The sequence below is a fragment of the Sarcophilus harrisii genome, chromosome 4 (genome assembly GCF_902635505.1).
Source record: "Sarcophilus harrisii chromosome 4, mSarHar1.11, whole genome shotgun sequence".
Classification (NCBI taxonomy): Eukaryota; Metazoa; Chordata; class Mammalia; order Dasyuromorphia; family Dasyuridae; genus Sarcophilus; species Sarcophilus harrisii.
This window is the reverse complement of record NC_045429.1, coordinates 22,573,196-22,699,772: the sequence shown is the minus strand read 5'-3', so window position 1 is coordinate 22,699,772 and position 126,577 is coordinate 22,573,196. Positions and strand designations below refer to the sequence as shown.

At 50.7% G+C, this 126,577-nt stretch overlaps 5 protein-coding genes and 1 long non-coding RNA gene across 10 annotated transcripts; 3 read left to right on the top strand and 3 right to left on the bottom strand.

Moving 5' to 3' along the window:
• Window positions 1-1,184: 1,184 nt before the first annotated feature.
• Window positions 1,185-8,026, bottom strand: HSPB11 (heat shock protein family B (small) member 11). Its single transcript, XM_003770333.4, has 5 exons — window positions 7,835-8,026; window positions 4,658-4,764; window positions 2,826-2,894; window positions 1,818-1,861; window positions 1,185-1,391 (listed from the first exon to the last, which is right to left on the bottom strand). Exons 1-5 carry the CDS (start codon window positions 7,930-7,932, stop codon window positions 1,278-1,280), a joined length of 432 nt encoding a protein of 143 aa, XP_003770381.1. The 5' UTR covers window positions 7,933-8,026; the 3' UTR covers window positions 1,185-1,277.
• A 584-nt stretch (window positions 8,027-8,610) lies between these two features.
• Window positions 8,611-13,152, top strand: LOC111720843. Of its 2 annotated transcripts, none has more exons than XR_004234271.1 (3): window positions 8,611-8,817; window positions 8,946-11,980; window positions 12,926-13,152. It is a non-coding gene; the product is annotated as an uncharacterized LOC111720843 (long non-coding RNA). The 2 variants fall into 2 exon arrangements; XR_002770337.2 differs by lacking the exon at window positions 12,926-13,152 and having other exon boundaries at window positions 8,667-8,817; window positions 8,946-9,015; window positions 10,892-11,240.
• A 1,598-nt stretch (window positions 13,153-14,750) lies between these two features.
• On the top strand, window positions 14,751-27,776 carry LRRC42 (leucine rich repeat containing 42). Its single transcript, XM_031969076.1, has 8 exons — window positions 14,751-14,903; window positions 21,813-22,299; window positions 23,783-23,914; window positions 24,532-24,650; window positions 25,446-25,534; window positions 25,638-25,751; window positions 26,811-26,889; window positions 27,320-27,776. Exons 2-8 carry the CDS (start codon window positions 21,827-21,829, stop codon window positions 27,592-27,594), a joined length of 1,281 nt encoding a protein of 426 aa, XP_031824936.1. The 5' UTR covers window positions 14,751-14,903; window positions 21,813-21,826; the 3' UTR covers window positions 27,595-27,776.
• A 10,324-nt stretch (window positions 27,777-38,100) lies between these two features.
• On the bottom strand, window positions 38,101-44,111 carry LDLRAD1 (low density lipoprotein receptor class A domain containing 1). Its single transcript, XM_031969075.1, has 6 exons — window positions 43,905-44,111; window positions 43,401-43,458; window positions 42,682-42,813; window positions 41,689-41,826; window positions 41,010-41,135; window positions 38,101-39,371 (listed from the first exon to the last, which is right to left on the bottom strand). The coding sequence occupies exons 1-6, from the start codon at window positions 43,923-43,925 to the stop codon at window positions 39,223-39,225; spliced, it is 624 nt and encodes a 207-aa protein (XP_031824935.1). The 5' UTR covers window positions 43,926-44,111; the 3' UTR covers window positions 38,101-39,222.
• Window positions 44,112-61,525: 17,414 nt separating this feature from the next.
• TMEM59 (transmembrane protein 59) lies at window positions 61,526-89,513 on the bottom strand. 3 transcript variants are annotated; one of them, XM_031969072.1, is made up of 8 exons: window positions 85,141-85,445; window positions 79,474-79,579; window positions 77,555-77,649; window positions 72,880-73,032; window positions 71,646-71,730; window positions 70,943-71,027; window positions 70,134-70,242; window positions 61,526-65,828 (listed from the first exon to the last, which is right to left on the bottom strand). In XM_031969072.1, exons 1-8 carry the CDS (start codon window positions 85,327-85,329, stop codon window positions 65,676-65,678), a joined length of 975 nt encoding a protein of 324 aa, XP_031824932.1. In that variant the 5' UTR covers window positions 85,330-85,445; the 3' UTR covers window positions 61,526-65,675. The 3 variants fall into 3 exon arrangements, with proteins under 3 accessions (XP_031824932.1, XP_031824933.1, XP_031824931.1); XM_031969073.1 differs by lacking the exon at window positions 85,141-85,445 and adding an exon at window positions 89,412-89,513 and having other exon boundaries at window positions 65,529-65,831; XM_031969071.1 differs by having other exon boundaries at window positions 65,529-65,831; window positions 85,141-85,443.
• Window positions 85,477-114,087, top strand: TCEANC2 (transcription elongation factor A N-terminal and central domain containing 2). Of its 2 annotated transcripts, none has more exons than XM_031969074.1 (5): window positions 85,477-85,770; window positions 89,867-90,025; window positions 94,116-94,257; window positions 105,014-105,207; window positions 113,088-114,087. In XM_031969074.1, exons 2-5 carry the CDS (start codon window positions 89,924-89,926, stop codon window positions 113,274-113,276), a joined length of 627 nt encoding a protein of 208 aa, XP_031824934.1. In that variant the 5' UTR covers window positions 85,477-85,770; window positions 89,867-89,923; the 3' UTR covers window positions 113,277-114,087. The 2 variants fall into 2 exon arrangements, with proteins under 2 accessions (XP_031824934.1, XP_023359636.1); XM_023503868.2 differs by lacking the exon at window positions 85,477-85,770 and adding an exon at window positions 85,809-86,279.
• Window positions 114,088-126,577: the final 12,490 nt, after the last annotated feature.

The window sequence follows — 126,577 nt, the reverse complement described above, 5'->3', positions numbered from 1 at the left end:
GCCCATAACCGTCCGTCCCGTCTTGGTCACTGACCACTTTCAGGTGGGCCGGTCACTCACATGGATTTGACTCAGTTTCCTCATCAATAAAATGACCAGGTTGGAGAAGAAGGTGTCTAACTTACAGCTGAAACTTGGGCCTATTACTTCCATCTTGGAGCACAATGCTCCCCATCAGTCTCTGCACTCAGACTTGCCTCCGCTGGCCGCCAGTGGAAATGCTTCATGTGGACATCGGACCGTGGCACTTGGAGACATTTTTACAATTCTGAACTTAATATCAAACAAAAAGTATTTCCATGGACTATGTGCCAGAAGAGACCTATCCATGACATTGTATGGATCTCTCTGCTTTTCTTTAAATGTGTAATACACTAAGGATGCGACCTCCCAATGCTGTCTGGTCTTCCTTTCTGCATCCTTTTAAAAATGTTTAATGACCTTTTTTCTTTCCTTCCTTCCTTCCTTCCTTCCTTCCTTCCTTCCTTCCTTCCTTCCTTCCTTCCTTCCTTCCTTCCTTTTCTTCCTTCCTTCCTTCCTTCACCCCCTTTCCTCCCTTCCTTCCTCTTCCCTCCCTTTCCTCCCTTCCTACCCTATTCCTACATCCCTTATTGAAAACAAAACAACCCCCCGGTGACTTTTTCAGGTTTATTCCTCCTGATTTCTCTTTGTGGGCCCCACATTCCAACCCAAGTGACCGACCGTCAGGCCTTGTACACGACAATCCACCTCCCATCTCTGGGGCTTCAGCCAGACTTGCCCTCCCCCTCCTCACCTCTGCCTTGGGACCCTGACCCTTTTGTGGGGCCACATTTGGATATTTGTGCTCAGCACAGCTTGGCCTGAGCTTGGGCGATCAGTAAAATCGTGTTTATTATTGATGAAATTGCCAAGAGCCGGGCTAAGGAAAAACTCCCCCCATTAAGAGCCTCTGGACTGTGAAGGCGACACGCTCCTTGCTCCCGACAGCGGTCAGGTGGTGGACAATGATCGGCCTCTTGTAGGCGATGTTGGAGAAGGAACCCGAGGCCGGGGCAGACGTGACCTTCCAGAGTTAGCTCCGAGGGCCTCTGGAAGCCCCTGGGAGCCCCGACCGCCCAGGCCTTGGCCACGGCACGGGCACAAACAAGTGGCTGTAAAAGGTGAACCGGGCGGGTGATGGGGAAAAAATGCAGAGGCCCCACGTGAATCCAAACACTTTTAATAAACTTATCGAGATTACCGAGTATTTACACAGTGGTACAAATCCCCCCCCCCCCCCAGCCGTTTCAGGAATCCTAGGTGAGGGACGAGACGCTGATTCCTTCTATGTTAACTTTGTGCACAGACACAAAGTGATCGAAGGCCGATTTGATGATGAACCGCAAGTGAGTCGCATAGCCATCCCGGAACTGTGGGAGAGAAGCAAGCTCTGGGAATCCCCGTGTGGGGGAATTCCACAATCTGCCAATAAGGACGGTGGCCTGGGATGGACCCACAGACCTGCAGCCCACTTTAAAGGCCCTGCTGGGGAGGCAGGGGCCAGAGGCGCCTTCTCGGTGCCAGCCTGGTGACGGGGGCAGCCCCTCCCACAGACCCAGGGCTACGTGCCGGGGCTATAGGAGAGCCCGGAGTCTCTGGGAGAAAAGCCCCACAGAAGCAGGAACGATCCCCACCAGGAAACCATGATGTCCCGGGACACACGGGCACCTTTCCTGATCTTGGTCCTGACATGGACAGTGATGCCCCAAATGCGCTGCCCTCCCCTCTCCTGGCGCCATGGGCTTCCCAGGGCTGGGATGGGCGGCCTCCAAAGCCCAGGCCCCGCTCGCACTTACCATAAACTCTTCCATCTGCATCTGGCCCTCTGTGAGCACAAGGTCTACAAGGGAAACGCGACAGCAGACTTAACGAGCTGGACCCCCAGCGATTGAGGTCATCCTAGGTCAGGGACAGACTGCCCTCTGGTCACAAGGAGACCGCTGCCCAGAGCCCAGAGCCTGGAACCTGCCCAGAGCCCAGAGTCTGGAACCTAGAACCTGGAGCCCTGAGCCTGGAGCCCACCTCCCTCTGTCTCCTTCATTTCTGTGATATTTCCATGAGCCAAGGACACAGTGGACTGTCACCACAACGTGCCTTCTATTGGCCAAATGATGAGGCCAGATGAAACCCCCCCACCAGTGGGGGGATCCCGGGGGTCCAGAGCTGCTCCCACAGGTCCCTTGTCCTGCTGACCACGCCTGCTTTGGGCGTCCAGCTGCCTGCAACCTTTTCTGATCTCTTCCTTAGGACTTGTTAAAGCTTCACTTGGATAGTTTTAAAAGCATAATTTGGAAATGGTAATTCAACATAGCAAATAGGGGGATTCCTGCACAAAAGCCAGCCCCTTAAATGTGCTACTCAAGGGACTTCTGGGCATTTCTAGAACATAGAGTGTCAGGGCTGGGAGGGGGCCTAGAACAGGGGATGTCAGGGCCGGGAGGGGGCTTAGAACAGGGGATGTCAGGGCCGGGAGGGGGCTTAGAACAGGGGATGTCAGGGCCGGGAGGGGGCTTAGAACAGGGGAGGTCAGGGCTGGGAATGAGTGTTAGAGTGGGGAATCACCTTAGAACAGAATGTCAGACCTGGGGCAGAGATGAGGGGGAGCTTAGAACCTAAATGTCGGAGCTGCCCAGAAGGACAGAGAGCTTCCTTGGACTCCAATGGGCCATTATTGGCTCCCTCATTCCCCAGCTGAGGAAGAAACTAGCAGCAGGCCCGCTAATTCTGGCTCCTCCTCCGCTTGCCTCATCTTCACTGGGGTCCGAACCCCTCAGCCTGGGGGTACAGGGATATTTCGCTCTTACCTCTTTCCACCCATCGCTCAAAGTCCACGGGCTCCTTGGCGTTGCTCTTCTCGATCCGAATGCCCCGCACTGCGTAAAGAGAGGGAGGCACTATCAGCACTCTGGGGCTTCACGCCCGGTTGGGACAACGCCCGGGTTTGGGGGTCCCCCACGCCAGCCCTCTGAGGTCTGACTGACAGCCTGGGAGGTCTGCCTCCTGTGGGCAGGTCTGAGGGGGGGATTGGGGGCCCCCTTGCTCCTCCCCAAACAGGACTACAGATAACAAAGATCCCCAGCTCGTCCCTCTCCTGACGTCGGCGGCACGAGTACCGCTGGCTCCAGATCTGCACAAGAAGCCCCCTGGCCCAAGCCCCCCACACCTGGGGGCAGAGCGAGTTCTCTCGCCATTCTCCCTAACTCTGAAGTGTGGCCCCTCCTGCACCAGAGCAGAGAGAGCATCGAGAAGGGGCAAAGGGAGCCCAGGCAGAGCTCGGGGCAGGGGTGGGCATGGGGGGAGGGGAAGGGCTGGCAGGCAGGGCCCAGAGGGACAGAGGCTGGGAAGGGCCTGGGCTTGAGCTAGTAAATGGCTAAGGACCCAGTCTAAGGGGGGAGGCGGCCAAGGCACAGCCGTCCCCTCACGCTTCTCCACTCTTTTCTAAGTCTCGGCAACCAAGAGAACAGGAAAGCAGGCCCGGGTGTGGTGGTTCACTGGCTGGTGCTGCTCCCTGGGCCACGCCGGTCAGCGGAGGGGCACCTGCTTCCGGCCCTCGGAGGGGGCGGCCAGCACCGTGTGGGAGCCCAGCTTGGGGGCAGAGGCGTGTGCCAGCTCTGGGCCAAAGGAGGTTCTGAGCCCCTCAAACAAGGAGTTCTGGGCTCTTGAATGCCCACTCATTAAATAAATACAGGAAAGCATTTCTTGCCACCTGGGGGAGGGGGAAGGGAGGGAAAATCTGGAACATGAGGTTTTGTGGGGTGAATGGTGACCATTATCTGTGCAAATGTTTTGAAAATAAAAAACTTTAATGGAAAAAACCATTTCTGAGAAATTCAAACTCAACTTGGGAGGAAGTGAAGGCAGCAGAAGGGACCTACCTTAGGGGGCCAGGACGGTACTGGAGGGGGATCTCCCTAATCTTGGGGGTGTTCTGCAAATCTGGGCTGTGGATGGAGTTGGAAGAGGCCCCTCAAAGGAGTTCTCACCTCACAGGACTCCCACACACACACACTCTTTGCTAATCTTACTGACTCCACGCAGGAGGACAACTCTCCAGACACCCACTTTCTGACACTTCCAGGCTCTGCCCCTGAAGCCGACTCTACGGCTTCCAAACTGAGTTAGGGACTTTCCCCTACGCCCGGTCATCCTCCTGAAGGCACCTTCCTGCCCACCCTTGGGTCTTCTGTGAGGTGTCCCTTGGCCCGGAGGGGCTCCTTGCCTCAGAGCAGGAACAGCTGGAACAAGGAACGAATGGGATCCCAGCCTTTCCTTTCTACCCAACGCCCACAGCCCAAGGGAACCCTGTTGACCCCATTCCCTTCTGACTAGAAGGAGCCCCCAGGAGAACAAAGTGGGGCCGTGGAGGCCAGAACAATCCAGAGTAAATGGGGGGGACTCTAGGCTTTAACCCGGAATTTGGTGCTGATGGTGGGTAAATCCACAGAAAAAGGCTATGAAATTCAGCGCTCGGGCGGGCGGGCGGGCTACTGGGCCCTAGTTTTGTTCCTCACCATCCCTGCGCCTGCACAGAGTGAAGGGGCTCAGTGTTCCTCCTCATCCAGCCTGGGTCCCCGCTGCCCCCCGGTTCCCCCCATGGAGCTCCCTGTCCACGGCAGACAGGGCCCGAGCCCCTTACCAAAATAACACTGGAGGAAGAGCCTTTCGATCTTCACATGTTTGTGAAAACAGATGATGAACTCCTGGGGGAACATCCCCGTGGTGGTCCAGAACGTGGTGGAGTTCCTGCAGAGAGAGCGCCGGCTGGTTTTGGGGGCCGAGCAAGGCCAGAAAGAGCCACTTACCCATCTATGGTTCAGTCCCAAGTCACAGAGTGAGGACGCCTGTGAGTGAGGAAGCACCGGCCTGGGGCCTCGGACCTCCCCATCCGTGGTGGGGACCCTAGCGGGGGCTTCTAAGGGGAAGCTCCCTCCGCCCACAGAGCTCACCACCCGCACCTTCTCTGCCACTGCTGGGGCAGCTTCACACCTGACCTCGAGGGGGGGGCAGGGAGAGCCCAGACCCCCAGGGAGCTCCCTGTGGGCGGACGCCTCAGAGTGGGTTGGGGGGTGTCTCCCCCAGGCCGGAGAAGACGTCCCTGTGGAATGGGGGGGGAACAATCTCAGTGGCCACGAAGGTGCTGAAGCAGGCGCCGCGCCAGAGCTGGGTCGGGCACCTGGGGATGCCAAGGTCGCCTGGTGCACCCCGACTGCAAGAAGGAGGGAGGAGCACTTTGTGCGGTTCCGCGGCCCCCAAGACACCGTGAGCACCTTAGGAGGGCAAGAGGTAGCTCTGGGTCGGGCAGCTGTCAAGAGTCACAGGCGGCTTATGATCTGGGGTCCGTGACCTCTCGCTGCCTCTGGAAACGCCGTTTTGTTGTTGTTCAGCCATTTCTGAGTCGCCTCCAACTCTCCCTTCCCCCATTGGGGGTTTTCTGGGCGAGACCCTGGAAGGCTTCACCCTCTCCTTCTCTGGCTCATTTTACAGATGAGGAAACTGAGGCAGACTGAGTGAAGTTTGTGACCTTCCTGGGGTCACCCAGCTGGGAACTGTCCGAGGCTGGATTTGAACTCAGGGTGACTCCAGGCCTGGTATTCTGGGCACTGTGGCCCCCCGAGGCTTCTTCCTTCTTTCTTTAATAACCAGCAAGGCTGCACCAACCAGAAGCTGCAAGTACTTTTAAGCTCCTCCAATAAACAGTTCCCAGGGAGAATATTCTAACTGTGGCCTATGTGCTCTTTTTTTTTCTTTTACTTTGTCAAATAGAAATTTACCAGATACAAAAGGAGGGACTTGCTCAGGATGAATTCACTTTGCCAGAGCCAGAACCTCAGGGCTGAGTTTGTGGATGGGAGAGCTGAGCCCCCTCAGGCTCAGAAAGGGAGGCAAGAGGTCACAGGAGCACCATTGCCCAGTCCTCCAAGGGAAGGGGAAGAGAATGGAGTCATCGAGTCCGAGCAGCCGACTGTGGCTCGGAGATCATCAAGCTGGTCTGTGACTCTGGAAAAGGGAGCCCTGCTTTGTGGACTGGAGCAACTCCTTTGTGAAGACGGTATTTCCTTCCAGCAGACTGTGAGCTCCCCGAGGATGGGAGCTATTTCCCCTTTGTCTTCCCAGCACGCAGAATAGTGCCCGGCATACAGCAGGAATTTAATAAATGCTTGCGGTGATTTCAAAAGAGCCACCTGACTGCCTTAGGAACAGAATCCTCCCTTCCTCCCTCCCATCTGCCAGCCCAGGCTCACCACAAGGAAGTCTGCGGGCAGAGGGCTGGGCCTGGCGAGGGCCCCTTGCTAAAGTCTCCGGTGGTCACCATTGTCGTAGCTCAGCGGGTCGGAGGGAGGGAGCCCTCAGTATCCCTTCTCTCCAGCAGAATAATCCCACTCCCTTTTCAACTAAACTGCTACGTTAGAGGGATATTATAGATTACACAGCTCTCAGATTTTGGCAGCGTCTCACAAAGTCTCTTCCAATATTCTTGAGGATGAAGGGAAAAGATGTGAGCTAACAGATAAACTCGGAGTATGGATTAAGCATCCCTTTTGTAACTTTAAAACATTTATTTTTTTGATTTCCATGTTTTCTTCTGCGACCGGGCTAACACGGAAATGTGTTGCACAAGTTCACATGTAAAACTGATGTCGGATTGCTTTCCATCTAAGGAGTGGAGGCGGGGCTGGAAGGAGGGAAAGAGTTTGGAACTTAAAAGTTCTAAAGATGAATGTTAACTTAAAAAAATAATTGGGAAATACTTAATAAAAGAAAAATTTATTTTCCAAACGAAGGAGAGAAACATATGAAGTAGCCGAGCACGACGAGTAAGTGGCCCATAAATCAATGCCTCCCGTAGCCTGGGACGCCACTTTTGTGCTTGGGCCCGAGGACGAGGCTCTTTTCCCATCGGCCTCTGTTTCCTGGCGCTCTTAGTCCCACTTCCCTTCGGTGCTTCCTCTGCCTCTCACGGAGACAAACCAAGACAGTATCGGTTGCTCTTCTTTTGGCCAAAGTGAAAGCTCTGGGGCAAGGCCCAGAGAGGGAAACCCTCCCTCCTCACTATCTCCAGCGTCTGCTGGGCTTGGGCTCTATTTATGGCTTCACAACTCAGCCTTTGCGTCCTTGAGGTCAGGGGCCTGCAGTAATTCTTCTCTCCACTGGCCAGTTCTCCAGAGGGACGAGCATGGATGGGCCATCTGGGTCTCAGTTTCATCATCTGTGAAATGGGAAGGTGAATCCCTGCCTGGCTGCTTTGTGCCCTGGGCTCAGGCCCTCTCATCTGTCTCTGCCTCGGTTCTGCACAAGAGCTGACACTCCTGCGGGGCTTTGTGGCTGACAGGGCGCCTGCTCCTGGGGGTCAATGGGACGCCCCCCCCCCCAAAGAGGGCACAAAGCACTCTCAGGTCTTAAAGCGCCATGTTCAGCTCGCTTATTACTCTTAATTGCAGGAGAGGCATCTGCTGGCCTCAGTTTCTCTTTCTGTAAAATGGTCTCGTCAAGAAAGGAACGGAGCCCAGCATCGCGAAGGGGGAAAGAGAGAGCGCGCGCGCGCACGGACTGATGGGGAGGGGAGGGCCACAAAGGGGAGGGAGCGAGAGAGACATCAGGGCTGCTCCCCAGGGGATGGAGGCGCGCGGCAAGCCCTGGGGCCTGAGCGCCAGACACACGAGGGGCGGCGGGCTCCGGGTTCAAGTCCGGCTTCTGGCCCCGCCTGGGGGACCCTGCTCAGAACCCTCCCCTCCGGGACCTCAGTTTCCCGCCCGGAGCAGGAGGCCCGGTCTCCCTCCCAGCCCAGGCCTCCCGGCCGCACCCCGGGCCTCACCCATCAATCATGTTCTCGGGAGGGTACTTTTCATCGCTGGACGTGGCCAAGATGACCTCGGTGCCTTCGGAGGCCAGACACAGATCCACAACCCGCATGGCGGCAGCAGGGATAGGCCGGCTGATGATGAGGGAGGGGGAGAGTCTCCTGGTAACCAGGGGGCGGCGCCAAAGAGAGGCCAGCGCCAGAGAGAGGCCCGCGGGCAGGGAGGGCGGTGCCGGATCTTGGAAGGCGAGGGCGGGAGTGTTGCCCAGCAACCGGAGGAGGCGGCGTTACCTAGCGACCGGGGTAAAGCTTCCGGGGCTGGAGTCTCAGCGAAGGGATTCCGCCGGTGCCCCGAGGAGTCCGCGGCAGCGTTCCGCCTCCTACCTGAGCCATGGGACGGAACAGGGATTGGGGCCTGAGCCGGTGCTACTTTCGAGGCTCCACGTGACCAGGTTGTCCCTGTTGATTGTTGTTCCCCCTCGGCCGGTCTCCTCGGCTCCAGGCATGGAATCTCCAACCGCGCCAATAACCCTCCTATCTTCCTACTTTCCCGCCCTCTCTGCAGACCTCCGATCTCCCACCTTCAACCGCCTTTCGGACCCGAAGAACTGGATGTCCAGCACACATCTTCCACAAAGCTGAGCTCCTTGTTTCCTCTCCCAACCTCCCCATGACTCAGTCCCTCTCCCGGACGCCTCATTCTCCCCTCCCTTCCGCCCCGCCCCCTCTCCCTTAGGTATTGGCAAAGCTTGTCGATTTCACCCCGGCAGCATCTCTGGTAGATTTCACCTCGGCAGCATCTCTGGTCGATTTCACCTCGGCGGCATCCCTGGTCGATTTCACCTCGGCGGCATCCCTGGTCGATTTCACCTCGGCGGCATCTCCGAATGTCAGAGATGGAGAGCGAGAGTTTATGTCGGAAGGAAGTTTGTTCAGTATGGAGCAGGAATTGCAGAGGGCACAGCGGAAGCAGCGGGCAGATCGGGAGTGGGCCTGAGGTTCAGAATCGTTGTATGGGGGGGTGGGGGGTGGGGATTGCCTATTGAGGAGGACTGAGTATGGAGGGAAGGGTTGGGGAGAGTTATATGGAGGGAAGCAGGTTGTGAGAAACAAAATATCTTACCAGGCACTCCACTGATTCACCGCTGAAAGCGGGGAAAGATTCATTTCACATGATTGCAAGAATGGGGGCCTAGGTGAGTAGACCTACCTTTAAAACTTCAAAGGCAGCGTTTTATTTCCTTCCCAGAAGCACAAGTCCCTCCCCTGATTCCTCATTAATTGGATGTTACAAAAGTTACATGGATCTTCAGTCCTCTTTACATAGGCAGTCCCTGCCTCAAAGGAGTTTCCATTCTAGAAAGGGAAAGGTAACAGAGGAGGGCTAAGGGCAAAGAATAAAAGATTCTTTTCCAATCAAAAGGCACCACCCCAGAACACAAGTCAGTCTTAAGCCAAGGGGCTTACATTCTTTTGGAGGAAGATAACCACCCTCCACCCTTGATTATTCCTTGATGTCCTTATGGGTCTCTGCCTTCCAATTTAAGCTTCATTTCACCAACTTTCCTAATTGTGGAAACCAAATGCACATCCATTTCTCACGAGGGGATCAAACTGTTCCAAGTCATTCTCATAGTAGGTGGCAGTGTTGCATCCTGGGGAGCCCTTCCAGGATCTACCTCCTGGCTGTACTGACCTGGAGATGGTATAAGTTTGGGCAGGAAGCAGAGGTGGGTTGCTCACTGCTGGAGAATGCCCTGGAGGATGAGGTGGAAAGGGTCTCATTATTGGCCTGACCACCTGGACCCAGTTCTAGAGAAGGCCCTGAAGCATTTTATTTTGTGTGCAGGAATAAATGACCAGTTCCCTGCCAGATTCATGGTATACATTCAGTACCTTTTTTCTTTTTAAACAGCTTCCTTTTGGGGAAACCCTAGAAGTGAACCACAACCTAATTTTTCTCTGGAGTGCAATGGTGGAAAGTTTGATGAATCAGTAAGGATGAGAAAAGAAGCCTTCTCATTAGGGGCCAAGTTTCCCCAGGACTGATCTTGGCCCAGACAGGAAGCCTGGGTCCAAAACAGAAGGGCCCCTTAGTGCATCATCACCTTGGGATCCTTGGGACCATCACTAGTTTCACAATGCTAGACTTATATGTGATTGGGTTGCTTCCCCTGATAGAATGATATGAGCTACATAAGCTGCTATATACATCTTAGCTATTTTTACTAGTATTATTTAACTCGAATCTCTCCATCTTTTCCACAAAAAATGGTATGAGACACTTTGTCAATCGTTTTGCTAAAATCTAAGTAAATATACTTGAAGTGGCTAGCTGGCTCAATGGATTGAGCACTGGGTCTGGAGTCAGGATAACTTGAGTTCAAAGGCCACCTAAGCTGTGTGACCTTGGGCAAGTCAATTAACTCTGCTTGCCTCAATTTCCTCAACTGAAAGGAGTTGGAGAAGAAAATGGCAAGCTACTCCTTTGCCAAGAAAACCCCAAATTGGGTCAGAAAAATTAGGACACAATTGAACAAGTAATCTACAGAACTCCCTATTAAAGCAGTTAATTTTTTAAAAATTTTTTTATCATTTACAAGCATTTCAATATACAAAGAACAAAAAAGAGGATTATAGAGAAAACTTTGAATTTCTGTTATGAATTTTTAAAAGTGTACATAAAGTAATTAAGTTTATCACCTTGTCCAGAAATGAAATGAGGTTAATAAGGCATAATCTGTTCATGATGAAGTCTAACTTTGTGACCACCATTTTCTCTTCTAGATAATTATTGTTTTAAACTTTTCTCCCTTCCTTTGCCCTCCTAATACATTATTAGTGGGATTCAATCTTTGTATGGCCCATCTCTTCAGCACGAGGCTGTCGGGTGCTTTGGTGAAATCGATAGCATTTCCAAGATCTTCCAGATCATCCCATCCTCACCAAAGGAAATAAGGGGACTTACTGTGGCCTGGTCTTGAGGACCTTGTTGACACAAGCTTCCTTTTAATGGTACCTGTTCAAATGCTGACTAAAATTACAAGGGAAACCCACTGCTTTATTTTGTAGATGAACCAAGGCTTCCTTTTCTGGAGAATCAGGAGGACATCTGCTCTTTTCCAGTCCTAGGGCACCTCTTTTATCCTCCAATTTTCCAAAGATTATCAACAGGGACTCAGCAACAGCAGCAGGTCAATCGTAGCAGGAGCTCAGCAGCAGCAGCTCAGCAGTTTTAGGCCCAAGTGTAGGCCGTCTTAGTGCTCTGGGTCACTTAGGCCTCTAAGGCCCCAGGTGACTTGCAAGAGTGAGCTCATCATAGAGACATCAGAACTTGAGGAAGAAGCTGCGGACTTGGAGGCAGAAGGGGCCTGGCTTATTACCCCACCCCCATCACCAACTAGATGACTCTACCTTTCCAGAGTCAACTGCAAAAACATTGAGAAAGGTGGCCCATTATTAGCTGTGTAGTACACTGGACGGGATGTTGGCTCTGAAAGTCAGAGGGCCCGAGTTCAAATCCCACATCAGATGCTGACTGTTGGTGTGACCTGGAAAATTATCTCTTCCCTGAACCTTTAGTACTCTTGCCAAAGCCTTAGGACTGGTCTCTCTTCTTCCAGTTCTACTCACACACAGCTTTATTCATGTCATGTCCCTGATTAAAAACCTTCAATGTAATTTTCTTGACTGAGGTATAAAAGTCTAAACGCCTGAGCCTGGCATTCAAAGCCCTCCTTTCTCTGGCCCCAGCCTTGCCAATTTCCCTCGATTCTCCTTCATGCACTCTGTATCGTTTCCGGTGAATTAGTTGGACTTCAGTGTGTCAAATAATCAATCACCAAGCCCTTGAGCATCTAGATGGAGAAGCAGTTAAGAGTGTTGGGCCCAGAATCAGACCTGAGTTCAAATTCAGCCTCTGATATAAGTTGTGAGGTTTAAGGGATGGCACTGTGCTGAGCATTCTGGGTACAATGAAAAAGACAATTCCTGCCTTCTAGGAGCTTACAATTGAATAAGGGAAGATGACACATAAAAGGAGGCAGTAAGAGGGAAGAGGGAAAAGGCGGGATCATCTCTAGACAGATCATGGCCAACCATTCTCTTCTTCCCAAGTTCCCGCACCACATCACCAACTGTCTATTATAAATTCCAAACCAGGTGAGTCATTTCAAAAGTCAAGAGATAGAGAGATCATCATTGCCTGCTCTCCCCCACCCCTTCCCCCAGTCCTCTGAGTTGTCAGTGGGCAGTCACCAAGCCTTAATTAGCTCTTTCCCCCTCCCTCCCCCTCTGCATTATTCTCAGCCTTTCCACCTGTTGGGCTCTGCTCTGGGTGGTCTCCCATCTCCAATCAGTTGCCAAATTGTGACTCTGCATCTTTCATACATGGCTCCTCTCCACGCACAAGTCCCCTGGGTCAGGCCCTCATCACCTCTCGTTGAATTATTGCAAGATCCTTCCCCTTAGATCCAATCCCATATTAAAGACATAACCAGCTCACCCAACCTTCTCTGTGAAGCATTTAAAGCCTTTCACAATCTGACTCCAGCTTTCTCTTCCGGGTCCATTATGCAGTTCTCCCCTTCACGTACTCTACAATCCAGTCATACTTGCACGCGCGCGCACACACACACACACACACACATACTCTCTCTGACTTTTGAATAAAGCTTAGGGATTCTAAGAGGTGGATGTGACAACGGAGTTCATTCTCGGCACAGACACAACAGCCTGTACAAAGACACAGAGATGGGAAAGGGAAAGTTGAGTGCATCAGTGCACACAAACGAGGCCGAGTGTTTTGTCATACTCTTGGGTGAGTGTCACCATGGCTCCTCATGGGAAAGATGGGTGGAACTGCTGCTGGTCCCCAGGTGTGCCAGTTTGCCCATCGCACTCCGTGCACTCCCGTGCCTTTACACAGTCTGTGCCCCTTCCTGGAATGAACTCCTTCCTCAGCTCCACCCCTTAGAATTCCTAGCTTTATTCACAGCTTTGTCCATATGCCGTCTCCTAGGGAAGCCTTTTCCCGTTACTCATTCCCCAGCTAATAGAGCTCTTCCCCCACCAAATTACCCTCTATGTGTTTTGTCCCTATTTCAGTGCGTGTGTGTTGTTCTCTGTGATCAAGTGTAATCTCCTTGAGGATACAGATCAGCTCACTTTTTATAATAACCTGCTGCCGGCCTTATTAATAAACAGATCATATCACCCAGAAACTATGTCTCTTGAACCTTTTGAGTTGTCACAGGTGGTTGGTGACACTGCTGGTCAATGTTTTTTGCTGTCTGCCGCCTAGACGGTGACTTACCATCAGCGACTGGTGATGGCCAACCAGTGCTTTGCCCCTGAATAATGAAGGCAAATGGCATTTACGGAGCAGCAACACGCTGTGCTGCGGCTCTTGAATACCTGGTTAAGGGTAAGGAAGCTCAGCCTGAGGCAATGGAGAGCCGTAAGAGGCTTCTGGACCAGAGGGGCACAGTGTGTAAACCTGGTCTGGCCGCGGTATTGTAGGACCAACTGGAGGCAGAGCCCGGAAGTTGGAAGACCCTTAGGTCGGCCCGCTGCAATAAGTGCCGAGGACCTGGACCGGATGGGAGAAAGGGAGCAGGAATGGGAGGGAAAGGAAGGGAGAAGACGCCGTGCTGTGTGTGGAATGCTGCGGACTGCTGTTACTTCCGTTTGTGGTGAGGGTTCCCGCTAGACTTGGACCTCTGTAGGAGGCCACCTCCCCTCCGTGCTTAGCACAGTGCTCCCCACCCAGCAGTGATGCGGCTGATGCAGACACCCGATGATGGCAGGCACCAAAGTGGGGGCTTGGTCACGTGAAGGATTCACATCCTGGGCAGGCCGCTTCCCCCGCCCCCCCACCTGTCAAAGAGCTGGAGAAGGAAGCCGCCTTAGGAAAACCCCCAAAGGAGGCGGGGCAGAGGGGCGGGGCTTCGGAGCGCGCGTCACTGGCTCAGCGGACGGGGGGGGGGGGGGGAGGGGAGCCTGGGGGCCCGGTCCCTCTCCGGACACGGATGCAGAGGGCCCCCCGCCAAGGTCCGATCGGGTGCCGCCTTCAGGAGGCCAGACTTGCAGCTTCGCCGCTGCACCCCGAGGAACCGGGGCCCCCGTCAGCCCGGGAGTTGTTCCGTGGTTCTCCCCACTCCCAGCCCTCGTGGCCAGTCGCCGGCCTCCGGTCCTCCACTTCCGCCCCCTCCCCCCCACCTCCCCCATCCCCCCCCCCGACTACGCGCACCGCTTTTTCCTTCGCCCCGCCCCCTTCGCCTTCACCAATCCCTGCCCTCCGCTTAGCCCCGCCCCTTTCTTCCGGCCCCTTCCGGCCCCTGGACTCAGGGCTTCTGCCTCCGTCTCCGGCCCCTCCTCCCATGCCCCGGCCCCCCCTGCTCCCGGCCAGATCTTCCCTCCCCGTCCTCCGTCGGCCCAGCCTGCCCCATCCGGTCCTGACGCTCGCTCCCAGCCAAACGCCGGTTTTCCTCAAGTCCCGGCCCCGGCCGCGGAACCTGAACGCCACCCGCCCGGCCCCCTGCCCGGCCCCGCCCCCTCCCAGCCTCGCCCCTTCTCCCGCCACCCGCCCCGCCCTCCCGCCCGTCCCCGGCCTCGCTAAGCCCCGCCCCCTGGGCGCGCGCCCGCCGGAGAAGAGAGGGAGCAGGAGGGAGCGCCTCTGGTCCCGCGCCCGCGCCCCCCGCCCCCCGCGCAGTCCCCGCGGGAGCCCAGCCCAGCCGCAGTTCCCGCACCTCCCCTTGTCCTCGATCCTCGGCGCCTTGCCCAGGACCCTGCCGCGCCTGCGCGGCTGCCGCGCCCAGCCGTGCGCGCGCCCGCGTTCCTGGGCCCGCGCCTGCCCGCTCTGCGCGCCCGCGCCCCCGGGCTCGCGCCCCCCCTCTTCCCGCTGCCTCCCCCCCCTTCCTCTGCCCTCGGCCGGGTCCCGGGGCCCGACGGACGGCCGGGCCGGGCGAGTCCGCGAAGGGAGGCCGGGGCCCGCGGCCGGCGGAGCCCTCGCGGCGAGGCGGAGGGGGGCCGAGCCCGGGAGCAGGAGGAGCGGCGGGGCGCGGCCGCCGGCGGCCGGGCGCAGGTAAGGGGGTCCGGGCTGGGAGCCCCCGCCTCGCAGCGGGAAGCCAACCGCCTCGGGCACGGGCGGCAAGGCCGGGGCCCGGCGGGTGAAGGGCCGGGCCAAGCTCACCCGCGGCGAGGCCCCGGGCCCGGGGAGAGGAGGGGTCCTTGAGCGTTCGTTGGGAGAGGCCTTGGGGGAGGGGAGTGGGCGTGGCGACCTGGGGAAGGGCCGGGAGAGAAAGGGGGCGCTTTGGGCGGAGGTTGGGGTCCCCAGGCCTCGCGCCCCCATTCATTAAGCGCCGACCGTGCGATAGGCCCCGAGAGGGCCCCTGCCCCCAGCCCTGAATCCCGGCCCGGGGGCCCGAGGGGGGCAGGGGCCTGGGGCCCCGCTGGGGGGTCCCGGGGAGGGCGGGGCCGGGAGCCGCCTGCAAGGTCAGGGGGCCCGGGCCAGTCCGGGAGGGGGCGCTGGGCCCGAGGGGCGAGAGGAGGGACCGGAGCCCTGTGGGGGCGGCCCAGGGACGGGAGCCCGGGAGCCTGTGGGGGCGGCCCAGGGACGGGGGCCCACCGCGGACGTTCTCCCTGGAATTCCCGCCCTGGCCGCTGTGCCCTCCCGGGGGGGGGGCGCTGCCAACGTGGCCAGCTTCTGTCCTGGGGGAGGGAGCTGGAAGCAGAGGCCCGACGGGGGGGGGTCCCTGTGCCACCTGCCCCCCCAGCCCCCCCACTAGTAATTTTGGCTGAGGGAGTCATGGGGGCTGGCGGGGGGGGGCGGGGGGGCCTCGGCCATCTCCTCAGAGGGGACAATGGGACTGTTCTAGGGCAGTGGAGGCGGGGCAGAGAGCACCGCCCGGCCCCCCGCCAGGACGGCCCCGGGCCCGGAGAGGCCCCCCTCCGGCATCTTCCACGGGGAGCTGGCGGACAGCCCCGCGGCCCCCTGGGAAACGGCCCAGCCCCTCCCCCTCCTCCCCTCAGTCCCTGCTCCGTCCCGCTGGCGGCTTTGGGTCCCGGGCGCGGCCTCCGGGGAGTGGGAGCCAGGGCCCGCCCAGAGAGCCCCGGGGGTGGGGGGGCAGGGAGGATAAAGGACGGGTCAGCAAGCGCTGGGAGGGAGGCGGCCGCGGACCTGCCTCCTTTGGGAGCCCCGGAGCCGAGACCCCGATGCCGGCCGCCCCCCTGTGGCGCTTTGCCCGCCTGGTCTCCTTGGGTGTCCGCAGCTTGGGAAGGGGCGCGGAGGGGGGGCTGCCCCGGGCCGCTCGGCCCTTTTGGAGTCACTTGAGGAGGGGGAGAGAGTGCCAGCAGGCGGAGACCAAGGGAGGCTGGGGGCGATGGGGGCTCCTGTCTGCGCCTGCCCCCCCCCCCAGGCTGGCAGCTCCCCGAGAGCCTCCCCTCCGTCCCCAGGGACGGCCGGGTCTGGGCTTGGGCATGGGCCCGGGATAGAAGGAGGCCTGCCGAGGGGGCGCTGGCCCGGCCGCCGCCTCCCCTCCCTGGGAGCTTGTCCCGGAGCCGGCTCGCTTGGCTTTCTGTGCCCCGGAGCCCTTTGGCGCACAGAAGGAGGCCTGTGCCCCTCCAGTAAATACGCACGTTACAAGGAAACCAGCTGAAATGCGGTTTGAAAAGCAGTTGGGAGAAGTCAGCCAGAGAATTCTTGTGGAGAAAGCCTGTGCCTGGGGTGGGCGGCCCCTGGGCCTTTGGGACAGAATGGGGGCCCACAGAGGGACTTCAGAAAGTGCCTGTGGCGACCACGCAGAGGGTGGAGGCGGTGGGGAGAGTGGGGGGAGGCAGGGGCAGGACAGCCGGCCTGGGGAAAGTGAATAGAGCGGCCTGTTGGCCTCATAGAGAGAGCAACGGAGTCACAGACAGCTGGAAGTGGGCAGGGCACCGGATCGCCGCTGGCCTCAGTCTCCTCATCTGTAAAATGGAGTAACAGTAGCATCTATCTTGCAGGATTGTTGTGGGCATCAAATCAGATGTTTGAGTGGCAGGCACACATGACTGTATATTCATTTCTTTACATATTTCCTCATGAATCATGGTGGGAGAGAAAAATCAGAACAAAAGGAAAAACCACAAGAGAAAAAATCACAAAAGGACAAGTGAACATAGCGTATGTTGCTTTACACTCAGTCTCCTTAGTTCTTTTTCTGGACGCGGACGGCATTTTCTGTCCAAAGTCTATTGGGATTGCTTTGGATCACTGAACCGCTGAGAAGAGCCAAGGCTATCGTGATCATCGCACCGTCCCGCCTTAGATGTGCACAAAGTTTTCTGCTTGTTTCCCTCAGCGTCAGTTCTTGTGAGTCCCTCCAGGCCTCTCTGAAATCCTCCTGTCGGTCATTTCTCATAGAACAATCACATTCAGTGACACTCATATACCACCATTTATTCAGCCACTCCCCAACTGATGGGCATCCACTCAATTTCCAGTTTCTGGCCACTATAAAAATGGCCGACACAGACATTTCTGCACATGTGGGTCCCTTTCCTTTCTTTATGATCTCTTTGGGATCCAGGCCCAGAAGAGACGCCGCTGGGTCAGAGGGATGCACAGTTTTCTAGCCCTTTGGGCATAATTCCAAGTTGTTCTTTAGAACGGTCGGATCAGTTCACAGTTCCACCAACATCAGTGTCCCAGTTTTCCCACATCCTCTCTAACATTCATCGTTACCTTTTCCTGGCACCTTTTCCAGTCTGAGATGTATGAGTTGCTACCTCAGAGTTTTAATTTGCATTTCTATAATCAATAGTGATTTAGAGCATTTTTTCATGTGACTGTCTATTGCTTTAATTTCTTAATCTCAAAATTGTTCATATCCTTTGACCATTTATCAATTGGGGAATGGCTTATATTCTTATAAATTGCATTCCCTTCCTGATATATTTTAGAAATAAGCCCTTTGTCAGAAACATTGGCTGGAAAAAGTGTTTTCCAGTTTTCTGCTTCCCTTCCCATCTTCGCTGCATTTGTTTTGTTAGTTTTTAATTTAGTGAAATCAAAGTTGTCCATTTTGCCTTTCATAACATTCTCTAATTCTTTGGCCATAAATTCCTCTCTTCCCAGACCTGATAGGTAAATCATTTGCTTATAATATCACCCTTTATGCCTAAGTCACGTCCCCATTTTGGAGTGTCAGGTACATAGTAGGTATTACATACATGTATTTATGTTATACTGAGGAGGCAGGAAAAGGTGTCATGGACCTAGGATCCACAGGACTTGAGAGTAGATCAGAAGGGGGTCCTTGGGGGAAGGTGATGGGTTTTGTTTGGAGTGCAGGATTTAGAGGCCAGTGTGTCATCACACTTGGGAGCCTTGATGAGGGGTCATGGTGAGAGGGGAGGGGGGATGGTTCAGACAGGGAAGGGACAAGAGAACTGCGGTGTTGGGGGACTCCCTGCAGGTCAGGCTGCAGGGCAGAGGGCGAGGAAGATGGGGGACCACAACCTTTCACTTTTGTCACCTTGTTGGTCCAGTCCGGGCCTGGTCCTGGGGACCTGGAGTGAGTAAGAGGTGGTCCCTGACCCCATTGTCAGCAAGGGCCACGAGCTGTAAGGAAGGCAGGCTGAGCCGCGTCAGGAAGAGCCCCTGGTCAGCTGGAGACCATCCGATCAGGCACCAGGGAGGCCCTCCTGGAGGGGGAAGGGTAAAGGTTGGATCCCACGTGACCTTTCTGGGTCCCTCAGGCTGTGCTAGTCCAAGGATCCTTCCGAGTCTCCATCAGGAGGTCCTGGCTCCCTGGGCCTTGGGAACGGCCTGCCAGAAGCAGAGCGTTGTCATGGCAGCGGGCACCAGGTCCACCTGACCCTGAGGTCCAAGTGGTGGCAGAGGGAGTTTTGTAACTAGTGCCAAGCAGCTCCTCCCCCCCCACCCCCCGGGCAGCAGCGGAGAGGACTCAAGGGTTTGGGGGTGAGGACTTGGCAGGATCCATGCAGTTTTTTAAATGCTGCCAATGGGCAGAGGGGGTCTGAGTGCCCAGCAAGCAGGGTGTGACCTTTCGGGTCACTCTGGGGAGGGAGGCGGGCCTGATTTTTGCAGTTGGCCACTGATGGTGAAGTGCCACGGAAGGGGGGGTGGCCGGCCCCCTGTGGGGCTTTGGAGCTTGTGGCACGGGCGGGTAGCGCCTGCCTCTGGTTGGCAAGGAGACCATAGGCCTGCGGGTGCAAGGGGATGTCCCGGAGTCCAGCTCCCGCTCTGGCAGCGGGGGCTGTCTGCCGTGCTGAAGGGGCTTGCGTGGGGGCGGTGGGTGCAGCGTGCTAAAACATGCCCAGAAAAAACAGGAGGAGGCTCGGGCAGAGCTGCCCGGACCCAAGGATTGAATTATGTCCTTGGATGAAAGCACAAGCCATAGGTCATAGGTCAGCAGTGTGGGCTCGGTTCCGTGTCCCTTCATTGTCCGGCGCCTCAGACCCTTAACTGGCCAGCGGCTCCCCAGGCCCCATCTGCAAAGCCCCTGGGGCAGAGCCTGGGTGTTGGGAAGGCCCGGTCCTGTGTCTGGGGCAGAAGGGGGTCCTTGCTGAAGGGCCAGCTCTGTGGGCCCCTGCCTTCCTCCTGGAGGCCTATGTTTCCTGGCCCTCACTGACTTCCAGGAGCCTCCTTTTAGGGAGTGCACAGGGCTGCCCCACAACCAGGGCCAGTTCCTGCAGAGGAGGGATGAGCTTTGGACTTTGGGGCAGCCCCATGCAGGGCAATGGGGGCTGAAACCTCAGGAAAGGAAGAGTTGGCCTTTTTGTCCACCTCTGAGACTGGACGGCCAGCCAGGCGTGGGCAGTCAGTGCGGGGGGCCTGGGTGCAGCCAGAGGAGCCGGCCCTGCCCTTTGCTGTTTGTGTGGCCTTCGTGACCTTCCCCAGGGTGGGGTGTGCTTAGGAAAGGGCCCGATTGGGAGTCCAGGGTCCCAGCTTCAAGTTCCACCCAGCCCTGTTTAGCCCACGTCATTGGGGGTAAATCCCAGAGCCCCCTGGGCTGCTGTAGGTCAGGCCCTGGACACCCTGCCAGCTTGGCAGCCTCTGGGCCATGAGGGCCCCAGCCTGCCTTACGGCCTGTGCTGCATTCCTGTGCCTTCCCATGGTGGCTTCCCCACTCCAGCTGTGTGTGTGTGGGGGGCATGGGCACCCCTACCCTGGTGCTGTAGGGTGGGGGGAGGGAAGGGGAGTGATGGGATCTTGAAGATCCCAGGCCCAGAGGCAGCCACGTCATGGCAGGGCCTCCCCTCCCTCCGGGAAGCTTCCCCATAACCGAGCATCTGGTTACCCCTCCAGAGCCTCTGCTCCCCAAGTCTGGAGTCTGCTTCGTCCCTGCCCCGCCTGGTGCCCTTGTGGGCGCTCCAGGTCAGTCAGCAAGTGCTGATCAAGTGCTGGCTTTGTGCCAAGTGCTGGGGATGCCAGAAGGCAGACGGGGGTAGGGGGAGCAGGGAGACAGCAGGCAGCAACTCTGTGCCCACAGGATTTATGCAGAGTGGGGGGGTGGATTTCAGGGCAAGGGGAGACTCCCGTGGGAAGAAGAGGAGACAGATTAGGAGAGTCATAGAGCAACGGGGACAATCAATCAATCAGCAGGCATTTGTTAAGCACCTGCTGTATGCCAGACCCTGGGCTAAGTGCTAGAGAGCCCTCAAGTTGAGGGGGGTGGGGGGGGGCTTGAGAAGGCAGTGTACGGATGTGCTTTGGAACACTGGACCAGCCCATCTTCACCCTTGTGTTCCTAGAACTACCCACAGTTCCTTGTCCCTTATTTGAAGGCAGAGAACCTCCCACTGTGAAGAAGCCCTCCTCTCTGTCCCCCTTAGGATCAAGCCCCCAGGCTCAGAGGGTGGGGGCGGCCAGGAGCCAGACTTGGCAGAGGGGGTGTTGCTGCTGCTGGGAGCCGAGGCTTTCCTTGGCGGCGCCCCCACTCTCGGTGCTTCCCTCCTGCCCCTGCATGAGTGCCTTTGATGCTCTCTAGCTCCCGGGGCTAACAGGATCTTGTTCCAGGCCCATCCTGCCCTGTTTTCCAAGCAGCAGCAGCCAGGCACAGGGAGTAAAAATGAGCCTTATCTGTTACTAAAAGTTCTGGGGCTAAGCCTTCACAAGGTTTTCTTGGCTGCCCGCCTCCCCCACAAACTAGAAGGCCCAAGGTCAGAGCCACGTTCTTTGGTGCAGAGGCCTTGGGGGCGAGGTGGTGCCGAGGTAGGTGCTCCCTCTTGCCAAAGTTGGACTCTCTCAGATATGTACTGGCTGCCGACTCCGGGCAAGTCCCTCCACCCTGTCTGCCTCAGTTTCCTTATATGTAAAATGACCGACTTCCCCGGGATCTCTGCCCAGAAAACACCAAGTGGGGTCGCCAAGAGTCAGGCACAGTCAGACCATGTGTGGACACCGTCTCCCCTTAGGTGGGAAGGATCTTATTTTTGTCTTTGGATGGGCATTACCCGGCATGCTGTAGGGACACGAGAAATACTCTTTTCTCCCGGCTACCTGGCACAAGGCCTGGCACGCCATGGGAGCTTAATGATTGTCTGCTTCTGAGGGTCAGGGGTGCCTCCCCAGGCGCCCCGGCAGGTGTCTCGGGCTTGGTGAATGCTGGCGGGAGCTTGTTGACCAGGGCCTGATTGGAACTGACTTTGCCGCTGTGAGAGGGTGGCAGAAACGTTTCAGACATGGGGCCACGCTCCCAGCAACGGGAGCAGCTTTTCAGAGGCTCTAAGGAGAGGCAGCCCCAGTACTGCAAGCATGGCTTCACCTGGTGCTACACAGGACATACTTCCTGGACCACTGCTGCCAGAGGGCCAGCTGCCTCCCTTGGGGCTAGCCTTCTCACTTGGATCTAGCCTTGGCTCTTGGGTCCAGCCTCCTTATTTAGATCCAGGCTAGATCCAGCCTTGTATCTTGGGGCCAGCCTCCTCTCTTGGGTACAGTCTCCTCTCGGAGTCCAACCTCTTCCCTTTGGATCTTGCTTTTTTGCAGGTGCAGCCAGGGGAATGTCGTGCTACCTCAAATCACAAAGTTGCCCGGATCCAGGTCCTATCTATGTCAGGGAAAATGGGCGCCTGCACATGGTAAGCCTGGCCCTGGATGGTGTCACGGGCAGCTTACGGGAGCCAAGGCCTTTGAGGCTGTTTCCCAAAGGCTTCTCTGTGGAGCTGTGCATGAACCGGGAAGATGACGCGGCCCGGAAGGAGAAGACAGACCACTTCATCTTCACCTACACACGGGAGGGCAACCTCCGCTACTCCGCCAAGTCCCTCTTCAGCCTCGTGCTGGGCTTCATCTCCGACAACGTGGACCACATCGACTCACTCATCGGCTTCCCCGAGCAGATCGCCGAGAAGCTCTTCTCGGCCGCGGAGGCACGGCACAAGTTTGCGGAGCCCGGCGCGGGGCTGCGCGCCCTGCAGAAGTTCACGGAGGCCTATGGGCGACTGGTGCTCTGCTCGCTCTGTCTTCGGAACAGGTGAGGGGGGTCCGGAAGCTTAGAGAATCGTTGGGAATGGTTCCCCGTCAGGAGGTAGTGAGCTCCCCATCAGGGCAGGGGGGCGGTCTCGTTCGGGTGTGGGCCAGACCCTGAACTTCTCAGAGAGGTGTGCCGCCTTGATCCAGCCACCTTGGGCTAGCCCCCCATTTTGCAGATGAGAGACTGAGGCCCAGAAAGATAAAATGACTTGGGAACTCGGGTTTCTTGAGCTAAAGCAGAGAGGGACGCGGTGGCTGTCTCTGTAAGGGGGGGGCAGGGGGTCTGCTTTTATTTTCAAAGGTCATATTTGGGTATCTGGTCTGGGTGACATCAGGAAACGGGCAAACTGAAGGAAGGAGGGTTTTTGTTTTTGTTTTGTTTTTTCCCAGATTGGGAAGGGAATTGGAAGGACGGGGGCTTGTGGTGCGGGGAGCAGCTGTCCAGCAGGAGGAGCCTGAGCTCTCCGGCCTGTCCAGTCATCCCCTTCCCTGGGCCTGCAGGCGGGCAGCCATCCCACAGAGTGCCCCCGGGGGCTGGGCCAGCGCCCTTCTGCTTCCTGGCCTTGGCTCTGTTGTACCCCTCAGTCACGGGAGCCCGCTCTCACGTCCCCACTGACGCCCTAGTCTTGGAGCCCCGAAAACCTCTGGGCGAATTTCTCGGAGGCCGTGCGTTTCTTTCTCTGATGGCTCAGGGATCCTCCAAATCCCCACAAGCTCTGTGATTGGGAGGCAGAGAACGATGGCTTTACGTGCCATCCAATTAAAATAGGACCAAGTTCCTTTGTGCACCAGCTGGGCCGGGCAGCAGGCATCTGAGGCAGCAGTGTGAAAGGGGCATCGGGCCCGAGCCCTCGGCCTGGGGGTTGGGCCTCCCACCCCCTCCCCCATCCCCGCCTGCGGGCCCCTCCCCTCTGCCTGCTGGTCCTAGCCCAGCACCTTTTCAGCGATGCTGTCTCACAGCCGCTCTTGTACACCAGAAGCACCCCCCTCACTTTTCTCTCCGACTTCATGGGTAACCACGTCATCGGGTGGAGGGGCTGCCCTTTCGCAGCCGAGGCGGAGACTCTCAGTGGCTTTCTCTGTGGGAGGGCTGCTGCCACCCAGTAATGTCGCAGTGCAGGGGCATCTGGGGGCGCAGGGGATAGAGCAGCAGCCCTGAAGTCAGGAGAAGCCGAGTTCAAATCTGCCTCAGACACTTAACACTTCCTGGCTGTGTGACCCTGGGCAAGTCACTGAACCCCAACTGCCTCGGGGGGAAGGGGGAAATGTCAGGATGCTGAGCATCCTTGGCTCACCTGGGCCCTTAACTTTTCCTTTGCCGCCTGGCTCTGCGAGCCGACCACATGCAGGTTGTGAGGGGGCCGAGGGCAGGAGGCAGGGCCTGGAAATCCCTCGCCTCTCAGGGCTGGCACCTGCCAGGGCTGGAAGAGATCCTGCCACAGGTGCTCGGGACCTGTGTGCCCACTGTTCTCTGTGCTCGGCAGGTACCTGGTGATTTCGGAAAAGCTTGAAGAGATCAAGTCTTTCCGGGAGCTGACCTGCCTGGACCTCTCTTGCTGTAAGCTCGGAGATGAGCATGAGCTCCTGGAACACCTCACCAACGAGGCCCTGTCCAGGTAGGGCCGGCAGGGGGCCCCAGTCTCAGGGAGAGTAGGGAGCAGGGCCCTGGCTGCTGTGCCGATTACAGGGGGCCAGCTGCTGGCTAAGGGCTCTGGCTGGGCCCCTTTTTCTCGTGCCCCTGCTGTTGTGTGCCAGAACCTACCTTGGATCTGACCTGGTCCCTCGGGCCCTGCTGGCACCTGGGTGGGTGCTGTTGTGGGCCCTGTTTCCCAACCATTTCCCAGCTACAGCTGGTCTTCCAGCCTGGGCACCAGCTCACTCTCATCCCCTTGGCAATGACCTTTGAGTTCTCCTGGAGGAGCCCTGCAGCCACATGTGCTGGTCTTGGGGCAGGGAAACGGCCACCCGTCCCCCGGCCCTGGCTCGGAGCTCTCGGGTCTGCGCTGGGCGGCCTGCAGGGGTGGGGCTCAAGGAATGGGGTGCTGAGCTCGTGTCGATAACCAGAGAAATCACTTCTGAGAATCCGAAATGATCCCCTGGCTCTCCGTGGCTGCCCAGTGCCAGATGTGATGGGCGGGCGGGTGTAAAGACCAGAGCCTGTGGCGGGGGCGACCAGGAGGGCGACGCCGTGAGAGCCCCCAGGGATTCTGACCTGGGAGGTCTCTTCCCCCAGTGTGACGCAGCTCCGCCTGAAGGACAACTGCCTCTCCGATGCCGGGCTCCGGAGAATGACGGCTCCTGTTCGGGTCATGAGAAGAGGGCTGGAGAACCTCGCCTTGCTCGACTTGTCCTGTAAGTTTGGGGGGTCCTTCTCCCCCAGAGCGGAGACGTGTCCGCACCCAACATCGTTGCCAGGCCCCTGCCTGCTCCAGGCCGGGCTCCCTGGGGCCGGTCCCTGTGGCCACCTTTGTATAACCAGTCCGGCCTTTGTCCTGAACCCCACACTGAAAAGAGCATTCCTGGCTGCTCAGTGGGACGAGGCGAGGAGGGTTTGTGTGATTCGGGAGTCTTTGTCCTCCTGGGTCACGGTCAAGGCCGTCGTGCCCTTCCTCCACCATCCTCACAACCCCTGCTTCCTTTTGCGTCCTTGTGAACACTCACCTGGGCCGTGACTCCTTCCTCGTTCCCATTCAGACAGCCCTCGAGGGAATGGCTGTCCAGCAAAGGCGCATAGACGATTCTTTGTCTCCCTGATTCCCAGCTAGAGACTGTCACTAAACATCAGCCAGTCGGCAACATTTATGAGGCACCCACTGTCTGCTTGGCCTAGGCAGGGAGACCCAGTGCAAGACATGAAACAGCCCTTCTCCTTGGGGCTACCAGGACGTAGGCATGGACGGGCAGCAGCCACTGGGGACCTCGGCAGGCCCGGGCTTGTGGGCCGCTCCATGCAGCAAAGCGGCTTGGTGGTCTCGGGCGCCGGCCACCTGTTTGTGCCAAATGCTTCTGGGTTGTTGCCCCATAAGGCCAGGGGCTCCTGGAGGGAGGAGGGGAGGCTCTTGGTGCCTGGCACACAGAAGGTGCTTAATAAGTGTACCCTTAGTAGTTTTATTTCACAGACATGGCTCCCTGTGGTTCCCGTTCCAGGTAATCCGGAGATCACCGACGCAGGAATCGGGTACCTCTTGTCCTTCAGGAAGCTGAACTGTCTGGACATCTCGGGGACAGGCCTGCAGGTGAGGGCGCGGCCCCGTGTTGGGCCTGGGCCGGGTGGCCCCGCGCTGGGCCCGGGCCGGGCAGCTGCGCTCTGGCCCTCACCCGCCTGTCTCTCTTGCACAGGACGTGAAGGCCGTCATGCACAAGCTGCAGACCCACATCGGCCTCGTTCACTCCAAAGTGCCTCTGAAAGAGTTTGACCACAGCAGCTGCAAGACGGAGGGCTGGGCAGACCAGGTACTGGGCACGGCGCCACACCCACAGATGAGGAAACTGAGGCAGGCAGAGGCCTCCCCGAGCCCCACCTCATGCTCCTCCCACTGGGTCACTCGCCTGCTGGTGCCTCCTTTGTACATCAGGCTTTACGGGCAGCCGTTCATCCCGGAGCCCCCTCGCACAACCCCCGGCACCGGCTCCAGAGGCTCAAGGGCCTGGTCATTGCCTGCGGACGGACCAAGCCTCTGTCTCCCTGGACCAGGGTCGGGTCCCCTCAGGCCTTGTCCAGCGGGGGCCAGGGTTTTTACCTCCCCTGTGTTTCCAGGGAGATGGCCCTTCTGGAAACTTGTGACATGGCAGGCTGTGCCCCTCACCCGCAGGCCCCCCCCTGCCAAGAAGCCAGGAGAGCCTGTTCCCAGATGCTTTCTCTGAGGTTCTCTGCCCTAGTGGGGGTGATGGGGGGAGGGAGGGGTCACCTTACACAGAGAGCAAACGGTCCCCTAGGGCCATGTTGGAGGCCGGAAGGGCCTCCTTGTCTCTGGGCAGGGGTCTCCAGCCCGACAGGGAGCGTCCTGAGCCAGCTCCAGGCTCACGAAGACCCACTTTGGTTCCCTAACAAAGCTGTCGCCCACAAAGGGAACGTGCTGCCCTTTTTAGGTAGTGAGTTCCCCATCACAGGAGCTCTGGAAATTGAGTGACTGGCCACTCATTGGGGATTTTGGAGAGGGGAGTTGTTGCTTCAGCCTCAAGTTTCTCCATCTACAAAATGGGAAGAGCAGCCCCCTACTCCAGTGGCACCCAGGTGGTGGTAAGGGTCCGAGGGGTGAGCCGGCGTGGCGGTGGGCCATCTGGGCTGCTCGCCACCGAGCTGGATGGGAGACCCAGGCCCAGGGGCACCCTCCAGGAGCCTCAATTGTACTGGGCAAGAAAATGCCCCCGGCCCCCTCCTGGAGATGCCCGCCTGTAGCGACTCCCACTGTCCCCTGAGGCTGCTTTGGGCCCCAGAGCTGGGGGTGGGAGGGGGCCACGGGCCGGGCCACTGGTGACACGGTGCTGAAGTCCGGCCACTCTCTGTTCCAGATCGTCCTGCAGTGGGAGCGCGTGATCTCCGGAGCCGTTGCAGGCCAGGACAAGCCCCGGACAGCGGCGTCGCGCTTCTGTACGTACCTGTGGCCACAGCCGGCCTCTGCTGTGCTGACCAAGCAGCTCACGCTGCGGTCACTGTCACTCGGCAGGAAGGCCAGAGTCCAGAGTGTCAGAGCCGGGCGGTCATCTTGAGATGACCACCCAGGCTAAGTGGGGGCCAGGGGCACCTCATGACTAGTAAGTAGCCGCCAGGACTCGGGCCCAGGGAGCGGCCCAGTCTGGGAGATGTGGGCCCGGTGTCAGTGCCAGTGTGTCCGGGTAGCCAGAGCGGCAGGTCCCGGGACCTCCCAGGGAGTGGGCGGCTCTCAGTGGTGCTTGAACCCCCCCCTGCTGCGGCAAGAAGTGAGCTCCCTGTCAGTGGAGGCTGGGGAGGGGGCGCCTTGCGGCTCTGGTCTGAAGTTGGGGAGGACCCCACATGGAGGCTGTCTCTGCTTCTGCCCTAGATGGAAAGCGGCCCCGGACAGAAGCCCCCGCCAGGTGTCCATTAGCAGACCCCCACCTGAACTCTGGCGAGAAACTCCAGTTCTATAAAGAGAAGGCAACAGAAGGCCATGGGCCGGCGCTAAAGCGGGAGGTGGCCGTGAGCCAGGAGCCCAAGAGCGCCAAGAAGAGAGCGCTGGAGGAGCCCGAGACGGCCGCGCCGAGCTCCTCGCCGGCGTCCCGGCAGAAGTACGTCTGCCTCAGCGTGGAGGACTGGGACTTGCTGAATTCCTACTGAGAGAGGGTTGTGGGGCACCAAGGGACCGGCCATGTTGGCCTTTGGGGGTGGGATTGGCCACGGCCTGCTCGAGGGAGCCGCGATGGCGGGGCGCTCGTATCTGGGCCGTGAGGAGGCCAGCCTTTCTACAGTATATTTTCAATACATAGTAATTTTTCCAATAAACTTTTTTGCTGTTGTTAGCTGGTGGTGTTGGATTGGAGGTGGGGGCGGAGCCTCCTGACAGTGGTCACTCTCAGGCCACCGGGGCGATAGCCAGCATGGAGGTAGTGCTTTAAGCATCGGCATGTCTCCTCACTTGTCTCACAGACCGGGCCCTGTGGGTGCTGTTAGCGTTCCATTTTATAGATGAGAAAACTGAGACTGAGGGATGATTTAGCCCGGAGTAACACAGCTAGGGGGTGTCTGAGACCAAATTTGAACTCGGGTCTTCATCGCAGATCACCTTGAGGGCACCATGTGGCATTAAGTGCCGGGCACTGAGCTAAGCACCCGGTATACAAAAGGGACAAAAGCCAGTCCCCGCCCTCCAGGAGCAAAGCTGGGGACAGACCAGGAAGCCATGAAGGGGTGCCTCTGGACACGGGGCACAGCCAGGGGAGCGGGGAGCTGGGGTTGTTGGAGGAATGCCGGGGCCACTTGTCCCTGGACTGCCTTGTCTGGGTCAGGAGTGAGGTGGGCAGAGGGCACTCGGTGCCAGGCAGTGCCTTAGGCTTGGGGCTTGGAGGCCGCAGGGAGCCACCGAGGGTCACGGAGCAGGGGCTGCTGTCGTCAGAACCGGGGGACTCGGGGCCAGCAGCCATCATTGTGGTCCCGGAGCCAGCTCGTCCTCCCGGCAGAGTTTCCTCCCTGGTGACTCCAGTGACGACACTCCTGGCCGGAGTTCTGGCAGGGAAGGGAGCAGGCAGAAGCAGCATTTGAACGCAAGCCTTGTGGGCTGAGTCCCCCCCCCCCCCAGCGGCCCTTAGACACTCCCGAAATCCGGGTCATGGAGCGGAGACCAGAGCCAGAAGGGCTCTCTGGGATCATCTGCCTAGAGGTCGAGGAACAGCTTCGAAGCAGGTCTGACTCGGCCCTGCTGCGTTTCCTGGAGCTTTGAGTGAAAAGCACGAGTGACGTTTCCCCTCTGTCCGTATCCCGCTTCTTCCGTCACGTGTGCGCGGGCAGCTGCATACGAGCAGGTGGGCACACATGGGCAGCCTCAGCTGCAGCGCTGGGAGGGTTCTGGGGGCCGCCGGCTTGGATGCCTTCTCCCGGGAACAGTCAAGGGGGACACTTCTCTCCACCTCCCCAGAACCGCCCCTTCCTGCTTCTCCCCGGGGCGCTTTCCCCACTTGATCCCGGGGACAAAAAGTGTTTGCTTTTTAGGTGAGCAAAACGGCGGGTTAGAGCCCCCAGACCCGGCAGCACGGGTGGCACCCTGCCGAGAGGAGGCGCTTCCTTCTTTATTCTCCGAGACCCAGATTATTCATTGCAGTTCTCCCCAATCCTGCCCCTTCCGTCCTGTTCCTGCCTTCGCTGTGAGGCCAGCAGCTCTCCTTTTGTGTGGCCTGGACCAACCCTCTCAGAATCATGCTTGTAAATGCTTAGAATTAAAAATTAATAAAGATCTAAATACTCGGGATTACAAAGAAAATCAATCAGAATGAACTAAATTTTTTTTCATCCCAGATTTCTATGCAGGAAAGCCTGACATTGGGGGGAAGGTGTTGGTGTTTTTTTCTTCTTTAAAATATAAGATCATTCTCTCTGGCAGAGAGGGTTTCTCGGGGAGGTTTTCTGAAGGCAGCCTTAGTCTCGGTTGAAATAAATAATTACTCCAAAATTGCAGCCAGCTGATAAAAGTTCAGATCTTTTATTTTGTCTATAGCCCGGTTAGCTCAGAGGCCTATCTCTCTGCTTGGTTCTAAGAGCTCCACCAGAATGTCTCCAAATCCAAAGGTTTGTCCTTTTGACTCCAGCCAGCACCAAGGTAGAAGATACAATGAGTCTCTCTTCTCTTGCCTCGAAGATAGGTGCTCCTCTCCGATCCCAAATAACTCTATCAAGCTCTAAGAGCTTCCTGTATATATATATGATCTTCCAAAGGTTAACTCCTTCTGGAGAGAGAGGGATTCTGGGTTATCTCCCAGAGTGCTCTCTGGCCCTAAGGGAGGTGTGAATTCGGATATCTCATACTAAGTCCTGAAATCTCCCAAACGTGTGAACCCCATTGAGTACTTAGATACTTATGAGCTCTCTAAAGGTATGAACACAAGCATCGTTTCTATCAGTTGTACTTAGTACCTTGTTTCAAGTTCTGGCCCAAAATATCTCCTTCTAAGATCAAATCAATCATATTGAACCATACCAAATTAGATAATTATTGTCTCTATCAACTCCAATGACTTAACAGTTTGTAAAGATTCCAACATCTCCCCTTTTGATTTAGAACATAGGTGGTCATAAGTTCCTTGACTTCTCAAGAAGGTGAGAACCCCAAAAAGGTGATCACACCTTCCCTGACTGCTCCAAAAGGAATGAAAACACCATAAAAAGAAGGTGGTCATGCCCTCCCTGACATCTCAGGAAGGGAGATGAAAACACCAAAGGAAAATAGAAAATCAAATCAAATCAAATAGCAGGTTTCTAGAGGGGCTCACTTGAAACAAGGTGTACATAAATCCATCAATATGGGAGGCATTACACATAGTTACATAAGCACATAGCAATATAACACAGGCTAGTAGTAATGTTAACAAATAACGTGAATCAACATGAGAATTTACACATGTCCATAAGTTCTAGAAATAGTCCAAAAGGAACCCATTGCCCATTAATTCATGTGCCAGGAATTCAATAATTCCCGTAAATTTGAAGTAAACAATTTTTCATAACATGAATCAACATACAAAATTATACATGTCCATAAATCCTAAAAATAGTCCCAAAGGAATCCATTGTCCATTAGTTCATGTGCCAAGAATCCAATAATTCCTGTAAGCTCTGGAGTACTGCAATAGTCTCATCAACAATTTTTCATCTCGAGGAAATCCAATGACTCTTGCTGGTTTTCAAGAACTGAAAGAGTCTCATCTTGTGTTTCCAATCCAATCCAATGATTCCAATCCAAAATCCGATGATTCATGAAGATTTTAAAGCTATTTTAACAGTCTCATTATCACCCATGCTCTTTCAATGTCAGATGTTTCTTGAATCTTCTCCTTTGTTTTGAAGAACTTGAAACAGTCTCTTCTTGTGTTAGAAATCCAATGATTCCTGAAGTTTTTAAAGTTATTTTAACAGTCTCATTGTCAGCCAATGCTCCTTCAGTGTCAGATGTTTCTTAAATCTTTTCCTTTGTTTAGAGGTTTTTCTCTTTTTCTGTTTCTTTTTGATGGACAAGGCAAATACGGCTCGTTGGCACCCATCTGATTCTTTCTCCTCCTGTGGAGATACAAGCAAACCCTCTTCCCCAAGCAGTTAACCTATCTAATTCCCCTCTGTTTACCACTTTGGGGATTTCTCCTCATCATTTGGTAATTACATGAAAGCAGTTTGCACTGGACACTGCCCCATTGGGTTAAAAAACTTGTATTCTCCCCAACTGTAATCCTGATTGCTTTTCTGTTGGTTGATGACATCAGAATCCTGAATTTCCAAAGACTCTCTGGGTGTAACCTCAGCTGCTATCATGCCCCACCTGTCTTTTGATTGATACTTAGGAGCTGGGCCCTGCCCCTCATTTCTCAGGGTCACTCTAAATTCAGAGGCCCAGTGAAAGCCTTGGTTGCGTTTTGGACATGGGATTTTGGGGTTTCTCTCACCCTGTCCTCTCACTCTATCTCTGTATCTACATTGGGCTCTCAGATGTCCAACTTTTCCACACTGAAAACATCAACGAGTTTCTCTAGAATTCCTTTGCCAAGAAGGACCTTGTCTTTCCATGTTCATCACAGTTTGGGTATAATAAGCATTTGTGCCCACTGTGGCACAGCGTCTTATGATCTCCTCTAAAGGAGCATCTTTGTCTAGTCCCCATATAATTCTTTTGCAAACCTCATTGGCATTTTCCTTAGCCAGATGTCTTGTCATTATTTCTGTTGCTGCATTGTCTTCAATGGTTCTTATTACAGCTGTCTGCAAATGTCCCACAAAATCTGCAAAAGATTCATTGGGACCTTGCTCTATTTTTGTGAAGGCTTTATTTCCATCTTGCTGTCCAGGGAGAGAACTCCAAGCTTTTATTGCAGCCTTAGAAATCTGCTCATACACTGATATGGGATAATAAATCTGTTCTGAATTCTCTGCATACTGACCTTCACCATTAATTGGTCAAAAGCAACTTGTACAATAGCTCCTGTTTGCCTGTTGAGTTGGGCTTGAATCCTACATAATTCATGAAACTCCAAAAGCTACAACAAATTTTGTCCCGGTTCTAAGCATGTTCTCGCTATGGATTTCCAATCATTTGGGGTTAAGATTTCATAAGACAAATTATGTAGCAACATCTTCACATAAGATGATGTAATCCCATAAAGAGTGCAACCCTTTTTCAAATCTTTAATTTTTCCCAAACTAAAAGGAGTATATTTTTTCTCTTTTTGACCTGAAGAGTCAATCTTTTCAATCACAGGATATGCATTTATAAGATCAGATATATCTTCTCCTTCATTTTTTGCTTTAATTAATGCTTTTTCTAATCTTGTCAGATTCTGCTTCACAGGAGAAGCTGACTGTGTTTCTGCTTTGCTCCCTCCCCCTTCTTCCTCCACCCATGAGGGGGGAGAGTCATGAGATGAGGAATGATCTAATTCCTCCTGCTGTGAAGTATCATACTCAGAATTGTACTTAACTCCATTCTTCTCTGAAATTTCCCACTTATCACCTAGTTTAGTTGGCACCTCTCCCAGCTGCATTTTCTTTTTCTTCACCCTAACACTTAAATAACTTCTTATAGCCAGTTGTATTAAATTGTATGTATTAAGTATGTCTTTAGAAATTGAGTTAGGGCCATTTTTATTATAGAATTGACAAAGATCCTCTCCTACTAATTTCCATTCATCTAGATCTAATTCTTTCTCCAGAGAGAAACAAGGACATATGTTCTTAACAGTTTGTAAAAATTCAGTGATCTGCTCCGAAATTATAATCAAACCTTGGCTTTCCATAACTTTGACAATGCTCTCTAAACATTTTCCTTGTACAGAAACAAAAGGCTGTTTTCTAAACATCTGTCCCATCTTAGCTCTTTTAACAAAATTTCCTTGTTGTACTCACTCTAATTTCTGGGTTGAGGAGACTTTTCCACTCAATCAGGATCGGAGCTTTTCACTGAAGTGCCCTGAAGGGCCTGTCAGCCCCACGTTGGGCGCCAAAATGTTGGTGTTTTTTTCTTCTTTAAAATATAAGATCATTCTCTCTGGAAGAGAGGGTTTTTCGGGGAGGTTTTCTGGAGGCAACCTTAGTCTCAGTTGAAATAAATAATTACTCCAAAATCGCAGCCAGCTGATAAAAGTTCAGATCTTTTATTGTGTCCTTCAATATAGCCCGGTTAGCTCAGAGACCTATCTCTCCGCTTGGTTCTAAGAGCTCTGCCAGAATGTTTTCAGATCCAAAGGTTTGTCCTTTTGACTCCAGCCAGCACCAAGATAGAAGATACAATGAATCTCTCTCCTCTTGCCTCGAAGATAGGGCTTGTGAGCTTCCTTGCAGAGTGCTCCTCTCGGACCCCTGGGAATGTTCCCAAATAACTCTATCAAGCTCTAAGAGCTTCCTGTATATATATGATCTCCCAAAGGTTAACTCCTCCTTCTGGAGAGAGAGGGATTCTGGGTTATCTCCCAGAGTGCTCTCTGGCCCTAAGGGAGGTGTGAATTTGGATATCTCATACTAATCCCTGAAATCTCCCAAACGTGTGAACTCCATTGAGTACTTAGATACTTATGAGCTCTCTAAAGGTATGAACACAAGCATTGTTTCTATCAGTTGTACTTAGTACCTTGTTTCAAGTTCTGGCCCAAAATATCTCCTTAAGATCAAATCAATCATATTGAACCATACCAAATTAGATAATTATTGTCTCTATCAACTCCAATGGCTTAACAGTTTGTAAAGATTCCAACAGGAAGGGTCTGGGGCTTCTGGCCCGGAGCCCCCCATGCACCAAGTTCCAGACTCCACTGTCCCCTCCCCAGAGTCGCCGACTTAACTCCTGACGACCGACTGGCACATTCGTCAAAGTTCAGCAATTTATGCCTCCATGGGACACGCGCTTTGTCCAGATGAACGAGGGTGATCTGGGAGCATTTGCCACCAATCTGCAGAGCAGGATAATCTGCTGACCTAGTGTCAATTAGGTTTTCTACAAAATAAATGAGGACTTTGGGGCTGTTTTTTCTGTTTGCTTCTGGCAGATTGTCCGACTCACCCTGACATTTAGATTGTCCTGTGCCTCAATTTACCTAGGATTGGACCCCTGCCTGGCCTACTTCACTGAAGCCCACCAGCATTTTCTTATGCTATGGCGAGAACCTGGGGGTCTTCAGATATGGCTGAGGGATGCAAACTTTGGCAGACGACTCCCACACGTCCGCCCAGGGTCTCCTAGCCAGTCTTCCTGACTGACATTTAGTTAAGCCCGAAGCTCGCTCAGCTCTGGATGTACAAAGGAAACACATTCTGTACATGATGAATCTTGTGGGACATCTAGCCTGGCCAGGTGGGGGGCGTCTAGTCAAGTCTGGCTATCGCTACTCACTGGCTAGTCTTCCAAGGTGAGGAGGGGCCTCTGAGAGCCCTGCCATGTCCCCACCATCACATTCTCCCTCCCCCAAGTCCCAGCCACCACACAGACTCAGCAAGGAAACCCTAGAGCCCCGATCGAATTTCAAGGAAGATGCTCTCTCCTGAGCAGCCCTGCCCACCTGGGAGGTGTCCTCAGAAGCATCCAGGAGACCATCGATCTAAAACAAAGAGTTTTTGGTTTGTTTTTTATTTTGTTTTGTTTTATTATTTTTATCAAAACTTTTTAATTTTCAAAAGATATGCATCGGATAATTTTTCAACATTAACCCTTGCCAAACCTTTTGCTCCAATTTCCCCCTTTCTCCCCACCCGTCCCTCTAGATAGCAAGTAATCCAATATATGTTAAACATGATAAAAATATATGTAAATCCAATATAGGCAAAACGTGTTTATACAGTTATTGTGCTGCACAAGAAAAATCAGATCAAAAAGGAAAAAATGAGAAATAAAATGCAAGCAAACAACAACAAAAGAAGTGAAAATGCCAGGTTGTGATCCACACTCAGCTCCCACAGTCCTCTCTCTGGGTGCAAAAGGCGCTCTCCATCACAAGGTCATTGGAATCGCCTCACTGTTGAAGAGAGTCAGAATTGATCGTTGTATAATTTTGTCGTTGCCGTATACAACGATCTCCTGATTCTGCTCACTTCACTTGGCATCAGTTCCTGTTTCTCCAGGACTCTCTGAAATCGTCCTGCTGATCATTTCTTACAGAACAATAATATTAAAGGAGATTTCTTTTACAAGGAGAAGTAATTAACCAGAGGACTTGGTCTCCAGCACCCCCTTTCTTTTTTTTAAATAATATTTTTGTAAATATTTATTTAAAATAAAATACAAAATAAGAAAAAAAATTAAGGAAACCATGACAGAACAAGGAAAAACCCCAAACATTCTCATGTGCACATATGTGTAACAATAAATTTCCATTTCAAGAAAGAATATATAATAATACAAAAACATTAATATGCAAGTTCTTTAATTTTTAAAAATTTCTCCTAATTAGGAAACTGACCAATAATACTGCGCATAGGTAAGTTTAATAATTCTTTGAGATATATATTCCACATTGCTCTCCAAAATGCTAATGCATTAATGTTTCATATGGTTGCTAACATTGGTCATTTTCTCTTTCTATAATTTTAGGTAATATGATAAGTATGAAATGATATTTGAAAGTTGTTTTAATTTGCTTTTTCCTATCAATAATGATTCCGAATATTCTTTGCAAACTACAAATAGCTACAAATTCTTCATTCAAAAAAACCTACTATCCTTATTCTGGTTTTTTTTTTCATAATTATAACTTTTTATTGACAGAGCCCATGCCTGGGTAATTTTTTACAACATTGTCCCTTGCACTCAATTCTGTTCCGACTTTAACCCTCCCTCCCTCCTTCCCCCAGATGGCAAGCAGTCCTATACATGTTAAATAGGTCGCAGTATATCCTAGATACAATCTATGTGTGCAGAACCAAACAGTTCTCCTGTTGCACAGGAAGAATTGGATTCAGAAGGTAGAAATAATCCGGGAAGAAAAACAAAAATGCAAACAGTTCACACTCATTTCCCAGTGTTCCTTCTCTGGGTGTAGCTGCTTCTGTCCATCATTGATCAATTGGAACTGAGCTAGATCTTCTCTTTGTCGAAGAAATCCGCTTCCATCAGAAAACTTCCTCACACAGTATCGTTGTTGACGTATATAATGATCTCCTGGCCCTGCTCATTTCCCTCAGCATCAGTTCCTTTCAGTCTCTCCAGCACCTGTATTCATCCCAGCACCCCCTTTCTTAAGACATCAGCTGGTGGAAACAAACCTGGAAGGCTCCTCGCTCCCGGGTTCTGGGACTAATGGGAAAGACAGGTGTCTGTCACCACTGGCCTTAGTTTTGGATTTTTATTTCTGGCTAAGGTCTTATTTAAAACTTAAAAAATTATGCCTTTTGTTTTTACATCAGAGAGCTTTGAGGGCAGATGTCCCCCAGACATTTTGGACCCACACTCCATCCTGCTCTCCCCCTCCGTACCCTCCGGAGGAGAGAGGTACCTGTTATCTGTCCTGCAGAACCAACAGTGAGCATTGCCTTCAGTTGGAGCTCAACTAGTGATTTCTTTGTTTTTTCCTCAATAGTATGAACGAAAGAGAAAAAAACACGAGAAAAAGCAAACAGCCACCAAAGGTGAAAAGCGTAGGTACTAGCCACGCTCAGCCTTCAGGCTTGTTCTTTGGAGGCAGATGACACCTTGGATCACTCACTGTGTCGCTGAGAAGCACCAAATCAGTCGCCCCATAATCTCGTGGCCTGGCACGGCGTTCTCCAGGGTCTGCTCGTTTCGCTCGACGTCAGTTCGTGTCCGTCATTTCTTAGAGAACGAGTCTTCCATCCCATCTTCCAGCTAGCGGTGCTGCAGTTAGAGTGTAGACTCCCGGGGGCTTCCTTCACCTCAGTTCCCACAAGGGGGATGGAGGGGCTGTGCAGGACCCCTGGCACTTCCCAGGGCTGCCCATCCATCTTTGGTCAGTGGCTCCCGGAAGCTGCAGCCTGTGCAGCCATGTCCTGGCAAAGCTTCTCAGCAGATAGACCAGCTGGGGGGCACCTGCCCCACAAGTGTATGAAGACTGCCCTCGTGGGACCGATGGAGGAGAACAATTTATTTACTCAGTGGCCGAATCCATTGCATCCTGAGTCACCGCTGGTGTCCTGACTTGTCCAGCCATGGGAAGGGGGGGGTCACGATGACGTTGTGCAGCCCAAATTCATGCATGAATCGAGACGTCACCGGTGATGTCACTGGAGCCACCTGTGATGTCATTGACATCATTCCTGGGGTCTCAGATGCACAGTGGTCTCCTCAAGTCCTTCTCCCTGTGCTTCTTTGTCTTCCGGCTGCGTCCCACGGTCCCCCGAACGCTTCCGCTCCTCCCTCAGCCACAATTGCTCGGCTGAGCCAGTCTGCTGTGGCTCCAAATGCTGCTGGGAATGTTGGGTCACCCCACTAACACGCGGGGCCGCAGAAGGAAGTGGCGAGCTACTGCCAAGAACAGCTCAAGCGGGGTCCCAGACCCTGGGAGGTGACTGAGAACAAGGGAGCAGTAACAGCACAGGGGGGAGCCCATGCCACAGTGTCCGTCCCTGCCTGACAGATTGCCAAGGCTCTCCGGGACCGCTGGGGCTCTCTGGGACCTCCAGGGCTCTCTGGGACTTCCAGGGCTCTGGGACCACTGGGGCTTTCCAGGACTGCCTGGGCTCTGGGACCTCCAGGGCTCTCTGGGACCTCCAGGAATCTCTGGGACCACTGGGGCTCTCTGGGACCGCCAGGGCTTTCCAGGACTGCCTGGGCTCTCTGGGACCACCTGGGCTCTGGGACCTCCAGGGCTCTCTGGGACTTCCAGGGCTCTGGGACCATTGGGGCTTTCCAGGACTGCCTGGGCTCTGGGACCTCCAGGGCTCTCTGGGACCACCTGGGCTCTGGGACCTCCAGGAATCTCCGGGACTGCCTGGGCTCTCTGGGACCTGCAGGGCTCTCTGACCCTTTGAGCTCCGGGCCCAGGACTCCCTCCCAGGCCTCCCTTCTCCCATCTGTAGAAGGTAAGGGCCACCCTTGAGCCTCCCTGAGCCTCTGCCCCCACTGGCTCTCCAGGCTCCTTGCCCAAGCCCAAAGTGGGTGGTGGGGGAGGGGGGAAGGCAAGAGTCCAGGGGAGACGCCAGAGCCAGAAGGGCTAAAGGGGAGAGCACTGAGCGTGACCTGCACCCACCCCAAGGGCTCTTGGCCTTCTGTCTCCTGTTTGAATAGTGCGGGGCTGTGTATTTTGTGAATACACAAAAATTTGTGTATTTAATGCCCTGATCCCAGACCTGGGGCCCTGCTGGGAGGTGGTAAATATTGACAGAGGGCACCAGGGGCTCCCTTTGTTCTCCTGGCACCTGAGCCTCGGGTGGCACTGAATGAGTGGAGGGAAGGAGGAGGAGGAAGAAGAGGAGGAGGAAGGAGCTGTCACCCCACGGGAACCTCATGGAGACGTTGCTGGGCAAGTTGCCACAGCAGCTCCTTAAGAATGTGAAGCCTCCACCAACACCAAGGGAATGAGGGGGATCTTGCCCCGCCCCCCAAGCTCCAGGTGGAGAGCGGGGCAGGTGAACAATGAAAGTGCCACAGGGATGGCCCTGGGCCTCCTCCCCAAGGGCTTCCTGAGAGGCAGAGGGAAGTGGTGGCTCCTGTGTCCCCGTCCTGGGAGAGGGGCAATCTTCACACCCCGCTGGGCCAGCCTTGAAACGGAAGCTCAGGTCAGGCACGGGGGCTCAGCCAAGGTCACCGCACAAACCTCGGCGTGCTGCCATGCCAGGCTGGAGACTGTGCCACGCCAGGCTGGAAATCACACCAGGCCGGAGCCCGCGCCATCCCGGAGACTGCGCCAGCCCACCGGGGAGGGGCCTTTTGGTGTCTGATCCTCAGCGCCGTCCAGTCCAAATGTAGCCCCGTCCTTCCCTGGCCCTGCCCCTGGGGCTCTCTCCATTCCCCCTCAGATCCATGACGATCAGGCTTAGCGTCTGGAGGCCGCAGTCTGTGCCCCCGCCCACTCCCTTGGCTGGTGGGTTGGGAGGATGGAGGCTGGAAGAGCAGGGAGGCTCCTGGCTGTAACTTGGCCACATCACGGTAAGGAGGGAAAGGGGGCCCGACAGCCAGGCTGCTGCTCCCCCGATGGAGGGGCCGGTGGGTCTGGGCCTTGGGGAGGAGCCGGGGGGGCCTGCCCGCTTCCCCGGCCCGGGGTCTTGGCCTCTGCCTTCCGTTCCCTGCGGCCGGGGGCCCAGCGGTGATGGAGGCGAGGCCGGCCGGGCTCCTCAGGGCCGGGGGCAGAGGTACTCGTCTGACCAGTCCGAGCAGTGCTGAACGTGGTCCCGGCAGAGGCGCCGAGGGATGCAGCCGCAGTACTCGTAGAAGGTGGAGGAGCAGCTCCACCACTGAGGGCCACAGGGCGGGCAGCCGGCCCCTGGGGAGAGAGGAAGAGCGTGAGAATCCCGGCCTCCAGCAGGCGACTGGCCCTCCGAGGCCCGGCTGCTTCCCGGCCTGCCCGAGCCCCTCCCACAATCCCCTGGGCCCTCTGAAGTGCCCCCATTTCTGTAGCTCTGGCCCCAGTGTCCCCCTCCTGCTGAATGGTGACTCTCACCCAAACCAAGCTCCCGGGGAGCCCCTTAAATAACCCCCCAAATGGGCAACAGTCATAAGGAAACCCCCCCACTCAGCGGGGCCTGGGGAGCCTGGGCTCATCAGAGACTTTTTAACTCTGCAAGCAAGAGAACGACCCCAAAGTTAGGTCACGTGGCCCAAAGTGGGCACAAAACAGGGCCTGCTCAGTGCCCCCCCAGCGGACCCCGGCCCTGTCCCGGAAGCTCACCCCCTGCCAGAGCGGGGCCAGGGAGTCAGCACCAGCTGGCAGAGCCCGAGCAAAGCTGGGGAGCTCAGGCTAGCGCTGGAGGGCTCTGGCCCCAAGCCCCTTTTACAAAGGCAGGCTTGGTCGGCTGGCATGACTAGTAAGTGGGGAGTGACACTCGAACCCAGAACCCAGAACTCCTCGAGTTTCCCTGAGTCTCCGTGGGCCCCCGCTTCTCCCCCTGGAGGACGGAGGCTGGAGGGGACGACCTCCGGGTCCCTTTTCCTCTTTCACACTCAGCAGCTGCATGAGCTAAGAAATCAGCATTCCCCTTTAGCCCCTTTTACAGGTGGGAAGAGCAAGGCCACGGACGGCCACGGGGCCACGATAGCCCAGTGAGCGAGGGGCAGGGGAGTACAAAGGACGTGAGGCTGGGGGCCTTGCTCTGCTTTACGGCACGATCTTGGGCACTTCCCTGGGCCTCAGTTTCCTGATCTGGAAATCAGGAGGTTGCAGCAGGCTAGAGGGTTCCTAAGGCCTTTGCTGCCAGGAAACTCTCTGGGCTCTTCTAAGTGGGGAGCCGAGGCCGTCCTGTCCTGAGCCTGTGGCATTGTGGGAGAAAGGGGGCGGCCTCAGGCTAGTCCGGGCGCCGGGGTCTCAGTGGGCCCCGACCGAGGCCCCCAGCAGCTCATCCTCTGTGCCAGGGACAGGCTGAGGGGGGCAGGGTCTCACCAGGCCCCGGACCCTTCCCAAGGGGAGTCCCACGGGATTCTGCAAATCACTCCCGGCTCAGTGCCTCCGTTCCCCACTCTCTAAAATGGGGATTAGAAACCTGCCTTCTCTAGCTCAGAGGTTGTGGGGGGGAGGAAGGGGGCTCCATAAACTTTTGTTGAATTGAATTCAGTTCTCTGAGGTTTGTAATTCACCCGTGAGGCCGTGGCCTGCGCTGCCTTATCCCTCAATCAATCCATAAGCACCTACTGTGTGCTTGGCTGGGGAGCCCCAGGCCCAGGTCCCCGTGGGGCTCAGGGCCCAGGCCCTGACGCCCAGGGGTGTCCCCGGCCAAGGAGGGGGTGAGACACTTGGCCAAGGGCCTCCGGGGGCCAGGAGCTGTCACTCTGACCTAGCCTCGGGGCTCGAGTGTGAGAGCGTGGGATGCCTCCCCCGGGAGGCCTCCGAGCCTTCCTTGGGCCGCAGCACAGGCCAGGGAGAGTCTGCGCAGAGGGGCGGCTCACTGCCCAGACTGGGGGGACTCACGGGAGCCTTCATCAGAGCAGTCTCCACAGTCATTGAAGCCGTTGCACTTCTGATCCTCGAAGGTCCAGGAGCTGAGGTCGCCGCATCGGAACACCAAGAAACTGGGCAGGCTGTGGGGGACGTTCCCTGGGGGGGCGACAGAGAAGGAGATGAGCGGCCTCTGTGTCCGGCCGAGCGTCCGAGTGGCTCGGGAGAGCCCGCGCTCCATTATCTGGGGGCCGAGTCCCCTCTGACGGCTTTGCCGGACTTCTGGCCGCCCCCCCCCCCCCCCCGCCCCGGGACTCGGGATGGGCGAGAGCTTCGGTGGCGTTAGGCTTGGGCTCCTGTGGGCGGTCAAAGGAGAAGGGAGAGTCCCGGACATGGAGAATCTTGGATCAAAATCCAGCTGATTTGTGACCTCGGGCCTCCATTTCCTAATCTGCAATATGGGGCTGAGGCTGTATGACCTAAAGAGAGGTATCAGCCTGGGGGTCACAAGTCTTGCGTTCAGGCCTGTCTCGGACACGTTAGCTGGGTGACCACCGGGTACAGAGCCGGGGATGACCAGGCAGTCTCCCTACCCGGAGGCCTCCCCGGAGCTCACGGGTGTGACCAGAGAAACCACCAAAGTCTGGCAGGAGACCAGAGCCCAAGCACTGGAGCTCTCTGGATTCCCATAATCCTTCAGGCCCACCCTTACCACACAAGGCCTCTTCTTCGTCCTCTCCGTGGGCACAGGCCCGGACGCGGTCACACAGGAGGCTGGCGGGGAGGCAAGTCTTCCGGTCGTCACACAGGAACCCCGTCTGGTTGGACGTGGTCGCACAGGCCCTGGTCACTGAGCAAGAGAAGCACAGAAAGGGGCTTTCTTAAACCCGCTTTCTGTCCCTCAGAGGCTGTAGAGCGGGGGCTACCACACACCGGAGAAACTCCAGTCCCTTTTTTTTTTTTTTTTGGCTCAGGGCACAAGCTTCTTTGCCCCCCTCCCCGAGCCCTGCAGCTGGCACTGCCACGGGGCACTCTATGAACACCCAGTTTCCCTTCACGAAAAGCAGCCGCTTCTAGTGCACGTGTAGAATGGGCAAGTTTTGTTTCCTTTAAAAATACTACGCACTGAGTAAGGACAATGTCTGTTAAACACAAATATTGCTGAATTGCATTTTATCCGCAAGGTCAGGACAACCAAAGCTTGGCTGCCCATCTACGGAAACTCGGGGCCCACACACAGCCTTTGGCAGCCACTGCCCTAGACACCTCAGCTTAAAAAGGCCAAGTTCTCCCCCCATTCCGGGGCCGTCTCCAGTCGTCCTGATCTCTCTCTGGCCTTGGGAGGGGAAAGTGAGGCCGGTGGCCTCGCCCGGCCTCCCTCCCTCAGATCCAATTCTCTTGCATGTCCGTGTGTCACCTCCCTGAGGTCATGGTCCTCTTGGAGAAAGAAGGGAAAACAAGAGCAATGAGCAGCCACGAGGGAGGAAGCGATAGAGGCACCCGGGAGGCGGTAAGAGAATCTGTGACGTGCGGTGCCCAAGCACAAGTGCCCCATGAGAAAGTAGAGGCTCGGGCCCAAGATTCCCTTTATAGTGTCCTTGCCATGTGGTCCTCCAGCCCCCAGGGCAAGAGCCTTGGTTACGGGGTTCTTTCAGATAACCCCACACTTCTCGGGGGGCGCGATACCCCCTGCCGGGAGCCTTACTTTGGGGTGGGGGTGGGAGTCCAAAGCTGTTGATCAGCCAGAGGATGAGACTCAGAGATCCAAGGAGGGTCAAGGTCCAGGCGGAGATCCAGAAACCTCGGCGGGTGCAGCAGGAGAAGGGGCTGCAACAATCTGTCCCGGAACAAGGGAAAAGGGGGGCTGTCACAGGCTCGGGGGAACCCGGGAAGCCCCGCCTGGCCGCCGGGCACCATGGCTGCGAATCTCCCTGTTACTCCACAAGATCCGCCTCATCCCCTGGGAGCGCTCAGGAAAAATCCCATGACCTTAATCCACGGGTAGTCAAAAGCTTCTCCTCCCCCCATCTGGCCAAAGCCGGGATCTCCTCTGGTGGGAATCCCTGGGCCGGCACAGCCCTTGCTGGTGCTGAAGCAATCCTGGGGCCCGGCCGAGCTTCCCCACCCGGAGCGTTTCCAGGACCTGACCTCAAGAGCCTCGGGAGCAGCGACGCTTTCAGCTCGGCGCCCTCGGCCTGTGCTGGGAAGCAGCCCCCGCGGAGAGTCTGGCCACTCTCAAAGGCCGGGGCCCTGTCGGGGACCACTCAGCGAGGCGCACGGCCCCTCCCGTGCTTGCCCAGCCCGGCAGGCCGGCAGGGAGGCGAGCCTGAGGCAGCTGGTTAATCTCCAAGGGCTGGGGCGGCCGTGCCCGCAGTAAGAAATCCCAGCGGATTGGCAGGGACTGCTTAAGACGGATGCGCTTACCTTCCTCACTTTCAAAGGCCTTGTTTTCCCCCGCTGGGTTTCCATCCAGGGTCCTTGGCTACCGGCAAGAGAGGGGAAGGAGGCTGAGAAGCGCCGGGTGTAGGGCAGGAAAGCTCCAAGCTCACAACTGCACTAAGGGCCCGCCCACAGCGGGCATCCCGTGTTCTAGGCTCCCTCCCGGGGCGGGCGCCCGTGCTCTACACGGTTCTTTCCGTTTCGGGCATTCCCAGTCCTCGGCCCTCCCTGCTGCTGATGGTCAGGGTGGACGGCTCCCTTTCCCCCTAGTCCTCCCCGAAACGGAAAGCCAGGGTTCAAGGCCCCGCCGAGCCAGCCTCCGCCCCCCTTCCCCAGGAGCGTCAGTGCTGGCTCTTCACTAACTCGGACAAAGTGGCGGCTCTCCTTGGGCTCCCTCAGCGCCCGGGGGTGGGCAGGGCAGCCCCAGGGTTCTCCCTCCCACTAAGAAAGCGCCTCCGGCCCCGGCCCAGGACGGAAGGGACGCGTTACCTGAGGAAAGATCCTGTTCATGGCTGCCCTGGTGCCCGCAGGAGGCTGGAGCCGCGGCGCGGAGGTCGGGCCCCCGCCTCACGCTGCCTCCTCGGGCCCGTGGGCTGAGACCCGGACAGGTAGCCAGGACCTGCGTTGTTAGCCGGTCTCTAAGGGAGAGGACAATAAGGAAGGAGGCTCTTTCATTCCCTGGCACCTCCTGCCCCTCCGCCCTCTCCCTTGCCCTTCCCTCCCCCTCCTTCCCCTGCCCTGATTAGCTCAGATCCATCTTCTGGGTCACAGGGGACAGCGACGTCTGTGGAGATGCCCCAACCCCTAGTGGACAGTCGCGGGATTACCCCCTCCCGGCCCTTCCCCAGGGACTCCGAGAGCCAAGTGGAGGCTCCGCTCTGGGAGGCTGGAGGCCGTTTGTCAGAGCCCGGCCCATAACAAACGCTGACCTGGAGACTGAAAACCTGGACTGCCAGAGGGAGGGTCGGGAAGCCTCCCCCGCCCCCCGTCCCTCTGCGGTGGCTGGGATTCAAACTCGTTTCCCAGAGAGAGAAGCAGATGTCTCGGAGAGGGGAAGATGCTGCTTTGAGAAGGGCAAAGGCCCCCTTTTGGTACCAGACCCCCCCTCACCCCAGGAGCATCATCGCTCCTCACGGTTCTCCCCGCCAGATTCTCCATCTCCACCTCTGGGCCTTTCCTCGGGCTGTGTCTCATGCCCGGAATCCTTCCCTCCTCCTCTCTGGCTTCCCTGGTTTTCTTCCCGTCCAAGTTAAAAGTCCCACCTCCCCCAGCCCTCCCCATCCTAGTTAAGCCCCCCAGATCGTGGGGAAGAGTTTGAAAAGATTCGAGGAGATTCTCTTGTCGCCACCAAAAAATGGATCGAGGCCAAAGCCGATGGTGTCTGGGAGCATCTGAGGATGAGAAGGAGTTTGGGGGAGCTTTAGCTACTGAAAGTTGGGGCTTCATGTGGTGCCTCCCTGTGGAGAGCCAGGTACAGAGTAGGGAGGAATCCGGTTGTCTTTCCATCCAGGTAGGGAGATGGGATGCTTTTAAAAATAAATCTATTCTTTTTTTATTAAAGTTTTTATTTACATAACACGTGCAGGGATAAGTTCTCCTCATTGCCCCTTGCACAGCCTCGTGTTCCAGATTTTCCCCTCCTTCCCCACCCCCTCCCCTAGATGGCCAGCAATCCAATATATGTCAGACATGGGGAAATACACGTCAAATCCAATATATGCAGGAATATGTGTACAGTTATCTTGCTGCGCAAGAAAAATCAGGTCAAGAAGGAAAAAAATGAGAGAGAAAATAAAGTGCAAGCGAACGAGAACGGAAAGAGCGAAAATGCTGTTCTTGGGGCCCACTCGGTTGGTGGGATGTCTTTTAACAAGGTGGTGTCATTTAGGGAAGGAGTCGGGATGTAGCTTTGACAAAAAGCCCAAGATCCGGTTTTGCAGGAGACACGTGGGGAGCAACAGAGAAGACGTTTTATTGCTCCACATCCCTTGCAGGCTAGAGCCCGGGTCTCCGCCCCATCACTAGGGCCTTCCCTCTGCTGCTTCTTCCCACTTTATTCTGCAGAGGCATCTCCCCTCCACAGCTGTTTGCATGGGATCTCCCCCCTCGGACTGGGAGCTCCTGGAGGGCAGGGGCTGGCTTTTGCCTTTCTTTGTATTTCAAGAGCTTAACTCCGTGTCTGGCACACAGTCGGTGCTTAATAAATGTTTGTTGCTCTGACTTATTTTCCTGTTGTTTTTTGCTTTTCTAAATCTCATCAGGGAAAACTCATTTATTTCTTTTTGTCTTCTTGGTACAGGCTTTGTGGACTGTGAACCTGTTGATGGAGACTGCTCGGACTCTATTCCTGTGATTTTGAGATGTAGTATCTGCTGAAGAATAAATACTTGTGCCCATCTGCCAGAACCGTCTTATTTAATTCATCATTCATCTTTATTCAAGACATTTCTGCCTGGGAGAGAGAGAAACAGGTAGAGACACAGAGACACAGAGAGATGTCTGAACTGTGAACAGCACAGGAGTTCCCCGTGTCCGCCAGCTCAGCAAAGTGACCACCTCTGGCACCTCGCCTCTGTCCAGGCTCGCCCCTATCCAGCTCAGCTCTATACGGTCTTCTCTTCTCCCATCACTCGGGCCTTCTGCCCTTCTCTCCTCCTTCCCCTCAGTCAGACATATTCCTCCAAGGCGAAGCCTCCTACCTGCATGAGTGATGTCCTTTCATCCCATTCCCTCCAACAGGTTACCCACTCTCTCATTCCTACTTTCTCATTTATTTCAAACTCTCTCTCCCTCTTCCTTCTCTCTCTCTTCCTCTCCTCCTCCTCTTTCTCTTGCTCTCCCTCTCTTGCTGTCTCTCCCCCGCCCTCCCTCTCTATTTCTATCTCTCTCCCTCTTCTCTTTCCTTCCTCCCTCCTTCCCTCTCCCCTTCCTCCCTGGCTTTCCCCTTCTCTCTCTCCCCTTCTCTTTCCTTCCTCCCTCTTTCTTTCTCGCCTCCCTCCCTTCCTCCTTCTCTGTCCCTTCTCTCTCTCTCTCTCCTCCCCCCCCCACCTCTCTTTCCCCACTGCCTACAAACAAGCCCATGGGGCCCCATCCTCAAACTCCCTTCACTTGTAAGGGATACTTTGATAACTATTCTCCTCCACCTCTTCTGCCCTGGGTGGCCATCTACCACAGGTGCCTCCACCTTCCCTCTGGCCTTCACCCTCCCTCTGACTCCTTTACAATCCAGTTTCTGAGCTCATCATTCCACCAAAACTTGTCTCCCCAACATTACCCATGACCTCTTAGTCCCACTTGGTGGACTCACCTCCTAGTGCCAATCTGAAGGTTTCTCCTGGGTCCTCCTTCTCCACTTCTGTGCAACCTCTGACACCATTAGTCATTCTCTCCTCCTTGATCCTCTCTTCTCTCCAGTCCCAGGACAGCTCCCTCCAACCTTTCCAGTCTTACGCTCCCCACCTGTACCCTTGGACCAATGACCCAGGCCTCTGACCCTTCCTCTCATGACCCTGGGCATTATCCCTGACCGTCCGCTGCCCCTGGAAGGCTGCCCCGCCTTCCTCATTCAATAGAAACTGCTCTTTTCAAAGTGACCAATGATCTATCTCTTCTGTCTTTGTCTTTGTTCAGTCGTTCTCCAGTTGTGTCTGCCACTTGGGAGGGTTTTCTTGGCAGAGAAAGTGGAGGGTTTGGCCATTTCCTTATCCAGCTCATTTTACAAATGAGGAAACTGAGGCAGACAGGGGGAAGTGACCCGTCCAATTTGCATGACTAGTACACATCTGAGGGCAGATTTGAATTTGGGAAGATGCCTTCCTGCCTGGCACGCACAATGATGTCTTGTACAGGAAGCCTTCCCCAACCCCACTTAACTCCAATGTCTTCCCTCGGTTAATTGTTTTCTGTTTTTTCTGTAGCTGGTATGTACATATGCTTAGTGTCTCCTGGATTAAATCGTGAGCTTCTCAAGGGAAGAGCTGTCCTTGCCTCCTCTTGTATTCCCAGTGCTTAGCACGGTGCCCGTGATCTCATAGACCTTACCAACTGTTCAGTGACCAGAGTCTGACCCTTCACCTTGCCAGGGCCAGCTCCTCGAGGGCGCCCTTAGCCCCATTCCCTCCTCAGTAGAGAAAAGTTCCATCCCTGCCCTCAAGGAGCTTCCGTTCTTATTGGGAGATACCACATAAAAGGGCTGAAACGTTTGGACTTCAGCCTAGAGAGGGGTGAGACATGGCTCCTTAAATGGAGGTTCTGGAATCCATCCAAAGGGAGAGCTAGAGGGACTTCCATCATATGACTTCTGGGGGACACAGTGGGCTGAGTCTGGAGTGCAGCTTGGGTGGGGTGGTGAGCAATGGGGCGTTCAACTTCCTCATTCAATAGAAGCTGCTCTTTTCAAAGTGACCAATGATCTGTCTCTTCTGTCTTTGTCTTTGTTCAGTCGTTCTCCAGTTGTGTCTGCCACTTTGGAGGGTTTTCTTGGCAGAGAAAGTGGAGGGTTTGGCCATTTCCTTATCCAGCTCATTTTACAAATGAGGAAACTGAGGCAGACAGGGGGAAGTGACCCGTCCAATTTGCACAACTAGTACACATCTGAGGGCAGATTTGAACTTGGGAAGATGCCTTCCTGCCTGGCACGCACTATGATGCTACCTAGCTGCCTAATATCTGTTCATCATGGCTGACTCTACCCTCCTCACAGAACCCTTTCTCTTCTGGAACCTCTCCTTCCCGGACTTCCATGACACTGGCTCTCCTCTCGCCTCTCTGATCGCCCCTTCTCAGTCTCCTTGGCTGGATGCTCATTTGGATCACATCCTTACTGTGGGAGTTCCCCAAGGCTCAATCTGGATCTTCTTCTCTTGGAACTCTCTCCCTCTCTCCTTAACTCTTGAAAAATTGGATTTAAAAAATTCAGATGACTCACCGTCCTCATTTTTCTTACTGGACACCAACTGTTTAGATAGTCCAACTGGACTAAATATTGAAACTGGAAATCCAGTATGTTCAAAACAACTTTGAACACACCCACCTGGGATTCAGTCCCTTTCTCTACACTTAAAGGCCACCACCCAAGGCCTCCATCAGCTCTCACCCAGACTAGTATAACTCCTCCTAAATGGTCTCCATGCCTCAAATCTTGCCCCTTTCCGATCCATCTTCCACACAGCTACAAAGTGATAGTCCTAAAGGCCAGGTCTGAACACATCACCGCCTGCACAAGAGCTCTCAATGGCCATCTTTACGATTTAAAATAAACTCTCCTTTGGGGCACTTAAAGCAGTCTGGCTTCAATCTATCTCCCCAAGCTCTCCTTTGTCCCTCTCTGTTCCATCTAAATTGGCCATCTTGCTCATTTTCCCACAAGACCTTCTATCCCCTAAGATTGGACTCTATTTCCCCACATCTGCCTCTTAGAATCCCTAAAGTGCCACCTTCCAGAAGAAGTCTTTCGTGTTCCCTACTGACCTACCCACCCAAATTACCTTGTATTTACTTTGGAATCAACTTTTGTCATATTCACATGTCATGTCGTCTGGTAGAGTGTATTTTGAGGGTAGGGGGCTGTCTTTGCAATCGCTATTCAGTTGTTCAATCATATCTGATCATACATGTCCATGGAGTTTTCTTGGCAAAGATACTGAGGTTTGTCTCAAGGCAAACTGGGTAAACTGACTTGCCCAGAGTCACCCAGCGGGCAAATATCTGAGGCTGGATCTGAACTCAGGTTTTCCTGACTCTAGAGCCATCTGGCTGCCCCAAGCAGGTACTCAATAAATATATGGAGTGATCAACTGATCCTTGGTGTGATCTGTTAGAAGAGATGTAATCTTATTTAGGTTCTTACAAAGTGGGGGCAGAGGCCTCCCCAGGAGCCTGTAGAGTGATATCAAAGAGGTATGTGGTCAACCAACCACAAAGTAGGAAAATGAATAGCTACAGTCAAGCAAAACAAATGTCCACATTGGCCACATGCAAAAAGATCTTTTGTCTTTGGGGATTTGCTTTATCATTGTATGGTTTAAAGTTTTGAAGTTTTTCAAAATTGTTTTTCCTAAAGTTATTATTGTATTAATTATTCTCCTAATCCTATTCATTTTATTCTACAGTAGGTTATTGAAATCTTCCAAATTTCCACTGAAACTTCATTGATACAATTATATTAGATTGTAAACTTCTTGAGGATTGGGACTGTCTTTTTTCATACTTGTACCTCCAGTGGTTATTATAGTGTCTGGCAAAAAACAGGAACTTAATAGATGCTTGTGGACTGATTGCAAGAGGTTGAGAAATCAGTGAGAGAAGAGAAAATTGAGGCAAGTAGGTTTTTTTTTTAATTTTAATTTTTTTAAAGCTTTTTATTTTCAAAACATATGCACGGATAATTTTTCAACATTGACCTTTGCACAGCCTTGTGTTTCAGATTTTCCCCTCCTTCCCCCCAGCCCCTCCCCTAGATGGCAAGCAATCCAATATATGTTACACATATTAAATTCAATACATGCATACATATTTATACAATTCTCTTGCTGCACCAGAAAAATCAGATTAAAAAGGAAAGAAAACGAGTAAGAAAACAAAATGCAAGCAAACAACAACAAAAAGAGTGAGAATGTTATGTTGTGATCCACATTCAGTTCCCACAGTCCTCTCTCTGGGTGCAGATGGCTCTCTCCATCTCAAGATCATTGGAACCATCTCATTGCTGAGGATGGCCATGTCCATCAGAATTGATCATCATATAGTCTTGTTGCTGTGTACAATATTCTCCTGGTTCTGCTCACTTCCCTCAGCATCAGTTCATGTTAAGTCTCTCCAGGCCTTTCTGAAATCCTCCTGCTGATCATTTCTTATAGAACAATAATATTCCATAACATTCATATACCATAATATTGAGCCATTCTCCAACTGATGGGCATCCACTCAGTCTCCAGTTTCTTGAAGCAAGTAGTTTATGAACGGGATCAGAGATGGTTATTGTCCTTCATTCTCAGAGGACAAAATTGACATCATTATGTTTGTTAGAGTCAAGTTGCAACGTGTCTGGCTATGGCGGCTCAGACCAATCTGAGCTTGGAATGCTCTGCCACAGGTCGGACGCCAATAATCCACGTGAACATCTGGGATTCATCCTCTAAATGTGTGGTTTCTCTTTTGCTACTTTAGTTGTGTTTTGCTCATAGACAACTCTGCTGTCTTTAAAGCGGGTGTGCCATGTTGGGGAATCCTTTGCCAGCATCTCCCAAGCCAGGCAATCAATCCCAAAGTTCTTCAGAGATACCTTGAGAGCATCCTTGTATCATTTCTTCTGACAACCATGTGAGCACTTGCCTTGTATGAGTTCTGAGTGAAAACCTGCTTTTGGGCAAGCCTCTATTTGACATGCATTAGCAGGGGTCCTCCAACTACGGCCCGCAGGCCAGATGCAACAGTTGAGGACATTTATCCCCCTCACCCAGGGCTATGAAGTTTTTTTATTTAAAGGCCCACAAAACAAAGTTTTTGTTTTTTACTATAGTCCGGCCCTCCAACAGCCTGAGGGACAGTGAACTGGCCCCTATTTAAAAAGTTTGAGGACTCCTGCATTAACGTTACAGTGCTTGTCGATTTAGTTCAAGGAAGGAGCCCAGTTTCCAGTTCCTTATCCTGCCAGGTGATCTGAATCTTCCTAAGACAATTCAGATGGAAGAGATTATGAGTGTCAGACTCATTATTAATGCATAATCCCCTGGAAAATATATTGTCAGAATAAATGAATTTATCCACAGTATGTAAAACTTTCCCTTCTGCTGTCACCAATGGCCCCGTGTGTGGTGTTGGCTGGTGGAGAACTTGTTTTCCTGGTGTTGTTAGGTCAAAATTAGCACAAGCAGCAAAGAGTTAATCCATACTCTGCTGAATCTCGGCTTCAGAGGCTGCGGTGAGTCATGCACCAATTCCCTTCTGCTTTAGTCATACAAGACTTATGGTCTTTTCAAGTGAAGTGATTACCATCAGTGTGGCGGCTGACCCAGTGCCATATTTGTCTTCTCTGAAGGTGTCTGATGACATTGCTGGGATCATCATGCTAAAATGACGTGGCTTATCTAGAACCCAAGCAAGCATTCAGTCATGAAGCTGATGTGCCATATTGATAGTGAACTTCTCTGGGCAACCAAAATTTGACATAATTTTCCTTAAGTCCTCATGACTGATAGTGTCAAAGGCCTTGGTCAGATTGATGAATATTATACACAGAACTCCATTCTATTGCTGGTATTGACCAATAAATACCATATTAATCGTTCCTTGGTCCTTTCTAGTCACAGTGGTTCTCAGGTAGACGGCCATCTTCTAAGTGAAGGATCACTCTTATTAATGAGGATTCTGGCCAGAATCAGGAAAATTTCAATCAGCTTTTTTTTTTTTTTTTTCATTTGCAGAGGCAGTTGGGGTTAAGTGACTTGCCCAGGATCTCACAACTAGGAAGTATTAAGTGTCTGAGACCAGATTTGAACTCAGGTTCTCCTGTCAGTCATCTATTGTATGAGCAATGGGCTCCTTACCTTTGTAAATCTCAGCTGGAATAGAGTTAGCACCAGGTGTCTAATGATACTCAAAACCTATCCTTCAGGTGGAAATTTGGCTAGAGAGGACTGACTTCATCTCAGTCAATGGCCTTACATTAATTGATGATGGTTTGTAGGGAACAAATGTTCATGGGTGTTCAGCCCACCTCTCCAGGATTGTGTTTTTGAAACTAATCAATGTGGTTCCATCAGCACTGCGTAGTTTAGATGCACTATATGTCTTCAGCCCACAAATACCCTCCAAGGCATCAAAAAAGTACTTTGGATTATTACAATCTATGTAAAATTGAATTTCATCTGCCTTCTTTTGAGCTCAAGAATCTTGCATCTGTTTAAGCTTTGCTTGTACTTTACTTTTGATGGAGTTAAATGCTGCCTTCTTAGAGATAGATGAACTATCCTGCTGGTGCACCTATGGGATGCTTGTTTTTCATTGAACAATTTCTGAATTTCCCCATCGTTTTCATCAAACCACTCGATATTTGTGAGTGTTCTGATTTAGAAGAGTAAATGTAGTGCTATACAACAGATCTCTTAAAGTTGCCCACTCCTTTCCTGTTCTATTTGTTGAGTGTTGATTCAGTTTTCTCTCCAAGTTAGCAATAAACTGTTCCTGCTCAAAGAAATACTGTCATCTATTGCCATTAAACCTTCTGGCAGTCACCTTGCCTTGGAGCCACCTCTTTTGTTGAATGTGAATATTTAGCTTGGAGAGGATAAACCTATGATCAGTCCAGCACTTTGCACCACACACTGCCTTTGTCACTTTCACAATCTGTCTCTTCTTACAGTGACATAGTCTATTAAATGACAATGTTTGTTGCAAGGATGCATCCACAAAGTTTTATTGCATTTGGTAAACAGAAGACAGTGTTGGTGATGAGAAGGTCATGAGATACACAAGTCTTCAGTAGTAAGGGGCCATTGCTGTTGCCGTTTCCAACTCCATTCCTTCCAAGGACTCCCTGCCACATTTGGTAGTCTGTGCCTACTCAAAATATATCAAAGTCACCCAGAATTATAACGTTTTCTCTTTTGGGATATTGATGATGAGGGACTCCGGTCTTCAATTTTTTTTTCTTTCTCTTTATCAGGGTTTGTACTAATGGGAGCATATATATTGATGATGTGACTGCTTTCTTGTGAGTGACAATAACACTGTCACGAGCCAACTGTATGCTCCTTTTGGCAGGCAAACAAGCTTGTTGACTAGGTTAGTTTTGATTGCAAAACCTTTGCCAGCTTCGTGGCCTACTCCTTCACTGTAGCCACTCCAGAAAAACATCCAGCTCTGACTATGGAAGCTGACCTTTATTTGCCAACCTTGTTTCCCTCAGGGCTGTGATCTGGATGGGATTCTTGCTGAGTTCTCTTACAAGAACAAGAATTGTTCTTTCAGGTCTACCGGATTTTGTGTTGTCCGTAAGTGTGTGCATATTCCATGTAGTGGAATTCCCTTTGCAGGAGTTTCTGTACAGTTTGTGTTATGTTTTTGACTGCAGGGTGGGATCCCTGTCTGCTGTGACAAACAGGTCAGGGTTGGGTAAAGAAGACAACTTTTAGGGGATCATGCATCTCTAGCCACTTCCTTACACCAAGAGGTGAAAAATGTGATTTTTAAAAGGCTGCCCCGACACCCAGGAGGCTGCCCAATCCCGTTGCTGCTCCTAATAAGAAAATGGCTCTGTGGCCTTGGCGGCCTGGATGATTGTGACTAAAGCTCCCAGTGCATCTCCACCTGTGGCTTCATCACTTGTCTGTCATCACAGGCCTCTGGGATAGGTATTGCCATCTTATTTTACATGCAGAGTACATAATGTGAAGTACCAAACTGGATGAATGTAAAGCTTTTGTTTGTTTCCATTGTTTCCATGACACTATCTATTCATTTCATCTGTCAAACCCTTTTCCTTTTGCCTTTAACCTTTTCCAACATCAGGGTCTTTTGCAATAAGTCCCTTAAGCTTCAGCTTCAGTATTTGACCTTTCAATGAATAGTCTGAATTAATTTCTTTAAGTCCTGACAGATTTGCTCCAAGGGACTCCCAGAAGTATTCTCCAGTGGCACTCAGCTTTACTTATAGTCCAATTCTCATAGTCATACGTTGCTACTGGATAAACCATTGCTTTGACTATGTGGACTTTTTTTTTTGGCAAGGTGATCTCTCTGCTTTTTAGCATGCTGTGCAGATGTGCCTTCGCTTTCTTTCATGGCTGTAGTCCACAGCTGCAGCAGTCTTTGAGCCCAAGAGCATACAATTCAACATTTCTTCTTCCTCTATTTGTCAGAAAGTGATGGTACCAATTATCACCATCTTATTTTGATGTCAAGCTTCAAGTCAAACTTCACACACTCACCCTCATCAAGAAGTTTTTTAATTCCTCTTCTTTGTCATCAGAGTTACTACTCATAACTATATCAGAGTTATTCATCTATATATCTGAGATTGTTATTTCTCCTGCAACATTAATTCCAGCTTTTGATTCATCCAATCTGGCACTTCACATTACGTACTCTGCATGTAAATTAAATAAATGACAATATACAGCTGGGCTGCACTCCTTTTCCAGTCTTAAACCAGTCCGTTGTATCCCATTTGATTCTGTTGCTTCTTGGCCCACATACAGGTTCCTTAGGAGATAAGACAATTTGGTACTCATATATCTGAGAACTTGCCACATTTTGTTGTGATCCATACAATCAAAGATTTCAGTGTAGTCGATGAAGCAGCAGTAAACGTTTTCCTGGAACTTCCCTGATTTCTCCATAATTCAGCAAACATCGGCAATTTGGTGTCTAGTTGTTCTGCTTCACTGAAAACCAGACTGCTCTTCTGATAATTCTTGGTTCACATGTTGCTGAGCCCAACTTGCAGACTTTTAAGCATAATCTTGCTGGCCTGTCAAGTGAGTGCAATTGTTGGGTAATTTGACCATTCCCACTTGACTTCATGCTCCAAGATGGCTGCCTCTAGATTAGTAACCGCTAATTCTTGGTGATGTGAAGATCTTTTATAATTTTTTTGTGTGTATTTTTGCTATCTCTTCTTAGTTTCTTCTGCTTCTGTTAAATCCCTATCATTTTTGTCTTTTATCATGCCCATTTTTTTTCATGTAAAATCCCTCGATATTTCTACTTTTCTTGAAGAGACTGCTCATATTTTCCATTCTTTGTTTTCTTCTATTTCTTTACATTGATCATTTAGGAAACTATTCTCTGAAATTCTGCATTCAGTTGGGTATATTTTCTTCTTTCCCAGTTATTTGCATTCTCATCAGATAGCCATTTTGCTTTCTTGTTCTTTTTTTTTCCCTTTTGGAAGGCTTTTTGTTGTTGTCTCCTGGAGGTATTGTGAATCTCTGTCCACAGTTCTTCAGGTACTTTCTAATAGAAATAATGCCTTAAATTTATCACCACCACTTTATATTCATAAGTAATTTTATTTAGGTTATACCTATATGATTTATTTAAGCTTGAATTCTGCACTGAGTTTATGATCGGAGACTCAGTCAGCTCTAGGTTTGTGTGTGTGTGTGTGTGTGTGTGTGTGTGTGTGTGTGTGTTTTGCTGAGGTACCTGGGATTAAGTGACTTGCCCTGGGCCATATAGCTAGGAAATGTTAAGTGTCAGGGTCTCCAGACTTGAAGGCTGGTGCTCTATCCGGGACACCACCTTGCTGCCCCAAAGTCTTGCTTTAGCTGATGGTACAGACCTTTTCCATGTTTGACTGCAAAGTACACAATCCATCTGATTTCTACACTGATCAGCTGGTGATGTCCATTGCAGAGTTGCCTTTTGGTTTGTTGAAAGAGTTATAACCTTCCAGTTATTTTGACCACACTCTTGTCAGTCTCTGCCTTGTTTCATTTGGTACTCTTAGGGCCAAACTCAATAGTCACTGAATGTTATCTGTTTGGTCAACATCACGGTAATTCTAACCCTGCTCCAACCACTAATGCAAAAGAAGCCAAGTTGATCAGGTTTAGGAAGACCTACTATATCTCCTAGAAACAATGACAGCCTCCCTCCACCCCAAATGTCACATTCTTCATAGGAGATTGGAACGCTAAAAGTGGAGACCAAAAGGTAATTGGATGCACTAACGCAAATGGAACTGTGATTTCACCAGATAGGGACTTTACTCTCGGGATGCAGATTGCAACCCACCCACCCGTCTTTCCATTCTTTGACAAGTCCACATCCTCCCAAAAGTTTGCCGTAGGATTGATGAGGGATGAGGGTACTTAAGAAGAGGTTAGGCAGGAACAGGTGGGGTTCCTTCTCTCCAAAGCTCGAGTTCTGAGCCAAGGAATTCACTTTAAACTCAGAGACTATGGTTAAAAAAAAAAAAAAAAAAGGTTTATTGTTAAAGAAACACCAAGAGGGATTCTCTTGACGGACAAATCATTCTCAAGGGAGAAGTGATCTACCAAGAGTCATTTTTTGAAGACCGATTTTATGTATGAGTCTAAGGGAAGTCTCAAGTAAATGTGAAATCTTGCCTGGGGTTGCGACTTCCCCCAAGAAAGCTTGTCTAGCTCTTAGAGGACGCCAGACCATTTGGGTTTGTAGATCAAAGAGGACATTTTTTTGTGTGATTTTACATAATTTTACAGGGTTATACTGTAACTCAGGTCATACAGAGTTCACTCTCATCAGGATCAGAGAGCCCTTTTGGACTTAAGGAGAGTACCAGTGGAGAACACCCTAGCGATCTACCTGGCATTCTACCAGGTCTCAATTCTGCCCATTTCTTCTTCATGCCACAACTTTCCACTTTGGTTTTTCCCTTGCTGTTCTTTGGACTCCTCCTGGTTCTATGTCACAGCCACATTTTCCCCTTAGGCCCTACTCTAAATTCTTCCGAGCCAGTTGTGTTCCATGCCTTGATGACACATGACAGTACAGGATGTGCACATTTTCAAAGTGTTTGTGCTGATAACTAGATTGTGAGTGTCCAAGCTTTCTACGGCTGGGAGTGTGCTCTAAAACCAAGCAATCATTCAATCAGCAAGTGCCCCTGGCTGTACACAGCAGGTGTTAAATATTTGTTTCTTTAATGAATGAAAAAGTGAATGGATGATGGAGAAAACCCCGAACAGAGGGAGAAGAGAAGGAAGCACCAACAGTCAAAGGTAGTTTTCCCTGTGGCCATTCACCCCTTGGGTTCAGGGTAAGGAGTCCTCTGCTTAAACTGAGGTCTTTTGTGGGGGGTGGGTGTTCCTGAGTGTCAAACCCTGGGAGGGGCACACACACCTTTCCCAGACAAGACCCTTCCCAGAAAAGTAATCTCATTCAGCTGGAAATCTTGGCCTAGAGCCTAGTCTCTATTGAGTGGCTCAATCTGCTCCCCAGCTCCAGGCCAACACTGGCCCGATATAACCCATCTTGGCGGAAGTCCTAACAGGAATTGGGCCACTGATGGGAGATATTTTCTTCTCTGTGTAAACCCATCTTTGCAAAATCATCCTAACCGGATCCTTTGCCCATAAGCCGTCTTCTTAGTGGAAATGAATCCCCCTTTTCCCATAAACTTCGCATTTGTGAATTCTTTCGCAAGGAATCTGTGCTATGGACCAGAGGGGATCCCTTGCCCTCAATTCTTGCACCTCATCACCTTCAACCAAACACCATTTCCTGAGGGTTACTATCATGGCGTGTGCAATCTTTTATTTATTCTGGAGCAAATGCTTGTTTTGCACTGCCAGGAGTAAAGTCAGGTCAAGAACCAGCAAATGACATATCCCCTTGAAAATGTATTTTTCTAGTTAAGGTTTGCTGCATGTGAACAAGGCGAGGTGAGATCTTTCAAGACAATTGTGAAAATGGAGTCAGGCTTCATCTACTTCAGAGTTTGAGTAGGCCTGAAGGACTTTGAGCATTGATCCAAGGGCATACCTAAGTCCCCTTCCTGCTATCCTCCCATGACATCATTTTCTCCCTATTTCAATCAAATATGGGCAACTATGTACTTATGGGTCAAGTTCAATTTGAGTAGTTCCCGAGTTTAGAATGTGAGACCCTCAGTCAATGAGGGTCAGTGGTGGGAGGGGGTATTTGCATTAGGGATTAAGGTGTTAACCCTGCCCCCAGGAGGTGCTTCCTCCTTGCGATTGGCTGCTTGACAGGTGGGTTGCCCTTCTCTCAAGAACATAGAATAAACTTTGCTTTGCTTCTAGAGATATCTCCAGCTTTTTTTATTAAATGGTGACCCCTTCATCATTTCTGAGCCACATGAAAAGCTAATTTGAGGATATAGTAAAAAATATGAACTCCATTTTCCAAGGGCCAGTATAGAAAATGATTGACTCTTTCCTTAAGGGTATTTGTTCATGCTTAAAGGAGTAGATATGAAGGACTAAAGGGAAGTGGATGTGGTGCTGGGGAGAAGCCACTATCTAGATTCTAACTCAATCTTCTTGCTCATTGGTTTTTCATTTGGGAGATAACTCTTGCCATGCCTATAAAATTAACATCTGCAGCCCTTGGCAAGTCGACATTGTTTAATCATAAGATATACTTAAGGATGAGAATGGGAGAGTTACTTGTACCTGGGATGAGGAAGCTGGGGATTCTAAGTGGTGAAAAAGAAGAGAGCCTGGGCACTAGACAGCAAATGCAAAGGGACAGAGATGGGAGGAAAATTGGATCAGAGTGTATGAAAGGGAGTGTATGAAAGGGCTGGGGCCAGACTGTGTGATAGTGTGGTTGGAGGGGGTCAAAGAACCTCAGAGGTGTAAAATTAAAATTTTAATTCTATCTTGCTAAGATTTAATCAAATTAGATTTAAAATTCCCTTTCCAAGGAGGTTCCTATCTCCTGTAAACTTCCCTCATTATACCCACAAACTTTTATCTTGGAATTTCCTCCACTTTTGTAACCCCATTACCCACTTTCCAGAGAAATCTCATCTCCAGTCATCCTGATCATATCCTGCTAGTGGACCCAGATGGCTCCAGAGGAGAAAGTGAGGCTGGTGACCTCACACTGTTTTCCCTGACTTAAATCCAATTGGTTGCATGTCATGAAACCACTCCCTGATATCATAGTCCCCTTCAAGAACAAGGACAAACAACGAATCTCATCAATTTAAACTACTGTCCTGAATCAAGTGTCTTGGCTGTAGTTAAGGGGATTTCAGAAGGAGGGGCCCAAATGATGCAATCTCAATTTTGACTATGCGCTGATAGCAGTGGAAGCTTATCAGGGGAGCTGCCTATGGTCCAGATTTTGCTTGATTTGCTTAGTGCTAGAAGATCCTGTCAGCCCTTGACATCTTTGATCACTGAGAGAGGCCATTCACCCAATTAATTATTAATCAATTGATCATGCTTGGAGCTTTATTTTCAAATGTGAGAAGCCATGGGATTCAACCTCAAAAGGAAGCTCTGATAGGAGCTATCAACAAGCGGTCACTTAGACTTTACTTGATCTCCAATGAGGGGCAGGGGCATTCTCCTATAGGGCCATTCTTCCTGCCTTTAGCATTACATTTCCTTTTTAACTCAGCCAAAGGGAATGAGTCACTCGGCTTCTATTTCTTCCTTTCTGCCAACCATCTGAGATGCCAAGAATGATGTTCCTGACACCGAGCTAACCTTATCCTGTAGAAAAATCATCAGCAATTTCCCCTATTGCTTTTAGAATAAAGTATAAATGTCCTCAGTGTTACCCTCAGGTCAGACTTTCCCTTACCTCCCTAGCTGGCTTATATTGCTTCCCCTTTCTGCACTCCTGTGTCTCTGCACAAGTGATCTCCCAATTTTGGCAGCCCTTCCTCCCTCTTAAGTAGAGGGGTCACCTAAGATCTTCTGATTCCCTCCCCCATCCCCAAACCCCTCCCAGTCCTTAGCACTCTCTCCTTGCAATTACTTGTGCACATGTTGTATCCCTCCAGCAGAATATGTGCTCCTGGCATGGAGGCAGGGACTCGCAATGAGGAGACATGGAATAAGTGTTTAGTTTAAACCTAATCCTTCTTTTACATGATTTTTAAATACTTGGAAGACATTCACTCCCTAAGTTTTCTCTTCTCCAGGAAGGATATTCTCAATTCCTTCCACATAATTTTCATGTGTTAAGAATCAAACCAAGATCCCTGATAATTCTGGTTATTCCCCTCTGGTCGAGAGATCGAACATCGGGTCAATTACGTTAAAGCTAGATCTGAACACAGAACTCCCCACAGTCTGATCAGGGCCACAAGAAGACTGAATCACTTCTCTGGGTCGCAGCCATGTCCACATTGTTTATCCATGCTAGTTTTATACTTAAACTGATCCTTGAACCTGTTTTGAGACTTTATTTATTCTTCAAATTTATCCTATTAGATTTCTAATGTCAAGATTTTAAAAAAATCTTGTCATTCAATAGATGAGCTACCAGTTTTATCATCTGCAAAGAGTGGATGTGAAAATGTTGAGTAAACTGGCATCCAAACAAAGCCCAGGGACCCACACGCCCGCCAGTCCCCAAATCCCACTTTGGACTCTGAAGACTTGGGGACTGAAATCCTTAAAAACTTGTGTTGTGACCTTCAGGGCGCTTACACTCTGTGGGTGGATGAACAAGATGCCCTTGAAACCCCTTTGCAGCTTCAGAAGAGGATCCTGTGCTTTATCAAAGCTGGAAGTTTTCCTAACTTGGCCTCTCTGTAACTTTGGCCTATTTCTGCTTGTTCCTCCCTTTGGGGCCGACTTCAACCAGTCTATTCTTTCTTCCATATGCTCACCCTTCCAAAGGCCATCATGCACCCTGTACCCTCCCTGTCTTGTTGCTATTTGTAATTCCTTCAGACTGTTTAGTTCCCACAAAATAACAAAATTTAAAGAAATGAAAAATCAGAAAAAATGAAACTGAAACTTAAATGGGATCTAAAGATTAGGAACAAGGGGAAACAAAAACATATGAAGGGAAGCCACAGATTAGAATAGGAAAGTGTAAAACGGAATCAGGGGCAGGACTCAAAGACTCACAAATTGAGGGAAAATAGTTTTTTGGGCGGAAAAAATTATCACAGGGGAATTGGCCCTCCAAATAAAGGACTGTAACCTTTGTACTTCCGGCCAATGAGCAAACGGGAGGGAGGGACTTGCATTTGGTGGGGAAAGGTAGGGAATAAAAGGTGGTGTTTTTTCTGCTTCAAAGGTGTCTCTAATAATAAAATGGACTTCTAACTTTTTAAGTTCGAGCTTTCATTGTCCTGGCTGATGGCACCTAGAATTCATCAGGAAACCGTCATGATGGCCTGACCAGGACCGAGGATGGAGGATGGAGGACCAACGGCTCCCTTAGTTTATATTCCTTTTTTAATTGTCCTAATCATCTTCTTGGATATTGTCTCACATTCCTGACATACACATTAATCTCATAATTAATGAACTAAAATCTTATGTTTGATGAATAAAATAAACAAGAGTCTGAGGGACCCTGGAGATCATGCGATTCAATTCTTTCATTTGAGAGAAGATGGGGACCGGGTTCCAGAGAGTATAGAGAACTCCTTTTAGAGGTTAACTTCACAATACTAACAAGGCTGATGCAGGCAATCCGAATTTTATTTAGGTCCACCATATTTAAGAATTGGGAAATTAACATTTCTTGGCCTCTAACAGAGACTGCAAGGTGATTTAATCTCAAGGTAACAATCATTAAGGTCTTTTGTTGAAGCATCTTATTTCCCTCCCACTTAAATCTTCCAATTTTTCCATTCCAGCATTTCAAAACAATTTAAGCACTAGAAACACAGAGCAAAGAGGCAGTAAAAAATTAATCCAAATCATTCAGAGTAGAGCAATTGAACAAAAATGTTATTTAACATGATTATACAAGGAAACCGGCAACTCTAGAATCATAGACTCTCAGGAACCAAAAGGGACCTCAGAATGTTTAAGGAATCCTGAACAAAGTGAACCATCCAGCCTCCCCCACGACATCTTAGTTTTCCACTTTGAGAGAGATCCAATGGATAGTTAAGTTTTTGCCCCCATGAAGAGTCTTTTAATAGTATTATTGATGCGGTTTTTACAGACAAGGCTTATTTCTACCAGTCCTTTCCCCTTCCCACCTCTACCCCCTCTCTAAAGTATCTTCCCTTGAAGGTAAGCAGGGCTGCTAAATCTGCAAATTTCATCCACTGTCCTAGTTTTGGCCTCTGGAGCCCAGGGGAACAAGCCTTCTTGCTCATGAGCCTGCCCTTCAAACATTTAAAGGTATCAAAGTTTTCTCTTTTCCAGACTAAACAGGCCTTGTTCTTTCAACCAAGCCTTGTCCCAGAGTGAAACCATTACCACCATAGGGAGCAAAAGAAAAACAAAGACAAAATACAGGGACCCAGAGCTGGATGCTATGGCATCAACACCTACGGAGTTCCAGCTTGAAGTTATGAGGGCTCCTAAACGACCTTCAGCCTTGATGCTTAATACAAAATTATCATAATAAGAGCCAAACAGAAATCTGCCTTTATTCTTTCACATCCAAGTTTTTCACATTATATTTTGTGAACTTCTCAAATTTTACCTCTACACGCTTCATTCCTTCAGTTTAGACTAGTTTCTGGTACAAAGCAAATACCCTCAAGGGAAGGCTTGCCTTTTAAAACTTTCTTAGTCCAACCCAGAATATAAGGGAAAGGAGGCTATCAAACACAAGAAGACTGGTTGGAATCTCAGTTTTGCTTCCCATTGTAGCAGGCAGGAAGGTCATTTTTTTTTTTTTTTTTTTTTTATCTATGTAACATGGTGGGGTGGAAGATTATCTGCTCTGGTCCTTTCCAGCTTCATAGCCTTGGAAGAAATGGAGTTTAATACAAATATACCTCCACACAAAAAATATAAATACATAACAAATCATTATGGCAACAGTACCACGGATTCTCAGCATTCAATGATTTATATAGTTATACAATCCCAGCATTAAATTATATTATTGAACAACATGTATCAGAGCCTCCAAACTTTTCAAAGTTCTTTGCAGTTCTCAGAATCCAAGCAGACCCGGATCCATTCAACCAGACTTAGGAAACACAAAACTTTATTTAAACTGAGGAGGTACAAATGTACGTATCCAGGAGGTACTGGGAGACCTCTTGTCCAAAGAAACCATTAAAAAAAAAAAATCACTGTAGTAACCAAAAGGTGGAATAGCTAATTTAAAATGAACATTTGTACTGGGAGGGAGCAGCTGTAGTCCTTTCTTCCCCTCTGCCTCACAACCTCTAACAACTCACCCACCTACCCAGGTAGAGGTCCAATGTTTTAGCTTCAAGACTTCTCTGCTGAAAATCAAATACTCTCCCCAGAGGGAACACTCTTTTAATGTCTCTTTAGCTGAGTTCCAGATTTTCCTGATAATCTGCTTTGTAAAAAGGTGTAGGCTAGGGGAAAGCTCTAAGCTTCTTGGGAATCTCCCTTAAGACTGGCAGAAGAAAACGGAATTTAAGAGTGCTATAGAATCCTAAGCTATTTTGCCTACAGTCTACTATCCTAGATTTGTGTCCAAAAGAGATCACCTGTTCGCCACAAGGACCCTTAAGAAATATCCTAAAGTAAAAAATGGATGAGTACCAAGTCTAAATATTAACTTGATAACTTCTAGGGGTTTTCAAGTGATCTTTGGATACGGAAGTAATGAAGTGTTTAGTAAATTCAGGATTCTCTTCCATACTAGTTGTGGTGTTTCCATCCACCACCATGGACGAGTGATAATCATCCAAGTACGGTTCTACATCAATAAAATGGGGATGTTAACATCTGTACTGACCCCACTAAAGAAAAGCACTTTGTATTGTGGGCTGGGCCTTCGTCTTTACTATCAAAACTTGTCATAGGTGAAGGAGCCTGGAGGGCAGATATAAAAGACTTCTCCAATGATGAAGATTTAAGTTTCGAATCCGTCCTGCACATTATAAATGCCTGCTCAGTAAGAGATGAATTCGTGTGACCAAAAGAATGACATTTTCTGGAAGAATAACATTGGATAGACTACTTGGTAAGCCCAGAACTTGCTCCCAAGGTGGGAAGCTGGGCAGAGGGGTCAGAGCAGGGAGGCTGCTGAGGGTACCGACAGCTATGTTTTGTGAGGAAACCTTCAACAGTGCCGCTCACCTTGGAATAAAATTTTGCTTCGGCTGACAACAATGACCAGGATTCTAGGAGGAGGAATACAGAGAGAGAGAGAGATGGAGGACAAGATACACTGATGTCATTTGAACGCAAGAGTCATGGAAAACTAACTGGTATTCTTGAAACTCAGAGTAAAAACGACCAGGTGGAAATGAAAGAATAGAAAGTGAATCAGCTAGCGCCCTGGAACAAGCGCCATGCCAGTCTCGTACCTCTCTGGGTTAGTTTAGCTATGAAACTGTCTGTGGATTATATACAAGTTCTACCTACAAGAATACTAAAATTTTATGAGTTTCAGGAGGAATTCAAGACATGTATATAGTAGCTCTGCATAGAAAAAGAATGGCCTTGAATCACAAAAGCTTTTTCAATTAGTCTCCTGCATGACTTGGGGCTGAGAGCTACAATAAATCTGTGCTAACAAGAACCAAACTGGCTCTGGAGCCAGCCCCCAAGTCCAGGGTGATGATGGCTAAGTCACTTCTCTAGAGGATTCTTCCTCCCCCCAGGCAGGATGAGGAGGAGGAGGGATAGATCGGGGCTTTCAAGTCTCTTTCTGCTAACCACTTCTAGGACAAAGCAGTTTATTCTAAATCACTAGCCTCTAATTTGGAACTGCTTGAAAGCCAGCATATTTATCACTACCTAATCCAGCATCTGAAAAGTGGTCCTAGGCTGCAAAATGGAAGGATGCTGGGATCTGGGCATCAAGGCAAAATCAGTCAACATGGTGAGTGGTGTTGGGAGTTACCTTTCCCCTTCTCCCCAGAAGAGCTTCGGCCAATTCTTGCGGTGCCAGCCCAGGACCCTGTGGGTACTGCCCAAGGAAAAGAGAGCCTGAAACAAGTCCCTCTCTGCCTCTCCAATGGGGTCCCTCCCAGCACAAACTCTAGGTAATGGTTCTTTGGAAAGCTCCCCTCTCCAAATGAAGTGGGTGGGTTTAAAACACTGCCTTGTTATCCCAAACTTGTGGCAGCCTACTTTCATGTTATTCATATACAACTGTGACAGAGACAGGCAAAATATTAACACGGGGTGTCTGTAATGCATTAACACAACATTTATGCATGGAATGATACAAATTAAACTTTAATGACATCAGCTCACTACAACTGAAAATTAAGGCCTCAGAAAGGCTCCTCATGCTCTCTTTTAATTTCCAATCACAAGTTATGGAGCCATTTCTGAGCATTGACATTATATCCTATCACACACACCTATTAATTAGGGTGATTTCCAGGACCATGGTAGAAGGTTTGGGGGCAAGAGGACATGCTTACAGAATTTAGTCAAGGAAGAAATAAAAGCACATTGCAAACATCAGTGAAAAGCAGTTACAGATAGTAAGACATGAGATCCCAGATGTCTGTCTGTCTCTCTTCAAATACTAGAGAACATACAGTGAAGTGACAAACAATACCACTGTCCCAGATTGGTAACTTTTATTTGCATTTTATAGCTAATTTCCTAAGCCCCATATTCAAAGAAACCAATAATAAAAAAAAAAGCCACATCAGGAACGGAAAGTTGAGTGTCTATTAAATTAATTTTTCTTTAAAAAACAATGTTAAATTTCTGAATGAGCAAGATTCACTTTGGCAGGGAGAGGCCCAGCTTCTTCAGGTTCCTCAGCCTGGCATCTAAGCGCCACGAGGGAAGAAGGTGGGCACTTGGGCAGCTTCTGTCCATTCATGAACTCCAAGTCTCCATAGATGCTCAGCTTCTGAAACGAACCAAGGCAGTTTAGAGACTGCTGGCCGGGCAAGCGGACCCACAGCCAGTTGTGCAGAGCAGCGGGAATCCCACTTAGGGGGGCTGGTCCTCCTAAGCAGCAGAGGGAGCTCCCCACAGGGCCTAGTCAGTGAAGTGCGGCTACAAAGCCTCGGGTTTTAGAAAGGTAGTTTGAAGACTTCTGGGTACCGGAATTCAGGACACAGGGTCCTAGGAATCCGAAGGCCCTAGCGCCATTCTATGGCCACAGGAGAAACGAGGGTGGGAAAACCCCTTCTCTCACTAGGTTGGAAACAATTCCAATTGCATGCATTCAAATCCTCACTAGTGAAGTGGTGATGATGTAAAATAAGTTAATTGGAAATACTCGGTGTGATTATTTGCACTCATCAAGACCTCAGCTGTATCCTAGCAGATCAGATGACCGAGCAGAAGACCACAGAAAAGCATCCCAAAAGCTCCGTCACCATCTGTGGTGGCCATCCCCAAACCTCTTGTCTGTCACAAAGGGGTCCCGGGGAGGGCATTAAGTGCAGCTCAGAGTTAGGAAATCTACGGTCTGGTCTTGGCTCAAAAAAAAATTAATTGTCAATAACAAACACAGAGAACAGATAGCAGGATTCCCGAGCCCTTCAGGAGGCACCGAATCAAAGTCCATAACCTACAGGAAACCATCCTGCGGCCACCTAACCCATTCACACCTGGAGCCATTTCCCAGGCTCTTTCTAGTGTTGCCGGCTTCTCTCCTGCCTCTAAGGCTGCAGACCTGGGCCACTCCTGAATCCTTGTGCTGTCCGGAGCCGAGCAGAGGTGGTGTCCTGCCTTCTAATCCCAGGCTTTGGGGGTGGGTATCCATGCTACTCCTGAGGCTGCCCCTGGCTTGGCCCAAGCCAGAAGCCTGGCCATGGCAAACTGAAGTGGTACTTTGGGCCTGAGGAGGGCCTCAGAATGTGCCAAACCAAGGAGGAAGCACGCCCTGGATTACGTTGGGGCCTGGATGATGAGGTCTGGGGTACCAGAGAGAGCAAGAGCCCCTGGGTCAGGAGACCTCAGCCACAGCCCGCTGGGACCAGGGAGCTCCAATCTCCAGGATGCAAAGTAGGGTCTTGTTGCCTCATGTTTACTCTTAAAGTCTCTTTTGGCTGCTCTGCCAAAGATCCATGGGAGAGTAAAAAGAAAACCCTGCACTAAAAACCTAAGCACAAAGCTCCCCACGATCCTCCAGAATCCCCAGACGCACCAAGTACAGCGCCCTGCTCTTCCTACAATGACCTTCAAAGCCTGCTTTCTCACCCCTCCACCAGTTCTCCCCAAGCCTCGCTTTCCTTCTTCCCCAATTCCCCACCTTACCTTATCCCCCTCATGCCCCCATCTGGCCCTCCACTACTCAGGACTCCCAGTCTCTGCTCCAAAGGAGGCCCTTCTAATTGTGGGCTCCCTCCAGACATGCCTGAACTGCATCCCCTCTCCACACTCTCCTAATCCTCCCCACCTCCAAATTCACTCCAAATTGCCCTCTCCAAAGCTGCCTGTCACCTCTGAAAGAGCCCTCCTCCCCCTGAGGTTACTGCTTCAAATCTCCCCACTTCAATCTGTCTTCCACTCGGCCAGACTGGGCCTGATGGACCACGAGCTGTTCCCAATCCAGCCCCAGTCTTGCCTCTTGAGCTTCCCTGGGGGTCACTTCCCTCCACCTGCCCTCTCCCCCGACGTGGTACCGGCTGGCCCCTGCTCTCCAGCAGGCCCTTCTACAGTGTGCTTCTCAGGCCTGAGAACCCCAACCACCTTGGATTTATTACCTTTACTCTGGATACTCTAATATGTCCCTGAGGGAATGCCAGCCAGTTTCGCAGGAAGGGGGAACTCTCCCATTTATCGTGCTGACCAACAGTTGGCCGCCCTACAGTGCTCACCACAGGTCACAAGCACTTTATAAAGACCCCTCATTTGATCCTTGAGACAACCTTGAGGGGAAGGAGTTCATCTTATCCCTATTTTACAGATGAGGAAACTGAAGCAAACAGAGGTGAAGCCACAGTAACTAGGGGGTAAGGCTCAGTCTGAGCTGGCCTGTCCTGTCCTGAGCAGCGCCACTCTACCTGCCACTCCCCCTCAGGGCAGGCGGATCTTTCGTGCATTTAGCAAGTGCTTGCTGATTTCCTGAGAAAACTTCTGGATTCTGGTCTCCCACAATCTTTGACTGCGTTGGGCATTTCTGCCCCAGGACAAAGGTGCCATTCCACCACCTGCTGTCCACACTGCCCGTCCCTCAGAAGCTGGGTGAGTGGAGGGCGCTGGACTTCATGGGCTTCCTGCCTGGAGGCTGCGCTCTGCCACAGCACAGAAAGGAGTCCTGGCAAACGAGGCCCACCCCAGCTCCTTGTGCTCCATGCTTCCTCCCAGCCATGCTGATGGACGAGGAGCCATCTCAGAGCTCTCTAGTCACAGCATGCCTCCCCCAAACCCAAGGCTCTCTGCACGACTCCATGGCACCTCAAGCTCCTCTGAGATCCCTACACCTGTTAAAGGACCCTCCTCAAACACCTTCTCCCCAGCAGCTGTTATCCTTCCTTCTCAGAAAGTACTGTGACATCCGAGTGAGGAGGGCTGGGCAGGGTCAGTGGCCTCCATTCTGTCCTCCCCTGCTGGATGTGGCTCTAACTTCCTACATCTAGGACTAGGGACCGTCATCCTGACCCTAACGGTGCTCCAGTGATTCTTAAGGGCCCATTAGGGCAAGGAGAGCTGGTGTGGAAGGGGCTGGACTCCTCCCACATTACCTCCAGGCCCAGCAGATCTCCTCTTAGGTCGGAAACTCCGTGGGACACGGCCTGGGGCCCTCACCACCTAACAGGACCCACCCACCAACCCAATGGAGCTTCAAAAGCAAATGGACAAGAAGAAAACTTGTGGCTAATGTTTCAGGCCTTTCTGAACTAGGTGAAAGGTCGCATACCTGTTTGTATCCTGGTCTTAAAGGGGAGACATGTGCTCTCTCCCTGGGGATCCCTATAAACCAACCAAATGGCATCTATCAATTCTGTGCAAATAATGCAGAGAAGCTTCTGCTTCAGGAGCGCTTGGACAAGGTTCCCGGACCACGGTGGAAAGAGCAGGATATCCTCTCTCAGGCTCCAAGAATAAAACAGGAAAGAGGATTTTAGGGAACAGCAAGCAGCACTTGAGAAGAACGGCTCTGGCCAAGAAAACTAGAAGATGGTTTCTGTATTCAACCTTAGATGCTTTTATGGTTGACAAAGTAAGAACCCTCCCCTATGGCTGCACTCGCTAGACCGGCATCACTCATTCTTGAGTGGTCTGCTGGTGGGTCCCCGGCACTGCCCGTGGCTTTGCCCACACAACAGCTAAATGTCGCCAATCTGAGCAGCCGGCAACCCAGAGGGTTGAGCGCTCTCCCTCCAGCCTGCGCCTGTTCTCAGACATCCCTTCTTCCTGGATTCCCAGCCTTAGAGAGGTTTCCTTTCCATGATGGCCCAGCCCATCCGCCTCTTGTGTCTGGCTGCTCCTCTCCACTCCCCTGGCTTGCACTATTCTCACTGTCCAGCCCTTCCACTGGCTGACCAAAGGCTGTTTCCACAATGCAGGTTAAAAAGGACCTTGCCAAAAGGGTTCAGCAGCTCCCCTTACCCCCCGCTGCTAGGACCTATCCCCCACCCCTGCCACCTTTACAGCCCTCTTCAGTCAACTTTCCATTCCGTGCTGCCCACACAGCCTTGCACTTCCCAAATTCTAGCTTCACAGCCCAACTGTTGCTCCCTTATGTGACAATCCATCTCCTACCTCCTTTGCACACAGGCTCTGCCCACCCCATTCCCTAATTTAATCCTCCAGGCGAAATGGACTGCCTGCCCCCTGAACACAGCCTAGTGAAGCAGCCGTGTTTCTGCTGTGTGTCAAGTTATGGAGGACCCAGACTCAGGCCCCCCTGGCCCCTGCCCGGCACCAGAACCTCAGAGCTGGTGGCTCCCTCGCCCACAACAATGCCCCCTTGTCCCCTGAGAGGGACAAAATCCACCCATCAGCTGGGACCGGGTGGAGGCTTTAGATCACACACCTGCTCGGATTTACTTCCCTCCCTCGGCCAGCCCTTGTGATGTGACCCTTGAGCACTGAGGTCTCAGAGCCAGCCCTTGCTTCTGAACGTTCCCACCAAAAAGCTGGTCATTTTCCCAGGGGCCTTTGCTCCTCCCAGTCCAGAGGACAGGGCAGGGAGCAGACTGCTCTAGCCCTGGGCCTTTAGGAGCAAGTCCCATCACACGGGCCTCCCACTCACCTCAGGGGGGACATACTGCTCCATCGCCGTGGCAACAGTGGCACAACAGATCCAGAGTAACACCAGCACCGAGAGCACGAGAGTGATGGTCACGATCCAGCCGGAATTCCTGACAAACAGCAAGGGAGGCACATGAACACCCCAGAGGTCAACTGCTAGTCAGGGTCAGTCCACACTCAGCACAGCCAGACTGGAGACTTGGGAAGGGGCACCGGGAATTCTCCAAGCCCTTTGTGCGCTGCAAGAATCTAAGGGCCTTTCGAGGGAGATTGGGGAGTGGGGTGAATGTATTCCAAAGATCTCCAGCTCGGGTGCACACCCGTAAGCTGTGCTGCTCACTAGCTGCTGACCAACAGCTCGGTAGACGGTGTCTTACAATGAATAAAGCTGTGGCAAAAGCTACTATTAACTGGAGTCTGAGAAGGAAGGGAAGGGGTGAAGTGAGGGCCTGTTTAGTAGGTGGGGCATTCGGCTATTTCCAAGCAAAGAAATCATTTTACACAGTGAAGAAGTTCCTATTACACTCCTGGCATACAGGAGCCCTCAATGAGGAGAGAAATGAAGCAGCAGAAGAGCTCTGGGACAAACTGTCTTAAAAGTGGTAAGCATTATTGGGCGACGTGCAAACACTTTTCTTGGCCTTTTGAGTATATTAGCTTTTCAAGAAACCAAAACAACCCTAAAAATAAGGGGAAATATAAGAAAACACAGGAGGAAATGGCTTGACTGTTAAAATAATGGAACATTAACATTCCTCAGACCAAAAGCAGAAGAGCGTGTCTTAAGATAAATAAATTAGAAATACATACAGAGAGAGGCATTTAAAAAAGCTGTCGCTTTCTCCATCTTCAAAGTAGCCTCTGTGGGTTTGGGAGCCTGCAGGCTGTGGATTTGCTGAAACATAAATGATAGATTATATCAGAATCCATAATTCACCAACAATGATGAGTCAGGGAAGTTGCATTTGAAGCCAGCGGATCTGGGTTTGAATGTCAGCTGTCACTGACTCAATGCATGACCCTGGGCAAAGTCTTTCCCCTTCTCTGCTCCTCCTCCCTCACTTGTAAAATAAAGACCTCACAAGGAACCAAAGAATTTCCAGGAAATGAGATCCCAAATGCAACTGTCGGTTATACAGAGGCCCCTGGGCACACTTCGTCTGCAGTGGGATGGGGAGTCTGAGGTCCTTGTACCTATTAGAAGCTGAGGAAGACATCACCCCTGCCTCCCTCCTCCCCGGTTCTCCATTCCAAGGGTAGTAAACTTTATTAAAAAATTGTCTTTTTGATCCGAGTAATTAAAGACCAATAAATGTGGATAAAAATGAATTCTGGCAATTCAGACTTGCAGCAAGGAAGGAGCTTTGCTTTACGGGTCTGAGTCACAATTTACCTTCAGACTTTTTTGGAAAGTTGGGAAAGACCAGCTTAGATATAAATGGACAAGACTGAGGCAGATAATCTGCAGGAGGCTGTGCCAATGCTTTTATGCCAATCCCAAAATAAAACTTACAGGCCATTTTCTTTAAAGGTATGTTTTTCCCTTGGGAAGAATGATCCCGATCCGCCTGGGCTGGATACTGAATTTCTGGTTTAGACTAAAAAAGAATCAAAGAGAGCCATAAGCAGCCTGCTGACCAAAGCCCATCCAGGAACAAGTGCTGTCTCTGGCACAAAAGGAACTGTCAACAACTTAGAAATTTTAACATTCCAGCCATGACCTTTGAGCCCCCTAAAGCCCCATCCAGCTGTCTCCCACAGACTGAGACGGAGCCCCCACTAGTCTAGGTTAAATGACAGTGAGCTCAGTTTCACACAGTAAGAGCACCACTGGGCTGGCCATGTTGGCTCAGGATCATAGCTGAGTAAGTGGCGAGCAGACTTGCTGCTTCTTGGGACCTTGCCACCCCCTTATTGATGCCCTTCCTGGGCCTGGAGCCAGAGAACAGACCTGCATTCCAATTCTGCCCCAGGCCTGACAAGATCTTGGCCTTCTTTCAGCTACAAAACCCCAGCGGTGACTAGACAAAGTCTCTCCTAGGTTTTGGTGCCTCTTTTGTCAGGTGCTGGGCCAGTTAATCAACACCACAAACAATGACCTGGGCTGCTAAGTCTTTGCCCAAACAGGCGGTGGGAACAGCTACAGGAAAGTGACTTTAGCTGCTGTCTGACACCTTACATTCAGACCTTTTACTAAAACTCTAAAGATGTCTTCTATCACCAATCTATGTTTTCCAAATTAAAAGAAAGAACAAGGCCTAGATCAGAACAAAATGCTCACACTAATCCTATAATTAATTAAAACATTCATGTCATCTATCCTATTAGTTAGTTAGTTATAGAAGTTAGTGATCAGTTAATGATAAGTTACCTGTCTACAAAGCCTTTCTATGAATTTCTTATTCAAACCTAAATCAAATAATTATGCACCTTAAGATTTCTTTGTTTTAAGAGTCCCATTTTTAGACAAGGTAAGAATTAAACTTTATAGCGATAGAACTGAATCAGCTAGGATTTCATTTGATTGAAATAATCATCACGGTATTCATAGGAAGAAGCTTAAAACTATTTGGAGCTATTCATTAAGAATAGCAGCTTCGAGATCATTTCATGCAGCATTCCAAGGGAAGGGGCACAAAGGGATTCTTCCAGAGAATCTGCTGACCTCAAAGGTCCCTTCCTGTACTAAGCACTTACAGTTCTTAAATAGGCTTGACAGGGTTAGTTTACAATAATCACACTCTCACCTGGAAAATGACAATTTTCCCATCATCAGCCTGAAGGTAGAAAGTCCATGAAGAGGTTATGAAGCTCTGTGCTGAGTCCATCATGTCACTCCAGAATGATCTCACCAGTGTCAAAGGGAAAAGCAGGTGCATTTTGGGCATCAGGGACATGAGCTGTAAGGAGATGCCAATTTTTAAGCACTGATTACTTTTTGTAAGTGTGTGTACACACACACACACACAGACACTAAAACCTTTGTCATTATGGTCAAGTCTCAGATCTGTGTATGGGTGAAAGCAACATCATAAAGCTTGAATCGGCTGACATTCTTTGCCAACTGGCAAAGTTATGGGTGGCCTCCCTCACCATCAGTTGATGCTATAGTTGGAAATAAACAATATATTTTAAACCTGGTAATTGCTAAGTCTACCCATGGTTTGTACAATTAATACATCCTATTTATTACTTTTAAAACTGAATTCAAAATAGTGAGAGTGGGCTTTCTTGAGAAATTTTAAAAATAAAACAAGCATTTATTCTCTCTCTTTCCCTCACTGCTCTACCCTCCCAGACAGGATAATTTAAAAAATATATGACTCATTCTGCATTTTAAGTGCATCACTTCTCCAGCAGGATGTGGTATAGCATGTTCTATCTTTAGTCCTCTGGAATCATCCATTATTTTTGCATTCCTACTGCCTTTCAAATATTTTTCTTTAAAACGCTGTCATATGTTTTCCTATTTCTACTTTATTCTGCATATATCTCATTATAATCCATCATAAATTTTTGTTGTCATATCTAGGACACAGGGAATAGAGCACGGACACAGGGAATAGAGCACGGACCCAAGTCAAGACTCAACTTCCTGGGTTCAAATTTGGCCGAAACTTCCTGGGTGATGCTGGGTAAGTCACTTAACACTGCCTCTGTTTCCTCATCTATAAAATGAGCTGGAGAAGGAATGGCCAACCACCCCAGTACTTCTGCCAAGAAAAACACCAAATGAAGTTACAAAGAGATGGACATGACTGAAATGATTGGCCAACCAACATATTCTTTGACTATTTTATTGGGGAATGGCTCTTAAGTCTTATAAATCTGAGTAAGTTCCTTATATAATCTGAAAATGAGACTTGGCAAACTTGTTGCAAAGTTTTTTTCTTAGGTACCTGTTTCCATTAATTTTAATTGCATTAAATTTTGTTTGTGTGAAAATTTTACATGATCAAAATTGTCTATTTTATCTTCTGCAAATCTATCCCTTATTTGGTTATAAACTCCTTTTCTATACATAAATATGAAAGGGCATTTGTCCCCTTATCCTACAAAATTTGCTTATGTGGCCTTTATGTCCAAGTCATGGATCCATATGGACTGCATATTGGTATATGATGGAAAGTGTTGATTTATTTTAGTTTCTGCAGATAGCTTTCTAGTTTTCGCAGTGATTTTTGCATATGGTGAATGAGTTTTAACAGTGACTGAGGTCTTTAAATTTATTGAATACTCTTGTGTTTGCTTCTGTATGTTGTGTACCTGAACTGTTCCAATGATTGACCTGTTTGTAACAAGTACCAGATTGCTTTAATGATTACTATTTTGCAATACAGTTTTTGCTTTACAAATGAACTGTTTCACAGATCTCTATGTAAAGCAAATTGATATATCAAGAGAGAGAGAGAAGAGAGGCAGGCAGGAATGGGGTTAGCATATGGTGTAAGGATATGTGGGGGCTGGAAAGAGAGAAATGATGCAAGGGGTAGGACTGATTAGGTGGGGATCTGGCCAGGACCAAGAGGAAGAATATGTGAAAAGCAGATACATGAGGACTGGTCACAAAAAAGGAGAGTGAGATGTTAAGGCTGGGGATGGATATAGTATCTAAGTATGGATCAAGGAAGATGTGGGTGAATCAAGGAGCTCTTGATCCGACAGGAGTTATCTCTCTGCACTTCCTTTCTTTTGCATTCATTTGGAGGGTTCTTTTGGTGGGGAGGGAAGGAAGAATTTTTGTTGGGATAATAAGAGGCCACAAAGCTGAGAGGCAGGAGGAGGGGAGGGAGAAAGAGACAGACCAAGTACTGTAAAGTTAGTACAGTATGTATGATACAGTAAAGTTAATATAGTTTTTGGAATGGGATTTCACAATTTTTTTTTTCTATTACTAAAGTTGAATTTGTACAATGCAAATTTATGTAAAGAGAGAATTGTTTTTTGAGATGTGATACTGCTAGGCTCCTTTTTACTTTTTGTCCCATTATTTCTCCTGATATTCTAGTTCAGGGGTCCTCAAACTATGGCCCATGGGCCAGACGTGGCAGCTGAGGACGTTTATCCCCCTCACCCAGGGCTATGAAGTTTCTTTATTTAAAGGCTCACAAAACAAAGTTTTTGTTTTTATTATAGTCCGGCTCTCCAATAGTCTGAGGGACAGTGAACTGGCCCCCTATTTAAAAAGTTTGAGGACCTTTGCTCTAGTGTTTTGTAGTTAAAACCATGTAGCTCTAGGGTTATCCAGTAGATACCTCTCAAATATTTTATATCTTCTGTATTTTGAATGAAACATCTTTCTAGCTCTTATTGCTGGGTTTTGTTGGTAATATGTAGGAATACTGATGACATATGGCTTTATTTTATATATTTTGCAACTTTAGTAAACTAATTTCAATTAATTTTATAGTTGGCCTCTTGAAGGTTTTCTAAGTAAACTATCAGATCCTCTGTATAAAGTAATAATTTTGCTTCCTCTTTGCCTATACTTATGCCCTTGATTTTCCTTTTCTTGTCGTGCTGCTATAACTACCATTTCTAGTGGGCAATCTGGCTTTATTGGTGATCTGAATGGCCTTAACTTTTCTCCACTACATATGTTTGCTCTTGGTTTCATGGTAAATATTTACTATGCTAAGAAAAAAATTCATTTCCTTGCTTCCCAATGTTTAATATTTGTACTGTTGACTTGGCTTTATGTTTACAATTTTCCTCTTGTTGTTTTTTGAATGTTTGATAGAATTCACTTTTAAATCCATCAGTTCTGGAATCTTTTTATTTGAGATTTCATTTGTGATTTGTTCATATTTTTTTGTGATAGTGTTTTATTTAAGTAGTGAAGTTTTTTTTTTTTTTGATCAACTGGGTATTTAAATTTTTCAGTATCCATTTCCTGCAAGTTATCAGTTTTATGATAAGAAAAATTTGATCCTCTTGTATTTTCTTCTCTAAAATGGAAGCTAGAAAAAGTTATGCCAAAAATATTGCATGATTTCATTGGTTCAGGATACCAATGTATCTTATATGTGACTCAGTGTGAGGTTCTCTCTGTAGCCAATCTGATGGTTGAATGCCTCTCTGAATTTAACTGTGGCAGACACATAGCCTGTCACTCAGAGCCTGTGCTAAAAGCTTTGTGTGTCTGCAGTGCTTGTGGTGCATGTATACAGAGGATCAACTCCATGATACAATGAAGCACCAGAGTAGCACTGAATTGAAGAGAGCCAGCTATTTTGGCATTCTTTCCCTTCCCTACAAAACAAAACACAAGCCACGGGCAGCTGGGGATGGGTAACAACAAAAATGAGACATGATTTCATTCTTATATATACTTTATAGTACATGAAATGCATTCCCTGGTATCTATACTTAGGATTATATTTGGGCAATCTTTAAATCCTGGATTATGTCTCCTTCCCCGCACCCAGCTATTTAGCCTTGGGCAGTAAAGATAAAACAACTTTTCTAGGGAATAATACACCTGCCTTGTTTACCTCAGCGGCTTCCAGTGAGCTGCCTTTGTCAAACTAAATGTAACTTCACACTTGGGTTTCAAATCTCCTGTTTAGTTTGTTCACCTTCCTCTGTACACACACCTATCCACATTTCCCTAAAATGGAGTGTTAAGAACTAGACATAATTCCCTAAAAGTGATCTGGCCAAAGCATGGGATGACAGGCTTTTATCCTGGCTAATTCTGGGCCTTTCTATCAACATATTACTTTTTATTTCAACAACTAATTTATATTGAATTTTAATTGTTTCTACTTCTATTAGTTAAGGACCATGCCTAAGTGTGAAAGGGCAGGTCAATTCTCCAAAAGCCCCAACAGCTATGAATCATAAGACTCCTGAAGGAATTGCAAATCAGCCTTTACTGATGCGGATGTCACTTGTGGATTGGGAATGAAATAAATTGGAGGCAAGAGGGCAGAGGAGGGAAGTCAGAGAATGCATCTTCCTTTCAGTCTCCTTGTATCGTTATCATTCTCTCACATGAAGGGATCCACTTTGCTGGTCAGAATTAGACCCTCAGCAGCCACTAGCAGGTGGCCCCCATAACATCTATTAAGTTCAAATTATTGTTTCTTGAGTACCTATACCATAGTACTAATACACAGGCTGCAAAAATCCATAGGCCTTTTTCCCCATCTTGGAAATGATCTTTATATTTATTGCTATTAAGTACCACCTCAGCAAAGATGGCCATTGTTCTGGCCTACTGGGTTCTTTTTGGAGCCTCAGACTCTGACCAAGACACACACTTTCCCATTTGCTGATAACTTAAATGTTAACAGGATGGCCGGGAACCACCTTAGCAACACACGCGCGCGCGCACACACACACACACACACACACAAAATCATCATCATCATCATCATCTGTTGTCAAAAAGGAAGGGAGGGCAGGATGTGGACTTACTTGTTCTTGTCTCAACTCAGCAAACGGCAGCTGACTCTGGCAGCCCAGATGGCAAGCGTACTGCTCACCAGGCTGGGAGTACGCCTCTGTGCAAGCTGAGAGAGAAAGAAAGAAGAGAGTGAGTTGAGCTTTAGAGGTGTGCAAGGCTCCTGACTGAAAGCACGTTACATCAGAAGGTGATCCAGGCTAATGCAGGTTCACTTGGTTATTCTTCTTAAGCCCCACATTTCAGTCAACAAGCACTGGTTACTTTGGAACAGCAAGAAGAGAAGGTGCTGGGCTGGAGAAGTCAAAGACTATGCTGGGAAAATCGAGACACGAAGACTCCTAGGGTTTTTGTCCCTGTTTTGTCCATTAATAGCCATATAACTAACCAAGTCATCTGACATCCTCTCTAAAGCCTTAGTTGCTCTCCTGTAAAGAGGGGCTAACAGCAGCTCTCTCAGGCTCTCCAATCAGAATGCACATCAAAGTGTTCTGCAAACTCCTATATGGATGTAAGCTGGTGATAGTCATCACCGAAAAGGTGTTTACACTACAAAAGTGCTCCACAGCTCATGTGTCAATAGCCCTTTATAATACACAGTGCTTTCTTTCCCTCAGGACAAACACACAAGCTAAGTGGAGTGAGTGTTGTTTTATTAGAAGAAAGCCCTGGGCTCGGTCAGGAGAGACGACCTACAGAGCTGAACCGTGACCATGACACTTAATTGGACTTGTTTTTTTTCCCCACTGTAAAAAACGATAGATAGCATTGGCAATAAGCAGTGCAAAATTTTCATGAAGAAAATGCTTTATAAGCTTTAAAAATGCTTTATGAATGCCATTACAGAGAAAAATCGATCCAATGAAGTTTGTGGTGAGTTGGCTAAGGTCATTCATTTGGCCAATCTGTAGCAAATTCAGGACTCAATCCCAGATTTATCTTGGACTTTAAGTCCAGGGTTTTTTCACTGCCCCACAAACAAAATCATTGTTTGTTTCAAATTTTACCAAGTACATAGTGCCTCCAACCCTGATCTGGGAACAAGACATTGCTACCACACCATTTCTTTTAGAGATAAGAGAACTAAACAAAGAACAAAGAAAAACATTTTTCAAAAAGACTCAAAAAAAAATAATTAAGGAAGACATTAAACTGAGAAATCTAGGGCACACTGTAAAAGGCCTATAGATTATAATTTTTCTAAGCTGGTGATGAAAAATTCAAATGAAAATTAAACAAGTCTACTGGAGAGAAAGAGAAAGAGAGAAAGAGAAAGAGAGAGAGAGAGAGAGAGAGAGTGTGTGTGTGTGTGTGTGTGTGTGTGTTTATGTATCACATAAACACACAATCCTTTTATTTTGTTCATTAAACCAGTTCCTTTTTCCTGGTGCCGGGCCCACTGAGAATGATGAGAATAATACCACCTTAAGAAAATTAATCCATCAATATTGTCTCAGATTACGCTAGATCTTTTTCAACAAAATCTGAGATTAGTGATGTAACTGAAAAGAATTCATGTTTGTCACTTTCTTAGAATAAAGCACAAAATGCATTTTAGTTGAAGCCCTGATTCAGCAAATTTCACCAGCCATGCCAACCATTCCAAGACTGAAAAAATCTCAGTGAGGAAAATTATAGCTTCTCTGAAGATGTGGTGATGCATTAGGAGTGCAGTAATTACCACTTCATTTGTTTAAGCCAAATGGTTGGTAAAATAAAGGCCTCCCAACTCAGCACAAAGCCAACATTGTCCCAGATCTGAGGTGGAGTTACAGAAACCTCAGCAATCTGGCAGTTATGAACACCAGCAACGGAAACTCTGTGACAACTGCAAAGTGTGTATGAGATTATTCAAGAGAAGATACTTGGTATTCTTTAAATAAACGCAACAAAGACCAATGGGTCCTCGAATGTCATCAGCATGCCGTCTTACCAGATTCACACTCCAACTTGGTCCGATTTAAGTCAATCCCATCATCCACAAACTGACAAATTGAAAACAGCCTGCAGCCTCTCTGGCAGGCGTATAGCTCCTCCTCCTGTGGAGTTAAAAGACCAGAGGAGATTATCAAACTGCCAATAGTATTCCAGAAGAGCAGACTAAAAGAAAGCATGGTTAGTAACATCTGCTAGAAAGTCTATAAATTAATTTATTAAAAGGAAACATGATGGTGGGAGTTGGGGGCAGTGCGCCTCCATGCCTGGGCTGCCCGGAAAGGCTTTTATAGCTTCCTTCTGAGGCTGATGCAGGAAGAGGGCCCATTAAACAAATAAATGGTCCATTTTCCTTTCCATTTTCTTTGGCAAAGTATGAAATCCTGTTCTTTAACACCCCCTCCCCCTCCCGGTGGGTCCAGGCTGCCATTGAACGGCCACAGTGACTGGCATCCAAGGGGGTTCCAGCTGCACATCAGCCACAGCCCTAACACGGACGTCAGAAAGGAGGTGTGTGTATCATACTAAAATTACGGGCTGACACCAAGCTTTTATACAAGTTAGACTCTTTTTCTCCAAACACTCAGTGAAAAGAATTCCCCATTAAATAAAGCACTTCAATTGTCAGATGCCTGCAGCTGGGCCTCTGAAGGAAGAGGGAAATCCGTGAAGACGGCTAGAAGCACCATTTTCCCACCCTGGATAAGGTGAGCTGCCAGCCTGATCTCCTACCTCTATTCCCCTCTTCAAACAAGAGAGTGCATCTGAGGCAGCAGACTCCTAAAGGTCTCAGGGAATTGGCCGTTAAAGCCCATACAACCTGGATAACAAACTAATGTGAAAACCAAAGCCCTCAACTTACTGTGGGATCCGCTGGACGCAAACTGGCAGCAGGCCCCTGGTAAGGCTGAAAGCAGCACGGGCTCACACCAGCTAGTTACCAACAAGGTGGGAGCGTCTCAGGCCCTCCTTCCCAGCAGGACTAGGGACTTCATGCAGCACGACAGCCAGGTAAGAGAGGGCTGGAGCCACAGTGCACAATTCTGAGGAGAATCTTTTAGGCCCCAATTCTAATTCTGTCAAATAGATGGCATTTGGAAAGCGCGGAGCACAGGGCCTGGCACACAGTAGGCACTTTGATGCTTGCTCCTTCTCGAAGGAGGCCCACAGCATGACAGATGACCTCGCCTCTCAGGCACTGCTGCCAACTCCGTAGCCCACCTGCTGCGAGGCAGCTCAACTGCATTGTTTTTGGAACACCATGTCCCGCATCTTCAAAGGCAGGAGGAGCTTTACAGAATCTTTCAAAATGGATTTTCTTTTGAGAATAGGATAACCTAATAAACTGGGGGGAGGGAACAGATGATTTCTAAGGTCCCTTTCAACTCTAAAACATGTATGTCCAGAGAGAAAAAGATTATGTAGACAGAGATAAACAAATATGTGATACTATTAACAACATAGCATGGGGAAGAATCAGGAAGGCCCAAGAAGCTGAGCCTTGAAGGACAATGATTTTGGAACGATAGGTAAGGAAGGAATTCTAGACACAGGGGACCAAGAGAATTTGGGAAATAGCTAATAGTCACAAATGGTAAAAAGCATAAGGGTAAATAAGGGGAGATAAAGCTGGAGATTCTGGCTGAAGGTCAGACTGGAGAGGGCTAAGAACATGAGGTTAAGTGTCAGAAAATATGCTGTAGAAAACCCACCCAATGGGCACTAATCCTGTGTAGTATTCTTTTTTTAAACTTTATTAAAGCTTTTTATTTATGAAATGTATGCATGGGTAATTTTTCAACATTGACCCTTGCAATGTTAGGGTCTTTCTGTTACAAATTTTTCTCTCCTTCCCCCCACCTCCTCCACTAGGTGGCAGGTAGTCCAATACATGTTAAAAAGTATTTTAAATCCAAATATATGTACATATATTTATATAGTCATCTTGCTGCACAAGAAAAATCAGATCAAGAAGGGAAAAAAACCTGAGAAAGAAACAAAATGCAGGCAAATGTCAACAGAAAGAGTGAAAATGCTATGTTGTGATCCATACTCAGTTCCCACAGTCCTCCTATATCTTCTTACCAGCTATACTTGATCAGACAAATTATGTAACTATACATGAGGAAAGTTAAAAGGAAAAAAAAAATCAAAAAATCCTAGGCTCTTCCCTTCTCCAATCCCTCCTCTTCCCTCAGCTGCCAAAGGGTAATTATGTCAACCCATCCCTCCACCGCCATCCTCCTATCAGAGGATGTTTGTGACTCCGAGCAGACAAAATACCTTCAGCTTAACAATAAAAGTCTCCCTCATGTGGCTCCAGTGACCTGACCCATAATACCAGTTTCTGGACTCACTGCACACATGACTGCCCTTTTATATGCTGTGTAGATCCAGATAATTCAGTCTCCTGCTGTTCCCTCAATGTCTCTGTACACTCAACCCCCTTGTAACTTCTATCTCCAGGATCTTTATTGTCCTTCAAGGCATATTTGAAGTACTGCCACTACTTCCCTCAGTTGTTCCTGCTTCCCTCCTCACATCATCCAGTATTTATCTAGTCTCCATTCCCCATTCAGAAGGCAAGCTCCTTGAGAGCAGGGATTATTTCATGGGAAAATATATGCATACACATATGTACATATACACACACATACATATACCTGCATGTACACTAAGTGCTTAATATTTGTTGAATGGAAAAGAAAAAAAGCAAAAACAATTTCCAACTAACAAAAATCCTTAGCCTTTCCCCACACATACATAATAAACACTTAAAGACATGTTTGAATTACTGAAATTAGGAAGCAAACAGTGTCGTTAAAAGAACATGGATTTGACATGAAAAGGCCAAGATTGAATCCTATTTTGGCTCAGAGCCTGTATGTCTCTCCTCTAAAATGACCAGAGATGATGCCCAACCAAAGGCCCAGACCTCTCTCAACTCCAGAAGCCACTAATTTGTGCCACTCTGATGTCATGCTTCCTGTGCTGGCACTAGCCACCTTCTCCCCGATTGGCCCCCAGGCTGCCTGCGGGCAGGAGCTACTGGCAGCTCCCTGAGAGCTCAGGAGCAGCACAGACACCTTTGTCAACCTGGAGGCCTTCTGGGCAGGTAAGTGACCCGCAGAGGCTCCCAAAGTGAGGCAGGTCAAGCTGCCTCACGAGCTCTGCTCAGCACAACGACAGCTGCCATCCTTCTGGTCACCTGTGATCCTCCTCGACCCCATTTGGAGTTCTCTCGGCTAAGATGCGGGGGTCACTTGTCATTTCTTTTTCCAGCTCACTTTACTGTTGAGGAACTGAAGCAAACAGGATTAAGTGAATTGTCCAGGATCAAGAAGCTAAGTAAATGTTTGGAGCCAGATTGAATTCAGAAAGATGACGTCCCTCTACCCACTGTGCCACAAGCCACCCTGCCTGGCCTTGGACAGCAAACCTTTTAATTAGGTTTTTGATGCCCCCTATTTATTTAATCAATAAATATTATGCACTTGATAGGAACTGCTAAGTGCTAGAAACACACACACACACAGAGATGCGCACGTGCAAACTCTGAAGGGGCTTACAACTTAAAGAGGAAGTCTTTACATGTCTACATCTATGTAGATACATACACACACATATAAACTATCAACAGGAAATCATTAGCCAGGGAGAAGGCACCATAATTAAGAGGGAGTGGAAAGGCTTCATGCAAAAGAAAAAGCCAAGGAGATCAGGGCATTGCAGGCACAGCCAGAGAAAAGACCCAGAGCTGAGATACTGGAATGCCGTGTTCACAGAATAAGGCTGTGCCACTGGCATGAAGAGTACTTATCGGAGAGGGAGGTTTAAGAAGAAAGGGACTCGAAGGTCAGAGTGTTTTGTATGGGAATCTGGAGGCAAGATCGGACTGGGGCTTTAGAATTATCTCCTTGCTTGCTGGAAATGAAGTGGAGAAAGACTGAAGGCCAGAAGCAGCTACTATAAATTGTACAGAGATGGAAACGAGGAGAGAAAGGGGGAGCACTGAAGAGGTGAAATTGATAGGTCTTGGCAGCAGCTTGGAAATGGGGGTGCGTTTGGGGGGGGGGGAGAGGGAAGGAGATCCCGAGGGAGTGAGCCTGAGGGTCTGAATGCGTGTCTTGTGAGGGAAAGTGATTGGCCTACAATGCCAGATGCCCAGAATCCTCCTATTTGGTATGGAAGTAAGAAAGGGAAAAAGGATATTTTAATCGTCTGCTGCCCAGAGACCAAGCATTGCCTAAATATTTTTATCTCATGTGATCCTCACAACCACCTGGGAAGGCAGGTGCTTGCCTCGGTTAGGCAGCTATTAAGGGTCCAAGGCCCACTACTGTACCACTCAACTGCGCTTCCCTCCTCCCCCCCTCACATAGGACCCTGAATCAATCGACAAAGCTTCACTAACCCCCTCCTTTGTAATAGGGCCCCACAATAATAGCGGACTTTATGGAAGGAAATAAAGCAGGGGATCCCACGGTAATGGGAGGCTGGCACCTGCTGCCCGGGTAACCAGAGAACCAAAGGGCACGGAAGGGCTCCAGGGTGCTGGGCCTGCAAGGGTAGGAGGGAGTGGCAGGCTGGGGTCTGTCTGTGCCACTCAGCAAGGGTTCCCAGGCCCAGCTGCGGAAGCCTCCTCTGCCCCCGGCCCATGCCCTTTCCTCCCCGACACCGGCACCTGTCTATTCTTCCCTCCAAGCCTCGTAGCCATTTCGTATTTAGCTTTGCAAACGGTGCTTGATGTTTCTCACAAACAAAACTCAACCAGGCTCCTGGAGGACGGGAAACGTTCCCTGCCTGCTCCCACCTCTCCCTGGCGGGAGGTGCTCGGGGCAAGGACACAGCCCAAGTTTCCCGGATCCCTCCCATCTGCCCATCACTGCACTGGGAGCCCGAGACTCCTGGAGCCCCCTCAGAGAACCCAGAGAATTCTGGGATTGATTCTGATTGTTGCCGTCTTCAGTTTCTTCTGTTAAAAAACGGGAGGCGCTAACATACCTTGCCTAACTTACAGAGCTGCGCTGGAAAAACAAACCTACAGCAAGCTGTTCTTGCTTAGGGTGCAGAGTCCGCTCCAGAGCCTCCAGAACCAGGCCTGGGACACCGCCGGGCAGTGTCGAGGGGGCAGGTGGGAGGTACAGGGAAGGAGCTGACCAGGCAGGAGCCCTCCCGGGAGGGACAACTGCAGCAACGGGCCGGCAAGATGGGGAGGGGGGGAAAGGCCGCTGGGGGCAGCTGCCCCTCCTCCCCGGGGAGCACCGGCAGGCAGGGAGGACTCCTCCTCCCCGGGGAGCACCGGCAGGCAGGGAGGACTCCTCCTCCCCGGGGAGCACCGGCAGGCAGGGCAGCGCCCCTCCTCCCCGGGGAGCACCGGCAGGCAGGGAGGACTCCTCCCCGTCCAGGGCGCAGCCCGGGAGCGGGCCAAGGAGAGGAGGGGAGAGAAAGGAGAAAGAAAAGGGCCCAGGGAAGAGGCAAACACCGAGGAGGGCGGCGGGAGCCAGCAGCCAAAGCCAGCGGCACCGGGGGAGGAGCCCGAGGGGCAGGGAGTGGGAGGAGCGGCAGGAAAGGGGGGAGGAGGGAAAAGTAGGAAAACAACAGACGACAAAGGAGCAGAGCAGCAGGGCCGAGGCGGGGAGGGCCCCGAGGCGCCCGGGCCTACCTTGGGGTACGTGTGCAGGGGGTAGGTCAGCTGGCAGGCGCGGTGGCAGGAGGCCGTGTCGCCCAGCACCGAGTCGAAGCCCTCGGCCGCGGCGGCCCCGGCGGCCCGGGGCGGGCCCAGCGCCGCAGTCAACAGCAGCGGGAGCAGCAGGGCCGGGGTCCGGGCCCGGGGCGCCCCCAGCGCCGCCATCTTGTCTCGGTCCTTCGGTTGCCGCGGCCGCCGCCTCCTCCTCTACCCCTGAAGGTGGCTGTTTTCCTTCCTCCTTTTCCTTCTCCTCCTCCTCCTCGTCTTCCCGCCCCCTTCCGGCGCCGCGGCCACTTCCGCCGCCCCGCCCCCCCTCCGCCCCGCCCCCCGGGACCTCAGGATAACCACGGCCACCTTCCTAACGAACTTCCCAGAGGCTGCAGGCTCGCGAGAGACACCTCCCGGGTCTCCCGTCAAGGCATTCTGGGAAATGTAGTCCGCTCCGCCCTGGGAGGCCGGAGAAGGTGGCGCCTCCGTCCCGAACGGAACTACAGGATCGGGCAGGAAGGGCGGCCATCTTGCTTCCGGAGTTAGCGCCGGCGCCGTCCGGGGAGAGCGAGGATTCCTGGAGGCCGTCCGGGTCCGCGCGCCACAACGGCTTTCTTGGTGGGTCGGCCCGAGCTCGGGAAGCGGCCCCGGCGTTTCCCAGGGAGGGGGAGGAGGAGTGGGAGGACGGGCAGTTTTGAAAGACCAGAGGCTTCCGAATCCAGGAAGGGAGGAGGCGGGTCTGAGGCGGGTCCGTGGTTTGAGGGCCTTCAGGATGGTGGATGATTGGCTAGCCGAATCTCCTACTTCCTCAGGTGATTGGCTGCCCGTTGTTAAGGTCCCTTGGGTCCCCTAGGGGATTGGCTGCCCGTTGCTAGGGCCCCGACTTCCAGAAGTGATTGGCTCGTTATCCTTCGCTTGGTTCCCAGTTGGGGGCGGGGCGGGGGGTTGTTTCCTGGTCCTAACCCAGCGGCTAGGGAGCCTGCGCTTCTCTTTGGCGCTTTGGGATCGCCATCCGGCCCCATCCGCCCTGGCCTCTGGGGCGGTCTGACTTTGGAGTCGCCCACGAGGAGGAGAAGGGAAGCCGGGAGGTCCAGAAGGAGAAGGAGGCCTCAGCCCTGCATCCTGTGGTCCGTCTCCTCGGGATGCGGCGGAGGGAGCCGCGCAAGCGTCGGGGGGGAGGGGGAGGGGGGGGCGAATTCGGGGCAACTAGCCCAGCACCAGAGCAGCGTGTCCAGCCTCAACGTATGTGTGATTGTGATGGTGAAAGGGATCAGTCCAATGGCCACCCCTCAAGAACACACCAAGAGTGAGGAAGACTTTGCCAAAGCTTCCACTGAAAGCCCAGAAGCCACGGGAGGAATCGGCCTCAAGAAACTTCCCGGGACAAGGGAATTCCCCACATCGCCCGTTCTCAGAGAGAAATGGAGCCGGGATGAATCAATATGCTGTGACACTGATGACGTTTCTGCCGGCCGTGACCCAGAAGGGTTCGGTGAGAGACTTCCTGTGCCAGGGCGGGAAGGAGTCCTGAGGAAGAGCTGGAGATTCGTTTCAGCCTGGCTTTGGGGACAAGAGGGTTTGGAGATCCTCTTCAAGCAGATCCAACAAAAGTGGTGTTGCAGGGAAGGGAAGGAAAGCATCCGAGAGAAGTAGGGAGGTCGAGAACACCTGGATGTGCGAGGCTCTGAGGAGTTACTACTGGCTCACACGGAAGGCTGGAATGTTCAAGACATGAAACCATCATTAAAGTACAAGAGTGAGCTATTATAGCCTGCCCCGAGTATGAGGAGGATGTCAAGATCAACTATCAGACACACATCTGGGGTTCCTATTGGAAAAAAAAGTAGATGGGGGACAACTCCTTTGTCAACTTTTCTGACTGTGCCAGAGAAGCTGGGAAGGCAATCAGCACTGCAAATGAATCTATTCCTGATGCTGTAGTGGGAGAAGAGCAGATGTATTCATTTGCCCAAATGATGAGGTTCCTCAAGAGAAACAGAGAAGAAACGAATGAGTAGTTCAGATAGTGGTGAAGAAAAATAAATTTATGAAAAATTGAAAAAGGAATAAAGTGCTAAGGAGGCGAGCGGCAAGGAGCTCATGTAACTCCAAGAGATGAAGAGACCGTGTAACAACACATATGTGCCGATAGAAGAGGAAATGGGAGCATATATGACGAAATATCAGTGGCCACATGATCCTGTGGCTTCTTTCCTTGGGCTTTGAATGAGATGCAGGATACCAACATGTATATATTTTTAGTCTTGTGGTAAACAGATTGAAAAATTCTCATTTTTCTTACTGTAGGTCTTTGAAATACATTTCTGCAGCTCTTTCACAAAAACAAACATATATAGTTTGAGTTTCACAAAAACCCTGAGAGATGATTACTATTCTCATTTTAGACATGTGGAAACTGAGGTTTAACCTTGCCCAGAAGTGATAATCAGCCAACAAACACTTGTTGAGTGCTTACTGTGTGCCAGGGTACCAAAGGCAAAACATGACCTGCCCTCAAGGAACTTACGTTAAATTATCATAGCCAGCATTATATGTAGTGCTTTAAGGTTTGCAAGATACTTTGAAAATACAGTATCATAAGATCTAACAACTCTTTGGGGTGAGCGCTATTATCATCTCTATTTTACAGACAAAGTAAATGCAGACACAGATTAAGTGATTTCCACTTAGTAATAGCCACATAGCTAGTAAATCCTTGAGCAGATTTGAATTGAGATCTAATCTGATTTGCTCAGTGTATTATGAAATTGATTGGGGGGAGGGGCGAGGGAGGAGGTGGGATTTAGACTAAAAGTCAAAAAGGTCAGGAAACACATAAGAGAATTCTAAGCTTGAGGGAAAGCCAATAAAAAGTTCCAAAGCATAGCTGAGAAGTATTTGTGGCGGGATTTGAACTCCAATCTTGCTGACTCCAAGCCCAGCCTGCATCCACTATGACCTGTTCTAGTAGGGATGGGGTTGTTGCCCAATGTCCTTTGTGGTCTGGTAGTGGAAACAGAGCAGAAGAAATGGGTTTGAATTCATTTATTAACTCATGAGCTTTGGTAAATCAGTTAAACCTCCATGCCTTCACCTTCATCTGTAAAATGGGCATATTCTCTACTCATCGTCACTGTGATAAATATTTAATGAGCAAGTATGGAGGCAATTATCAGGAGTAGCCAAAAGTTACCTGTAGAAGGACTGAACCTCATTAGCATGGTTAGTATTCTCCTGTCGAAGGTGTAGACAGTCATGTTGTCAGGTCATCTTGATGAGCTTTGAAGAAGCCTTTGTTCCACCTTTGCTGGAAGGTGTGTACTGGGCAAAAATATTTGTAGTGGCTCTTTATGGCTCTTAATCCAAAAAAAAAAATTGGAATTAAGTTATGGTCTATGAAGGTAATGGAATATTATTGTTCTAAAAAATTGCTGAAGAGGCTGATTTTAGAAAAGCCTGGAAAGATTTACACGAACTGATGCTGAGAGAAACGAGCAGAACCAGGAATACATTGTACACAATTACAACACGACTGTACGATGATCAACTATGACAAACTTGGTTCTTCTTGGTGGTTCAGGGCTCCAAAGCAATCCCAATACACCTTGGACAGAAAATGCCACCTGTATCCAGAGAGAGAACTGTGGAGACTGAATGTTTACTTTTCTTCCTTTTTTTTCTGTTTCCCTTTTTGTTCTAATTTTTCTCTCCCAAACATGATGAATAAATGTGTTTTAAGAAGTTAATGTATATATGTATGACCAGAAAAGTAAATTAAGAAAAGGAAACAAGAGAGGATGAGGAAGGTGTGCACTGGACATGGATAGATGGGTTCAGGGTAGGTCTGACTTGGTAAACTTTCTCCCTAGAGGCAGTTCCTGGGACCCACATACTGGGAGTGGCTTCAGATACTAACTGTATGACTTTAGTTACATCACTTGCTCCCTTTGCCTCAGTCTTAACTATAAAATGGGGATAATCACAGCACTTACCTCCCAGGGTTATTGTGAGGATTAAAGGAGAAAAAAAAGTACTTGGCACAGTTGTTGGCACATAGTAGGTACATGATGTTTGTTTCCTTTCTTTGTGTAAAAGGAATATGGTATCTATACTTCCTGGGTGAGTTAAGTGAAGAATTAAGCATTTATAAAACCCCATAATGCTGGAATGTTCTCTTGGACCCAGAGGTCTGAAGGGAAATGATCCCACCAGACATTCAGCCAACATGTGACAGGGTGCTAGATCCCTTTACACATTACCTCAGTTAAGCCTTTGATAGGATGGAAACAGCACTGGCCGTAGAGTTAGATCTGGTTTTGCTTCTTATTGTCTCCTCTGGGCAAGTCTTCACCCCTTTGCAGATGGATGTCCTCATCTGTTGAAAGTGGGTAATGATATTTTGCTTTACACAGTGCCCTCAGATTTATGCGATTCCCTGTCATGAGATCTGGGGTACGAGGACCACCTCTGTCTTACAGATTGAGAAAACTAAAGACTTAAGGGGTAAGGCAACGTGTTTGTAGTTTGCCCACAATCACACAGCTAGGAAGTGTCAAGAGCCAGGACCCTCCTCCAAGTATGAGGAAAATCCCCATGAACTTGGGCTGGGATGGTGGAGATTGGCAGTAGCAGATCTGCAGGTGTTTATCGTACGCGTCTCTTTAGTCTGTACCGTCCGTAAACCGTCTCTCACCCACTGCTGTATTATTGATAGGTTTTCGAGGACAGCCCCCCTTCCTGACGGGTGTTGGAGATCAGGAAATCCCTGGAAATGGATAAATTTGTCATTCGAAAACCTCTGCCTCCCAGCAGCCCTCAGAAGAAAGGTTCTGCAGAAAAGGTTTACAAACAGGCCACTCTGGAGTCTCTGAAGGTGAGAAGCAGCTGGGGGTTGGGGAAGGGATCTGTCGTGGTTTTCTTGAACACAGCTGGGGGAGGATGGTCATCCTTGGGCCAGCCACCCGAGCTCCAAGGAGGCCAGGCTCCTGATGGCCCTGCACAACAGACTCAGCACATAGGCCCTTCTTTCAGACTTCCCAGCTAGGCTGAAGGCAGCTCCTGGCTTGGCCACCTCAGGCTCCTCAACTTTCCTTGCTCTCAATTCTTAGGTCCAGTCAGTTGCTATATTGTGTTGATTCTCCCTGAGCAACATCTCTCGGCCCCCTCTTCTCATCACCTCCTCTCTGCACTATTGCAATAGCTTTTACTTAGTTTTCTTCCGCTTGTTTCTCTCCTTTCCTAAAACACCGGACATCCATACTCGACAGCCTGCTGCGGATAGAACACCCGATTCCCAGCCCGTGGTCAGTACTCCATAAATGTCTGTTGACTTGGAGGTGCAGCAGAGGTTGCAGGAATGATCTCTCAAGTCCTATAAAGCAGATTGGGCAGGGACTTGTTCCCATCTGGTTTTTTGATCCAAGAACAGAGGCTTAGTTACCCAGGGTCACTCTTAGTAAGGTAGGCAATATGGGAGCCAGGGCCGGAAGCTCCTGTGGAGAAAGAACATTGGATTCATGCCCCCTGGAGCTGGGTCGGACCGGCTCTCTCTGCTCCAGCTCTTGGGGTCCCTTTGCTTCACATTCGCAGCTCGTCTCTGGTCCATTGGGAAGAGAAAAGCATCCGCACGAATGAGAGCAGTGCCCGATGGATCCTGTCATCTCCATTCTGGGTCCCGCCCATGTGCTGGCCCACTTAGGGTCTGTTTGGAGGTGGTGTGGCTGTGCAGGCAAGAAGGCTAAAAATGGAGAGTCAGCAGACATTGGGCTTCTAGGGAGCGCCCTCGAGCCCCGTGAGCCTCAGTTTCCTTCTTTGTCACTCAGGCCCGATACTGGCTGTCGCATCTATTCCTGAGGAGCCTGCACGAGACGGCCTCTCCTCTTCCTGCCGACCTTGGCCTTGGGAGCCCTCATCTTCCCTGAGGAAGGCGGCGTCCATGGACAGCATACACCGAGAGGTTCGGCACGTGCCGTGCAGGGTCCGCGTCATCACCTGGCAGACGCCATGGGAACGCAGCGCTCAGAATCCTCTTGTGTCTCGTTACCACATTAGCAGGCTGCAGTAGATCCTTGACCGCCTGTCAGGAACCTGAGGGCAGCAAGCATGTCTCCCAGGTCCATTCCACCTGTACCCTGTTAGGGGGCATGGCCAGCAGAAAGTGGTCGTTAGACTTCCTGGGCCACAGAAAATGCCCCAGACTCAACCACCAGGAGGAGAGAGTGCAGCCAGCCAGGGTTCCCATCGTCGGTCAGTGCACCCTCATTTACAAGTCCTGGGCACTGCCATGCAAGCAGTGAAGTGATCCCTCATTGGACTTGAGGCACCAAGGTGGGAGATGGAAGGGACAGAGAAGGCCTTTGGAGCTAGAATTGCCAAGGACAAGAGAGGAGAAGACTTCCTGCCTGAGTGCAAGTGGGAGCAGGGGGCAAAGATCCTGCAGCTGCCCCTGGACCCCTGAAGGCTATGGCCGGCCCCCTCCCCCCCCCCAGCAAGCTTCTTGGGCGCTAAAGTGAGCACAGTGGCAAATGCTGTCCTGTACCAGGTTAAAATAAAACCCGCTTGGGCGAAAAGTGCCTGGTGGAGGGGCTGAGGCTAGTTGCTGGCAAAGGCAGGGCATCGTGCTGGCACATCAGTTCAAACAGTGAGTCCCAAATTGAAGAGGTGGGAGAGGGTGGGGTTGGGCTGGGGAAGCTCTTCCAGGGCTCTGCCCCAGGACAAAAGCCATTGGTAGAACCCACTTCTCTTGCCACCTCTGGGAGGTTTGCACGTTGAGGACGCCCCCTTGGCTGACAAATGAAACTTGTACATGACCCCAGGTCAAAGGGGGCTAAAGGGGGCTGAGTGACGCACCCAGCAGGCCCTACCTTCTCTGGTCTTGGTCTACCTAAGAAGCATGGAGGAGAATGTTGCTCGAAAGGGCAGCTGGGAGGTGGCGTGGGACCCAGGAGCTTCCCCCAGGGCAGGAGAAGAGCCACCCAGTGCCGCCGCTACCTTGGTACCCACATGCGGGTGGTGGGTCCCTCAGAGAGGAGCCTCCCCCGGAGCCGGTGCCCAAGAGCCATTTGGGATGAGGGCTGAAGTAGAGGAAGGCTGGAGAGAAGCTGGGCCCGTGCGTGGCTCCTCACCGTGTCAGGAAACGCCAGCCACGTGACTCAGTAACTGCCAGGCAGCGCCAGTCCCGGGGGCAGAGCCGAGGCTGCCGGAAAGGGCCTGCCTTCCTCCTCACCATCACCAACTGCTGGCCAACCGTTACTCATTGGCTGTTGGGCCCAGGAATTCCAAGAGCAGCAGCCGGCCCCGGAATGTTGGCCTGCAGCTGTCAATGGGGAAGCTCCCCGGGAGAAGGGGCTTCCTCCCCAACGAACTGTGGCCTAGCCAAGCTGGAAGGCCTGAGAGAGCCAGGGGTGGCATGTCCAGTGCCCCTCTACCCCCTGGAAATCACCTTACCTCAGACCCTGGTCCATGAGCCTTAGGACTGGCCAGGACCCCCAGGTGGCAGTTCTTCCTATGGGAACCCTCTGGCTTGGGAGCTGCCCTCCCGACCTTCCATGGAGCCCTTGGGGTCTGCAGATCGGCCTTGCTCTTGGGAGAACTCCTTTTCCAGCTTATTGACAGGTGCCCTTAGGCGGATCCTCAGGGACTCTTCTGTGCCCAGGTGCCAGGTGTTTGCTGCCCTGGCCCCTGCTTCCTCCTGCTTCTAGCTCTGTATGGTCTCCACCCTCTAGAATGGCAGTCTCAAGCTCAGGGGCTGCTGTGTGCGCTGGGGCTGGGCTTGGCCCCCAGAGGAAGCTTAATACGACTCTCCGACTTGTTTGAGCTCCCCCAGCTCCCCAGTGTTGGAGCCCAGTTCTAGGCCTGGGCAAGGCCCCCGCCCCCACCAGCTCCTGCCCTGAGGCGCCGCTCCTGGTTGGTGATGCCCTTGGCCTGGCCTCCTTTTAAGAGGACCCAGTTTGCTGGTTCATCCCCTCTCCACTCACTTCTCTGATGTCTCCTTGGCAGCCGCCTTCTCTCTCCCCGGCTCCCCAGCCCTCCTTCCAGCTCCCATAGGTGTGTAAACTCTAGGAGCACAGGGAGCACCTGCTGGCCTCCTGTGTGAGGAGGAAGAGCACCTGCTGGCCTCCTGTGTGAGGAGGGGAGCACCTGCTGGCCTCCTGTGTGAGGAGGGGGAGCACCTGCTGGCCTCCTGTGTGAGGAGGGGGAGCACCTGCTGTCCTGTGTGAGGAGGGGAGCACCTGCTGGCCTCCTGTGTGAGGAGGGGGAGGACCTGCTAGCCCCTCCTGGGGGCACTCAGCAGGGGGTACAGGTCCTGCTGCTTCTGTTCTGGCCTTATTCTGTTGACAAACTAGAGAGGGGGCACCCCAGTGAGGGCCTTGGTGAATGGAATGGGGATGTCCAACTTGGAGAACTGAAGGCTTGGGGGCCTTTGAGAGGTCTCTGCGGGTACTTAGAGAGGGAGAACCTGCTTGGCTCTGATGGAATGGGGTTCTTTTGGATCCAGGGTTTGGCCTCTGGATTGGAAAGCTTGGGGTTTTGGGAATCTTAGAAACCTCCAGGCTTGGTATGAAATGGGCATTCTGCAGCCCAGAGGGTGGCCTGGGGGAGATGTCCAGGGGTTTCCTTGGGGTTCACTTGCTCTAGTGAATTCTCCCTCTCCTCCCTGACTCCCTGCACCCTCTGCTGAGTGCCCCCTCTACCGCCTACTGAGTGCCCCCTGTTGAATGCCCCCGTACCGCCTACTGAGTGCCCCTTGCAACCCTTGCTGAGTGCCCCCATACTCCCTGCTGAGTGCCCTCCCATACCCCTTGCTGAGTGACCCTTGCTGAGTGCCCCCTCTTGCAGATCCGCCTTCTTCCTGCTGGGTGGTGACGAGGACCCGCCTGTTGTTAGGGGCTTCTGGCCGGCTCAGCTGAAGGCAGACGTCATTCCAGTGATGACCTCATTTTCCCGCTTGTTCTCTTTCCCAGAGAGTGGTGGTGCTTGAAGACATCAGAAGGTGGAAGGGGGTGTTGGAGCTTCCCGGGCAGCCCCAAGAAAACCTAATGGAAGCCTTACGCGAGTTAAAGAAGAAGCTGCCCTCCAAGGACGTGCTGAAGTCCACCAAGATAGGTAGGTGCGCGTGGTGGCCAGGCGGCTCCGTCTGCGTCAGCAGCCAGTGGCCCAAAGCGGGGGGTCACAGGCTGATCAATGAGCAGTAATACGGCGGCCATGATGGTAGGCCGCGGAGCAGACCCTGGCGCTCTCTCTGTGCAGCATCTAGAATGGCAGCACAAAGGGAGGGTCAGCACAGGGTGGGCGTCTGGTGCCAGTGCCCCTCACCCACCTGCCGGCAAAGCCATCGGTCTCCATCCAGACACTCGATCCTTCCTGATCCTGTTCCAGCCTCATGTCAAACTTCCCTGCAGCTTATATCCCAGTCAAACTGGGCAGCTTTCTGCAGCTGTTCTTGCCCCACTCTCTTCTGCCTCGGGGCTCCCCAAGCCCAGACGGCCTCTTCACTTCCCCAGCAGCGCCTCACGTATGGCCTAGCCCAGGGCCTGCCCGTCTGCCTCCACTGCTTCCTCCTTCCTCCTTCCTCCTGCGCCGGCCTTCCCCCCTGTCACCCCTTATCTTACTGAAATGCAAGAGCAGGGCTGGGGCCACGGGATTTAGAGCAGCTGGATGCCGCCTCGTGCACAGAGCACAAAGCCTGTGACGTTGCTGAGGGACCCTCGCCAGGCCACTCACCTCCCCTTTGCCTCAGTTTCCTCATCTGTAAAATAAGCATCTGCCTTCTAAGGGCTGTTGTGAGAGTAAGATGAAATAGGACTGTGCCTGGCACATAGTAGGAGCTTAATAAGTCCTTCCTTCCTCTCTCTCTCCCTCCTTCCTTCCTTCCTCCCTTCAACTTTAGTGATCAATGCAATCTAAAGCCTCATTTTCCAGAGAAAGAAACTGAGGCCCCAAACAGTCTAGGCCTTGGGAATGTTTCTTAAAGAAGCAGAAAAGCAGGGAATGGGGCCCGGTCCTGAGGCCCTGCTGCCAAACACAAAGGGTTGTACTTGATGATGGGGGAGTTTTCCAGCTTTAAATCTATTGATTCTTTGACTTGAAGACAGAGAACATCAATCAGTCAGTCAACAAGCACTTGTTAAAAGCCTCCCATGTGCCCAGGACTGGGCTACATGCTTTGGATACAGAGAAAGGTAAAAATAACTGCAGGGTCCTGCTCACCATCTAATGAGACAGAAAACATAAATCTGCGGTCAGGACATACACAGGCGAAATGGGGCGGCCCCAGGCGAAGGCCCTGACAGCAAGGAGCCTGGGAAAAGGCCTCTGGTGGAAGACGGGATTGGAGCTGGATCTGGAGGCTGGGGAAGCCGCTGGGAGGCAGAGAGGAGGAGGGAGCCATTCCTGGCGTGGGGCTCAGGCGGAGAATGTGCTCAGAGGCTGGAGATGGAGGGTCATGGCTAAGGACGGCCGGAGGCCAGTTGCTTGAAAGGGGCAGGGAACTAAGGCATAGGAAGCCTGGAAAGGTAGGAGGGGCCTGGGTTAGGGAGCGTATCTAGTGTTTGTTCCTGGAGGTGATTGAGGGGATATGGCAAATGAGGGCTCAGAGCCACAGCTCATTGGGGGATGACCTGGAAGGTCCCCTCTCCCATTATTACAGTAGTCCTGGCACGAGGGCGGGGCAGCAGCATTGGGAGAGAAGGAGGCCTTGGCAACAGCCGGGGTGCCAGGGGTGACGTAGGAAAGAGTCCAGGAGGAACCCTGGTTTGGGCGTCCCAGGGACTGGGGGAATGGTGGTTTTGACAGTAACAGAGGTTTGGAGGAGGAGAGGGGTTGAGGGAAAACTATGACCCATTTGGTATCTGGGGGACATCTGGTTTGAGATATCGGGGGTGCCGGGTCAGCAGAGAGGTCAGGACTGGAGAAGTCAATTTGAAAACTGATTGAAAAATTGATTGAAGTTGGATTGAAAAATCAGTATAGAGATGATAGTGAATCTACGGGAGCTGCCGAGATCCAGGCCAGAGCCTCAGGAGATGCCTGTGGTCACCTGTGAGACAGGTGGGAGGAGACCCACGAGAAAAGGTGTCCGAAAACCTCCAGGGAAGGGAAGCGTATCCAGGAGCGGAGGCCGAGAAGTGGGAGCCCCGAGCGGAGGCCTTGGGTTGCGAGCCCTTGTGGTGGAATGAGGAAACTGGAAGCCAGCCTGCAGAGAGAAGAGAGAGGAAGGAGCCGAGGCACTGGTTATAGTGGCCTCCGGAGTCTGGTCAGGAAAAGTGTGGTAGAAAAAAATAACGGTAATGGTAACTGACATTTATAGAGCACCTACTGTGTGCCAGAAACAAAGGTTCCCTGCTATTCTGCAAGAGGTAGTGCTGTTATTATCCCTATTTTACAGTTGAGGAAACTGAGGCAGCCAGAGGTTATGTAACTAGCCCAAAGTCCCACAGGTTGAGACAGTGGGAGGCCAGAAATGATTCTAGGCCTGGCTCTCTGTCCACCACACCAGCTGCCCACGGATTTGGGGGGACACCTCTTGAGGCGATGGGCCCAGAGAGCACAGGTTTGGAGTTAGCAGGGAAGCAGCCAGGAGACAGAGAATGGGGATGGGGGAAGGGGTGACCTGCTGGAGAAAATGGGGTGGACTGGACCCCCCGTGCATGAGGGGTGTGGAGGGGGAGGTGGTCAGGAAGGTGTCCGAATGATGGCTCAGTGAATGGCCTCCGGGATTTAGTGAATCAGGATTCATAAAGGGCCCAGCGATGAGAAGGTCTTCTCCAGCTTCCTCCTTACAGGGGCCACTTAGTGGCAGGGCAGTGGTGGTGGGAGTCGTCTGGGTCAGGGCCTGGCAGGAAGCATGAGCGGGAGAAAGCCGGAAGAGTGAGGGGTCAAGATTCAGGGCTGGAGAAAACCTCCCTGGGAGCCACGGGCCATCAGCCTCCAAGCCCTCAGGAAGCGTGGTGGTTTTGGGCCTGTCGGGGCCAGCCTTGGTGGGGGCATCAAAAGCTGCTGGGCGTTCCCTGCCAGAGGCCTGGGAGACAGTGTCCTGCTGGCTTTTCTCCAGCGTCCATGATCTCCCAGCAGCCTTCTCTCAGTCCTCAGCCTCCATGACCTCCCTGCGGTTCTGTCGTGATGGGCCCACCACCTTTGAGGCTCAGTTTCCCAATAATCCCACTTCCTGCCTTCTTCTCTGAGGTATGAGGAGGATTCTGGGGAATGAACCACCTGCCCCTTCCAGCTGAGCAAGGACCATCCCCCGCATCCCCAGACCAAGAGGGGTCTCCTAGAAGACTTGGAGCAGTGTGGAGGCAGTGCCGTCCCGGGGAGAGAAGGCAGGAGGATCCGAACGCAGATCCTGCTTCCAGCACTTCCTGACCATGTCACTGACTTTTAAATTGTGTCTGCAGGATTTCCCAATCCCCTTTAACCTGGGAATGGCTGGAGCTGGGGTGTCAGGACCCCGAGAAGTTGCCTGATGTATTTCAGAGTAAGGAAGATGACCTGCAGGCAGGGAACCCTGCGAGGGAGGACTAAATGTAAGGAGAGCTTGCCAGCCTAAGTGGGCCGGACTGTGACATCATCCTTAGGCCGGGAGGAGCAGGTCCCCAGGCCCGGCTTGCTTGGGTTGTTCCTGGGTCCTGGGGGAGTCTCCAGGTTGAGTTAGCGGTGGGCACAGGAGGCCCCCACTTGGGTTCAGTTGCCTGCAACGGAGCAGAGATCGTGAGCAAGGCAGGAGAAGTGATTAATGACTGTGGGCTGCAAACCCGGGCTTCCGGGTCCCTGGGAACTAGAGGGCGCCGAACACCTGGTGCTGGTCCAAGCGACGCCCTCTGCCAGGGGCTGAGATCATCCAGACCGCAAAGGGTCATTGTTCCGCCAAGCCCAGGGCACGGCCCGCTCGTGGGGCCTTCGCCCTGACGTCTCCAGAGCACTCCAGACATCCATAGAGTGAAGACAATGGGCTTTAAGCGGCTGCCATCTTGGAGCCCCTAGAGAGAGCCCAGGCTGCTTTCGATTGGCTTATTGTCCAATGTCTTCCTTTATGTCAAGCCCGAATCTGATGCTGCAATTTCGGCCCGCTTTGAGGCTGCCCACCCTTGGGGCCTCCCTTATCTCGCCTCGCTCCCTTCCTCTTGCCCTGCCCCGTCTCCTTCTCCTCCCAGGCTCGGGGGGCCCCCACCTTGAGTTTCTCCATCTCCTCGGCCCCCCTCGGCTTTCCCAATGTGGTGCTGGCTCCCGCTGAAGGGCCAGTTTCCTCCTGAGCCAAGCAGAGGCGGCCTGGGCCCTGGGCCCACTAGCTCCTCCGCAGCCTCCCCAGGACGACCAGTGGGGCCTCATGGGTAGGAGGGGCTCAGAACTGGTTGTGCCGGATCGGCACGAGGAAAGCGGCCGCAGTTGGGAGTTCGGAGCATTCGGAGCGCCGGGCCGCACTGCCCCTAACATGCTGTGGGTCTGGGGCCGCTCCCTTTATCTGGCCTTGATTTCCCCTTCTGTGAAGTGGGGCAGGGCTAACCCAGATGGTCTCCAGTGTTGCCCCCTCCCCACGCCTCCCCCAGGGATGTTCATCTTTTGGTCTTCCATCTCCAAGGCCTGGCTGCCTCTGATTTTGATACCCAGACTTCCTGCCTTCTTCGGGCCTCTTGTTTGAGGAGGTCCGACCAGGGGGCTGCAGTCACCGCTCCCCTCCCTCCCCACTCCCCTCACTGCTCAAGAATGGCTCCTGGAAACACCCAGGGCTGGAAGGAGCCTGGCTCTGCAGCTGTCCTAGACTGTGGCCACCAGGGGGCACTCGGCCTCCATAGGTGAAGACAGGGGCCGGCCTGGCCCAGAGAGGAGGGGTCTGGGAGGGTCATGGCGGGGTGCTCAGAGCCCTGTTGATGGGGATGGCCAGCTCTGCTGTCGGCCGCCTTGTGCATCTCTGTAAAACGTCTGGGTTAGCTCCCGAATGGAATCCAGGCTGCCTCTGATGGGCCCGGAATTCAAAGGAAAGGAGGCGGCCTGAGCTCAGGCCGGCCGGCCACTTGGAAAGCTGCTGGGCTGGCCATGGCCTTGACCTTGGCCCGGACCCGCCCTGGCCGCACTGAGCTGGCTCGTCACTGAAGTCCAAGGGCTCGGAGGAATTGGGGTTCCTGAGGTCTGGGTGGGGGCTGGGTAACTGGTGCAGTGGTCACAGCAAGGATCCTCCCCCACCTCCTGCCCCCTGCTCTCCCCATGGGCTCCAGGAAAGAGCAGCCTCCCAGGCTTGGTCCAGGAGGACATTGAGACCTTTGACCCGCAGAGGGCCGCCCAGTCCGTAGATAGGCAGGAACAGCCAGAGATTCTGGCCTTGTTGGCTGCTGGGTCCTGGGATCAGTCCTGGGTCCCCGTGCCTCCCTGCCCCCTTGTCCCAGTTCCATGTGCCTCGGACCCCTTGGAGGGGATGACCAGAGGTCCCTCACCCCGCTTGGCCCCTCAGGAGCCCTCAAGCCCCCTCTTCTGGGGCTCCCAGATGGACAGCCCAGCGCATGGATCTCATTTTCTTAGTCCACATCCGGGTCTGGTCTTGACCAATCAGAAAGCCTCTTGGTTATGTGATAGCTTTGGATGACACAGCTGAGGGTAGAATTACAGAGAAGCAGGTTTCCACCAATGGGCTGGAGTTCCCCTCCTGGAGGTCTCCCTTTTCTCAGGGAGTCATGTCCAGGGGTGGACAGACCTGGAGGCACCCCTTTGGTGACCTCGTCCCCTACGCCCCCCTCACCCACATCATGGGAGGGCAGCGTCCACTTCGAATGACACAGTTACGTGTTGCCATTCAAAGGCGATTTGAAAGGTGAGCCCTTCTTTGGAACAGTTCGCTTTCTTTGGCTTCTTGTCTTCTGGCCCCTAGCCTGTCTGAGCTGTGAAATGGGCACATTGGTGTCTGCGTATCTGCCTCGCAGGTTTGGGGAAGACTCAGGGAATCAGCCACAGCCTCTCCTCCTCCCTGCTGGGTCCTGGAACACATATGGATGACTCCCAGAGCCCCAGGAAAAACCACCCTAATGGCCTCGGATGCCCGCAGTCAAGAGGCAGCGTGGGTTGTAGAGGGGCAGGTGGCGATTCCGCGGCATTCTCTGGGAGGACAGGGACCAGCCGGTGTTCTCGGTGTTCCCGAGGTGCATGATCTTAATTCCTGCTCCCTGGCTCTGTGGGCTCAGTGACAAAAGAGCAAAACCATCCAAAGCACTGATCAGAAGAGAGACCCGAGAGAACTGATGGCGTAAAGCGGGGACGGCCCTATCGGTCTGTCCTCAGCATGATTCTCTGTGGAACTGAAGGTGCTGCCTGGTGCTGTCGGCATCTTCACGAGCGTCCTGCTGCCCTGCTGTCCCTCCGTGAGCGTCTGATGCGCTGCCAGGACAGAGGGAAGGAGTACTTTCGAGATTTGGGGAGGAGCCCTCGGTGTGGTGCTGCTCACCCCCCATTTTGAAGACCACCAGGGACATTGCCCATGACATCAGGGACATCTTGGTGTTTGAGTTGGACTGAAGTGAGGTGGCCCAAAGGCTCAGCCTCCTTTCTCTTCGTGAGCCACGGAAGTCCGGTGGTGGAACAAGGCCTTGCCTCCCACGTAGCCGACCCAGCTTGCCATGTGCCCGTGTCAGCCGCCCTCATGGCTTTGGACCGAGTCGTGCTCACCAGCCATTCTGCTCACCCCTAGCTCACCGGTGGATTTGAGGCCCAGCACCTGCCTGGGTTAGCCTGCCTGCTGAGGCTGGGGTGTGGCCGCTGCCCGTGTCCCAGAGGCACCGGGGGCAGGGGGTGAGTGAAGCTGCTGGTCCTCCCTGAGCACCCATGCCTGCCACCCGCCTCCCACATATGGAAAAGCGGGGCTGGAGAGGGAGGGAAACAGGTGACCCTGAGGCTTCTGAGCAGAGTGGCTGGAGGACTGCTGACGGAGAAGTTGGGAACCAGAGAGGGAGCGATTATGAAGGGCCCACTGAGCACCAGGCCTGGAGGCTGGATCCCAACCCCCGAACCGTCCCATGTCCCGCTGCCATAACTTCTGTTTTTCTTCTGGTTTGGCTGCTCTCCCGTGACCCCGACCTCAGGCTTTGTCCACTTCCCCCTCCTTCTGAGGCCAGGTCATGTACTTTTTAAAGAAAATCCTGTAGAAATTTGACAGGGCGCCAAGGGTATGTGGGGAGGCATTTTGGGCTTGGCTCATCCACTTGCCGTCAGTCCTGCCCCCGTTCCCACCCCACCCCCACTCACCCAGCGCCGAGCTCCCAAAGGAAACCGATCACCTGGGGGGGAGATCGGGGCAGACTCAGCCCTCAGCGGAGTGGTCAGGGCCCTGGGGGGGGTCATGCCTACTTCTGAGCGAGCTGGGCCCTCACCTCGTGATTCTGTGCCTCAGTTTCCCCAGGGGATGACAGTCAGGGTGCTCCTTTTGGGCTTTTCTGAAGTCAGCCGGCCCGCCATGGCTTCTGGGACAGCCGTCTTCTTTTGCGTGCACGTCCCCTTCCTGACGCAGCTGCTCCCCGGTGCGTGGGCAGGAGCTGCCTCTCGTCTCCTCCGCTTGAATGTTCCCTTCTGCGAGCTGGGTTGTTTCTGCCCCTGTAGGTATTTCTTTGGTTGCTGGCACAAGGCCTGGCACAGAGCAGGTGCTTAATAATTGTGGTTGGATGCACATTATTCAGTTCAAACACTACTAAGTTCTAGACCCAGAAGGTTGCAAAGAGAGGCATGGGGCCGTTCCCCCTCCCCTTTACTGCCTAATAGGAATGTTTCTGCAGTCCAGCCACATGGCTTCCAGCAGAGGAGCCTCAAACTCAAGGCTCCTCCCCCAGCCTTTGTACCACCTGCCTCCCTCCTCATCCTCACCTCAAGGCCCCCAGTTTCCTTCCAGACTCAGCTTAAATCTCACGTCTTCCAGGAGGCCTTCCTGGTTCCCCTTTGCTCCCCTAATTGGAGTCCCGGGGCCTCCCTTCTGATGCAGTTTCCTCAAGGGAAGAGATGGGTTTCGATTTTTTAAACAGCAAATAGTAAGCACTTAATAATTGCTTTCAAACTGAAAATAAGTAGACTCTGATGTACGGGGAGATTGAGATAAATGTGTGACAAGTCGTAGCAACTTATGACGAGACATTGGAGCAAGAGAGATTTCCCTTGGTGTGGGGGAGAGGGGCAGGAGCACGGGAGACATTCAGTGAGTTTCCTTTCCTGGTTTCTTGTGACTTCTGAATTGAGCAGGGGGATTTATGAAGCCCCTACCGTGTGCCCAGCACCGTCCCACATGCTAATGATACAAAGAAAGGCAAAAGCAGTCATGGCTGCCAAGGATTTCCCAGTCTGGTGGGGGGAACGGCAGAAATAAATGCAAACGAGGTAGAGGCTAAGTTAGAAATAACAGACAAGGTTGAGGAGAGCCGGGCAAGACTGATTGCAAAGCCAAGAAAGCCAGAGGTGGAGATGGAGCGGGAGCGTTCCAGCCTGGAGGGCAGCCAGTGCAAAGGGCTGGCAACTAGAGATGGAGGGGTTTGTGGGGGACGTCCAGGAGCCTGGGGTCTGGGGGGGAGGGAGAAAAGTGTCAGGAGACAAAATCAGGAGGGGGCTCCGTTAGGAGGGGCTGGGGGCACCAGGCAGAGATCCTGCAGGCAGCAGGAAAGTCATCGGGCTGGGCCCTCCTTGTCCTTCCCTCATGGAGGCAGGGAGCACCTAACCTGCAGTCACAAGGCTGGGCGGGCTCTGGGCTGCCGCATCTTTGCTTGGGGCAGTTGGCTCCCCTTCCAGTGGTAGATTCTCTGTAGAGATTGTCCCTGATGTTCCGGGATGTGGTCGAGGCTCCCTCCATCCTGCTCGGCGGCTCTCGCAGCCCCCCATATGCGGATTGGGTCCTCCCAGAGAAGAGGGGCCTGACAGCTGTGTGTAGGTTGGTGTTTCCCTGTGGTCTCAGGGGCCAGGACCCAGCCTGCCACAAGGAGGCCCCTCCTGCCTCCAGACTTGGACCTGAACCGTGGTCCCATGGACTCTAGCACCTGCTTCTGTCCCCAAAGCCCTTGGAAGCCTTTTCATTCTGAGGCCTTCGGAGGGAAGGGGTACAGCTGCGCAGTCGCTAGGGGCCTGTAGGCTCAGGAGAGGGGAACCCTGGGGTCCCAGAGCCCCAGGCCCAGGTTGCTGCCCCTCTTTGGGGTGTTTCCAGCTTCCTTCCATTGTCCTTTAATCCCCCTAAGTCCTTCATAGATAATCCTGCTTTGTTGGGCTGGGGAAAGGCCCAAGCCTGCTCTTCTCCAAACCTGAGGTTCATTGTTCCTTCATATACCAGGGGCAGAGAAAAACTGGCTCGGAGATTGGGACCCAGATTCAAATCTTACTCCTTGAGGGATGTAGGACGCGTGTCACATTGCTTAGCCTCAGTTTGCTCACTTGTAACGGGGAGATTGGGGACCCGAGGATCTCCAAGGCCTGGTCCAGCCCTGCTTCTGTGATCCTGCTCGGCTGCTTGTGTGTGGGCGGCACGCCATCTCCTGTCCTTCCTATCCGCGGCATCCGGCGCCGAACCCAGTACAGAGCCGACATGGGCTGTGCCCCCCGTTCTGGAACCTGCTCTAGGCCTCTCAGTTCCGCCTCAGAAGGCTCCCACCCCTCCTGAGGCTGCTCCCGGTGCTTGGGCTTCCCCCATTGTCACTCGTTCTGCTCCCTGATGGGTAGAGGACAGGAAGATCCCAGAGGGAAGCCTGGCCGTCAGCAGAGAGAGCCAGGGCCGGCCCCCTCCTGTCTCAGGCTGATGCGTTTCCTCCCTGCTTCCTGGGACGCCAGAGATCAGTTCTCCTGGATCCCAGTGTTCCTTGTTTCTCAGAAAGGCGGCATTCCTGGCAGACACTGGCTCAGCCACTGTTAGGTCAAGTACTGTTTGGTGTTGACCCCTGAGCTCTGGACACAGCTCTTGCGGTCCTGAATGTTTGACCGCTGGGGATATGAAATGTCCAGATTCTCTCCTCCTTTACCAAGGATTGGTGCCTGGAAAGAGGTCTGCTCAGGGTTACCCGGGTAGGAAGCAGCGAAGCCCTTGCTTTTGGGGGGGGGGGGGGGGGGGGGGGGGGGGGGGGGGGGGGGGGGGGGGGGGGGGGGGGGGGGGGGGGGGGGGGGGGGGGGGGGGGGGGGGGGGGGGGGGGGGGGGGGGGGGGGGGGGGGGGGGGGGGGGGGGGGGGGGGGGGGGGGGGGGGGGGGGGGGGGGGGGGGGGGAGGCAAGGGGACTAGGCTCACAGTTGAGCTCAGTTCCTGTAGCATCGTTTTCATTGCATTCTGGGATGTTTCCCGGCACTCTGGCTTCCCAGCACTTGCCTGCTGAATTAGCAACATCTGGCCTGGGATCCTGGCTCCAGGGTCTCCATCATTTGAACTCCTGGGTCATGGCACTCCCTCACCCTCACCTGCAACTATAAAGGACCCTGAAGCTGACTAAAAGCTCCAAACCTCAGGCCTGATTTTCCGGGCTGCAGAACCTCTAGGGGACCCTCCTCCTGCCCAGCGCAGTGCCTGGGGCCTCTGGTGGGGGTGAACAAGACCTTCACTCCAGGAGACTGATGGGAAAAGGGCCCCCGGTTCTCAGCTTTCAGATGTCGTGCTTCTCTTGGGTAGATTAAGATATCACTCGGTGGTGTAAAAATGTGCTCATAGAATTGTCTGAGAAGTGTTAAGGCCGCTGAACCTCTCTGTTGCTGTTGTCTGACTCCCTAGAGAGGTGACTGCTCTTTGTAAAATGGGCACGGGGCGCTCTGTGCCAATGAGACTGGTCATTTGGCCGCCCTCTGCGCCTCCAGAATGGAGGCCTTGATGATGTCTGAATGGCTTCTTCTCTGGCATCCAGAGAAGAGCAGCCTGACAGATGTCCGTCCTTCTCTTCCAGGTCACACTGTGAACAAGATGCGCAAACATTCAGATGGCGAGGTGGCCAGGCTTGCCCACGAAGTTTACACCGAGTGGAAGACGTTCATCGAGAAGCATTCGGACAAGCCCTCCATCGAAGTCCGCAGCGACCCCCAAACTGAGGCGTTCAGGAAAAATGCCCAGAAGTTACTGTCGGAGGCTTTGGAACTGGAGGTAAGGTCCCTGCTACGCCTGTCCTTAGGGCCCCCAAAGGGCTGCTCCACTCCGAGCTGGTCCTGGCACTTGGTGGCTCTGTCTACGGCCAGAATCCAGAAACAGGCCTTCAAGACAGGCTTCGTTGCCCACGTCAGAATCGTTCAGGTGGCCGTACAATGTAGATTGGGGTTTGCATAGTGTTTCCCAATGAGAATCACGTTTGTGACTTCAAATGTGAAATAGATAGTGCATCATCACTAGGTGGCAGCAATTTGGGTACAAAAATAGACGTAACAGCCTGTAAATTCTACCTTGGTCCCAAAGAGATTCTGTCCTGCTGCCCAACACTTCCCCGCTTTAACCACAGTTAGGGGTTCCTTTCCCACAAGTGTCCCATGGCCCAATTAATTCTGGAAACACTGGATTAGACATGAACTGTGTAATAGGGAGGGAGACCATGTCCAAGAATAGGCCACCTGGGCCAAACTGAGTCCTGTCTTATATTTGTAAGGTGTTCCGAGGACCAAGTAGCCAATAACTAGCCTTGTGTCCCATGATGCATGTGTGCAAAAGATGGTCTGGAGCACAGGTGGTCCAGGGAGGCCTTGAGCCTAGCAGGGACTTGAGGGCTTTGCCATCTACACTCTTCAACACAGGTTCTGTGGTCCTCTGGAGTACTCATTATAGGCTCAGTGCTCCGCAAAAGATCTTTTTTAATAGGGACACATGCAGGAGGAAGATAAAATAACGTGGGACTTCATTGTCTGTCTAATTTTCCAGAGTATCGATTAGCTGACAAGACTTGTTTGGTATTTTAAACTAAGTGTATTTTTGCAATAAATCAAAATTGATTAGAGAAATGTACAGTAGGGGTGAATAATATATAGTTAATGTGGTGGTAAATATCAGCTCCCTGTGGTATCTTTTTAAGTAAATGATTATAATGAAGCCTTGCTGTAAGGATTAATGAGCAGTTTGCCTGCTATATTAAACTCCATAATAATTATCCTTTTAGTTTATCCATTAATTATCCTTTAAATGGCACATCAAGTGCTCGGCACTCAAGTGTTACAAAGCAAAGTTTAAAAAGTGATACATTCGTTCACACTTTCCAGTTAAATCAGGGAAAAAGATCATATTCAGTAGAACTGAATGGGTTAGTTTCCAAAGCCCAAATTAAAAGAAAAAAATTAAAAGTCTGAATCTTAGGCTGATCCTTGGTGAGGAGAAAACAGACTCAATCTGTTTCCCTTGCCTAAAGAGCATTTGATCGTATTTTCATTGGTATCATGTGTCACGGAATACAGACCCAACACTGGAGTGTAACGCTAACCGGCTCAGACAGTAGTTTCATCTGCAGTGTTTCTACATTGGCGTGAATCTGTGATCCTTCTAGTTCCGCATCTAGCTCTGCCAGGAACCAGTGTGGAATCCATTTAGATCAGAGGTCAGATCCCCATAGCACTAATTAATCAGGCAGGATCAGCTCCTGGGATCAGCCCAAGGACTGCAAAGATTTGCTCTTTTGGTTGGCCCAGTATTCTCGCAGAGGCTGTCAGATTCTTCGCCTCTCTGCATCGCTCATCTCGGCAGCGTCCTGTTGCTGGGATTGCCACAGGTTAATATACATGTGCCCCCAAAAGTACGCCCCTTATTAATAAATTTGTACCTCTTCCATGTTAGGGACCGATTCCTTGTTCTCAGGATTGTGGAAGAGATGAAATAGAAGGCCCATCTTCTGGCCCTGGCTTTCTCTTCCTTTATTTTTGCTTCTTTATTCTCTTGTATCTAATAGATCTTCCCTCATGTGAAAGTCTCCTGCCGGGTCATTCTCTTATCATTCTCCTACTTCCCCTTCCTCATTATCCACTCGCCTTCCCACCTCTCTCCTGTGATCATTAAAAAAAAAAAAAAAAGGACGTGGTTCTAAAAGCAAGCCTGTGTCGTCAGCGTTAAGAAACAGTGTGGCTGGTTAGCAAATGGTGCTAATGAGACCAGGGTCAGAGGGACAGTCCCCCCGTGGGCCTGCCAGCTCTGCTTTGTTCCAGAGCCACACGTGGCACCCTTAACTTGACCAACCTCCTCATAAGCAGGTTCCACTGGTCGTGAGTGATGGGAAATCCGCTTTGGGAGAAGTGCAGAATTAGAGCGGGTGGGAGCTGTATGGCCGGCCGGGCTAATGGGAGGGAAGGTCCCATCGAGGAGGAGGTGTCGGAGGAACAGGATTGTTAGCTGGAGGCTCAAAGCCTCTGCTTCAGTCTCCTCCTCTCCCTATGAGTATTTGTGGCCAGGTTCTGGGGGACAGAGGCCCTTTGGTCTTTTGGGGCCCAACAATGAATGGTTGCTGAATGACATTGAATTGAATGAGGACCTGCACCTCACCTAGCCGAGTCCTGCTGGGAGTGTGGGCACCTGCTCCTCTGGCCATTGGGCTTTCCCTCCTGCCCGTTTGGGTCTGATTGCTGTAAGCTCTCCCCAAGCCCAGGACTCACTGCCTGGATGTAGCAGAGGGCAACGTTGGGCCCTGCCGGTGCATCTGTGCCCTTGCGGCCTTGGCTGTGACTCTTGTTCTTGGCTCCTGGGCGGCCTCCCACGGGTCTGCTCCAAGCCAGACCAGCTTCTCCTTGGAAATCATGGCCCCGGTGCCCTTCTGGAGGGCTCCTCTGGACTTGCTGCCTTATGATCCTTGACTGACATTGGGATTAAAAAAGATGATCTTTGTTTCACAGAACTGCATTGATGAGGTCTTCAGTGTTGGGTATGGTCAGTGGAGGAATTGATTTCTGGGGCAAGCAGGCAGGCCAAAGGCTTGGAGAGAGATCAGTTTAGTTCCATGGTCCCACTCTCTGGGGCGGGTGGGGTGTGGTAGTCTGAAATCCAAGTTCTGTCAGACCCCTGAGACCACCCTCTGTAAGGGGTTCCAGCATTTTGCACTTGCTAGGCCTGTCAGAAATCCCAGTCATAAAAAAGGAGACATCCACCTAAAAAAAAAAAAAAAAGAAATCCCAGTCATGGCCCTGAGGTTAAATTCCTGGATAAAACCTACTTGTGAGCCTTCCCATGGCTGCAGCCTTCCAGCCACGGCACTCTGCCTTGTGATGTCCTTCCCCTTCCCCCACGCCACGGGGTATCTCCCCTAACCCCACCATTCTTCCCAGCCCCACCTCTCCTTACAGCTGACTAACTCTCTTGGGGGGCTAAGTCCCTTTTAGGATTTAACCTGCCAGCTAAGGGTATGTCCCAACCTCATGGGGGGCTCCCTTTCCACTGAATAATTATGAGTTCCACTGAGGAACTTGTCTGTCTTATGTTCTCCCACTCTTTCATATTTCCCATGTCTACCATAACCCTGCACTTTGTCTATAATCTCTTCCCTAAATAAATCTGCCTTTTGCCAAAGAGTGGCTATTGTGAACCCCAACTTTTGGAGCCTGCCATCATCGGGTGCCAAGGCCCACACCATTGGTCACATCACTAGAAGTATGAAACAGAGTAGCACAGTGGGAAAAGTGGAAGATTTGCAGTCAGGGGAGCCTGGGTTCAGATCCTTGATTGTGCCCCTCGGTGTCTCTGTGATCTTGGCCATGTCACCTGGTTTCATCTGTAACATGAGCAGGTTAATTTTAAATCTAAAATAAAATCTGTGATCCTAGCATCATTAAAAGAAAATTCCAATCCCCTAAGGCAATCTAACTCATTTTTCTCCTCCTCATATTTAATTTTTGGCCTGGCTTATCACCCATAGGCGGCCTTTGTCCAAGAGCCATAATGCTTCCCGATGGATAATTGCAGCTATGTACCATGATATGGACAGTAAGCATTCTTTGTCCCCCAACTTTAGCCTTGAATGAGTTTAGCCTTGAATCCAGCTAAACTCTTTTGGCTGGATTTGGTTAGATTTGGGTGGATCCAGATCCAGCTCTCTAGCTACTGCTCCACCTAACTACACTTGGCAAGGATGTCTAGAGGAGATCCGTGTTGGAGTTACATTTATGAGAATGTTGGCAGGAGAAAGGGGAAAGGCACCAGAAGTTGGGGGAAAGTTGAGATATTATTAATACTAAAAACATTAGGGACCAAGACAATGTTGGTAATTACTCGCCCCCATCCCTCCTCTCCTAACTACACAAAGTCTTTATGAGACTCTCCTTTCAAGAGTCACTAGACAAGAATCTGAGAGGATCATGTTGTAGGGAGCAAACAGGTTCTACCATGAGCACATCTTTGCCATTGCACAGTTGACTGAAGATAAAGACATGAAGAGATCCCATCATACTTTTGTTGATTTTGCAAAAGTATTTATTTGAAACCAAATACAGCCATGAAGGCTGCTTTTCAACAAGTAGTTTTGCACACATGACAATCGTCCGAAATGCCCTGGAAAGCAGACCAGAAACAGGTGACCCTCCGATCGCAAACGTTAAAACAATAAAACAGCTGATAGTTATATCCATCAAAGGTAGTTTGCCTTTTGGAGGGAGGGGCATCCTGATGGACAGAAGGTCTCATCGAATGGGGAGATGCTCCTGATGCTCCTATTTGTGGAGGACATTGTGCTAGTTGCACCAGGCTCCAAAACTTTTCAGTTCCTCCTGGGAAAAAGCCATAACTACTCAGAAGTATCTGGTCTGACTCTCCACACTGCAGAGACCAGATGGATGAAAGCTTGCTCTTGCCCATGCAATTAGATGAATAACCCATAGAGCTTGCCCATTAGTAAATGTATTTGTGGCAGATTGAACAAATTGGACAATGAGTCAGGCTAGAGATTAAACAGGAGAAAGAAAAGTGGGATTGGGGCAGCTAGGGGGTGCAGTGGGTAGAGCACCAGTTCTGAAGTCAGGAGGACCCGAGTTCAAATCCAGCCTTAGACACTTAACACTTCCTGGATGTGTGACCCTGGGCAAGTCACTTAACCCCAATTGCCTCAGCCAAAAAAAAAAAAAGAAAGAAAAGTGGGCTTGAAGTTTTCAGTAAAGGATTTACTAAACACTGATTGTGTGCCGGGCATTTGCTAAGTGCTGGGAAATTGCAAAGCCCTTTTAGAGATCCCAAATGAGGAAGATGGAAGTGTTGACATGCAGGGGGGGGGGGGGGGGGGGGGGGGGGGGGGGGGGGGGGGGGGGGGGGGGGGGGGGGGGGGGGGGGGGGGGGGGGGGGGGGGGGGGGGGGGGGGGGGGGGGGGGGGGGGGGGGGGGGGGGGGGGGGGGGGGGGGGGGGGGGGGGGGGGGGGGGGGGGGGGGGGGGGGGGGGGGGGGGGGGGGGGGGGGGGGGGGGGGGGGGGGGGGGGGGGGGGGGGGGGGGGGGGGAACGTTTTTATTATCTAGATTTTGTTGTTTACAAAGCACATCCTATTTTTTCTCATTCATTTATGTGATAAGTTTCCAGATGTTTCCTATAGACTTTTGGTTAGCTCTCGTTTAACACTGAATAGAGGTCAGGTCAGAGCCCGTCCGTGAGCTCCTGTCTCATGAGAGTCACATTTACACGTAACGCCAGCATGGGTGCACACCTGGCTCGCCTACTTGGCTCACTAGTCCCTGGGGCCAGAGGTCATGCCAGGATACTAAATGTTCGCCAGGACTTGAGCTCAGGCCTTTTGGTAGGTCACAGAGTTTCTTTCTGGTCCTCAATCCTGTGGTTATGAACTTCTGAAAAGGGATCCTGGGAGAAAGGGCTTTCTGGTGACTGCTGCTGCATGAGTGACAGGCCCAGTGATGTCCTTCCCCTGCCCTCTTATAATACTGGAACTGCTCTTGGCCATGTCAAAACAGGGGGGTTGAGGACAGTTGGGTCTGGCCCAGTCTGCATCATCCCCATCATCTCTGGGGATGGATCAGGATTTACTGTTAAGACCTAACGTGACTCACAGGCAAGGAGCGTGCTCCATAAGCCAGCTTTGGCAGACCATCCAGGGGCCATGCTGGCTTGTGCCGGGCAGGCTGTATCCAAGCCCTTGGTCTTCTCATGCCCCAGTCACGCCAGCTTCTGGAGGGGTTGGGAAGGGTCCCGGGCACTCATTGAGCGGCGCTTGGCATGTTGGGATCCAGCCCTGGGCTGGTAACAAATAGACCCAATGTTTTCAAAGCAGAGTGAGTTTTAGGACCAGAAGCTTCTTATTTGCATAAACTTGCAGAGCAGAATCTTCAACAACTCAGGTGTTCCTTGCAGTGGGAATACAGCTGATTTCTTCCATAAAATATTAACTAGTAAATCATGTTTATCTAAAAAAATTACATCACAGCGGTTTATTTTGGTGTACAAAATAGACTTCAGAACCCTGTTCTGCCTGAATATCTTCTAGGGGGCGAGGTGGGGGGTGCTCCCACCCTGAGGGCAGAACTGGAGGCAATGGGGAGACTGGGTTGTGGACAGAATGAAAAGTGGCTCTGCTTGTCCCCCACCCCCAAACTCCTCAGAACAAAACGGAGGGGGAAGTTTGTGTGAAGTCCCAGAAGGACTGCTGAGGTCAGGATCCATTGGCTCAGTCCAACAGATGGATGGATAGATAGATAGATCAATGAAAGAAAAAGGGAGAGGGAGGAAGGGCGCAGGGCACAGGAGGGGGCACAGAGAGACAGAAGAGAGAAAAAGGGAGGTAGGGAAGAAAGGAGGTGGGGAGAGAAAGACAGAGAGATGGAGGGACAGAGGGAGGGAGAAGATAGGAGGGGACAAAGACAGCGAGAAGGGGAAGAGAGGGATGTTCCTCCATGACGCCCCACCTCCTGACTCTGGTATTTTCACAGACTCTCCAGTATCTGGGATTCATCCCAGTCTTCTGACTTCCTCCAGATCCCATCCCAACCTCCCCCTTCCCCAATGTCTTCCCTCTATTGAGTTCAGGCTGAATACATGACACATCTCCTCATTAGATTATATATATTATAACATAGATATATAATTTCTGGAGGCTAAGTCCTAGCTTTGTTTGTTTGGTATCCCAGGACTTAGACAGGCAGTGGGATGGATGATAGAGCTTGCAGAAAAAAGCTTATTATGAGCCAGGCCTTGTGCTTAAGCAAGAAAGCCTATCCCTGCCCTCCAGAGGTTTACTTTCTAACAAAGGGAGGCAGCCGGCATCAGGTACTGGGAGGGAGGGAGGTTGAGAATCCTTGCAGCGGAGCGAGCCTGGAGGCTGCCCAGTCGGAAGAGAAGGCCGCACTGGGAAGTGACCAGATTCTGGCCTCTTGGCAGGTTACTCCTTTTCCTCAGTTTCCTCACCAGAAATGTAGCAGTAAAAGCCCAGTGGTATCTCCCACTCAGGCTTCTTGTGAGGAATCACTGCAAATTTGAGAACACACTAGAGATGTGATTGTTGTTAGGGTCAGAAATGGGGCCCTCCTGGAGGTCATTCAGCAAAGGCTGGCCGACCCCTTGGGGCTATTGGGGTGGGGACTCTGGGTCGGGGCCTAGTAGACTGAGTGAGCTCTGAGATTTTGGGGGGTCTATGTTCCCCAAGCCTCCCAGATCAACCCTGATGCATTTCACTTCACCCCCTCCCTCCCCCCAGGTCCTGTGGCTTAATGACACTGATATCCTGATTAGGATCCAGGGTGCTCTCCCGATTTCATCTTCTCCTTTGTAGCTTCCTGAGCTGCAGAGTAACAGGCCTCGGGACCAGTTACTTAGTTCAGGCAAGTTTCCTGTTATAATGGCAAATATTACCACCCAGCTGGGGTTGTGAATGAGGTCTCTGTCACATAGCACATGGCCTTGTTCCTTAATTGCCAGGGTGGAATTAATTTGCTCTTCCTGTTTCTCTTGTGACAGGAAGTAGATTTCCTTGAATTTAACTTGATTAATGAAGGCCTCTGAGCCCCCGAGCTCTAGTCTCTACTGCTTTTAATCCTTATGAAACGGAAGGTCCTCATTTGATAATTTTGCTATGTTTTTTTTAGATGGATCACCCACTGGTTGAAAATATTGAGCGTGAAGCTTTTCATCTCTGCTCCCGTCTCATTAATGGCCCGTATCGGCGGACAGTGAGAGCCCTGGTCTTTACATTAAAGCACCGAGCTGAAATCCGCGCTCAGGTCAAGAGCTGCTCGCTCCCGGTCAACACGCTGGTGCAGACTTACAAAAAATGACCTTCGTAGTCGTCCGGCCCCGGGGAGCGGCCCCGGGCCCACCGAACACTGGCCGCCTTCCCCTTTTCAAAGGCCTCTTTGAATTTGGGTGAGGGGGAGACCCAGCCGCCATCAGCCTTCTCCAAGTGTCGTTCCATTCAGAAGGAGGGCACGGGGAACAACAGGGGATGGGCCCCAGCATCATTATCCATAACAAGTGCCACTGTCTAAAAGCATCAATGGTGCGCCGGGGCCCTCGAAGCGCCATGTTTGTGATCACAAAAGTAGGCCAGGAGGCTGATGGGCTTATTGTGGGCTTGCCAAGGAGGCCTCTCAACTCCTTTCTGCCATTGGGCCGATAGTGCCTCTCCCTCGGCCCGCCACCCCGCAGGTAACTGAAACTCAATTACTGCCAGGGCTTGGTGACGGCCCCCAGCGTTTAGATAGCCCTGGCGTGCTCAGAACTCGCCCATCTGAATCCCCTTCACTGTACCCCGGGGATGAGCCCCCCTCTCCCCTGACGCACTTATCTGAATGTCTCAGCTCTCCCTCGAAGAGGCCCCCATGCTGGGCCCTCTAATGAACGTGTGGCCGTAAGCGGCCAAACCTCATGCTTTATTTGAATGCCCGGCTATTAGACTTCAGAGATGTTGAGGAGACGGATAATGAAATTTCTCTTTAAACAAGTTGGTTGAGAAAAAATCTATTTCAGCAAATGATGACTGGACTACAGGGCTCCTCGAGTGATTATGTAAATGCAATTTGCCTTTTTGAGGAGTATAACAATAAACCAGGTGTTTAAAAACACACAAACATTGACTTGTTTCTTGGAAAGCCCATTGGACCCGAAACATGTACCGGTGTCTCAGCTTCAGATTTGAATCTTTCTGTGCTGCTGATGCTTTTCAGGATGACCGTCCGAGGCATTACACACAGGAGTGCCACGCGTGCATAAATAGGGTCCCTGGGATGGTGCCCTTAGGCTGGGATTGGGTTGGGATTAGAGGAACTTTCCCAGGACCTCTTGCAACTTTTTCTTGTCCAGATTTAGCAAGGTTGAGGCCCCCTTCCCCAGAGGAGCTGCTTAATGACTGTTCTTCAAGCTACATCACGTGTGTTGCTTGTTGTGCCCCACCTTAGGAGGGCACCTCCCTAAGGGCAGGACCGACACCTTGGATGGGCAGTGCCCAGGTTCCCTTGCTGAGCCGCTTCGCTGCCCCCTCCTTTCAGATGGGAGGGTGCCGTCACTGTTTAAAAAGGGGGCCCAGACCTGTGCTCCCATTGGGCCAGGGAGCTCAAGAGAGGGCTTTTCTCTCACCCCTGTTACTTGGGTCTGAGAGAGCTGCCTGGATCTAGCCCCAGAAGGGAAGGGCTTTTCTGAAGGTCACCAGTCTATGTCAGAGGCAGGACCCAAACCCAGCTCTTCTCCTCTGGCCACTGTGCCGGACTGTTAGTAGCACACATTTATCTACAACCCGGGGGTTGTTATTATCCCCATTGTACAGATGAGGAAACTGAGGCAGTCGGCGGCTAAGCCGCCTAAGTCATCTTTTTTTACTTAGTCCCAGCCCTTTGGTCTGCAGCTTACAAGACTCCTAATCCTCATTTTAGTGATGAAGAGCCTGAGTTAGAGGCACAGTGACCCGTCCACCGTTAGCATCTGAGCCGGCATTGAGCTCCAGGTCTCCCCAGCTCCAGCCCTGTTGCTGCCGCCTGCGCCTTCTGCTTTCCAATTGTCTTTTGTGTCTTAACTTTAGCCCTTCCTGCTATAGTCTGTCGGCTTCCTCTTGGCTCCCGAGAAGGCTCGGGTCACTGCCCACGGACACACGTGCACGCACACACACGCTCGGAAGTGCATTATCAAGTGACCCTTTTGTGAAGAGACTGAAACCGGGGGGGAGAGAGCCCCTAGCGAAGGGTGACTCACAGCCCTCTGTTGATCATGGATCTGGGCCAATAATTGACTTTCCTTCTGGGTTGTCAATACCAAACAGCCACCATATGGTTGAGACGTTTCGGAAAGAGTCCCCGTGATAACATCTGTTGTGGAAGGCAGCCGGGCCAAATGGGTCGTGTGGAGTAGCATGGGTTGGGGGCTGTCCAGGCCTATCTCGCTGGAGACCACCCACGACCTTGGCTCAGAACTCCAAGAATCTAAGGAATTGGCTGTTTTATGTAAACCAGAAAATGATTGTGGGATTTGTACAGGGGCAGCTTGGAGCAATCGAGGCAGCAGATGGTGAAAAATCAGGAATGGTTATCGAGGGAGGGAATCCTTATTTCTAATAGAATCAAGAGGCCACAAGTAGTGGGAAGAGCACTGGGCCTGCACCCACCAGGGGATGTGGCCTTTATGCTCAGCTCTGTCCCGACTGGGTGATTCTGGCCAGTTTCTCCCTTGTAAAATGAGTATGTCTGCCTAGAGTCACAGAAGCGTGGCATCTTAGAAGGGACCCCGGAGGCTGCAGAGTTCAGCCCAGGGCCCAGTGGGCCCATGCCCATTAAAGCAAGCCAGATAAATGGCAGCCATTTTTGAGAGACTTAACCTCTAGTTGGAGAGGTCCCACCACATCCCACGGCAACTCAATCCACCTTGGTTATGGGTAGGAAGTGTCTCCTGACTTTTGAGTCTAAATTTCCCTTTTTTGAAACTTCTACCCATTTGTTGTGAGTTCCAGTCCTTGGGGTGAAACCGGACAAAGTTTGTCTGTTTCCCATGTTTCAGCCTTTCAGCTACTCGGGAACATCTCTCGTGAGCTCATGAGTCTTCTCCTTGTTACCTCTGTGCCCTGATCTTGAAGCCCTCCACCATCTTGGTCACATCATCATGCATCATGCATCACTGGATGCATCTGTCCTTTCTAGCCTTACCAATGACCTTATCACTGAATAACTAAAAGTGAGACCCACTAGAGACCTCAGTTTAAGGCCAGGGTCCCCCACTGCAGCCGGGGCCTTCTCCAGTCCTGACCCCTGAACGGCTCTGGAGGAGATAGCAAAGCTGGTGACCTTGCACAGCCCTCCCTCCCTCCAATCCAGTTCACTTGCATGTCATGGCTCCTGCTCTGATTATCGTGGTTGTCTTTGAGAATGACGGACAACCAACCACCTTCCTAAAGCGTGATGCTGCAAGCACAAGCCTCCAGATGCCGTCCGCCCGGGAAAAAGGACATTACAAAACACCCGGGTGACCTTGGGCCGGCCACTTAACCTTCAATTTCTCATTGCGCCACTCTCTCTTCCACGGGAAGAGGATGAGAGACTTTATTGAATATACATCATCATTCCCCTGATCTGGCAGGTTAATAATCCTGCAAGAAGGAAAATTAGGTTAATTTGTTCTGGCCTGTTCCCGATGTAACCACATATTGACAATTTCTTCTTCAAGATGTCACCTAACCATCTTTGCCTTTAGGTCCCACCTTCTGCGAGAAGCCTTTCCTTATCTCCCCTAATGCAGGTGCCTTTTTTCTGTTATTATATGTCTTTTTTCCTAGTCATTTGCATAGTCTCCCCCAATGGGCAGTGACTCCCGAGATTGGGGACTAGATTTTGCTTTTCATTCTATCCCTGGTACCTAGAGCGTTGCCCGGCACATAGTCAGTGCTTAACAAATGCTTGCTGATTTGACTTCAGATGATCTATTCTTTAGTTTCCCCTGAAATCAAGGGCAAGATTTTTGTTTTTTTTCCCAGGTTATTTTTACCTTCTTTCTAAATCTGATTTTTCTTGTGCAACAAGATAACTGTATAAATATGTATGCATATATTGTATTCAACATATACTTTAACATATTTAACATGTATGGGACTACTTGCCATCTAGAGGAAGGGGTGGAGGAAGGAGGGAAAAGTTGGAACCGAAGGTTTTGCAAGGGTCAATGCTGAAAAATTACCCATGCATATGTTTTGTCAATAAAAAGCTATAATAATAAAAAAAAAAATCAAGGACAAGTTCAGTGCTCTATTTTGAGCAATACATTCCCCCCCCTTTTTTTTTGAATCAGGACATTTCTTTAATCCTATATGGGTAACTTCCCGCAATCACACCTGCTGCTTGTTTGAGGATGTCATGCATTTGGGCCAGATGACTTCATTCCTCCCCATGGGCTCTCACCATCTCCTTTGTCTTGGGTTTCGGTTCCCGGGATGTCACTTTTGTTGGGTCAGTTCCAATTCAAAGGTCATACTCCTCCACAGAGAAATAGGCAAGATAAGGATTGAACGGCTCTGCCTTCTCATGTTGTCTGTTGTCACTGTCCCGTGCACCCCAAGCCACAGTCCTACCCCTGTTTTCCCCGATAGTTTTTTTCTTTAATACCCTTTCTGACTTAAATTATCCTTTCCAGCTTTAATTCATTCTGAGCATTAGCCATTACAACATTTTCCCCAGACTTCTTCATATATCCCATAATGTCAGTCCTGTCTTGGGTCTTCCAGAAGCTAGAGTGGCCCAGTGGATAGAGCGCCATACCTGCAATCAGGGAGATCTAAATTCAAATCCAGTGTCCGACACTTAATAGCTGTGACCTCAGTTTCCTCATCTATAAAAATGGGGGTAATAATAACCTTTATCTCCTAAGGTGGTTATGAAGATCAAGGGAGGTAATTGGGAAAGCACTTTGCAAACCTTCAAGTGATACATAAATCTGAACTGGTCGGCGAGTTCACTCGGCATCCATAACGATTCCTTCACAAACTCCTGTTTTGTCCCCATCGAATTTATTTTCTCACCTCTATAACTAGCGGTGACAGCTCTTGATGTCCTTCCTTCATTGTGTCGTTCTCTTTGGTACTGGCTTGATGGGGGTGACCGGACCGGGCCAACCTCTAGCCCACGGGTGATTGGAGCCCGACAGAGCAGGCTAGAGACAGGAGCATCAGGAAGCAAATGAAAGTGTAGTTTCAAAGTGAGGGAAATGCTTGCCAGCAAGGACACGGGTGCCGGGGCCCACCCCTAGTGAGGGACCCCCCTTTAGTGCAGGCCGGTCCCAACACTTACTCAGGCAGCTAGGCGGTGGCTCTGGCAACAAGGAGGCAACTCTGAACTCAGAGAAATTTTGGTCAAAGGAGCATCAGGAACAGGCTGGAAGAAATTAACCCGACTTCCTTTCTCACAGGATTATTAACATACCCGATCGGGAAATGATGATGTGTGTTCGGTAAAGTCTCTTATACTTTTCTCTGAATCAAATTTTTGTCAAAGCAGTACAACAAGTATGTGTTTTTGCCAGAGCCCAAGATCACCCAGAGGGTGAGCGCAGAGGATGGTTGTTAAGTAAAACTCAGGGCCTGAGCTCTGGAAAACAAAGCGTCTCCTAATATCGTGACAATGGATGTGACTAAGCAATTTGCTCTATCCCCTGTTCTTTTTACCTTAAGCCTTTTTTGATCAGACAACTCTGGAATACATTTGCCAGCCTTTGTTAGATGCACCCCATCCTTGTCTATGCGTTTGTGTCTGCTTATTTTAAGCCATCGTCCAGAGATCCAAATCTCATTCCCTGATGGCATCTTCCCTTCCCAAATCAGTTTTTTTTCCTTGCATCCCTTATCTTCAATAAGAGAAAAAAAATAACCTGTACCACTAGATTTCATAACCTTTAGCCATACTTAGTTTTTAGTTTTCTGGTTCCTTTCAGACTATCAGGCGAACCAGTGAAACTCAATGGGACTCATTTATGTTTACGGATTATCTCTTGGGTATGTGACCCAGGAAGGCAACAGATCACTTCCTTGCTGATGTCAGGGTGATAAAATGCTCTCTTGGTTCCTAACAGGGTGTCACAAACCACCCCGATTCTTCTTCCAATCCCACTGATCACGTCGAAGGCTTTACGGGATCCTCCTCTGGAGAACAAACACATGCTTCCTCCTCAAAGGACCCTGCTGTCTTCTCTTTAGGAAGATCCTCAGATCTGTTTTTTAGGTCCGAGGATACAGCTGTTCTTTCCTTTCACCCCCTCCTCTATGAGACATTTCTCCTGCCCTCCAATTTCCCAGGTCACTTTGCCTCTGCCATATCAGACCCCTTTTCCCCAATGAAATCCCCACGAGTTCAAATCCAGCTTCAGACACTTCCCCACTAGGTGTCCCTGGACAGACCATTTCACTTCCTGATACCTCCGTTGCTTTATTTGTAAAATGGGGATGATAATGACATCTATCTCCCGGGACTGTTGTGGGAACCAAATGAGATAAAGTGTGTTAAATACTTTACAAATCTTAAAACATTGTATTTTTATTAGTGTGAAATATTCAGGAAACATTAATTCCTTTAATTAAATATTGTTCTTATCTTACAGGGCCCTCTCGTTCCCTATTCCCCCCAAATTGAAAGTATCATATCCACCACCACTATTTCCCGTGAAAGTATCTTTCAATTGTAGTATGTACGTATCTGTGTATATTTGAATGCATATATACCTGTGTGTGTTTATCCTAGGTATCAGACTATTTGATGTTGCCTGTTTCATTCACATGTGAGCTCCTTGGGAGTGGGGACTGGTCAATATTTGTCTATTTATCCCCGGTGCTTAGCACAGTGCCTGGCACCTAACCCAATGACAATAACTGCCTTCCAGGGTCTGTAATGAGTAAATAAATGCTGATTGGCTGACTGCCTGAGACAGCGCCCGTGGCAGCTATTGGGCAGTGCCAGGCTGTGCTGTTTCCCCTGAAAATGTAAGCTGCTTGAGGGTGGGAGCCATCGGATTTGTACCTTGGTTTATAGCATCTGGCACCTAGGAGACAATAAATGCTTGTTGACTGGTGTGTCCTACCTGGTTTTCGGGAAGGCCTTTAAAGTCCTGAGGGACAGCTTTAGGGCCCAGATGCAGAGAGAGCGTTTGGAATATGAGCTGGAGTTGGCTGGATCTGGGACTTGGTCGAATGCCCAGACCTGAAGTGAGGCAGTGTCACAGGGTTCTGCCCTGGAGCCCGTTCTGCTCAATGTTTCTACAGTGACTCGAATGTCACAGATGTCCTCGATGACACAGAAGCCGGAGCCCAAATCCTAAAGTTGTGGGCTGGAAGTTGATTGTAGAGCTCCCAAGCACGTGGAATTGAGAACTCCACTCTCGGTAGAAAACAGGAAGATGAAGCACTCCCCTTTCCGCTTTCCTTTCTTCCTTGGCTTATTCTGGCTTCCTGGAGAAGAGAGCCAAGCTCCGGAGAAGCCCAGGAGGGGGGACTTCTGTCGAGAGCTCGGAAGCCTCAAGTATGTCGGAGACAAATGGCTCTTTGGCCGAGATCCTTCAGGGGTGGCGGTTAGGACGGGAAACGATTGCCAAGATGGGCTCTGGAGATTTGGAAAGCGAGATGCCTGTTATTTGCGGCTCTTTCCCTCTTGATGCGTGGGGGGAATGGCTGCCTTTCAGGGCATCCGGGGAAGGAGAGGCCCACCCGCTGGAAGACGCTTTTGATGGCAAGAATGGCTTTCAGCTGCGGTCTGGCTTCAGGGATGGGGATCGGAAGCCCCTAAATCTTTATCTTGCCGAAAACCTCGGCCTCTGCTGCCTTACTTGTTCAGAATAAAGCTGCTTTTCACGGGGCCCTTGGACACTTGAGAAATGGTACCATGGATAGAGCTCTGGACATGGAGTCCAGTTTCAGGTCAAAAGACCCGAGTTCATATCCTGTCTCGGATTACTTAATAACTGTGTGATTTCCTCATTTGTAAAATGGGGAAAATAATAACACACGGGGCTGCCGTAAGGGTCAAATGAGACCACATTATGTACAGTGATTTATAAACCTTAAAATACTATATAAATACTAGTAGCTATAATTACGAACAAAATAAAAACTCCCATTTGGCAATTTTATCAAACGTTTTCTTCAGAAAGATAGGTAGTACCAGCCGCACGACAGTGAGAAGGTTCCCATAAAGAGACAAAATCGAATTTGAACCCAAATTCCAGAATTCTCTCCCTCCGAAATGAATTTTTATTTTTTTACTAGAAAGGCTCTAATGACAGTGTATAGTGCCCTGGAGTTTTACAAAGTGCTTTTCTCCCAACCTCTCTCAAAGGGAGTATGTCTTATTATCCTTCCAGGGCAGACTGGGATGGGGAAGGGAATTGGTTACTCTGTAAGTCAATGAAAGAGCTGGAGCTGGCATCCAGATCCCTCGGCTCCCAAGAGGCTCTTTGCCCTACAGCTTATCGTTTCATAGTTCAGGAGACAGAGGCCCAGAGGTGTCTAAAACCACACAGGTCATTCTTTCTTGTGTTCTTTAGACAGCAGGTCTCCTAAGATCTGGCTAAGAACCAAGGAACTCTATTTTCTGGGTAGATTAGCTATTTAAGCATCAAACACACACACACACACACACACACACACACACACACACACACACACACAAAACCTTTGAATTACATTATATAGGGGAGGCGAGTTTTTGTTGTTGTTGTTGTTTAATAAATGATGGTTAGAGTTGAACAGATAAATATTGTTACAGAGACCCAGATCTGAAAAATGCCAAGAGTCACTGATAATGCATTTCCCTGCTCAGCGGTGAAAGATGGGGCAGCTGGATTTTTTCATTTATAGAAAATCAAGTTTTTAAACTTGTTCCTGTCCACCCCATTTGTCTTCCATTGTAGCCTTAGCCCTTAGGAGCCTCGCTTTGAGATTTGTAACTTGTTTTACACAAGAGTTTATCACAATCAGACCAGGGTGAGGGCTCAGTTTGTTACTGCCGGTTATTGAGATGAGAAGCAGTTGATCTATAAAATGAGGTTCTGGAAATCCCATTTATTTTAGTCACACCGACATGGACAGTTCAGGGGGGCTGACTAGTTGGAAATCTCTCCAGGTTAATTCTACCTTGCACAGCTCACATCTGAAAGCAAAGAGGAAACGCAGAGTGACTTGGGGGCCCTGGGATAAAGGGGAAAAGCAGGCTTATCAAATTTATAAATGACATCCCACTGAGAAAGGATAGATCATACAAGGGATGAGTGAACTGGGATCACCGAGTCCTCAGTGGTGAGTGAGTGAAGTGGTAACTCAAGGGCAGGGCCAGAAGCCCCACTGCAAAGTCTTGGATTGAGCGGGCGGCTTGTTGGTGGGTCCTCTTCCTGCTCAAAAAGGAAAAGCATCACATCACTGTGCCGGGAGCAAGAACAAGGAGCTGACCGTGACTGACCGGACCAACGTGAGCTTTAAAGGCTCTGCCGCGTCAGGCACAAATGGTCCCTCTAAACATTTGGAGCAGAGACGGTTCTAACTTTACATCTCACGCTTCTTTTTATAAAATTTATTTTTAATGCACGTTGCTTTATGAATCATGTTGGGAGAGAGAAATCAGGGCAAAAGGGAAAAACCATGGGAGAGAAAAAAACAGAAAAGAGAAGTGAACATAACATGTGCTGATTTGCATTCAATCTCCATAGTTCTTTTTCTGGAGGCAGATGGCGTTTTCTGTCCTAAGTCTATCGGGACTGCCTTGGACTGAGAACCAAGTCTTTCATGGTGGGTCGTCGCACATTCCTGCTGTTGCTGTGTACAATGTATTCCTGGTTCTGCTTGCTTCTCTCAGACCTCACGCTTCTAATTCCGCTTTGCTCACAGAGCACGGCGCCTTCTCTGACGCAGGTTACCCATGTCGGGTGGTCCTGTGCCAGTGTTTCCCACGTCCCCTCATCAATTCAGAAAGACCTGAGAGTGCCCTTGTGTCAGTTCTTCTGACCTCCACGCGAGCACCTGGTTTGTGGGGTTCATAAAGTAGTATTTCAGGCAAACGTCCATAGGAACACGGGCAGCCTATGGGAGTTTGTGATAGTTTCTGCGTCTGGCAGTTCGGCTCTAGAAGTACCCTGTTGGGTACTTTATCTTGCCAAGGGACCTTCAGAGTCCTCCCCAGACAATCCAAATGGAGGCGATTCTGTTTCCTGCAAGGTGCTGCGGGACTCCCAGGTCTCACAGAGCGCACAGTGGGTGCTCCCTTCCCCCTCAGTTTGGTGGGCAGCTGAATCCTTCTCTCCCACATTTGGAGTCTCCCGGTATAGCTCTGGCAACGCTCGTGTCCACCTCATCACCTGTGTGTGTCTGTCTGGGAAATACACTGCCAGTGTAAGGGAACTTAGCCGAGCATTCAGAACTGCTCCATTTGCTGCATCAAGTGCGTGGGGAAGGCAGAGGAGGCAACAAGAGGAGAGAGCCCCGTCCAGGAGTTTGATGAGGAACGAGAAGAGAAATAAAGGCTATAAACCAGAGGGATGACAGACCCAAATGGCATTTTCTCATTGTGTATTTTTAGGGATGGAGATCTGGGCATGTTAGAAAAGCAATAAAGAAACCTAGCAAAAGGCAGGGATTGAAGTCCAGAGGAGCACACACACACACACGCGTGCACTCACACACACACATATACACTGACACACACTCACACTCTCACACACTCACACTCATACACTCATACACACACTCACATACACTGACACACTCACACTCACACACTCACACACATACTCACACTCACTTACACACACTGACACACACTCACACACACACTCACACTGACACACTCACACACTCACACTGACACACACACACTCACTCACACACACACAAGGGAGGAAGGGAAGAGAGAGGGGATGATCAGGTATCACAGTCCTGGAAGAGACGATAAAGGTGGGATCAAGGGCCCAAGCAGAGAGATTGTCTGGGATTAGGAGAAAACACAGCAAAGAAGAGGGAAGGTGAAAATGTGAGAGGGTTTCTTTTTGGGGGGTAAGGAGTTGAGAGAGTTTTCTTAGAAGAAATAGGAAAGTTGACAGGAAGGATGAGTTTGTAAGGAAAGATAATGATTTCCATTTTGGAGCTGGTGAAGTTGAGACACCAATGGGACTTCCACGTAGAAATCTTCATCACTATCTATTTGGAGTTTATTGTGAAACCTGATAGAAGATATTAGGTCTAAATCTAATTTCTGCCAGATGGGTTTTCAATTTTCCCAATAGTTTTTGAGAAATATGGTCTTTATCCTAATAACTGGTGTCCTTAGGTTTATTGACCATTATGCTGCTATGTTATATTGCTTCTGGGTCTTGTTTACCAATCTATTCCATTGATCACTTTTCTAATTTTTAATCATTATCATTTTACAAGTATTTTTCATAAACAGTTCTATTCATCCACATCTCTTACAAATGTCAGAGAAATTACTGCTTAAATACAGTTTGATTTAACTTGAAAAAAAGAAATATTCATCAGGCAGCGACTGAGGTGGAACTGGCATTCAGGAGCATAATTAGGGCTAGATCCTTACTAGCTATGTGATCTTACATCATTTAACACCTATTTGACTCAGTTTCCTCATCTGTAAAAGGGGAATAATAATAGCACTAGCTTCTAGGATGGTTGTGAGGCTCAAATGAGATAATGTAAGTAAAATGTTTTAAAGGGCTATCTAGATGCCAGCTATTATTATCATTAATATTAATTATTATCACTGCAGTTTGACTTTCCACTAGCCCTCACTCGGGTTGGGGAAGGAGAGTACATTTGTGTGTTGATCAGTGCCCAGGTATTTTGTTGTCTCTGAAAAGAACATAAGCCCTTAAAGGCGGGGGCTGTCTTCTCTTATTTATGTAGGAAAATGTACCCAGAGGCTAATAGCAGAAACATCTAGTAAACATAATAAATATTTATATCCCTACGAACCACCTAAAATAGTTCTTCCATGCGGTTTATACTCTTCCAGTTCCTCTGAGCCAGGTTTATGTTCTTTTCCACCCTGCTCTTCGGTCCTCGATGATTTGGGATTTTTCTGCTTTGGAAAGCCAAGCTGGGGGACGTTTCTTGGCTATTTCAGGGACAGATTTGCGAGTGCAAAACAAGATACTCGGCTTGAAGAACAGCAAAGGTTTGTCCAAGGTCACGACGGATATTGTTGAGACACTGAAAACAGCATGTAAGAATTGGAAGGGCCTTGTAATCATTAACTTAGGGTGTTAATGATGAGAAGGGCTCAGAATGTAGAATATTAAGGACACAGACCTTTGATGTTTAGTGATGGAAGGAACTTTAGAATGTAGGATGTCAGGACTGGACGGGAATTTGGTAAATATCGACTACCACGGCAAATATTTATTAAGTACCTACCGTGTGCCAGACACTGCACTTAGTGCTAGAGATAGAAAGAAAGGCAAAAACAGTACCTACTCTCAAGATGCTTACAATGTAATTAGGAAGACTTTTTTTTTTTTGACAGAGAGGGAAACTGATAGTAGATAAGATGTCAGCTTGACCTCCTTCCTGGCCCAAATTCAGTCTTGGAGGAGTCTAGGGTCTGATGCTGGAGTGATAAAGGAAACAGCTCCCCCTACTTTATGCTTCTTCAGGGGCTTCTTCACCCACCTCTAGTTTCTGAATAATTAGGAACAATTATGAAGGATTACAAAGATGCCCATGGTTCTGCATTTGTAAAATGGGTCCAAAATAGCTATGCTACCTGCCTCCTACGATTGTTGAGGGATTTAAATGAGACATTAATTCAAAGAGCTTTGCCTTCTTTAAAATGGTTTCATACTACTGCTTTCAGGTACTAGGCACTCCAGCTAAACTGGGAATTACATTGCTCTCTCTTGCTCCACTTCTGAAGCACAGAATCCCAGGTGTCATTAGGGAGAAATGGGCTATATTTAGAATCTGAATTCTTGAATTTTGGAACCTTGAATCTGGGCTGGAATTTGGAACCTGCTTGTTACTGTGTGATCTTGAGCAAATTACTTAACCAATTAGCCTCAGTTTCCTCATTTTTAAAAAGGAAAGAATTGGTTATATCTTGTATGTTTCTACTTAGGGAAATGTTTCCCCTATCAGAATGTAAGGTCCCCGAGAACAGGAAGTGTCTTTACTTTTTATTTGCATCTTCACTGATTAGCAATGTCTGTCACAGTAGGCATTTGCTTGATTAATTTTTTCAACAAACAAAAATAATTTTTCTTTCCCTTCTACTCCTCTTGCCTCCTTATTGAGGAAAATAAAAAAAGAAAATGAAACTCTTGTAAAAAAAAAAAAAAGAATTGTAAAATGAAACAAATTCTTGCTTAAACTATGTTTGAAAGTCTTATTCTTCACCCTGAATCCATCCTCCCATCCGAAGATAGATTTGCTAGATAAATAAACTGGATGACCTCTGAGTTCCTGTCTAACAAAGATGAGGAAGTAGTGGGGAGCCATTGAAGGTTTTTGAGCAAAGGATGGTAGGATTGTGCATTATTGTTATTGTTTAGCTGTTTAGTTGTGTACAACTCTTCATAATCTCATGGACTACAATCCACCTGGGCCTTCTGTCCTCCACTGTATCCTGAA

Excerpts from the sequence above, each read along its gene's own strand:
- TCEANC2 (XM_031969074.1), top strand. The coding sequence starts at position 89,924 with ATGGATAAATTTGTCATTCGAAAACCTCTGCCTCCCAGCAGCCCTCAG. Across the intron at positions 90,026-94,115 it reads CCACTCTGGAGTCTCTGAAG|AGAGTGGTGGTGCTTGAAGA; the intron begins GTGAGAAGCAGC and ends TCTCTTTCCCAG. Across the intron at positions 94,258-105,013 it reads GCTGAAGTCCACCAAGATAG|GTCACACTGTGAACAAGATG; the intron begins GTAGGTGCGCGT and ends CTTCTCTTCCAG.
- LDLRAD1 (XM_031969075.1), bottom strand. The coding sequence starts at position 43,925 with ATGAACAGGATCTTTCCTCAG. Across the intron at positions 42,814-43,400 it reads GGCCTTTGAAAGTGAGGAAG|ATTGTTGCAGCCCCTTCTCC; the intron begins GTAAGCGCATCC and ends GTTCCGGGACAG. Across the intron at positions 41,827-42,681 it reads ACTCCCACCCCCACCCCAAA|TGACCAGGGCCTGTGCGACC; the intron begins GTAAGGCTCCCG and ends TCTCTTGCTCAG.
- TMEM59 (XM_031969071.1), bottom strand. The coding sequence starts at position 85,329 with ATGGCGGCGCTGGGGGCGCCCCGGGCCCGGACCCCGGCCCTGCTGCTC. Across the intron at positions 70,243-70,942 it reads TTTTTTAAATGCCTCTCTCT|GAATTCCGGCTGGATCGTGA; the intron begins GTATGTATTTCT and ends GCTGTTTGTCAG. Across the intron at positions 65,832-70,133 it reads AGCAGTATGTCCCCCCTGAG|AAGCTGAGCATCTATGGAGA; the intron begins GTGAGTGGGAGG and ends GGTTCGTTTCAG.
- HSPB11 (XM_003770333.4), bottom strand. The coding sequence starts at position 7,932 with ATGCGGGTTGTGGATCTGTGTCTGGCCTCCGAAGGCACCGAGGTCATC. Across the intron at positions 4,765-7,834 it reads CCCGAGAACATGATTGATGG|GAACTCCACCACGTTCTGGA; the intron begins GTGAGGCCCGGG and ends CTCTCTCTGCAG. Across the intron at positions 1,392-1,817 it reads TGCAGATGGAAGAGTTTATG|TTCCGGGATGGCTATGCGAC; the intron begins GTAAGTGCGAGC and ends TCTCTCCCACAG.
- LRRC42 (XM_031969076.1), top strand. The coding sequence starts at position 21,827 with ATGTCGTGCTACCTCAAATCACAAAGTTGCCCGGATCCAGGTCCTATC. Across the intron at positions 24,651-25,445 it reads CGCCTTGCTCGACTTGTCCT|GTAATCCGGAGATCACCGAC; the intron begins GTAAGTTTGGGG and ends TTCCCGTTCCAG. Across the intron at positions 25,752-26,810 it reads CGGAGGGCTGGGCAGACCAG|ATCGTCCTGCAGTGGGAGCG; the intron begins GTACTGGGCACG and ends TCTCTGTTCCAG.